This window comes from Erinaceus europaeus, chromosome 13 (genome assembly GCF_950295315.1).
Source record: "Erinaceus europaeus chromosome 13, mEriEur2.1, whole genome shotgun sequence".
NCBI classification, from domain to species: Eukaryota; Metazoa; Chordata; class Mammalia; order Eulipotyphla; family Erinaceidae; genus Erinaceus; species Erinaceus europaeus.
The window spans coordinates 24868274-25012452 of NC_080174.1; the positions used below are offsets into that span (position 1 = coordinate 24868274).

The 144179-nt window shown below is 38.2% G+C and overlaps 1 protein-coding gene across 3 annotated transcripts; it reads right to left on the bottom strand.

Annotated features, from left to right (window-relative positions):
- Nucleotides 1-19097: 19097 nt before the first annotated feature.
- On the bottom strand, nucleotides 19098-100424 carry IBTK (inhibitor of Bruton tyrosine kinase). Of its 3 annotated transcripts, none has more exons than XM_016191454.2 (29): nucleotides 100280-100424; nucleotides 93906-94597; nucleotides 90520-90616; nucleotides 88887-89011; nucleotides 83048-83158; nucleotides 81989-82159; nucleotides 81451-81568; nucleotides 81186-81366; nucleotides 79400-79523; nucleotides 75332-75509; nucleotides 74220-74394; nucleotides 71904-72500; nucleotides 70919-71005; nucleotides 69920-70002; nucleotides 69801-69838; nucleotides 68685-68781; nucleotides 61581-61682; nucleotides 58127-58244; nucleotides 53869-53929; nucleotides 53205-53326; nucleotides 51454-51566; nucleotides 48196-48344; nucleotides 46162-46325; nucleotides 44232-44324; nucleotides 43606-43749; nucleotides 36480-36629; nucleotides 22897-22968; nucleotides 22374-22503; nucleotides 19098-20530 (listed from the first exon to the last, which is right to left on the bottom strand). In XM_016191454.2, exons 2-29 carry the CDS (start codon nucleotides 94224-94226, stop codon nucleotides 20399-20401), a joined length of 4053 nt encoding a protein of 1350 aa, XP_016046940.1. In that variant the 5' UTR covers nucleotides 94227-94597; nucleotides 100280-100424; the 3' UTR covers nucleotides 19098-20398. The 3 variants fall into 3 exon arrangements, 2 of the variants coding, with proteins under 2 accessions (XP_016046940.1, XP_060061411.1); XM_060205428.1 differs by having other exon boundaries at nucleotides 74220-74397; XR_009553667.1 differs by lacking the exons at nucleotides 19098-20530; nucleotides 22374-22503; nucleotides 22897-22968; nucleotides 36480-36629; nucleotides 43606-43749 and adding an exon at nucleotides 44746-44902 and having other exon boundaries at nucleotides 44234-44324; nucleotides 74220-74397.
- Between the last annotated feature and the right edge of the window lie 43755 nt (nucleotides 100425-144179).

Genomic DNA, 144179 nt, shown 5'->3' on the forward strand with positions numbered 1-144179 from the left:
TGCAGCTGTTAAGAATATAGAACCCACCTTCTCTGACTCATCTTGGATGGAGCTACAAGGAATTATGTTAAGTAAACTAACTCAGAAAGATAAAGATGAGTATGGGATGATCCCACTCGTCAACAGAAGTTGAGAAAGACAGAAAGGGAAACTCAAAGCAGGATCTGACTAAATCTAGAGTCTGGCACCAAAGTAAAAACCCTGTGGTGGGGGGGATGGTGGACATTAGGCTTCCTGGGGCGGGGGGGGAGGGAACACAGTCTTTTGGTGGTGGGAATGGTGTCTATGTCAGAGAGGGAGTGTGGTCTGGGAGGTGGCACAGTGATAAAGCTTTGGACTCTGAAGCATGAGGTTTTGAGTTCAATCCCCGGCAGCACGTGTGCCAAAGTGATGTCTTGTTCCTTCTCTCTCCTCCTTTCTCATAAATAAATAAAATCTTTAAAAATAAAGTCAGAGAGAGAGAGAGAGATAAGAGGAAAAGACATCATAGCAACGGAAGTCTCCCCAGGTGGTGGGAACCAGACAGAGCAGCTACCTTCCCAAGTGAACTATCATATAAGCCCCCATCCTAGCTCTCTTGTTAATTAACTAATTAATTAATTAATTAAATTCTATTTTATTTTTATAGTCACCAAGATTATTGCTGGGGCTTAGACGAGATCAGGCGTGTTCAGGGTGGTATGGCCGTAGATTTGCTGGGGCTTAGAATCTGCACAACAAATCCACTGGTTCTAATGGTCTTTTTTTATATATATAAGACACAAAAAACTGAGAGCAGGTAAGGGGAAAAAGCAAGAGAAAGAGAGATATCTGCAGCACTGCTTCACCACCATGAAGCTTCCCCTTTTCTGGTGGAGTCTGGGGCACTGAACCAAGATCTTTGAATAAAGTAACATGTGCACTCAACCAGATGTGCCCACCATAAATCCTCCCCCATCTTTTTGTAGAAGCTATATCAATTTTGTAAAGCTATATTGAATTCTTTTTCCCATATATTTGATTTTTTTTAAGTTTCCTAAGGTATTGAATGTTAGATTACACATAAATGAAATAATTTGTGTTCAGATTATTTGAAATAATTTTTGAGTGTTTATCTGCTCATTGAAAAATGAATGATAGGTGAATACTTGCCCTTTGGTTTATTGTTCCTGAGTTAAAGTTACCTTAGAAAACTGTCCCCTGGAGTAGGGCGGTAGCACAGCGGGTTAAGCACATGTGGTGCGAAGTTGAAGAAGTTTTGAAGAAACAGAGAGACACTTGCAGCATTACTTCACCACTCATAAAGATTTCCTCCTGTTGGTGGGACCAGGGCTCGAGCCCAGGTTCTTTTGCATTATATAATATATGCACTTAGGGAGTCGGGCGGTAGCTAAACGCAAGCGTTAAGATCAAGGACCACAGTAGGACCACAGTAGGAGTAAGGATACCAGTTCAAGCCCCAGCTCTCCACCTGCAGGGAATTCACTTCACAAGCGATGAAGCAAGTCTGCAGGTGTCTATCTTTCTCTCCCCCTCTCTGTCTTCCCCTCCTCTCTCCATTTCTCTCTGTCCTATCTAACAACGACAATAATAACTACAACAATAAAAAAAACAAGGGCAACAAAAGGGAAAATAAATAAATATAAAAAAATTTTTAAAAAAGAAAACTGTCTCCGGGGCTGGGAGTATGGATCCACCTGTCAACACCCATGTTCAATGGAGAAGCAATTACAGAAGCCAGACCTTCCACCTTCTGCACCCTATAATGACTGTGGGTCCATACTCCCAGAAGGTTAAAGAATAGGAAAGCTGTCAAGGAAGGGGATTAGACATGGAGCTCTGGGGGTGGGCACTGTGTGGAAATGTATCTCTCTTATCCTGTAGTCTTGTCAATATTTTGATTTTATAAATAAAAATAAATTCAAAAAAGAAAACTGTCTCCATGTCCATTAAAGATGAGTTAAATAGATAAAATGTACATTAAAATTTTATCAGGAACTGTTTAAAAACTACAGGCACCTTGAAATATAATTTTAACAAGTCTGGAAGGAATCAGAAAAAAGAAATATGACTCTGATCCTTCCTATTGATTCTAAATTTTCTTAACATGAAGACACTTATTCCTTTTTTTAATTTTTTCTGACAAAACTGTGCCACGTAGGTAATTTCTGAGTGTCAAATAGAGGTCCCCCGCTACTTGTGTACAGAGGATCTCTGTTGAAGTCTGAAGAGGGGTTCATGGAAAGTTTCTGCTGAGAGAAGATGAAAGTAAAGAAAAAGAGGTACAGTAGTCTTCTAGAGGCTTAAAATATACACACTTAAGCCCTACCATACAAGACAGAGGCAAATGCAACCTGCTCAAAGTTCCACATTTGGGTGTTACCTTCCGCTAAGACAGAACCCAGCAGATGATAAAGATCTAACGATCTTGAGTATTGTTATATTTTACAAATTGTCTTTGAAGGGGACTGGGTGATAAAGCACCTGGTTAAGTGCACATATTATTATTTTTTTAATTTTATTTATTTATTCCTTTTTTGTTGCCCTTGTTTTTTATTGTTATTGTAGTTATTATTGTTGTTGTTATTGATGTCGTTGTTGTTAGATAGGAGAGAAATGGAGAGAGGAGGGGAAGACAGAGAGGGGGAGAGAAAGACAGACCTTCTGACCTTCTGACCTGCTTCACCACCTGTGAAGCGACTCCCCTGCAGGTAGGGAGCCAGGGGCTTAAACCCGGTTCCTTACTCCTACTGTGGTCCTTGATCTTCGCGCTTGCGTTTAGCTACCGCCTGACTCCCTAAGTGCATATATTATATAATGCAAAAGAACCTGGGCTCGAGCCCTGGTCCCACCAACAGGAGGAAATCTTTATGAGTGGTGAAGTAATGCTGCAAGTGTCTCTCTGTTCCTCTCCCCTTCTATCACTCCCTTCCCTCTCCATTTTTTGTCTCTATCCAATAAATAAATAAAGATAAAAAATAAGTTAAGGGGGGCCAGGCGGTAGTGAAGGGGGTTAAGTGAACTTGGCAAGAAGCACAAGGACAGAGGAAGGATCTCCGTTTGAGCCCTCAGCTCCCTACCCATGAGGGGTGGGGCCGGCATGCTCTCCCCCTCTCTGACTCCCCCCCATTACTCTCTGTCCTATCCAACAACAGCAGCATTAACAACAATAAGAGCTAAAAATGGGAGAAATGGCCGCCAGGAGCAGTGGATTCCTAATGCAGGCACTGAACCCCAGCGATAAATAAATAAAATTAATTTAAAAACAAATTTACTTTTTCTTTCTTTTTTGTGTATGCTCCCCATACACCCTCATGCTAATATCATTTTCTTATAATACAAAATTTACGAGGTGTTATCTGTCTCACTGGCCCTTCATTTCCTTGACCAAGAAAGTGAGGTACAGCACAAGATGAGGTTACCAAAGTTCAGCAGTAGTCTGGTTACCCAGAATTCCACTGAAGTCATCAAGATTGGTTCCAAAGTCTGAAAAGCCTCAGCATCTTCCAGTTCACCCCACTGTTTCTTATTCGGATCTATTCAGTTTAGGAGGACAAATGGCCCCCAGGTAATTCTTTGACCCTTCCTTTCATACCACATAGTTAGGGGAGAAAGGGAAAAATAAGAGATGAAAAATTAAAAAGCCAAGTATATATCATCTCATTTCCACTCGATCTACTTTCATCATCATTCTCATACAGTATGGGATTTATTTTCCCATCCCAACGACCATCAGAATGGCTCTCCAGCGAATGCCAAAGGTCTACTCTTTATATAGCCAATGTAGCTTAGAAAATCAAAAGAGGTAAGCAAGCATAAAGGATTGGAAATTGGTTGAATCTCTCCAGAAAAAGTTCACAAGACATGGCAGAATGGAAGCCTGAAATCATTCTAGCCAGGAAACGTGCCTTGTGTCAGGGTAAAAGCACTTCATTCAGAAGCAGCACATATAAGGAGGCACACATCAAGGAACAAGAGCACACATACCAGGCTGGAATTGACATTCAGTGGAGGTTATTAGAGTCCTTGAGTTGGAATCTGAATGTTGTACCCGAGGTAACTGAGAAACCCTCAAATCAAATCTGGCCAACTCTGTGTAACCCCTCTGAAGCAGCCAAGGTTAGATGCACAGTTTCATTCTATTTTCCTGACCCCACCTCCATAAGAAGTTAATTTGCATTGCACAATTCAGTCCTCTGGCTTAGACAGAAACATTTCGTTTTTTTTTTTTTAATTACCAAAAATATTTATAGCTTGACTAAGCTAATTTAAAACACATCACAAAAGCATGCCATCCTCTGGGCTGCAGCTGTGGGAGTGGCTTCATGGCTCCAAGCCAAGAAGGGCGCAGACAGGAACACACAGGCTATTAAAAGCAATTCCATTCAGCAGGACTCTCACACAGTTTGCAGAAGGCCTTTTTTTTTTCTTGACTCACTAGTTATCCAGCTAATGGTGAAGATACTTATCACATTTTTTTCAGAACCTAAACCTTCCAGACATTGGTTTCTTGAGCAAGAGAGCCTGAATTCATCTCAGGATGCATTATTTCATGGCTTGAGCCAGCAAAATATTTTACAATTCCTTTCCTAATCCAGGAAAAGCTGAGTCTTCCCCTTTGTATAAACCTAAAATCTGCCCTGAAAAAAAAAAAAGAACATAATTAAATACAATAATTGAGAAAAGGTTTTCTTTGTTCTGCTGAGAATATTCAACATTTGTCCCCCACTCCACTGCCCCCAGGACACAGCTAGCCTTGCTTGGTCGACACAGAAAGGCAGCCAAGGCTGCACTGAGCACCTGATGAAGACTCCAGACATTTCTGCATCTTCTTCTTCTTGGCACTTTGGGAAGTAGTGATTATTTTTAGCTTCTTTTAAGAGTAAGAGAGACACCAAGGGGTCAGGCAGTGGCTCTCATTATTGAGCACTCACATTACCTTGTGGAAGGACTCCGTTTCGAGCCCCCATCAGAAGAGGCGAAATGATAGTGCAGGTGTCTCTCCATTGTTCTTCCTCTCTATCCTCCCCAATTCCTTCTCCATTATCTTTGTCCTGTCAAATAAAAAGAAAGGAAGGGGTGGGGTAGATAGCATAATGGTTATGCAAAAATCTCTCATGCCTGGGGCTCCAAAGTCCCAGGTTCAATCCCTTGCACCATCATAAACCAGAGCTGAGTAGTGTTCTGGTAAAAAAAAAAAAAAAAAATGGTTTCCAGGAGTGGTGGATAACATGGTGGCATTTAAAAAAAAAAAAAAAAAAAATCTCAACACTCCAGAGAATATGAGGTCAACAAACTTGTTTTTCTTATTAAACTCTAAAAAACCTGTATTTTCATACATTTGAAATAGCACCTAAGGAGCAAAATATGTTTTACACCACAATATACATGGAGAAACAGAAAATAGAAGAGAGAAGGGGGTCTTTAGGAAATGGAAATTGACCACCGATTGTGTCTGTTCTGAAAACTTTCAGCAGATGCTGATTTCACAATCTGCATTTGATACACACATGCCTCCTGATAAAAGCAAAGCGAGCCAACTACAATGTCCCACGTTGTCATCACCACAAAGCAGTGTGCAAGTTATGGTCTTAAACTGAGGCTCCTAGAGGTCTGGGCAGTTTGACCCAGAGCAATTGCTTTGTTATGCTATCATTGTCTAAGCCAGCTCATCCTCAATGAAGTAAGCATAAAGCACAGAGCTGCTTCCAAGTGCAATGTAGTGATTCGTGACATTTCACAGATACGGAAGGGCCCTCTCCAGAAATGAGCCACTCTGTAAGCCTGGGCAGAAATAAGCCAGAGTGAGTCACAGCACATAAGATGGTATAAATGATGAGTCACTGGTCAAACAAAAATAAATAAGAGTGAATGGCTAGTGTGCCCAGGGGAACTCTGTCCCAATGGGCAGTGTTTATTGGTTTCCCCACTCTGAGCCCCTTCACTGAGCCCAAGGGATGACATGATTATGCTGGGAATATTGTCATGAGTGGGGGTGGTAGCACCGCGGTGGCTGCTGGTTTCCAGTTAAGGATCTCTGTGGCCCAGGGACACATCTGCACTACATGCTCTGGAGTGTATGACATGAAATCACTTATCCAAAAGGCTGCACAGCTGGCATCAGATAAAACATTTGCAATCATTTTAGATGTATATTACCTAAAGGCAGCATTCCCTCCCCAGTGCTAAATTTAAACCGTTCCTGTCATTTCAGACTCTGTAATGAAATCTGTTTCTCATAGGATGTTTCTGTCTTGGAAGCAGCTTGTGACACCTCCCTTACCCCCCGGTAAAATGGGAGAGAATTTGAAAAATAAATTACCCTCTTTTCTCTCCCTGCATGCACACACATATACACACAAGGACACACATAACACAATATTTAAAAAAAAATCAGACCAGAATAAAGAATGCATGGAAGTGATAAAGATGTGATTTCCCAGGACAGGGGGAGGGAGGCTGAAGTGGCTGCCAATGGCTCACAGGCAGTGGTGCTGACTGACTCATATTAAAGCCCCAGAGGGATCACGGTTCCCTCAGTCGGCCTTTAGGAGAAGAAAGTCAGAAAATGTTCCCACAGAATCATGGTTTTGCTGAATCCAACGGGACCACAGGATTGCTCTGCTGTTATTCACGCTAGAGTGTAAATAAGCTGATGTGCCCTACATAGCTAAAAGTCAAGCAGAAAACACTCAACAGGATATCCCTCTCCCTCTCTCTCTGTCACCCTCTCTCTCTCCTCTCTCTCTCTCTGTCACCCTCTCTCTCTCTCTCTCTGTCACCCTTTCTCTCTCTCTGTCACCCTCTCTCTCTTTCTCTCTCTCTCTCCCCCCATTTCTCTCTCCCTCCTCTCTTTTTCCAGATCCAATGGGAAAGTACACACTGTCTGAGCTTTCTTATGCTTGGAAGTTAATGTGAAATTATAAATCTTCCACTATTTTCTGATGTGATTTAAAAGCCAGATCAACATGTGGATTTAACATCTTTATCCTAACTATAGATTCCCAAACTATTTCAAGAAATTAGCAGCCACTTTTAAGCAGAGCCCAGGAGGAGTTCCAGTCTGATGTCCAAGCACAAAAGTTCTTTGCTGTTTATAAACAGGGGCCTCGTTCACATCACTAGTGATTATAATCCACAGTCACAAGAACACATTTTTAATTTTTCCCATATGTCTTGGTTTTACAGAGTGATAAAGCTACTGCATCCCATACTTCTTCATCCCATAGGAGTATGTTAGCCAAAGGACTGGATGTCTTTGCAAGGAGCCCAGGAAAGATGCCTAGGATTCTGCCCAATTTGTAACTATGTTCATAAATGTCCAAATGTGAAAGAAGTACCTTAGAAAGCCTGATTGTGTCAGATAATCTCCTCCCTTCCCTACCACTGTGACTTAGATGAAACATCCATCCAACCAAATACAGACTTGATGCTCAAAGGTGAGCAGACAGGCTAGGTAGCAGGTGCCCTCTCAATGATGGGTCAGCGAGAAGTGAGAATGCTTGGTTGGTTCTATGCCTAAGGCAGTAGATATACTAACTAGTTCTTTAGTCCAAACCATCTGGGTTCCTTGGTCTCTCAAGTTTCCAGAGGACTTTTTTTAAGGTCTTCTGCCAAAATTGCTGTGGTCACCATAAACCATGAGATTACATACTCAAGCAATTCATATGACTGAAAGATTCCACTTGACATTTTTAGGTATGTGGCATAAATTCACCAGAGGAGACAGTAGATCTTCCTAGGAAGTCCTAAAGTCCTACATCTTACAACACTTCACTGTCAGAACATCTTTTCCTCAAGCCACATCATCCATGTCTCTGGTTTCATTAATGCAAGGTGATTAAACATGTCCTCTCTGCTACAGCTCAAAACTTTGGCCATGTAGGATTCTGTCATGTTTTTCACCTATTTCATCTACAGAATGTGACCCTCTATATAGTGACAAAGATGCATTGGATCGACCTTCTCGTGGTGCATCCCGTTAGTACCCATTTATTGGGGAAACTGACGATCCTTCCTAGCCGACTGAATCCACATGGATCCCAGTCACTTTCAAAGCCAGCAACAAGCAGCTCCTGACAGCTTTCAACCTGGCGCTGTTGACTGGCTACGGAAGAAGGGCAAACGCTAGAAGAAGAAGAAGTGACAAAGATAACTTTGATTATGAGCCAAAATATTCCACACTGATTCTACTGTACAAATCAGAATGGTGATAATACATCTGGTTACATTTAGCCCAAAGTATGTCCCTTAGTTTAGATGTGTTAATGAAAGCCAACTGCTCATCCTGCTTATTACTGGTATTTTTACTCAGTGATTAGAACAAAGTTTGATTGATTGCTTGTTGACTTTCAGAATTCTAAGGAGACTTGTGTTTTCTCCTTAATCCAAGCTTATAATAATCAAGAGAGTAAAAGGAATTGCAGCTGAAAATGTGATGAATAGTTCCTGTGCTTCTTACTGAAGATCTGGATTTCTTGATATTAGCTTACATCATGTCCTGCTGCAAGATCTCAAAGGAAATCTAATGAGTTTACCTGGTGGTACTGAAGTTCTAGGTTGAAAGTCCTCCAGTCCTATGGGTTGAAACTGAGTTGTTTAGAAGTGAATAGGAAGAGGGATCAGTGTGTCATAAAGAAAGGGATTGGGGAGTATAGATCATTTCCTTTTAGATTAGACAATGACTTGAGAAATGGCTTACAATGTCTTGATGGCTTACAAGGGAAAAGAATGCAGTACCAGAAGTCTGAGTAGAAGAAAAAGAAGTACTCTCTTTAGTATTTTAAACAAATATGAAATATTCCTGCCTGGTCTAATTTTCCTTCATCAAGTCCCTTTTAAAAATACCATGAAATTGACCTGAGAGGTAGTGCAGTAAATAAAGCATTGAACTCTCAAGCATGAGATCTTAAGTTCAATCCCTAGCATTGCATAAGCCAGAATGATTCTCTCTCTCTCTCTCTCTCTCTCTCACACACACACACACACACACACACACACACAAATAGACAAATGAATAACTAAAAATATATATCTAAAAGTAACATGAGATATTTTCTAGGCAAGTCGTGAAATCAAGATTCAGAATCCATTATAAAACTAGGCAAAATTCCCTAGTGTTGACTGAAATATTTACCACTGTGAAGTGAATACAAAGTTAAATAAAAAAGACACTTATTGAGGAGTCAGGCAGTAGTGCAGCGGGTTAAGCACAGTTGGCACAAAGAGCAAGGACCGGCTTAAGGATCCCGGTTCGAGACCCCGGCTCCTGTGGGGGAGTCGCTTCTCAAGCAGTGAAGCAGGTCTGCAGGTGTCTATCTTTCTCTCCCCTTCCCTGTCTTACCCTCCTCTCTCCATTTCTCTCTGATCTACCCAACAACAATGACATCAATAACAACAACGACAGTAACTACAACAATAAAACAAGGGCAACAAAAGGGAATAAATAAATAAATATTTTTAAAAATCTAAAAAAAACAGAGAGAGAGAAATTTATTAAAGAGGTAGTTCAGAGCCAAACTAAAGGCCAAGGTCCACGGGTCCCACTATCAGATTTCTCTGACTGATCGACCCCTACTTCAGAGGTCTGGTCTTAATACATGTGCAAAAAGAAAAGAAAAGAAAAGATCTAGTAAAATTTATTTATTTATCTATTTATTTATTTATTTCAGCTCTGAATTAAAGTAAATGTGGGGAATTGAAACTGGAATCTCTGGAACCTCAGGAATGAAAACCTTTTGCATAGTCACTATACTATTTCCCGCATCCTCATCTAATAAATTTCTAGATTTTTCTGCTAACTAGAGGAGATTGCTTTCCAGTAAAAGACTTAGTTAATTTATATAGAAGAGGAAGTGCTCATAAATTCCAATCTTGGTCTTGCCAAGTCAACTCAGTCAGAACTATCTGCATTTGGAAAGATGTAAAGGCTATTGAAATGTAAAGGTTATTGAAATCTCCAAAAAAGCACCTCACATAAATTTGAAGGTATGGTCAAGACTTTGTCCTATCTTGTGATCATTCTTGTAGAGGAAACTTGGACTGTGGCCTTTCAGAACATTTAACTTGGCTTCTCAAATGAGGCTTCTCCACAAACAGTGGCATTGTTGGAGGACAGAAGGGTGCAAAAGAACTACGGGGTCCTGGTGCATAATGAAATTGTACTCATCTATCAGTGATTGTGCTGTAAAGCTCTAGAGCTCTCAATGAAAAATGAACAAACAAACAGAAAACCAATTGTCTTGCTGACTTCAGTCTGCGAGATAGCCCTCTTAGGACAAAGGCAACATTTCCAGCTAAACAATTTGTAGAATTTTCTTTTTCAGTGTATACTAGGTGTATTCTTTTTTGATAGCTTATACTTTAAGTTATCCCTTGAGGATATCCAGTGTTCCTGGTCAAGTCTGGACTGGGTTTTCTATGGAGGAATGGGGTAACCTAATGGCCACTAATAATCTGTGAGTACTATGAACTATGCCCTTGGAACTGGGGGCCAAGTGGTAGCACACTGTTGAGCATACACATTAACATGGAACCACTTGAAATTATGCGCTAATGGGAAAATTTGTATGGCAGAAATGCCAAACATAAAAGTTAGAAGGGCAACTAACTGGAAAAGTGCTTTTGCCACTAAAGTTATTCTTCACAGTTGTGGGAAGTTCTATTTAGAACACACATTTATAGTGTCCCATACTAACCTAAAAGTTTGAAACACTATTTACTCAGCAGCCAATGAAAACATATTTCTCATGTATGGACTAATTGATGCATAAAATACATTTACAAAATATGTTCTGTGTAAAGCCATGCGTTTTGAATAGGTCTAAAAATCAAATTATGTTTTAATAAAGCATTTGGAGGGGGTGGGGCGGTAGCTCAGTGGGTTAAGTGCATTTGGCGCAAAGCACAAGGACCAGAGTAAGGATCCCAGTTCGAGCCCCTGACTCCCCACCTGCAGGGGAGTCGCTTCACAGGCGGTGAAACCGGTCTTCAGGTGTCTATCTTTCTCTCTACCTCTCTGTCTTCCCCCCTCTCTCTATTTCTCTCTGTCCTATCCAACAATGATGACATCAACAACAACAACAACAATAATAAGTACAACAACAATAAAAATCAAGGTCAACAAAAGGGAAAATAATAATTAAAAAAATTTAATAAAAAAGAAAGCATTTGGAGTGTGTGCCTAGTATCTGATGTTTGTTTTTCTTTTCTTTTTCTTTATTGGGGAAATTAATGGTTTACAGCTGACTGTAAGATGTAGTACTTTGTACATGTATATTTCTCAGTTTTCCACATAACAATCTAACCACCCCCCCAGGTCTTCCTCCGCTATCATATTCCAGGACCTGAACCCCCCCCCCAACCCAGAGTCTTTTATTTTGGTACAATACCCCAACTCCAGTCTAAGCAAACTGAAATATTTATTTTTTATTTTATTTTATCTCTTTATTGGGAGAATTAATGGTTTACAATTGACAGTAAAATACAATAGTTTATACATATATAACATTTCTCAGTTTTCATCTCAATTTTCATAACAATTAAACCCCCCAATAGGTTCTCCTCTGCCATTATTATGCAGGACCTGAACCCTCCACTCCCACCCCAGTCTTTTATTTTGGTGCAATACAACAACACCAGTCCAAGTTCTGCTTAGTGTTTCCCCTTCTGATTTTGTTTTTCCACTTCTTTCTGAGTCAGATCATCCCCTATTCATCCTTCTGTTTCTGACTTATCTCACTTAACATGATTCCTTCAAGCTCCATCCAGGATGAGATGAAGAAGGTGAATTCACCATTTCTAATAACTGAGTAGTATTCCATTGTGTATATAGGCCACAACCGTTGTTATTTAACTTAAAATGGGGTCTGTGGAGGCTGCTGTGGCATGTAAAAGGATTCACATCGGGGAGCTGGGAACTGGTTTAAACAATACAAGGTTTGTTAGGGTGAAACAGGTAAAAGGCAAAATAAGCACTTATCAAGGGTTAAAAAAACGCTAAGTCTGAGTATAGTTATCAAAAGTTTAGTCCCATAAGATAAACAATTATCAGCTCTGGAAAAGGTTGCTCGTGGCTGTAGGGGGTTCTAAAATTTTACCGGCTAGCAGAGTCACATGTGTTCAGTTCCCAGGAGAAGTAGCCATGGCGAATACCTGGCACACCTCCGCTGAGATGCATCTGACCAGAAGCAGCAGCAGCCAAAGAGAGCGACCTGCTCCAAGTCTTGTGCTTTATACCTTCCCTTCTCTGTGTATCCTGCCATCATTCATATGCTAATAGTCCCAAATTCCTGTTGGGGTCACAACACACAGCTTACTCAGCCACTCAGTTGTTGGAAATCAGGGTTGCTTCCAGGTTTTGGCTATTACAAATTGTGCTGCTATGAACATGGGTTTACACAAACCTGTTTGGATGGGTATGTTTGGCTCCTTAGGATATATTCCAAAATATTTCTTAATTATTAGGACTGTGACTCCTTCTGTTATCTTGTTGATCACTATTAAGTCACTAATGAAAAAATAAAACAAAAAAAATAAAAATGGGGTAGAAAGAACATAGTCTACCAAATTTGAGCAAGTAATATAAGTTCTCAGAGTTGTGGTATCTTCATTTTGAAAACAGTCATAACTGATTTCCCTAGTATCTGGTATTTCTAACATGAGAACCTAGTCACAGGTGTGTTAGTGCATATACAGTTTGGTACTGGGGCAACTGCAGGGTCCTGGAGTGAGTTCTGCGCAACATACTCTTTACAAAGATGGATGAAAAGACAAAGACTTCAAATAAAATAACCTACACTTACTTACATGGCCATTCATAATTTAGCATGACCATCCACAACTAATGAGAATAAACTTAACTTAAAGCTTTACTCCCAGTATCATGAGGTATAGGGATGGAGTGAAAGGGACTGTAACTCACGTTTCTGTCTTGCAAAGTGAACATGGGAACTACCTGAGCAGGTATAGTTTTAAGTCCAATATTTAAATGTATGGGCATGTCTTTGTTGGGGAATTGTACTGAGAGTTTTTTTTTAAAAGCTCTTCTTTTGGGAGTCAGGTGGTAGCACAGCGGGTTAAGCGCACGTGGCACAAAGCGCAAGGACTGGCGTAAGGATTCTGCTTCGTGCCCCCAGCTCCCCACCTGCAGGGGAGTCGCTTCACAGGTGGTGAAGCAGGTCAGCAGGTGTCTATCTTTCTCTCCCCCTCTCTGTCTTCCCCTCCTCTCTCCATTTCTCTCTGTCCTATCTAACAATGATGACATCAACAACAACAACAACAATAATAACTACAACAACGAAAAACAACAAGGGCAACAAAAGGGAAAATAAATATAAAAAATAAAAATAAAAAAAGACTTTCATGCTAAAAAAACTCTTCTTATCAAATGCACAGCCTATATATTACAAGGATTCAGTTTGTGTTTTGAGAAACTTTGAGACATACAATTGATTTTCCCCCTCTCATATTAATTAACTACTGATTTATATATCTACATTTTGCTAGGAGTGTACATAAACACCATTCCCACCACCAAAGGACTGTGACCCATCCTTCCCGCCCACTCCCACCCCCCACTGGCTCAGGAATCTGCATGCCTACCCATCACCACTGGGTTTTTACTTTTATAGTACACTCTAATTTCATCTCAGGTAGTTCACTTTCTAACAAAGTCCCATAACCTAGATATACACCAGTTTCTGTGAGAGAGAGCTTATGTGCACACGCATCCATAAACTACTGCAAATATATATACCTGAAAGCGGTAGTACACCAGGTTCCAGATGCCACCAGGATGCTGGCCAGACTTCCCTGGATTGAAGACCCCACCAATGTGTCCTGGAGCTCAGCTTCCCCAGAGACACACCTTACTAGGGAAAGAGAGAGGCAGACTGGGAGTATGGACCGACCAGTCAACGCCCATGTTCAGCAGGGAAGCAATTACAGAAGCCAGACCTTCTACCTTCTGCAACCCTCAATGACCCTGGGTCCATGCTCCCAGAGGGATAGAGAATGGGAAAGCTATCAGGGGAGGGGGTGGGTTATGGAGATTGGGTGGTGGGAATTGTGTGGAGTTGTACCCCTCCTACCTTATGTTTTTGTTCATTAATCCTTCCTTAAATAAAAAATTAAAAAAAAAAAAACTCTTCTTTTTTTTCTTGTCCAAAGACACAATTAGGTAAATCAGTATCTCATTTCTATAAACAGATGCGTTGTTCTTTGCAGGCATTTCCTAATTGAAAATTTGTGTGAAAGAAAAAGGAAGTAAAATTTAAGATTTTTTTTAGAAAATAAGTTGATTTCCTCTTGAACTTTGATCTTTGCCTGATTTTCACTGTCTACATTCTCCAATTCTTCACTATGATATCATCTATGAGCTTCAGTCTGTCCCAGTTTTAAAACTTTTCACACTGCATTTTTTCTGCCTCTGAAATCTCACTGTGGGATTTGATGGTGAGTCACAAAGCCAGTACAAGGCCCACTGGCTCAGATTCTCTCTGGCGCCAAAATTCTCCCAGTCTAATCCCAAGGTTGTCATGTCTTTCTCCGATTTGACCTCATCTCTGGATTGGGTCCCTGTGTTTTTATTATTATTATTATTTTACTGATTTAATAATAATCGATACTATAGGATAAGAGAGGTACAATGCCCACTACCAGAGTTCCATATCCCATCCCTTTCATTGGAAGCTTTCCTATTCTTTTACCTTCTGGGAGCATGGACCCCAGATCATTATGGGGTGTAGAAGGTGGAAAGTCTGGCTTCTGTAATTGCTTTTCTGCTGGATATTGGCTTTGATAGGTTGATCCATACTCCCAGCCTGTCTCTATATTTTCTTAGTGGGGCAGGGCTCTGGAGAGGTGGGGTTCCAGGACACATTGGTGAGATCATGTGCTCGAGGAAGTCAGTAAAAGCATCTCCAATGTGGTGGCCTGTGTTGGGTATTAATCATTTCTTTATTTAGCCATAGAGGCTATAGCAGTTTGCATTTTCACCAACAGTGAGACAGAGTTCCTTTTCTCTACAACCTCACCAACAATTGGTCTTCTTTCATCTTTTTTATGGAGGCTGCTTTTATTGTTGTGAAGTATAACTTGCATTTCCCTACTGACTGATGTAAAGCTTTTTTTTTTTTTCCTCTTTATTTCTATGGGCCATCTGAATGTCTTTAAAGAAATGCCTACTCATAGCTTTTGCCCATTTTTTACTGGGTTGCTTTTTGTTGTTATTGTTGTTGATGATAACCCTTTGTTCTTTCTTGCCACAATGGTGATCTCTGAGCTCAGTGTCTGCACAACTCTGTTACTATTCCTAGTGGCACTTTTTTTTTTAATAGAATGTGAGAGGGAGAGACACTTGTATCATTGTTCCACTACTCATGAAGCTTCCCTCCTGTAGGTGAGGGCTGAGGACTTAAAACTTGGGTCTTTGTGTAGTTCCATCTGTTTGTTCTTGTTTTCGTTTCCTTTGCCCATAGGATTGTATCTCTAAATACATCTTTGATGTTAGGACTTGGAAATGTTTCTTTCTTTTTAAAAAAAAAAATTTGTTTATTTTATTTTTGAGAGAGATGCAGAGAGAGAAAGACACAGAGAAACACCAGAGCACTGCATGGCTCTGGCTTATTGTGGTGCGGGGGATTGAACCTGGGACTTCAAAGTCTCAGGCAGGAGTCTCTTTGCATAACTGTTATGCTATCTATGTTTTCTTATACTCATTTATAGTTGTCAGCCTTAATATCTCTTTAATCAATTTTGAACAAATTTTGGTCTGTGGTATTAGTCAAATTTCACTAGACTTTAGAATGCCATCAGGATTTTTGATAGGCATTGCACTGAATTTATAAGCTCATTTAATATGGCCATTTTTAGTTTTCTTTCAGTTCATAAGCATGGAACACCCTTTTATTGCTTGTGTCTCACTTCTAACATTGTAAAGTTCTTTCACCTCTTCTGTTAGATTTGCTACAATGTATTTTTTGATTCAGCTGTAAATGGGATTATATCATTTCCCTTTCATCTAATTGTGTATAGAAATGCCACAAGTTTTTGTATATTGACTTTGTATCCTTCCCCTTTACTGAATTTATGGGGGGGGGGGGTTTGTTTCCTTGTTTTCTTTTTCTGTGTAAAGTTTTTGTAAGGAAAGTCTCATAATAGCCAACACTTACTTTTAAAATTTTTATTTTTCATTTATAAAAAGGGAACATTGACAAAACAAGAGGGATACAACTCCACACAATTCCCACCACCAGAAGTCCGTATCCCCTCCCCTCCCCTGATAGCTTTCCTATTCTTTAACCCTCTGGGAGTATGGACCCAAGGTCATTGTGGGATGCAGAAGGTGGAAGGTCTGGCTTCTGTAACTGCTTCGTAGTCGAACAAAGGCATTGACAGAAAGATCCATATTCCTAGTCCAACACTTACTTTTTAGATGTTTAAGGCTGGGAGGGGGTAGATAGCATAATGGTTATGCAAAGAGACTCTCAATCCTGAGGCTCCAAAGTCCCAGGTTCAATCCCCTGCACCACCATAAACCAGAACTGAGCAGTGCTCTGGTAAAAAAAAAAAAAAAAAAAAAAAAAATCAACTATTTATCAATCTCTTCCTTTCTCTAGTAGTTTGTACTGTCTCCGATTTTTCATAATTTAATAATGTACCTTACTGTATTATTACATTTAAGAATTCCGGCGTTCTGATTCCTGGACATGCATGTTCTAGTCATCCCCCTAAAGCAAAGCACCACTTAGCTCTCACCTGTGGTGGTGCTGGGAATTGAACCTGGAACTTAGTCTCAGGCATCGGAAGTCTTTTTACACATCCACTATGCTATCTCCCCAGTCCATGAACTTATTGTCTTAAAATTGCTCCATTTAACATGAATGTGTTGTTGTATGTGTAGGGTAGGTGGTGCTGTGGCTTTTGGTAATGAAATTCTCCTCAGTTTAGAAGCTGTGTACTCGAAGGGCGGACAGGGGGAGCAAAGGGAGGTTAGGAAAGTGGTCCATAGTGCCTGGCACTGCTATTGGCGGCTTAGTGCACAAACGTGAGTTTCAGAATCAAAGCCATAGCTTCCCCAACTACCTGTGGAGTGTAGGTATTTTTTGCGGCTAGCCAGGATCTGAGCACTGAGGGGCCAATGAGATTTCTTGAAGCACAAACTTGAGAATCTTTTTTTTTTTTTTTTTAGTTGCTTGCTGCACATTTTAAACAGGGGTAACTGTCAGGCACTGCAACATCAGTCCCAAAATGTTCTATCATCCTCCCAACACTAGCCTTCAGAATTCCCTGTACTGATGAAATTTGTGGCTTTCATTCTCTTTCTTACAAGTGGTTTCAAGGGGACCATTGATTGCAAGCAACTATGCCACCATGGTTCCACCTCCAGAAGTTACTCTGTACTTTTAAATGTTCCTAGTCTCAGATAAACTAGCAGTTTACAAATAGGCAGTTGGGTGAGGACACAACTTGAAAAGACAGGAAAGACTTCCATTCAGCACTTCCTCTGGAGTCACTTTCCTCAAGCTATTAATCTATAGGTTTCCTTCAGATTGATACAAAATAACTGTCAACCCTTTTGTCAAGGACATGGATGTGCGGGTGATCTGGCTGAGACATCTGTCACCCCATTGATCGCCAGGGTTGATTCGGCTGATCTGGCTGGCTAGGAGGGTGTCCCCTTCCTCCTTCACCGCTCCAATTGCGTCCTTCCTGAAGCTGTGCACGTGGCTGAAGACGACAGCCTTCCCCAAATAGAGACGGATCAGTCTTCGGTCAGTCAAGGGTATACGAGTAGCTGCACACCCCTGCTAGAACCTCCAAACAAGTTCTCAAAATCCTTTTGTCATGGACAAATTCATGTGGTCAACCACTCAAATAGTTAAAGAGCCAATTCAGATATTAACTAATGATAGTTTTCTCAATTATTACTTTTCTTGCATAATTTACTCAAGTCATCTCTTTAAAGCTTTAAGAGGAATTCTGACCCCTAGGATTTTATCAAAGCATGTGACTGACTGCTAAGCACATTCTGCTCTGATATCCCTGCACCTGAGATGTCAGCTATTATCTTATTAGGCTAAACAATTATGCTATTGTCTGTTTGCTATCAAGCTCAGCAAAGACTACTATGAAAATCATGGGCCCTTAGGAAGATACCTAAAATAGACTTCTCAGCTAATTTCCACCCTAAGGTTCCTATTCCTTCCTGCCTTCCAGTCACCAAGTTGCAGATGCTACTGATTCCATTCTAACTCCCCTGAGGAGACAACCTTGCCAATGTCTTGGAACCTCACCTCTCTGGAGCCCTACCCCACTAGGAAAAGATAGAAATGGGCTGGGAGTATGGCTCAAACTGCCAACACCCATGTGTAGTGGAGAAGCAATTACAGAAACCAGAACTCCCACATTCTGCACCCCAAAAAAGAATTCTGGTCCACACTCCCAGACAGGGAGAAATGATGGAAGATGACTAGAACGGCTTGGAATCCCAATTCTACCAGGACCCAAAGCATTTGTCACCAGGAATCTTCTTTTTATACCCTCACTGAAATGAAGGGGAATCTGGAAAACACCATGGGAAGTCTGGCACCATTTCTCTTATCTGAGAGAAAAGAGGAAAGACACTTGGAAGTAGGGGTTGGTATAGGTGTGAGTTAGTGAAGGCAGGACTGTAGGAAAAAATGGGGAAAATATATATATTGATAGTTATTATAAAGTCAGCCCCTATCTGTGGCCTCGGGAGAACTACTTCAGTTTCTAATGAAGGGGATGGGGACTGAACTCTGGTGGTGGGAATATTGTGGAAAAACAAGATTAGAAGGGAAAACACTAAGCAGAACTTTTACTAAAGTTGGTGTATTGCACCAAAATAAAAGACTCTGGGGTGGGGTAGGGGGGGGTTCAGGTCCTAGATCGTGGTGGCAGAGGAGGACCTAGTAAAGGTTAAACTGTTATGTGGAAAACTGGGAAATGTTATGCATGTATAAACTATTGTATTTTACTGTCAACTGCAAACCATTAATCCCCCTTTTAATAAAGAGATAAATAAAGTAAAAATAAAAGAGAAAAATAAAGTATTTCAGGATGATAGAATCAAAATTTCAAATGAAAGAAAGCATTTCAGAAGGCCTCTTTAATGCAACATTAATAAAATATTATAAAATTCATTTCTTCTCAATCTATTCACAGACACATAATATAAAATTCAGACTTATTTTCGGAAATTGCTCTTTTTACGTAGTTAAAAAATGCAGAGTAACATCTTAAATACTGGCTATAGTGTATCAGGAGGAATAATTAGTGAATCTCCCTATAGCAGGTACAATATAGTTTAAGCACACATTAGCATTGAAATGGATCATAATTATTTTTATTGCACATCTGCTTACAAGTTTGCTGCTTTGGGGTACAGCTAAATCTGAAATACTGAGTTAGTTTCAACCATTTTTCCATCAACTGAATTGCCTATACATTCCCTTGAATTTATATCCCAGAAGCTAACACATTAACCCTGCCAATTTGCCAAGCTAACGTATTAATAGATTCCTTTAATACTCAAAAGCAAACCAAACATCCTATTACAAAGAAATATGTTTCTATTCATTCATAACCCAGGCTCAAAAAATTCCTAATCATATAAGGTAAAACTATAAACCAATTTTCTTCCAAATTATTTAATATTTATGTAGATAATTAAGCAATTATTAAAAAAAATCGTAATGCTGATAAATTTGTTCTCTCACAATTAGATTTTTATAAGGTAGGTCTCCCCTCCTCCATCATGAAACAATCCACAATGACTTTAAGTATTGTAAAGTAACTGTTAGCCTGAATTTCTTCCTTTCTATTGCACTGCATAGCTGAATGCAACATGAGTTGTCCTAATCAAATATGGCATTCAAGTGGTTCAATATTTAGATAAGACCTACAATATTCATAGCCTAATTAATAAAGACACCAAAATGGTAACATCACTACTGTAGCAAAACCCAAATTTTGGCCGATAGTAGATTAGAATTAATGAGTGACATTCCTACTTTCCTTCACCAATGCTATATATTTTTTAAGAGTATGACAAGTATTTGCAAAATCTAAATTAATAGAAAAGTTACTCTTAATTTGTTACTCTTAAATTCAGTCACTTCAGTCACTCATGTTTTCCTTTAGACTAGTTTGAAGAAATGATTCTGTTTAAATTCAACCCAGAATAGTTCCATAGTTTTTCATAAAAGATGCCTTTAAAAAAAAAAAATCACAATTCTAAGGAATTTTGTAATCATACAAACATATGCTTGAACCACAATATAGAAATGAGCTCTTTCTTATGCTATCTAGAATGATCTGTTACCAAATTATTTTCTACATATTATCACTATCACAATCTTTGAAAAGTGCATTTTAACTCCACAGTGAACTACTAGTATCCATGCTTGTTCCACATAGGTACTGCCAGTGGTCCCTGTGGTGTCCTTTCAACAATGACAAATTCTTCAGGGTTTCCAAGTGCCTGATAGAAAACCAACAAATCTTGTATTGCATGCTCCTCAATCTGAAATAGAGAAAAAAGGAGATTTTTCTCTAAAAAAAAAAAAAAAAAACCAAGCAGGACATTATTAGCTTTCTTTCCGATTTCTTTCTGAGCATCACGTTTTAAAAAAATATATCACTGTATTGGGGGAAGTAATTATTTTAAAAAGCTGTCACGTGAGTACTTTCTTATCTTCCCCTGATAGGTATTGGATATGAAGATGATTTGGCTGCGACATCTGTTACCCCACTGACCACCAGGGTTGACTGGGTTGACCTGACTGGTTGGGTGGTTGTCCCCTGCCTCCTTCAGTACTCCATGTGCATCCTTCCCGAAGCTGTGCGCTTGGTCAAAGAGTCTTCCCCAAACAGAGAGGGGCAAGGGCAAGTAGCTGTCCCCAGCTAAAACCTCCAATCAAGTTCTCAAGGTCCCATGACAGGTGTCTATTCCCACCACTACAGTTTGCCTCCATTCTGGTGCACTGGTCCCAATGATGTCTAAAGCTCTTTCTATTCTCCCCTTTAAAGTCCTTAAATCTGGTGCAATAGACCACAGCCAGTCTAAATTTTACCCTGTTTTTTCCCCATTGTTTTTCAAGTTCCCCTATGAATGAAGCCATCCAGTATTTGTCCTCTTACTGGCTTATCTCACTTAGCATGTTTTCTTCAAGTTCCATTGATGATATGGCAGAAGAGACCATTTCATCATTTCTTACACCAGAGTGCTATTTCCTTGTATACACATATTAGGGCTTTCTTAATCACTTATCGGTTGGACATTTGAGCTCTTCTGTCCATATTTTGGCAAATATAGATAATGCTTTTATGAACACCTATTGATACAAAATAATGGAATGAAACTAGGTATATTGCAATCCCTTTGTTAAGCAACGGCTTGAGCCCTAAACTAGAATAACTCTCCACCTTGAAACTAAAACTCTCTGTTGGGATCCAGTCATTACAATAGCTTTATTCTGTGAGAAACATTCTGATATTGTTCATGTCCTCTAAGTGTTGCTTCTTGGCTTTGCATGGCAACTGTAGGTTCTGACTGTTCCTTCAGTTAAGCCTATGGAATCTCAATAGCCCTCAAATAAATTCTCTTTACTTTAAAAAGTCAGTGTTTGTGACTGTTGCTTACAACGTAAGAATATGATACAGAAGTCAAGGGGAGTGCTAGATACTGCCAAGTTCTCTACTGGTTACTTTCAAAGGCTAACACATTATGTAGCACTTGTGCTAAAAATATTTGTCTTAACACAATTTATTGTTCAAAGTCAATTATCACAAACATATTTAACTGATTTAAATTGTTGAATTACCTCAGTTTTGTTTTACATTGCATTTACATCTGACAAGTGCTCCTACACAAAGCAAGCAATCAATTTTCTGAAAACCTAAACATGGAATACAGTGTAGTTCTCTTCTATATATTTTTTTAATCTTTTTTTTCAGGTAGAAAGAGGGAGAAAGGGAAAGACATACAGCACTGAAGCTTTTTCCAATGTGATGGAGGTTAGGCTCAAACCTGGGTGATATACATGGTAATGCAGGCACTAAGCTATCTTGATGGTCCCTCGACCTTAAACTTTTTTTTTTTTTTTCTTTTCTTTTCTGGGCAGAACTAGGGGCTCATGAACAAATGATTTCACTGCTCCTGGGATGACTTGGTTTTTTATTCAGACTGAGACAGCAAGGCCCAGAGAGACAGAAAGACACACCACAGCACCAGTTTCCCTCATTGACACAACACTTCCATATAGTGCTACAAGTGAAACTGGGTCATGAACATGACAAGGCAAACACTCTCATGATGAGTTATCATTCCAGCCCCTTAAGCTGAACCTCTGTAAGATATTATTTACCTGAATCAAAGCCAAAGGCTTTTCTCTACTTCTGATAAGAGCTGCTTCCTGTTGTAATTCTTCTTCTACAATAGATGCAAAAGTCACTGGGGCTACATTGGATGGAGGAGTCAAAGAAGATAGCCAGGGACTGAAAGAAAAAATAAGTACTAGTGACTTTCTTTTCATTCATTCCCCCCAATTTTTGGACACAAAATCTCTTCTGAAACAGTCTCTTAATACTCTTACATCTCCCCATTGATCTCTAATACAAGGGCACCTGGAAACTTTTGTATGCATTTATGGAATGAAGAGATGAGAAATGGGAAAAAGGAGATACTCAATTTGGATCAGTAATGTAGTAAAAATCCTGGAAAAATGACAAAAATAGAGGAAAAGCAATATAACTAAACAGAAAGGCATCACAAACTATGTAGAATATTCAGATAATACATTCTACTCAGTATTACATTACAGTACCTAATTATTTTTTAGAGTTAAGTAGCACTTTAACTTTAGAGGCCCCACAGTTAATCACTCTTACTTTGGACTGTCTGGAACTGGTATGTTTGAAATATGGTGGCCCTCTGGTCCTGGGATACCATGAGAAGAACATCTACAAAACAAATGCCAAAACTTGAGACCAAGATACTAGTAGCATTACTAAAACTACTTAGTCATAGAAATAAGGAGGAAGACTTATAAGCTTCCAACTAAGGAGACAGAGTAATGTGTGCAGTCAGACTTACATTTTAAATTATTAAAAAAAAAATCCTCTGGATAGTTATATCATAGAGGAAGATCTTGTAAGACTTGTTTATTTTTTCTAATACTCATACTACTAAAAATGTACACTGGTGGAATAAGAAATTGAAAAATTTGTGCTTGCTTCGGCAGCACATATACTAAGAAATTGAGAAATTCATACTGAAAATCTTTGTTGAAGAAAATTTGCAAATTACCAGTCAGAGATGTGGTTTGTCAGTCAGAGCACATGCCCTGACTATGTGAGGTCCCGAGTTGATTCTTGTTATCCTATATGAGAGGGTAATGCACTAGCTTCACTCTCATAAAATAAATATTACAAGTCAGTAAAGGAATTAGCATCAGGTTTCAAAATGTATCTTAACTAGATAATTAGCAGTCAAGTTTTGTGGAAAACTTACTAGTAAATAACTTGATGTTGTAGGATGAATATGGGATGATCTCACTTTCATGCAGAAGTTGAAAAACAAGATCAGAAGAGAAAACAAGTAGAACCTGAACTGGAATTGGCATATTGCAGCAAAGTAAGACTCTGGGGTAGGTGGGGAGGGGGAGGCTGAGTGGGGGGAGGATACAGGTCCAAGAAGGATGATAAAGGACCTAGTGGGGGTTGTATTGTTATATGGAAAACTGAGAAATGTTATGCATGTACAAACTATTGTATTTACTGTCAAATGTAAAACATTACTTCCTTAATAAAGAAATTAAAAAAAAAATAATGATGTTATGTATAGACAGAAATACACAGCATGATCTCTACCTTCTAAGAGCTTACAAAATAGGAGGGAACAACATATGAACAAGGTAAAAAATATCTTAAATAAATAAATAAATAATATATGGGGGAGTAGATAGCATAATGTTTATGCAAAGAGACTGTCTCTCATGCCTAAGGATCCAAAGTCCCAGGTTCAATCCCCCATACCACCATCAAACTGAGTAGTTCTCTGGTTAAAAAAAAAAAAAAAAGGAAAAGAGATCAAACTTCCTAATGGAAGTCTATTGATTTGATAAGGACTATAAGCATCAAAGATTTGGTCACTTGAGAGGGCCTAATGAAGACAATGGGAAGCATGATGAGGGGACTCTGAAACACTCGTTAGAGAAAGAAATTAACAAAGATAATTCAGAGACTAATGATAAAACTTTAAGAGCTAGAAAAGTACCCAGAGATCATCTAGATTGGCCCAACACCTTCTTTCAATAATGTGCAAACCTATGCACAGCAGGCTTTAACAATATAATGTCAGAGAGTGAATAAACAAGGCCTAAAATTTTGACTTCCTGATCCACTTATGTACACTTATTGGATATGTGTCAGCACTATGGTATTAAACCTCAGGCTAATTAAAACACAGTTCCATCAACTCGAAAAATGTATGGCACAAAGATTTAAAAATTTATTTATTTACCTAGCTAAGCACACACATTACAGTACACAAGAACTTAGTGTCAAGCCCCCAGACCCCACCTGCAAGAGAAAAACTTCATGAGTGATGAAGCAGGGCTACAGGCGTCTCCTGTCTTTCTCCCTCCCCTTTCAATTTCTCTGTCCCTATCCAATAATAAATAAATAATGATAAAATTGGAATTAGAGTAATATAATTGATGATCTATACCATTCAGTTCAAAGTACTCTGGATTCTCAGAAACTTACACAATATAAAGGAGGAGTGAGAGCAAAGTTACTGGTTTAATTAAGGAAATCACAATAAATGAAGGCAGATGGTAGTGGGATGTGGTCTTAGTTTACAAATTCACAGAAAAGATCTGCATAGGATAAGCAAAGGTAGGCTGCTCACTTTAGTAACAGAATAATAGGGTTAAAGGCATGGAAGAGATAAAAGGGAAAACAAAACCTAAAATTAAACAGGTCCACGCACAATGAAATTCACTGAAAACTAAAATACTCAGACAAAACATACAGAAAGACAAATTTATTTAAGTATTTTCAATTCTTATTTAATCTTTGCAATGCTCTGTGAAGAATGTTATATTATTTCCATTATGCAAAGAAACTAAGACTCAAGGAGTATTATATAATCGGTCTAATTAACAAATTGGTTAGATAAGAAACAAAACTCGTACCCTGGCCATTTTCTCATTTTGTGTTTCCTATTTTCACAAATTGGCTTTATTTCTACTACTGCCACTAGTATAGAATACATCCCACCAAAATCTGGTCATTCTTTAAGTACTGGCCCAAATATTAGTACTCTGGTCTTAAGCATTTAAACTAAGGTTACAGAGTGTCACACAATGTAGCATTAATTAGAAGTCTGTCTTATCTGATTCGTTTTTAAAGGTACAAGAATTTTTTCATCTTTCTGTCTCAGTGTCTACCTGATCAGGTCAGGAATACAGTTAGTTATGCAAACAAGTAATTGAAGAATGGTTAATAGAAAGTCAAGAACTTCAAGTATGCTATAAAATAAAAGCTGCATATTTTAAAAGCTCCTTATTCATTTGAATTACAGATATTTTTCTTCTAGATGTAGGTACTGAAATTCAAAATGGTGAAAGTAAAATGTAAAAATAACTCGTCTGGCTTTATATGTTAACTCTCTTTTCAGCCACCAGGCTCTAGATGCTACCATGATATCAATCAGCTTCTCTGGACAAATGACCCCACCAATGTGTCCTGGAGTCCTGCTTCCCTATAGCCCCACTAGAGAAAGAGAGAAACAGGCTGGGACTATGGATCGACCTGCCAATGCCCATGTTCAGCAGGGAAGCAATTACAGAAGCCAGACCTTCTACCTTCTGCATCCCATAATGACCCTGGGTCCATACCCAGAGGGCTAAAGAATAGGGAAGCTATCAGGGGAGGGGAAGGGATATGGAGTTCTGGTGCTAAGAACTGTGTGGAGTTATACCCCTCTTATCCTATAGTTTTGTCAATCTTTCCTTTTTATAAATAAAAAACAAATTGTTATATGATACTAGTATTGAGTTCTAACATATGAAATTTGCTTAACACCTGACCTATGCATCGAAGATAAAAGAAGTTTCCAATGTGAAATAAAAGACTTCCAGCTGGGGAAGAAATGAAGCCAAGGATATGAACTAGAAAGCTGGAGGGGAAAAAAATGGTTAAGAAATTATGAGGGGTAGATAGCATAATGGTTATTCAAACAAACTCTCATGCCGGAGGCTCCAAAGTCCCAGATTCAATCTCCCCACCACCATAAGCCAGAGCTGAGCAGTGCTCTGGTAAAAAGAAAAAAAAGAGAGAGGGAAATTATGATAATCTGAGAATGATGCTGTGGAAGAGAAAGAATCTTCATTCTGGTAAAACAGTTAGTTAACTACCTTAGAGACTAAATGAAGAATCCATTGGTTCAGTTCCTGGAAAAGTTTTAAAGTTAATTCAAGGCTAGAAAACTAAAGTCCTCCAAGAACATTAAAGTAAAACATAAGCACAAACACAAATACTGACTTACGCAGGGTTCAGAAGTCATCCTGAAATTGAGGTGTCAAGTAAAGAGTCTTGACACTTTCAACCTATTTATGTATTTGGATAGAGACAAGAGAGAAATTGAGAAGGAAGAGGGAGAGGAGAGAAAAAGACTTCCGGTATTGCTTCATGATTTGTGTAGCTTTTCCTCTGCGGGTGGGTTTGAACCCGAGTTCTGTCCTGATAAAGAAATGCAAAAACAATGGTGGAACCAAATACTAATTAATAACTAATAAGCAGCTATTAAATCTCACTTCAAAGACGCTATAAAACTGGCTACCAGAATTGAACATTAGATGTTAAGTATCTTGCACTAGGTTAAACTAAGCCATCAGTACTGAAATATGACATTTTCATATAACATTAGAATTCATAAAGCATCTTTTTAAAAAATTTCTTTATTGGGGAATTAATGTTTTACATTCAACAGTAAATACAATAGTTTGTACATGCATAACATTCCCCAGGTTCCCATATAACAAAACAAACCCCACCAGGTCCTCTGCCATCCTTCTTGGATCTGTATTCTCTCCACCCACCCACCCCAGAGTCTTTTACTTTGGTGTGATACACCAATTCTATTCCAGGTTCTACTTGTATTTTCTTTTCTGATCTTATTTTTCAACTTCTACCTGAGAGTGAGATCATCCCATATTTATCCTTCTGTTTCTGACTTATTTCACTTAATATGACTTTTTCAAGCTCCATTCAAGATCGGCTGAAAACGGTGAAGTCACCATTTTTTACAGCTGAGTAGTATTCCGTTGTGTATATATACCACAACTTGCTCAGCCACTTATCTGTTGTTGGACACCTGGGTTGCTTCCAGGTTTTGGCTAATAAAGTATCTTTATATACACTGTCTAGTGTAGGTCTTAAAAATAATCTAAATGATAGACATTACTATCCTATTTTCATGTATGATTAAGGTTTGTAAAGATTCAGAGGGTTATTGTAAGTGCGAGACTAACACTCAAATCTCTTTCATAATATTCAATGTATAAACTCCTAAATTATAAATTTAATTTGAAGTCTATCAAAATGAAGCAAAACTGTTAAAGAGAACTATGACTAAAGAACTATCAAAAAATATTACATTTTGCAAGAACAGTTGTAAATACTTGCAACACAGAAACAAGTTTCTTCTTATTATTATTTTATTTTTGCCATGGGGGTTACTGCTGGGGTTACATGGCTGGCTATATGATGCCATGGTTTCCAATGAACTCCTTTGTTTCTTTTTATTTTTTATTTTATTTGTATATATTTATAAAAAGGAAACATTGACAAAATAGGATAATTTGTTTGGCTTTGTATGTTAACCCTCTTTTCAGCCACCAGGTTCCAGATGCTAGCATGCCGCCGACCAGACTTTCCTGGACAGACAATCCCATCAATATGCCCTGTTCCCTAAAGCCCACTAGGGAAAGAGAGAGACAGGCCGGGTGTGTCGATCAACCTGTCGACGCCCATGTTCAGCGGGGAAACTATTACAGAAGCCAGACCTTCCATCTTCTGCATCCCACAATGACCTTGAGTCCATACTCCCAGAGAGTTAGGGAATGGGAAGGCTATCAGGGGAAGGGATAGGATACGGAGTTCTGGTGGTGGGAATTGTGTGGAGTTATACCCCTCTTATCCTACGGTTTTGTCAATGTTTCCTTTTTACAAATAAAATTTTTAAAAGGGGGGAAAAAAAAGAGTGGTACAACTCCACACAATTCCCACCACAAGAACTCTGTATCACATCCCCTCCAGATAGCTTTCCTATTCTTTATTACTCTGGGAATATGGGCCCAGGATCATTATGGGGTGCTGAAGGTGGAAGGTCTGGCTTCTTTAATTGCTTCCCCGCTGAACATGGGCATTTGCAGGTCAATCTATACTCTCAGCCTGTCTCTTTCCCTAGTGGGGCAGGGGTCTAGGGAAATGGGGCTCCAGGACACATTGGTGGGGTCATCTGTCCAGGTAAGTCAAGTTGGCATCATGGTAGCATCTGGAACCTGGTGGCTAAAAAGAGAGTTAACATATAAAGCCAAACAAGTTGTTGACTAATCATGAATCTAAAGGCTGGAATAGTGCAGATGAAGAGTTGGGGGGGGGGGTCTCTGTTTGGTAGATAGCAGTTAGTAAGCCTATTTTAGTTCTATTCTAAAGGGCCTGTGACTATACTAATTTTTTTGTTTGTTTGTTTTTCTTTTTCCCGAGCTTGAAATATGATATGCAGGTGGATCCAAGTTATTGTCTGGGGAGATGGTGTCATGGCTGGGAAAAGGACCAGAAAGCTGCATCAGGGAAGAGAGTAGCTGCCAAATATGGGAAAGGTTTATAAATATTGTTGACTATAAATCCCACTGATTTGATCTGATCCGGGCCCCATATTCAGATTAAGAGCCTATGTGAACTCCCTGTAGATCTGAGCTCACATTCTGTGGTCATGAGTAGAAAGCTGCCCCGATTTCAGGACCCATCTTCCTTGGGTAGAGTATAGAGTATGTTGTCCATCCTCCCTTCAGATGATGGAACATTCTCTACCATTGTTGATCCAAGTTGAGGGCAAGGTCCAAGGCTAGACATGGACCTTCCATATGACCCAGTAATTTCTCTCCTAGGGATATACCCCAAGGACTTCATAATGCCCAACCAAAAAGATGTACACCTATGTTCATAGTAGCACAATTTGTAACAGCTAAAACCTGGAAACAACCCAGGTGCCCAACAACAGATGAATGACTGAGAAAGCTGTGGCATATATACACAATGGAATACTACATAGCTATGAAGAACAATGAACTCACCTTCTCTGACCCATCTTGGATGGAGCTAGAAGGAATTTTGTTAAGTGAGCTAAGTCAGAAAGATAAAGATGAGTATGAGATGATCCCACTCATAGACAGAAGTTGAGAAAGGACAACAGAAAGGTAAACTCAAAGCAGGTTTTGACTGAATTTGGAGAAGGGCACCAAAGTAAAAATCTCTGCATCGAGGGCAGAAGTTCGGCTTCAGTGGGGGAGGGGGGGAATGGTGTTTATGTACACTCCTATTAATATGTAGTCATATAAATCACTATTTAATTAATATGAGAGGGGGAAAAATTGATTGAATGTCCCAAACGTTTTAATGCACAAACCATAAGCTGGGTCTTTGACATACTCACTCTCTCAAAAGCTTAGACCAGGGAGAACAGAAGCAACCAGTGGCACAGCTATATACAAATAAGGCCAAAGGACATAAATTATGTTTGTTTCTTTTTTTTCTTTTTTGCCTCCAGGGTTATTGCTGGGGCTCAGTGCCTGCACCACAAATCCACTGCTCCTGGAGGCCATTTTTTCCCTTTTGTTACTCTGGTTGTTTTTACTGTTGTGGTGGTTATTATTATTGTTGCTACTGATGTTGTTGTTGGATAGGACAGAGAGAAATGGAGAGAGGAAGGGAAGACAGAGGGGGAGATAAAGGCAGACACCTGCAGACCTGCTTCACCGCCTATGAAGCAACTCCCCTGCAGGTGGGGAGCTGGGGGCTCGAACCAGGATCCTTACACGGGTCCTTGTGCTTTGCACCATGTGCGCTTAACCTGCTGCGCTACTGCCTGACCCCCATGTTTGTTTCTTTTTAAAGAAAGAGGATGAGATGTAGAAAGAGATAGTACAGCACTGTAGCATCACCTGTCACATTTCCCCTATGCAGGTACTCCCAAGTGTATTCAGAGGCTGGAGCCCATAAATCTATGCAAGGTGACACGTGTGTTCTAACAGATGAACAACCATCTGGCCTCCAGGAATAACATTATTACAGGCAGTCTTATGAAACATAGCCTTATGAATATAAAAGCAGCATAAAAAGGTCTGATAACATATTCTTCCAAAGATTTCTGTTCAAACTGAAGAACAATTTTCGACTTCAAGAGAACTAAATTATATTTTACTCATATATTTGACTTCCAAAGAATTTTATATCTGTCTCAACAGAGTTCCATATAGTATTTAAGCTGGCATAAACATATAATGTTGTCCCACACGTAATTTTTCTTAATAATTAGAAACATTAGATGACATTTTATTTTTTTCATATTATTTTTATTATCTTTATTTATTGGACAAAGGCAGCTAGAAATCGAGAGGGTAGGGGAGACAGAGAGGGAGAGACCTGCAGCACTGCCTCACCACTTGCGTAGCTTTCTCCCTGCAAGTAGTGACCAGGGGAATCAAACCTGGTTCCTTGCACATTGTAACATGTGCGCTTAACCAGGTGTGCCATCACCTGGTCCCTTGAAGATAATTTTCTCCCCAGAATTACATGAGGTTTTTTTTTTTTAAATAAGTGAAAAAGGATAAAACAGACACACATGAAAATGAAAAAAACTCAAATAACAATTAGCAGACAGAAATTACACAACTGCTGTTTTCTCTGAGAAACAAAACATTCATAGGTAACAATGTCATTTTTGGATTTCTCTATTCTTGTTTTATAATTAAAATAAGGATGCATAAAAAAACCTTAAGGGGAAAGAGGGGAGGGAGACAGGGTGAAATGGAATTCCCACCTTGTATTAACAGTCTATGGTGGAAGGAGATGGGACTCTTGATGGTAGGTGAGGTGCAGAAAGAGATATGATAGCACATACTCTGCAGAGATGTGAAATTGAACCTGAGACAACTGTCTTATAAAACATTTTCCTAGGAAAGGATAAAGAAAAACTTCCTATCCTATAACCAAAAGTCTATAGCATTCAAATTAATACTTTTCTATTAATAACCACATATCCATAAATATAATGATCAAATGTCTATAACTCATTATTTTTTTCCATAGCATAGCCCATATCATGTTTTTATCTTCTTTCAACAGCTCATGTGGCACTTAATCATATATTGCTTTGTGCTCTTTTTTATTAAAGTAATTAAGAGCAAAACACCGCTCTCACATTGAGAACTGGGGATCAAACCCAAGCCTCATTTGTACAAGAAATGTGCCACATCCACTGAATCAACACTAGCTATCTTCTTTTTTTTGTCACTTTGACAATTTATTCATTTGTGATCTCTTTACTACTATCACAGTATAACTTCATTTTTGTCCTATCATTTGACTTCTATGTGTCATTATCAGACTTACTAGTAAACATACTTACAACTGGGCGAAAGGACCTCACCAACATGTACCTGAGCCTTACCTCTCCAGATCCCCACCCCACTAGGGAAAGAAACAAGTTAGGGTTATGGATAGGCCTGCCAATGTCCATGACCAACTAAGAAGCAATCACAGAAACCAGAACCCCAACTTTGCAGCCCCAAAAGAATTCTGGTCCATATTCCCAGAGGGGAAGAAATGTTAGGGGAAGATGTTCATCGGGCTCTGAACTCCAATTCCATCAAGACCCGGTGAGAAAAGAGGGAAAAAAAGGAGAACTATTGCAGTTCCTGATACAATGAATGGGAGCACAGAACTCTGCTGATGGGAATGGTGTGGAATTATACCCCTATCTCATAATTTTGTAAATCAGTATTAAATCACTACTAATTATTTTTAAAAAGATTGAGTGTGTGTACTATACATTTATATAGACTCAAAGAAACCAGCACAATACTGTGCATTCATCAGGTGTCCTATACTTTCGATTATATATTCTCTATGACTAAATTAAATATGAGATCCAAGTTTTGTCCATAGTTAGATGATAATACACAGCTACTTAAAATATAACTGTCACTTATCAAACACCTTGCTATAGGTGGTTTATTAGTTTAAACTCCTCTAAAACTTCCAAAACTGTAATGAAAGCACACACCACTTTTCATAATTAAGAGCCCTGATGTTACAGCACACTCTAGTGATAAACTGTGAAACCAGATCTTTAATATTTTCAAGAGTTCCATGACATTTGGCTGAGTGAAACATTCAAAGTAGTATATATTTAGAATGTGCTCATATACTTGAAGATCTATATACATTTAAGGCATACAACATAACATCTAAGTTGGAAACACATGTCATTTGAAATGAGGCAAAACAGACATTTCATTTCTTCATCTACTCATTTATGAAATGTTGGCAAAGTACTTAATACATACTAGTAAGCATTGTGTTGGTGATACTATGATGAACCAAGAAACTGATCTTTGCTTTCATAAGACACACAACTGAATTTATTTATTAAAATACTTGTGTACTAGAAAGTGTTAAAAAAAAAAAAATCACACTATTTTCAAGTTTTGTAACCAGGAAGTAGCTTATCTGGTAGAGTACAAGTCTTACTGTATGCGGCATCCCCAGAGAGCTATACAGTACTGGGGAAGCACCAGAGAGTGGAATAGAGCTATAGCATCTCTCCCTCTCTTTATCTCTCTCTTCTCTTTATCCAAAATAAAATAATGAAAAAAGATGGCCTAGGAGCAATGGAATGTTTCAGGCCTTGGTGCCCTCAATTATTAAATAAACAAAAATATGTGAGACTGTGAAAAGTGTACTAAGTGCAAGAAACATATAACAGAAAACAGACCTACTCAAGGCAGTCAGACTTCTTCAGTATGACTGAGCAGAGAATGAGATACTCAGAATCGACTGATCAGAAGGTAGGTAAGTAGAAAAAATGAATGGCATCTGAAACACCAAGAGGAAAACAAGGTCTCTAAAATGGGAATTATGTTAAAAGATAAAATAGATTAGCAGGAACCAGATGATAGGTACTAGTTTTAACCTAGAAGCAGTAAAACCTACATTTTAAAAACAACACAGTGACTCAATTACTGGAAGACAGACTATAGCAAGAGAAGTTAGGAGACTTCCCAGGGAGAAGATCATAGGTGACTATAGGAATGAGCTGATGGTGGTGTGGTGACGATAACGTTTAGTATTTAGAGGAGGTCAGGAGTCAGCTCAACCAGTAGACCACGCCCATTACCATGCACCATGACCTGGGCGCAAGCTCCCAGCCACCATCAGAGCAGCATACAAAGGAGAAGCTTCACAAATGGTAGAGCAGGGCTTGCTACTTCTCTCCTCTCTCAATCACTTTCTAGCTAAAAAAAGAGTCTACCAGGGGCAGTGAAATCATAGTAGTGCAAAGTGTCAGCAAAAACACTGGTGAAAGGAAAAGTTTAAAGAAATACTAAATATTAAAAAAGGGGGGGGCAGGTAGTGTCGCACCCTGTTAAGTGTGTATGTTAACAGTGTTCAAAGACTCGGGTTTGAGGCCCCGGTCCCCACCTGCAAGGGGGAAAGCTTTGCAAGTGGTGAAAACAGGGCTGCAGGTGTCTCTCTCCCTTCCAGTAACCCCCTTCCTTCTCAATTTCTGGCTGTCTATATCCAATAAATAAATAAAGATAAAAACAAATTAAACCTTATAAAAAAAAACTGGCATGTCTTGATAAAATGGTTATTGTAATGAAGATGGGTATGCCAAACACGTGAAAATGCAATTTACCAAGGGGAAAAAAAACTCAGGATGAATGAGCTGTTTGGTGTTTTTGTTGACATTTGTTTCATTTTCTTTTCATGAGCTGAGGGAAACATTAAGTTTAATTTTAAGTATGGTTTTAGATGTTTCTGAACATTGAAATAAGACAGAGATCACTAAGACTGTAAGACTATAGCAGAGGACAAACATGGGCAGGCAATATTAAGTTTCATAGTGTATGACTGAAAAGTGAACATATGCTCATGAAAGAAAAGCACAGAAAGAATGTGAAAGGCTGGGGGAAACAGCTTAAGTTGGAGAGTGTAGGACTTGCATGCCTGAGGCTCCCAGCCTAATCCTTAGCGTCACATGTATTAAATGGGTGCCTGGCTTCTCTGTCATGTAAATCAAACTCATGAAGTAAATCTGAAAGCAAAAATATTCAAAGTTTTCACTTTCTACTGGATAATGTTCTGCTTGACATATTAGAATTGAATATAAACTTTAATTTCAAACAAGATTAAAAAAACTATATAAAATATCAATTTAGGCCTGTTTTTATAAGCATTTCCAAGGCTTTGCCTATGTGCAATCTATGGTACCAGAATAACTTTTTCAGAAAGAAACAGAGAATGAGAAGCAACACAACACCAAAGCTTCTCTCAGTGCTGTAATACTACTCCCATACTCCAACACACTATGCAGGGGATTTGAACACGGGCCATGTATAGCAAGGCAAGCAAGCTATCAGGTGAGTTTTCTCTCTAGCCCCCCAACTAACACAACACACCACAACACACATCATATTCTTTTCCTTGCCACCAGGGTTATGAGGAGGTTTGCTATCTACATGACACCACCACCACTTTCACTGGCCATTTTTCCTGTGATAGAGGGTGAGAGGTAGAGAGGTTAAGGGGGGGGGGACGGCGGCAGTAGAGCAGGAGGCTAAGCGCACATTTTGTGAAGTGCAAGGACTGGTCATGGTTTGAGTCGCTTCCCATCTGCAGGGTGTGTGTGTGTGTGTGTCACTCCATAAGTTGTGAAGCATGTCCGCAGGTGTCTATCTTTCTCTCTAGAGAGACGGGAGGGGAGGAGAGAGGAGGGGAGGGGGGAGGGGAGCGGAGGAGAGGGGAGGGGAGGGGAGGGGAGGGGAGGAGAGGGGAGGGGAGGGGAGGAGAGGGGAGGGGAGGGGAGGGGAGGGGAGGGGAGGGGAGGGGAGGGGAGAGGAGGAGAGAGGAGACCTATAGCATTGGTCCACCACTTGCGGAGCCTCCCTCCCTATAGGTGGGGACCAAGTGCTTAAGCCTGGTTCATCATGCATGGTAACATGTTCATTCTATTAGGTAAGCCACCACCTGGCCCCTACATTTTTGTTTTCAAAAAATACTCTATGGATATCTCTGAGAGAAGCTGTATTAGCAGAAATAAGGTGAAAAGTATCCATACAGTCAACAAATTGAAAATACAGTTTTTCCTTATAGTATTAGCCTATATGGTGCCCCAAGAATGTTCCATTTTGAACAATTCAGAGCACTTATGCTTTGCCATGCATGAGGACCCAGGTTCAGGCACCACAACTGCATGGCAGTGACATGAACAACAGAGTAGTCTTTGTGGTGTGCCACCCCTACCCCACCCCCAGAAATAAAAGGATTAACAGAGTCAGCTCTGAAGCACTGGAATTCTGTTTGTGCAAGTTCCAGGGCCCACAATAAAAACAAATAAGTATTTTTTTTTTACATACTGTTAGAATACCTCATGTGAGGACCCTCATTTGAGGCCTCATCACAATGAAGCATCAATAACAGAATCGAAGGGAAACTCTATAAATGGTGGGGTAGTACTATGCTGTCTCTTATTGGTCTCGCTTTCTAAAATTTAAAAAAAAAAAAGTTCACCAGAAGCAAAAGAATTATGCAGGTGAGAGGCCCCAGTGGGAACACAAAAGTAAGAAAACATAATGTATTTTAAAAATGTATCAAAAAGTCAGAAACAAAACAAGGAAGAGCTGAAAATAAGACTGCTTTATAGTCATATACAATGAAATACTAATCAGCAATAAAATGAAATGAACTACTCATTTACACTAGATGAATACAAAATATAATATACATTAAATAATAAGCATGTGTGGTATGATACTATAGATATGCAACTCTAGAATATACAAGCTAGTTTACTTCAATAAAAGCAGGGGAATTGAATAGAAGAAACACACAAGGATGAAATGAAACTGAGAACGTAATATTCACTATGTTGAATTATGTATGTATGCAAGTGGCAGTAGTTTCATAGGTCGGTGTTTCTCTAATGTCAAAATGTTAATTTTAAATATATACAAATTACCATAAGCCAAATATATCTCAACGATGTTTTCTTTTTTAAAAAAAATTAATTAAATTTAAATGTAAAATTATGTATAGAAATCTGCCTCAAATTAAAAAAAAATCTCAGAATATAAAACTACTGTAGAACACTTTAAGGTAGATGAATAATATTTGATTACCTTGCAACTTTCAACATCTGGGAATTTTCAATCCCTCTAAAACAAACTTTTCTGACATGATCTCCTGAATTATGGTCAGTAACAGACTTCTTCTCTTCTACTAAGAAATCCCGGAATGATTTGGATGAAGCTGACTGTAGAGAAGAAGTCCTGTAAAACACAATAGAGATCATGTTAAAAAATTTTTTTTAAAAGGTCATTGCTATAGAGTATGGGTAGATAGCATAATGGTTATGCAGAGACTCTCATGCCTGAGGCTCCAAAGTCTCAAGTTCAACCCCAGCACTATCATAAACCAGAGCTGTGTAGTACTCTGGTAAAAAACCAAACAAACAAACAAATAAATGTCACTGCTATAAGTCACAATAGTACACAAAGAAAACATATACCTATAATTCATAATGACAGAATTACAGTTTCCAGTGCAATGATGGATTGCTTTTAACTGAAACTAATAAAAAAATTATGTGATAAGAGAAAATCATTACAGAGCCCACGATAGAAATAACACAGAAACTGAAAATAGAAGCAATATTAGAAATAGCTATCATAATTTTGCAGTAGGTAATAACAAAAACATACTCAGAATAAAGGAATCAGCAAACTCAGTAGAGGAAAAGGTACTATAAAATAAAAGTCTAAGAATGTTCAATATAATATTTAAAAACATTAACTTGGTAGATGTCCCAACAGATTGGGATATACTTTAGGGTATATCAATAGTAATTTTTGAATCTGAAGAAAAGATAAGAAAAAGCAGTCATTTATGATGACTTATTAAATAATACCAAAAGTCCTACCACAAATGTACCTAGGATCCCAGAGGCAGAGAGCAAGAGCTATTCCAGACATGAATATTTAAAGAGAAATGGCCAAAATTCTCAAATTGGATGAAAGACACCTTTGTCACAGTGATAACCCAGGTAAGCCATATGCTGGTTTTAACCCAAGGTACCATGAGACAATACTGCTCATTTTAAAAAACCACTACTTATGGACAATTCATTTCAAAGCAATACATAATATGTCACAGAACTTAAAAGGATAGTTAGGAAAAATTATGGCCTACCTGGTAGAGAACACACATTACCCTCTATAAGGACTCAGATTCAAGCCCCCACTCCCAATCTGCAGAGGCGAAGCTTCACATGTAATGGTGCAGGCTGAGTGTCTGTCTCTGTCTCTCTAGAGCTCTCTCCCTCCCTGCTTCTGTGTTTGTTACAATTAAAATAAATCAACTAATTAAATTTTAAAAATAATCTGAGTTAAAGTTGGCAAGAAGATAGCTCACTTGGTAACACTCTTGCCTTTGTACAATTTTGGCCCAGGTTTGAGACCATCTACCACAACACTGAAGTAAGCTTCCTTGGCTTTCCATCTGTAAAATGTTGCCTGGAATAGAGAAGCCCCAATGATGACCAACAAAAAAAAGAAAGAAAGGGGGGGATGGAAAGAAAGGAAGTAAGGGAGTAAGGGAGTAAGGGAGAAAGAAAGAAAGAAAGAAAGAAAGAAAGAAAGAGAGAGAGAGAGAGAGAGAGAGAAAGAAAGAAAGAAAGAAAGAAAGAAAGAAAGAAAGAAAGAAAGAAAGAAAGAGAAATTCTGGGTAGGTATCACAGTGGCAAAAGCACAAGACTGGCAAGCAGGAGGACCTGAATTCAATCCCCATCACTGTGTATGTCTAAGTGATGTTCTGGTTCTCTTCCATAAACAAATCTTAAAATACATCAGAGTCCTACTAGACCTTTTTACAATAGAAATTGACTTTCTCAAAATGAGAGTCTTTCAACAAATAATGCTGGGAAAATTGGATTGAACATACAAACAGATGAAATTGAACCATCACTTATCACCACATACAAAAGTCAACTCCAAATGGATCAAGGACATGGACATTAGGCCAGAAACTATCAAATACATAGAAGCAAACATTGGCAGGACACTTTATGACCTGTTCTTCAAAAAAAATCCTTCAAGGATTCAAATCCAACAGCAAAGAAAGTAAAAGTGAAAACAAACCAATGGGACTACATCAAACTGAAAGGCTTCTATTCCAGGCAACATTTTACAAATGGAAAGCCAAGGAAAAGCTTCTATAAAAAGGATGAATATGGGATGATCTCACTCATAGGCAGAAGCTGAAAAACAAGATCAGAAGGGAAATCACTTAGCAGAACTTGGACTGGAGTTGGTGTATTGCACCAAAGTAAAAGACTCTAGGGTGGATATGGGGAAGGTTCAGGTCCTGGAACATGATGACAGAGAAGGACCTAGTGGGGGTTGTATTGTTATGTGGAAAACTGGGAAATGCTATGCATGTACAAACCATTGTATTTTACTGTCTACTGTAAACCATTAATCCCCAATAAAGAAATAAAAAAGAAAAAAAGAAGAAGGAAGGAAGGAAGAAAGAAAGAGAAAAGCTTCTATACAACAAGAATATCACCACCCAAACAGAAAAATACCCAAGGGCCTGGGAGAAGATCTTTACATAACACATATTAGACAAAGGACTAATAACCAAAATACAAAGAGCTCAGTTAAATAAACAAAACAAAACAAGAGCATCTTCACTGGGAAATGGGGCCAGGAAATGGGGACAGACATGTCCCTGAGGAAGAGATCCAGAGGGCCAGCAGATATATGGGAAGGTGCTCAAAGTCACTGATCATCAGAGAAATGCAAATAAAGACAACACTGAGATACCACTTCACACCTGTGAGAATGCCATACATCAGTAAAGGACAGAAATGACAAAAGTTGGAGGGGATATGAAGAAAAAGGGACACTTCTTCACTGCTGGTGGGAGTACACAATGGTCCAACCATTGTGGAAAGCAATTTGTAAACTTATTCAGACCTTAGGAATGGACCTCCTCTATGACCCAGTAATTCCTCTCCTTGGGATTTACTCAAAGGAGACAGAAACACCTATCAGAAGAGATCTGTGTATATTAATAGCAGCATAGTTTGTAATTACCAGAACCTGGAAGTAACCCAGATGTCAGATGAATTGCTAAAAGCTGTGATATATATACATGATGGAATACGACTCAGCTGTTAAAAATATAAAAATATAGGGAGTCGGGCAGTAGCGCAGCAGGTTAAGCACATGTGGCGCAAAGTGTAAGGACCGGCTTAAGGATCCCGGTTCAAGCCCTGGCTCCCCACCTGCAGGGGAGTCACTTCACAAGCGGTGAAGTAGGTCTGTAGGTGTCTATCTTTCTCTCCTCCTCTCTGTATTCCCCTCCTCTCTTCATTTCTCTCTGTCCTATCCAACAACAATGGCATCAATAATAACTACAACAATAAAACAAGAAGGACAAAAAAGGGAATTTTATATATATATCAGCTGTTAAAAAGGTTGTCTCCTTTGCATCCTCTTGAGGACATCATGTTGAGTGAGATAAGCCAAAAAGAGAAGGACAAATATCAAATGATCTCACTTACTAGTGGGACTTAAAGTAGGAATGGGGAGGGAGAGCACAAAGTGAAAAGTGGACTGAGCATGGAGTATTGCACCAAAGCAAAGGATTCTGGGGAAGGAAGGGGAGGGAGATGGGAAGAAAACTTTGGGTGCCTGTTACATAGTGAAATTGCATGCATATGCCAATGACTGCACTGTAAAGCATTAACCCCCTCAAAAAAAAAAAAAAGCCATACTGTTTATAAAACTTACACGGGATTCAAAAACCCCTATTAAAGTATTCCCAAAGGAAACACAACCTTGGAAGTTAAAGTAATTATCTAATGAAGACAACGTGATAATAACAAAGATAAACTAATAATGGAAGAGAACAGAGGTCAGAAATAGAACTTAATTTATATAATCATTGTACTTTCAATAACCAAGCTACCAGAGCAATTTAGTTGGAAAGGTATCCACACTAATGATTTAGAGATGAAAAAATACCACTTAACTTTTTATCTCATACTCAGCATGAATCATAAGCTTATTGTAAAGGATGAGTATTCTAAACTAAACCAGAAAAGTATCCTAATAATTTAGTGGCAAAGATTTCTTGAAGTTGAACAGTTATACCCATCAAATAAAGAACAGATAAATTAGATATAACCAAAATCAAACACTTCTGCTCATTAGAGAAGACATTAAAAGAAAAAACACCAGTAAGACATATGTAACAAAGAACCTATATCTAGACTTTAAAAAGGCAATTTCAAAAAGCAAGCAAAAAACATGAAAACAGACACTTCACAAAGGCAGGTATATAAATAGCTAATAAATATGATAAAGCGCTCATTATTCAAACAGCTAAATAATGACTAAGAATCTACTAAATTCCTCGATATTAAAACATGGACCACTTACACCTTCTGAAATTTATGACAAGTTTCCTGATCCCTGGATACTGAGGACAAACCTCCAGAACTAAAGAAATTATACTTCACTATATTAGTTTTACTATATTATATTGGGTTGTCAAAAAAAAAAAGTCATGATGCATTTTTGCATAGAAAAACATAGAATACATTATAAATTTTCATTATATTTTACTGTATATATAAGCTGTCCACTGTTTAATGTAGGCAAATAAAATATAGTACACACATTTAATATAACTTAGGAAAAATGATTTTTAAAAGATCCTTCAGATACCAAACATAGCTTTAAGAGGTCATAAAAAGGGAATACATGATTAATTTTATAAACACTCATATACCTCTCACTTTTAATACTTCAGAATGAAGTGACTACAACTGTTCACATAAATATCCTTAGTATGGTGTTCTGGATATATACAAAAAAAATCTATTAATCACTTGTTTCTATCTAAACTTTCTGACCCTGTTTAACTCAAGTCTGTCAGAACACCTATTTATATGCCTATGGCTCAAAAGGTCTCAGATTCAATCTCCAGCACCACCTTGTGCCAGAACTGAGCAATGCATAGCTGCTCCCCTCGCTTCTCATCTTCTCTCATTTCCTCTTTCATAATGAAAATAAACAAATCTTAAAAAAAAAAAAAATGACCTTATAGTCATCAAATTATTTCTCAGGAAAAAAAAGTGCTGATTATATCTGGTCAAATATTACAGTGTTTCCCCTTTCTGCAGTCCCAAAATTCTCAATGTCATTCATTCATTCTCTCTCTCTCTATCTCCTTACTCTGGACAGTCTCCAGAACACTAGCAAACAAATGCCTGTCTAACAGCAAAGATTAAGTTAGGAAAGTGTTCTTGAAAGCAGAGTAAGGAGATAAATATGTAAGCAACAGAGGAACAAAAGTAAGAAAGTCAAAGACATTCATGAAGATCAACATCTAAGGTGAATCCTGAGGCTATGTCAAAGTAATAATACGTAAGATGCCCCCACTCAAAAAAATATTATTTCTGAACAAGAATCCAGTATAATATTTTATCAAAGACTGTTATCAATATATATCACTGTAATACAGTTTCAAACTATAAGCAACAGAAAAAGGCAAGGAAAGCCTCCAGAATAGAAGGGATGGAAAACTTACATAATAAACTAGAAATTGAAATGACATTAAACTTCCCTGCAAGAAAGTGAGTACGGGCACATTTTAAAAATGATATCCATCATGTTTAAATAATATCCCAATCTATCCATCAAGAACAAGGGCAGGGGTGGATGGTGATGCACAAAGCTTTCTCTTTTCCTCTCTCTTCCTGCCCCTTGATTTCTCTCTGTCCTATCAAATAAAAGAAAAAAAAAAGTTAAAAAAAAAAAAAGCAACACTGGGAAACGTGCATTCATAGTGGTAGTACTGAGCCCCATTGAACCCTAGTGGCAAAAAAAAAAAAAAGGAGAGGGGAATCGGGTGGTAGTGCAGCAGGTTAAGGGCATGGGGCACAAAACGCAAGGACCTGTGTGAGGATCTGGGTTCGAGCCCCTGGCTCCCCACCTGCAGGGAAGTCTCTTCACAAGCGATGAAGCAGGTCTGCAGGTATCTTTCTCTCCCCCACTCTGTCTTCCCCTCCTCTCTCCATTTCTCTCTGTCCTATCTAACAAGCATCTTTTTCCTTTGTTTTTTGAAGCCCGGGGACTGCACAAACAAATCCACTGCTCCTGGTGGCCATTTTTCCTTGCCTTCTCCTCCCCCCCCTTTAAATTTTTTTTAAAAAGATTTTTAATATTTATTTATTTATTTCCTTTTGTTTTTATTGTTGTAGTTATTATTGTTGTTGATGTCATCGTTGCTGTTTTTTCTACTAATAATATCACTATCAGTAAAATCAAATGGAAAATATTTACATAATAAAGTGTTAACAGCCTTGTTTAAAAAGTGACAAAGGAAAGTAATGATTATAACCATGCACAAATATTCATAATACATAAAGAAAGGAAATTAGGGAAGCAAAATTAGAGAAGTGAAATTAGGCAAACAAAATACTGATAGCTGCTTTTATAAAATTCCTTCATATTTTCTTATAAAAATAACTTTTAACAAAAGAGTACCAAGAAATTATACCTACATAACAAAAAGTTTTGAAAACCATGATATACATGGTAAAACAAATAAAACATTTTCCCCCAAGTTCCAATTTTTTACTAAAGACAAAAAAGGGGCAATCATTTAGAAAAAAAAAAAAAATCTTTAGAAACACTGGTGGGAGATCCCATAAACCAAGAATTCCTTAAAACCCAATACACAAACCTATACATAACAACAATGAAAGTAGCATTGGGGGAGTCGGGTGATAGCTCAGCAGGTTAAGCGCATGTGGTGCAAAGCACAAGGACCTGAGTAAGGGTCCCGGTTTGAGCCCCCAGCTCCCCACCTGCAAGGGTGTCGCTTCACAAGGTGTGAAGCAGGTCTGCAGGTGTCTTTCTCTCCCCCTCTCTGTTTTCCCCCCTCTCCATTTCTCTCTGCCCTATCCAACAACAATGACATCAATAACTACAACAATAAAAAACAAGGGCAACAAAAGGGAAAATAAATAAATAAATATTATTATTATTTTTTTTAAAGCAGGGTTGGGGAGTTGACATAATGATTACACCAAAGACATTCATGGCTGAAGTTCGAAGGTCCCAGGTTCAATACCCAACACCACCGTAAACCAAAGCTGAGCAGGGTTCTGGTATCTTTTTCCTTCTCTCTGTATCTCTTATTAAAATAAAATTTAAAAAAATTAAAGCATACCATGCATTCCCTGGTTTGGGGGGGTTTGAGGGAGTGGTTAAAGCCATCTCCATGCTACTCATTCCAAAGTAATTTTCTTTGGTAGTCACTGCAATCATTTTTCTTTGCTTCTGAGAAAGTTTCACTCCATGAGGAGTCATTTTGCTAGAAATTAAATTAAATTACACCAGTGAGTTTACCGCTTCTAACAAGTTTGATCCTATAAAAATTCAACTTATAATTAAACTGATTATTCTTAATTTGTACATGATGGTGGCTATAGGTAAATTATAGAGCTTCACATTAATTTGATGTGATTTTATTAGTAACAAAAATAGACAAGTCTCAACAGTGATATCAATTGATACTATTGATGATCACTTAATAGTGAAACCTCCTACAAATACATGTCCATCAGAAGTAGTACACAGTTATCATTTTAGAGGCAGGTTGGTCTATCGACTCAGTCTTTAGCAAATACTTAAAAAGTGATGTAGTAAGCCTCAATTATCTAGAAAAGGGCTTACAATTAACTATAATAGCAAATGCAGAAAAATATATAGGAAAGTTCCAGTATGTCTTTCCAGTTCTTTAGGCCAGAAATATAACTCAACAGTCTTTTCCTTTTTAAGAATTTTTTAACCAACCCCAAATTTGTCTTTGGTGTAGCTCCACATTTTTGTTTATTTTCTTCAATTTGCATGATGGTTCTCAGGTCCATGGCAGGAGGGCTGACAGGACTAGAAGACATACAAAAGCTACTTTACAACATACTCAGTTATCCATTAAGTTCAACCCCAAAGAAAAATAAACCAAAACTGTAAATTATATGTAAGATTGATACTGTTAATATGATCTAGTTCTATTTCATCAGTTGTGACCAGTATCAATATGTAAATAAAAGTATGTAGCAGACAACTGTTAATGCAGAACCTGGAAACGCTACAAGTGTACAGACAAATGTGCTGGAATTTATTACCCTCTTAATAGTAGTAGTAGTAGTAGTAGTAATAATAATAATGTAACCTGAAGTAGTGAAATTACACAAATATGAGGCTCCACTTCCACAAAAAAAATACATAAATTCCACTAATAATTCCAACTAGACAGTACTTCAGGATATTGAAATTTTATGTGGATGTTAATATTGAGAATGTTTACCTCATACTGCTAAGCACTTTGTCAATGAGCACTTCAGTCAAAGAGACAACCCACTTTGTTAACTTTATCCAAAATTACTCTTAAGCTGATAATAAAAATTCCAACAGTGATTAGCTGATACTTCTAGGTGTTCCACCAAAATGGTACAATTCTCTTACTTAGGCAGAAAGGAGAAAAAAAAAAAAAGGCAAAAAGAAATTGGGAGTAACTTTTTGACCACCCTAACATGATATAAACTTATATAAACATCAGAATCTTTGTTCCAACTGTGCAAAACAAAGCTTACATCAAGATAACTACACATATGGTCCAGGTAAAAATATGTCAACTAACAAGTTTAACCTCTCATACATCATAGAAGGCATATAAAGATGAAGTACCAGTTCAATAAGCATCCTAATTTTATGTATTTCTTCAGTTTTAAGACTGATTTGTACTACATAGGAATATAGGGGCCAGGTGGTGTTGCATCTGGTTGAGCTCAAGTGTTACAATGTGCAAGGGCCTAGGTTTGAACCCTCGGGTCCCCCACCTGCAGGGGGAAATCTTCACAAGTGGTTAAGCAGTGTTGCAGGTGTCTCTTTTTCTCTCCCTCTCTATTACCTTCTTCCCTCTTGATTTCTGGTTGTCTCTATTCAATAAATAAGTAAATAAATAAAGGTCACCAGAAATAGACATTAAATAAAAACCCTCTGAATATTAGCTGTGAATATCAATGCACTCTGTGAGATCATAACTACTCCTTAAAAAAAGATGAAAGACTAAGAAAAAGATAAAAGTTCATAAATAACAAATAAAGACTTCTTTAATGAAGAGTTTTTAGGTTGTTTTTATGGGAAGGAGAGACACAAAAACATCTCTCCGTTTGTGGTATCCTTAGCACTCTCATAAGATGTATGGGATCAAATATGGACCCTCACCCAAATAAGGCATTTTCTATTCTGGCCTCTGGGAATCTTAACTAATATATTCTATGCCACAACTCCCCTCCCCCCCCCCAAAAAAAAAAAGAGGTATTAATCAAGTCACTGTATGTTACAGCACTTACTATGATCACTAATGACAATCTGAGTGATGCTGGGGGAAAGGCCTAGTAGTTATTTGTATGCACTTCAATGATCTTGTGTGTACTGGAAAATTATTGTGGCAAGAGAAACAGCTCAGTTAGTGGAGCATCAGAATTGAGTGTCTGAGGTTCCTAGTGTGATCCCCAGCACTGCATGGAACAAAGTGGTGTGCTGGCTTCTCTCTCCCTCTCTCTGTTGTATGTCACATACTCTCTCACATGTAACAAAATAAATCTTTTAAAACATAGCATTTTAAAAATGTGCTTCATTAATATTTTTCACATGACTAAAAATGAGTATGTTTCAGGGTAGCAGATACAGGATAAATAAATAAATAAATAAATAATACCTGAAAGAGTTAGCAAACCAATTGGAAGAGCTTGTACTGTCCAATCTATTACTGGTAATGGGTTGTGGAGCAGATATTTTAAGTTTTGGTGATTTTTCCCATGGTTTTAACTCTTCCCTAGGATATGTAGGCGGTGCACCATTAACATGTGGCTTAACTTTACTCTGGGGGAAAAAAAGAACCAAGTATATCAATAGTAGACAACTATCATAGTAGCTAACACATCCACTATATTAAAGGGGGGAAAATGACACCATCATTTATCACTTTCAATTCAATTTTTCAACAGTTTGGTTGACAATTTTCAAACTCATTAGTGATTACAACCCCAGTGCTACTTTGGAGTAATTTTCAGGGAACAAACTTACATATTAAATCTCTGTTTATGCCAGTACCAAAAAAAATGTTACTAAACAGAATTTGTTCAAAATATGAAAGCTAATGTCTGAAACAAAATTCAATTTTGGATATACGATGGTTTTTCTCCAGATTGCATAAATCTTTCCGCCTTTTACAAAATTCAAGTTTGATGCAAATGTAATATAATTGACTTTTAATATGGTTATAGTACTCTGCAGAAAACTAAAACCAAACAAAATGGTACTTCATAAGAGTCCCTAAACTATTGCTTTTACAATATGTCAAGGATTTAACTAACATAGTGTCTCCCAGCAGACCAAATCATTCATGAGAACTGTGTGCCTGCTTTGTCGTGCTCTCAATTCAGGCTCAAGCCATGCCTCCACTGCACTGGGGGAGCCTCCATGCTGTGGTAATTTGCACTCTCTCTCCACTTGAAAAAGGTGACCTGGAGCTATGAACGCCCAGTGACAATGACAAGAACAAAAAAAGTTAACTCCATACCATGTTGAATAAATTATTTTATTATTATTGTCAGATAGCCTCAGCATTCCTCCAACCTTTATGATTAACTTGCCTTAGAAACCATATTATCAATACAAATTATCTGCAAACATCTAACTCCTACATGGGGAAAAAAAAACCCAACAGCCAGGAATGCTGTGATGCTTTAACAGCATAGGATTTGAATGCTTAAGACAAAGTGTCCAATCTCTAGGATCGCATTGGCCAGAATAACAATCTGCTCCTCCTATCTCTCTCAGGGACCGGACAGTGGCACAATTAGCTGAGAGCACAAGAACCCAGGATAAAACTCCTGGTTCCCACCGCCAGGGTAGAAGCTTCATGAGCAGGGAAGCAGTACTACAGGTGTCTCTTAATCTCTTCTCCCCCTCTCCTCTCAATTTCTGTCAATACCCAAAATATACATAAATACATACATGCAAAATTATTTTAAAAGTATGTTTTAAAAGTTAATCCTTTTAGGCCTTCTTAGAAGACTCTAAGAAGACAGTGTAGATTTCTCATCATCTCATTAAGTTCTAGAAGTTCTAGGCCACAGAAAAATGACTAAGGGCTGCACAGTGGTTATGCAAAAAGACTTTCATGCCTGGCACCACAGGCCCCAAGTTTAACTTCTAGCACCAAATAAACCAGAGTTAGGCAGTGCACTGAAAAGAAAGGAGGGGGGGGGGGAGATGAGGGAGAGAGGAAAAACTGACTAAAAAGTTAAGTCATCTTGACTGCCTGTAGATGAACAATTACGGACTGAAGTGTTCTTTTCTACAGTTGACCAAAATAGGAATTCCATAGCTTACAGTCAATTGTGCTAAATTAGAAAAAGTACTATATCAGATTGCCTAATTCTAGGTAAACACTTGAAAAGTAAATTAACTTTCAAAATCACTTTCATCTTACAATAGCTGGTGTTTGGCATTTTATCAAATAAATTCAAGTAATTTACACTATCTATACAGTACCATTATATTTTGTATCAACATACTTTAGTTGCAAAGATTAAAATTGTAGTAACAAAAGTGGCTCATTATCACATCATAGATATATTTTATTATAAACTGTTTTGAAGAACAAAAACAAAATTAACGAGCATAAGATAAACTGTCTAGAGTTAAGAAATAAAGTTAAGAAGATAGTACACTAATAAACACAAACCTCAGTCTTATTCAACTGAAATGCTGTTGTGAAGTCAGGGGACTGTAAGTCTCGAGGACTACCCACTCCTGCATAGCTTCCTTCAGAATCTGATGTTAATAGTTCCAGAAGAGATTCCACAGAATTGGTTTTATCTGTCTTTAATAATCCTAAATAACAAAATTAAAAAAATAAGCAAACATAAAAGACATATGCTAAATTCAGTGGACCAAAGAGAGCTAAAAGCTTCCAATTAACTAGATATAATATCTAAATTGTACTGCTCTGTACAACTGGTAATAATTCAACCAATGACAAAAAAAGAATAAAATCAGGGGGTCGGGTGGTGGCGCAGCGGGTTAAGCGCATGTGGCGCAAAGCGCAGGGACCCGCGTAAGGATCCCGGTTCGAGCCTCCAGCTCCCCACCTGCAGGGGAGTCGCTTCACAGGTGGTGAAGCAGGTCTGCAGTTGTCTATCTTTCTCTCCCCTTCTCTGTCTTCCCCTCCTCTCTCCATTTCTCTCTGTGCTATCCAACAACGAATTGCGTCAACAAGGGCAATAATAATAATAACCACAACGAAGCTACAACAAGGGCAACAAAAGGGGGGAAAAAATGGCCTCCAGGAGCGGTGGATTCATGGTGCAGGCACCAAGCTCAGCAATAACCCTGGAGGAGGAAAAAAAAAAAAAAAGAATAAAATCAGTAGAATTGAAAATAGAAATTTAAGAATCAAAAATTAAGATTTAAAAAGTTTCATTTCATTATGGCTTATATAATGAATCAAAGGATGACACTTCTTTGGGTTCTACTTTAATAATAATTATCAATAGATGCTTCCCCCATAAAAATGAAGATAAAAATTAAGCTCAAAACCCCACATTCCCTTTTAAAAATCTGTCTCTCTACTAAAATCTCTATATGCAAGCAAAGGGGGGCTGATACAATTCTGAGAAGCTACAGGGTAGCTTTTTCTGCCTATCACCTAAAGGCTCTGCTAAACATAACTGTGGCCTGCTTTAAAGCTTTTTATTTCTGGGGGGAAAATACAAAATAAAATAGTTCAGGAAAACAGCTTACTTGAATAGTGTGCTGTTTTGTTATGTGTGCAACTCAGGTGTAAGCATGACCTCCACTGCACTGAAGAAAGCTTCACTACTGTGGCCTTATCTCTCTCTCTCTCTCTCTAACTAAAAATAAAAAGTGAGAGAGAGAAAGAGAGAGTGTGTGTGTTGAGTGAGAGCTATTTTTAACTAATCAACTGAAATAAAAAGGCTATTTAAAAAATTTATATACCGGGAGTTGGGCTATAGCGCAGCGGGTTAAGCGCAGGTGGCGCAAAGCACAAGGACCAGCATAAGGATCCCAGTTCGAACCCTGGCTCCCCACCTGCAGGGGAGTCGCTTCACAGGCGGTGAAGCAGGTCTGCAGGTGTCTTTCTTTCCTCCTCTCTGTCTTCCCCTCCTCTCTCCATTTCTCTCTGTCCTATCCAACAACAACAACAATGGCAACAAAAGGGAATAAATAAATAAAATAAATATTAAAAAAAAAATTTATATACCATTCTTTCTCCTAGGCAAGCTATCTCGTACCCTGCCACACCTAATATCTAATCTTACTCATTTCAAAAAGAAGTCAATTTTCTGTTTAGGTTCTGGTGCTTCAAATTTAATAGATCCTATTGCACCAAAGTAAAAGACTGGGGGGGGGGGGGAGAATACAGTTCCAAAAAGGATGACAGAGGACCTAGTGGGGCATTGTATTATTATCTGGAAAACCAGGAAATGTTATACATGTACAAACTACTGCATTAGCTGTCAAATGTAAAACATTAATTCCCCAATAAAGAATTTTTTTTTTAAGTCAAAGAAATGACAAAAAAAGAAAAAGAAAAAAAAGAGCTCATTTACTTCAGAGCTCCATCACTTAAGGAAAGCTTCAGTCACTTAAGAGCTCATTTACTTCAGAGCTCCATCACTTCAGGAAGGCCTCAGTCACTTAAGAGCTTCTTTTTCTTCTAGCGTTTGCCACTTAAGAGCTCATTTACTTCAGAGCTCCATCATACAAGGAAGGCCTCTGTCACTTAAGAGCTCCTTTACTTAAGAACTCCATCACTTAAGAGCTCATTTACTTCAGGACCCATCAAGTAAGGAAAGCCTCAGTCACTTAAGAGCTCATTTACTTCAGAGCTCCATCACTTAAGGAAGGCCTCTGTCACTTAACAGCTCATTTACTTAAGAACTCCATTACTTAAGAGCTCATTTACTTCAGAGCTCCATCATTTAAGGAAGGCCTCAGTCACTTATCAGCTCATTTACTTAAGAACTCCATCACTTAAGAGCTCATTTACTTCAGGACTCATCAGGTAAGGAAAACCTCAGTCACTTAAGAGCTCATTTACTTCAGAGCTCCATCACTTAAGGAAGGCTTCAGTCACTTAAGAGCTCATTTACTTCAGAGCTCCATCACTTAAGGAAAGCTTCAGTCACTTAAGAGCTCATTTACTTCAGAGCTCCATCACTTAAGGAAGGCCTCAGTCACTTAAGAGCTCATTTACTTCAGGTTTCCATCATGTAAGGAAGGCCTCAGTCACTTAAGAGCTCTTTACTTCAGAGCTCCATCACTTAAGGAAGGCCTCTGTCACTTAACAGCTCATTTACTTAAGAACTCCAAGAACTCCATCACTTAAGAGCTCATTTACTTCAGAGCTCCATCATGCAAGAAGGGCTCAGTCACTTAAGAGCTTCTTCATTTAAGAGCTCCTTTATTTAAGAGCTCCATCACTTAAGGAATGGCTCAGTCACTTAAAGAGTTCCTTTCCTTCAGAGCTCCATCCCTTAAGGAAGGGCTTAGTCACAAAAAAAAAAAAAAAAAAAAAAAATTAATAGATCCAAAACAAAATAGGAAAATAAAGTAACATCATAGGTTTTGTATCTAAAAATTGCACCATTAACTTAAAAATAAATGAACCATCTCTTGCTATTTAAATCAAGTCTTCTTTATGTGTATCACTTGCTTCTAAGAGGTCTTCCTTAATTTTAAGGTCAGTTTAGCCCCTTTATTTATGCTTTGAAAGCAAACTTCAGTCATAGTACTATACTGTTTCCTGTAGCAACCCAAGAAAAAGACTATTTTTTCCCACTGTGCCTCCCTGTTTTCTTTGAAGACTATTTTCTATTATAGTAACTCTAGCAGATAATAGTATTTAGTATATGTTCAAGTTATTAATGAATACAAAGTATTAAGTCATGAATTATGTCCTAAAACATTTTCAACTAACCTGTAGATGGTGGACTCTGAATAATATCCGAAAGGTTATATCCTCCAGAACTATCTGAACGCTTACGAGGCTTCTTTTTTGCTTTTGTTTTTGCCTTCTTGAACATATTTTCCCTAGGCAAGAGCAAATCACGTTTTGATGAATAGGTTAGAACATACTGACAAATGTATAATTTGGCATGATATGTTGGATTAAAGCCGTATATTGACTAATGTCCTGAAGTTAACTAGTATTTTAAGTTACTGTCTTTAGAGATATGAAATGGCCCAGATTCTGTATATCACTAATTTTAAATTATAAAGGCCTGGGAATATAAATACTATTGTTTTTCCAGTTGAAATGACTAAAATACAATAAACTTCTCTGTAAAAAAAAGAAAAAAAGAAAAAGAAAAGATAAACCGGTTAGAGAAGAAACACAAAGGAACTATGTATGCACTCTGACCTAAAGAAAAATGCATAAGGAGGGGGCTGGGCATTGGCACACCTGTCAAGTGCTTATATAGTACTAGGCCCAAGGAATCAGATTCCTGCTCGCTACCTGTAGGGGAGACACTTCACAAGCAATGAAGAAGGTCTGCAGGTGTCTATCTTTCTCCCTCAATTTCTCTCTGTCCAATTGAATTAAAAAAAGGAAGGAAGGAAGGAAGGATGGAACGCAGGGAGGGAGGGAGGGAGGGAGGAAGGAAGGACCACTAGAAGCAGTGGATTCATAGTACCAGCACTGAGCCCCAACAACTGGAGGTAAAAAATATATATAATAAGGATACATGTAGTCTAGTAACACTTATGCAGTCAGGGCTAAGTATGATACTATTACTTTATTACTTATTCTAACCCTAATGCTAGTGTTAAAAGCACAGCAATAATACTTTAGAAAGCAAAGTACTAACACATAAAGTATTACAACTGTAATCACGAATGAGAAATATTTGTTAATATTTCTAAATTATTTCAAGGAATGGTTAACTGACTTAGTATTACTAATTAGGAAAAAGAAAAATATCTATGAGAACTAAAATTCTTGTTTTACTTAAAAATTATAGGTTTCCTATGGTTTGCTCCACCATAGGGGGATAACACAGAACCTGGGAGGGCTTCCAAATGTGGCTGTGCTAAAGGTCACCACTCTGTAACAGTTACAGATTGTCTAGAAAATCAAAGGGAGTACTGAAGTCTCTCTGATTCACTTCCCAAGGGACAAGTTTCTAGCTTTCTGCCAAAAAAAAAAAAAAAAAAAAAGTAGGGCAATCATTTGACTAAATGGAATTCAGGAATAAATCCAGTCTTTCAAACAATCCCAACAATTGCTCTGTTCCAAAACCCAGCCTCTTACTCTGGTCTTTGTAAACATTGTACCTCTTATACTCAAACCTTTCCAGTGATTATTTCTCAACCACTTTCCAATTTCCAAAATTGTTAACATCTCCTGCTATTTTTGCCTTTTGCTGTTTACTATATAACAGTATATCTTACTGACTTCTTTGCTAAAATCTTAGCAATTTGGGAAAAGAAACTAAGATAAATCCACTTGCTCAACCTGATGACTATATTTACTTGATATGTATATCTTACTTTATTTGTATCTGTTAATTACACATTACTTTGTACTCACTCAAAGCTAAAAATAAACAGAAAGCAGTGCTCCTTAAGTCAGATATCTCAATTTTCAATTCCATTATCAATACAGCTATGTCTACAATGTCCAAGACTAGAATAGATGGGAAATGAAGAAAAAGAAATAAAGCTTACAAATTATTCTGTTCTGTATTTCTCTCTTCTTTCAAAAAAATATCTCCATCATCTATTTCAATATAGCTAATATCTGGTCCATCTTGGTATGGTGTAATGACTCGTCTATCCATTGCAGGAATCTATAGAAAAAAAAAAATTAAATGTTTGTTTTTTAAATATAAAATCCTTGAAGATTTTTGAAAATTTGAAAAATTTCCCAAATAGTCTAGAATACACAATGACTTCCTAAATATACAAGGGGAAAAATTTTTGATTAGTTTACTTCACAAAACAGTCCAAAAAAAAAAAAAAGAAGAAGAAGAAAAGAAATCTGAAAACCTCAATTTAACATCAGACACAAAATCTATTTCACAGGGATTGAATGAACCCATGTTTTTGCACGACCCCAACCACTGGTAAATACAAACAGTAAAAGATTACTATCATTCAGACTTTTAGTAACTTCTATTTATAAAGGAGTTAAGTAGATACTAATTTTATCTTTTTTTTTTTTACTATACTTATCTGTGTAGGATCTGGAAAGAAATCCTATGCCCTCAATTTTAAAAGACTCCAGTGTACTGAAATTTATTGAAATTTTTTCCATTTAAATGCCAGAAATAACATATTTTTTATGCTATCACAGCACAGCCTGTCTTCACTATAAAAACATAAACCTTACCATTTTTCGGTAAAAAACAGAAAGATCCTTTAAAACACCATCACTTAAAACATCAAGAGACCTAAAATGTAAAATACAGAATTCTATCTTAAGACTCAAGCAATTTAATACCTGTCAATATTTTCAAATATATACACATTGCATATTGCTGAACAGTACTAGCTATTTTTTGAGCATTTACATGTCAGCCGATAAAATTCCTTTTTGAAGTTTGTATATTTTTATATTTCAAATAAAAGGCAAATACATTCAACAAAGATTTTAAATAAAACTCAAGCAAATCTTAGAAATGACAGAAAACTATAGAAATAAAACCGCAAGTTTTATTTTCCAACCTTAGTTTTCTACAAATTATAATCTTTAACTACTGGAGACTAGATATATCAATAAAACTAAGGCCTAATTTTCAGGATAACTGAATTCGTTGTAGAAAGGACACTGCTAATAACTACCTGCAAAACCCTGGGAAATTCATGTTACCTCTCTGGGCTTAAGTATTTTCATGTGTAAGATGAGTTCAGGACCAGATGAGATATATTCAAAATGGATCTCAAGAAACTTCTGGTTACAAAAAATACTATAAGGCAGGGGCCAGGAGGTGGTACACCTGGTTGAGCACACTTGTTACCATACACAAGGATTTGAGTTCAAGCCCTGGGTCTTCACCTACAGAGGGAAGCTTCAAGACTGGTGAAGCAGTGCAGTAGGTATCTCTTGCGCCCTCTCTCTCTCTCTCCACCCTCCTCTCTCTCTCTTTCCCACTTACATCTCAGAGTTTTTTCCATCTCTGTCTAGTAAGTAAAGTAGTTTTTAAAAAGATATTGCAAGGGTGGTCCGGGAGGTAGCACAGTGGATAAAGCATTGGATTATCAATCATGAGGTCCCGAATTCAATCCCCGGCAGCACATGTACCAGTGATGTTTGGTTCTTTCTCCTATCTTTCTCATTAATAAATAAATTCCTTAAAAAAAAAAATTTCAAGGCAATAATAAATATATAATTAGAATTTAATTTTAAAATACATTTTAAACTATTTTTTTTTTACAACTAATGCAACATAACTTAACCTGTCCCATACCAGATTTTATAATTCTGTCATATAAGCACCGCGCACTAACCGACTGCATCACTGGAGCACTCAGATTTTATAGTTCTGAAGATAAACTGTGATGCTTTATTAGCTCTGCTGCAGTTCTTTTCAACATCTCTGTGCATATTTATTTATGCACACATTTTTCAATACACATTTGTTTAGGGCTGGTTAAATTCATATAAATCTTTTTTTAATGCAAGTCAAAGATTTGTGTATTTACTTAAAATCATACAAGTAGAGACATCACCACAGCGTGTCATGCTTAATTAAATGGCTTAGCTAATACACTAGTCACAAATATAGTAATTACAATTAGGAGTGTGACACACTACTTCCAAATATATTTTAGGTAGATTTAGTACTTGACATTCTTACCTAAAATAAATTAATTTGACGATGTAAGGAAGAAAAACCTGCTATGATTAGAATTATTAACACTATGTCAACATACAAATTAAATTTATTCTCAAGCTCTAGCCAGGATATGACACAAAAATATTGGAAACATTTTGAGAATTGGATATGAGAAACATTTTTAGTGACAAAGACTTTAACAAAAGTAGTTCTAGGGCTGGAAAGACAGTTTATTAAATGCTGTGTGTGTGTGGTTCAAGATCCAACACCACATGAGAGGTGCTATTACACCAGAGAAAGGTCTGGTGTCATGATGTCTCTTCTCTCTTTTTCTGTCTAACTGAAATGGGAAAATGTGCTGGGAGTAGTGACATTATGCACATGCAAGATTCTGGGATTCAAAGGAGAGACAGAGAAAGAGAGAGACAGAGACAGAGAAAAGAGAAGAGGACAGAAGAACAGAAGAGAAGATCTCTAAATTTAAAACCTCTCTCATTAAGACTCTGTTAGTGATTCACCTCTAGAAAATAGTGGAGCACTTTTATTTCAATCTTGTTTTGCAATTAGTTTTGTTAATGATTACCTTAGCATTAAAGGATGAATTGTTTAAAAAGTAGGGCTGAGCAGTAGTTCAATCAGTTGAACACACTGCCACCATGCACAAAGACCCAGTTTCAAGCCCCTAGCCCCCACTTGAAGAAGGGAATCTGACGAGTGCTAAAGCAGTGGTGCAGGTGTCTGTCTGTCTATCCACCTTTTATACCTCTCCCCTCTTCAATTTCTCTCTGTCCTATCAAGCAAAAAGGGAAGGAAGAAAAAAATAAATAAATAAAAAGGCCACCAGGAGCAGTGGATCTCCTCATGTGCAGTAAGAGAATATCAAGAGATTCTGTTTCATTCTGCTTTCATGAAAACTAAATTTAAAGAGTAACTTTAGAATATTGCTTAGCTTACAGCATTAGTTATCATTCTTCTAATCTTTATTAGTTACTAAGTATTATAGCTGGTAGGACTAGTTATTACCCTAATTAAAACAAACTCGCAAACTGATGTTCAAGCTCTATCCAACTGACATTAAGGAGTGATCTTAAATTTCAATGCCCATCAAAACATACTGACTTTAAAGTGATAAAATAGTTATCACCTTACATTAAAAATTAAAATTAACAATTTCATTTAAATTCCACTTAGACTGCACCAAAGTAAAAGACTCTGGGGTGGGTGGATGGAGAGAATACAGGTCCAAAAAGGGTGACAGAGGACCTAGTGGGGGGTGTATTGTTATATGGAAAACTGGGAAATGTTATGCATGCACAAACTATTGTATTTACTGTCGAATGTAAAACATTAATTTTCCAATAAAGAAATTAAAATAAATAAATTCCACTTAGGAAACAATAAGGCTAATTTTCCAAAATCTCCAATTCTGAAATGTCCAGAATTTTAAAGCCACTAACATTTTTTAAATATTTATTTACTTATTCCCTTTTTGTTGCCCTTGTTTTATTATTGTAGTTATTATTGTTATTGATATCATTGTTGTTGGATAGGACAGAAAGAAATGGAGAGAGAACGGGAAGAGAGAGGGGGGAGAGAAAGATAGACACCTGCAGACCTGCTTCACCGCTTGTGAAGTGACTCCCCTACAGGTGGGGAGCCAGGGACTCAAACCGGAATCCTTACACCGGTCCTTGGGCTTGGCACCACATGTGCTGCCACTCGACTCCCAGCCACTAGCATTTATCACACTATTTATATCTGGGCAAGGGAGATAGCAGAATGGTTAATGCAAAGAGACTCTCATGCCTGAGGCTCCAAAGTCCCAAATTAAATCCCCCATCGCATTAACACAGAGCTGAGGAGAGCTCTGGAAAGAAGAAAAAAAAGTTTATATCCAAGTATATTCCATCAATATACTATTAACTTGTAAAACAGATGGCAGATGCTACATACTTAGCTATTAAGTAAATGTATCAGTTTTCATAAAGCATTCATATTTAGTAATAATTTTATATACAATCGGCTTGCAAAACACTAAAACAAATAAATTTTTCCAGGCCATATGCTGTAGGTCCAAGTTCCACCCAAAAAAAAATCAATGAGTACAGAAAATATCTTAAAAAGGAATGACATGAAAAGAAAATTGATATCAACTAGTAACAAATTGTATACTTTCTTAGTGTAACTGACTTAATTAGTAGTAGTTTCCAAAAGTCAAAGAACCAATCATGCATTTAGTTACAAATCAGTCCAAACAAGCAAAGACATATAAATACATATAAAAAATCTTTAGGAGTCAGTCGGTAGTGCAGTGGGTTAAGCACAGGTGACGCTAAGCACATGGACTGACTATGGATCCCAGTGTGAGCCCCCGACTCCCCACCTGCAGGGAACTCACTTCACAAGCGGTGAAGCAGTTCTGCAGGTGTCTTTCTCTCCTCTCTGTCTTCCCCTCCTCTCTCCATTTCTCTCTGTCCTACCCAACAACAACATCATCAATAACAAGAACAATAACTATAATATAAATACAATAACAATAATATAAAAACAACAAGAGCAACAAAAAGGAAAATAAATATAAAAAAGCTAAAAAAAAAAATCTGTGATAATACTATTTATTCTACAGTTGCTAATCAGAATTTACTCCATGCATGGTAGACAGAAATGTCTATATTATTCATGACTGCATCCCCTACAGAGTAGCCTTATTCACACTAGATTACCATAATATTTACTGTTATACATAAATTATCAGCCTCAGCCATTAGAAATGCAGATATAGGCATGTATGTATGTCTGTTCCCAACCTACCTTGCTTCGAGTAAAGCTGCCATATTCAGTCCTATGAACTGTAAACAAGACAGTTTTAACTGTTCAGCATTATACATTGCTGCGAATTCCAGTATCATAGCAGCATTCTTAAGGGTAACTACAAAGGAAAAGATTAGCAAAATGAGATGGAAAGCAAGTTACAAGCAAACAAAGAAATGGACCACTTACCTAACCATTAGAGAAATGAACATTAAGACCACAATGAGAATCCACATCTGTGAGAATGTTTACTTACAAAACTGTAGGAGTCATTTTACAATATATGCAAATATCATATTATAATGCTGTACATTTGATGTCAATTAAAATGAGTATACAGACACATTTATATATACACATTGTAGACTGTGAAAATGATACCATCTAAATCTTAATGTATAACTAGTTAACACCATTTCAGGAACTAATAAACTGTACAAAAGATTCTTAACTTTGTTATAATCTTCCTAATTTCTCTCCCCAAAGTTCCCAGATTAAATCCCTGGCACCACTGTAGGTCAAAGCTAAGTAGTGTTCTGGTCTTTCTGTCTCACATTTAAAAAGTGTATTTATATATATATACAATGGAATACTACTCAGCTATTAAAAATGGTGATTTCTCCATTTTCAGCCCATCTTGGTTGGAGCTTGAAGAAATCGTGTTAAGTGAGATAAGTCAGAAACTGAAGGATGAATATGGGATGATCTCATTCACAGGCAGAAGTTGAAAAGCAAGACCAGAAGAGAAAACACTAAGCAGAACCTGGACTGGAGTTGGTGTACTGCAGCAAAGTAAAAGACTCTGGGGGGTGGGGGGGGTGGGGGAAGAGTACAGGTCCTAGAAAAGGGTGACAGAGGACCTAGTGGGGTCCTATTGTTATGTGGAAAACTGAGACATGTTATGTATGTACAAACGATTGTATTTACTGTCAAATGTAAGACATTAAACCCCCTCCAAAAAGAAATTAATATTTTTCTAAAAAAAAAAAAATCCTTTAGAACTATTCCTTTAGAAATGAAAGGGCAGGGTGATGGCACAGCCAGTAGGACACACTTATTACCATAAGTGAGAGACTTGGGCTTAATCCCACCTGCAGAAGTGAAAGCTTCACCAATGGTGTAGCAATAATATACTTTCTCTCTTGCCCTTTCCTCTACTTCTCTCTGTCTTTATCAAAAGTTTTAAAAAGAAAAAATACGGCCATCAGGAGTGCTGGATTTGTCTTTCAGGCATGGGGTAACAACCTTGGTGGCAAAAAAAAAACAAAAAAAAAACACCTAGGAAAAAAAGAAATGAGAATAACAGTATATACACTGCACAATAATCAGAAACCACAGAAGTTGAGAACTTAACTTCTCTTACTAGGTTCTAACATGATCAAGGAATTCATTAATAAATATAACTATGCAAGGAGGACCAAGAAATAATATCCAAGTTAACAGAAGTATAGCAGACATTATAGCTTATACAATCAACAAATTAATATGAATTAGAAAAACTTGTACAAAATTCCTGTATGGTTTCTGAAGCAAGTAAGAAAACAAAAGTAGAGGCCAGGCAGTGGCATACCTGGGTAAGTGAACACTACAGTGCACAAGGTCCAGGGTTCAAGCCCCTCCTCCCCTTGTGCAAGCAGGAAGCTTTGTGAGTGGTGAAGTAGGGCTGCAGGCGTCTCTCTCTCGCTCTCTATCTCCCCTCCCCTCTCAATTTCTGGTTCTCTCTGATAAATAAATAAATATAATTTTAAAAAAAGAAAAAGAAAAGTAATCTTAAAAAGGCAAGAAGCTTTCTTATCCATCCAAGAAAAAAAAAAAAAAAAACCTTTAAACAACAGTAAAAAATTAGAAGTTACCTGAACAAATGGAGCCATAATTACTTCCTAGAGGAAGATTAAAGAATAAAAGGGGAATAAAGTACAGCAGGGTGACCAGGTTTAAGATTATGTTTAGGAGGATAGTCATTTAACTAACTGAAATAATAACAGTAAAGAAATGAGAGGTGCTGTTAATGTGATGCATCAATGTCATAATTACATAAAAATTCATTTAGTAGTAGGAAATAGGTAGCTAACATAGAACCAAAACCAGTGCAAGGGTTAAGTAAAATGTCAATTTTGGGGAGTTGGGTGGTAGTGCAGCAGGTTAAGTGCATACGGCACAAAGCACAAGGATCGGTGTGAGGATACTGGTTCGAGCCCCCAGCTCCCCACCCCTGCAAGGGAGTCACTTTCTCTCCCCCTCTGCCTTCCCCTCCTCTCTCCATTTCTCTCTATCCTATCCAACAACAATGACATCAATAACAACAACAACAACAACAATAAAACAAGGGCAACAAAAGGGAATATTTAAAAAAATGTCAATTTTGAAATTCTCATCCTTGAAAATTCCAAAATAAATTTCATAATATCTTTTTTTCTTTTTTTACTTATTCACTTATTTATTTAAACTTCTTAAAAAATATTTTATTTATTTATTATTTGATAGAGACAGAAAGAACTTGAGAGGGGAGGGAAAGACAGAGGAGAGACACCTGCAGGCCTACTTCACCACTCATGAAGCTTTCCCCCTGCAGGTGGGGACCAGGGGCTGAACTCAGGTCCTTGTGTACTGTAATGTGTGTGCTTAACCAGGAGCAGCACTGCCTGGCACCTCACAGTATCTTTATTACTCGAGGTTTTATATTATTTTAATACATACTAATATGTTTCAATTATAAGATGGACTTATTTTATTTATTTATTTATTTATTAACATGGTGCCTGCACCACGAATTCACTGCTCCTATAGGTTATTGTTCCCTTCCCCCTTGTTGTAGTTTTTAATCATTGTTGTTATTAGTGCTGCTGTTGCAGGATAGGACAGACAGGATTCGAGAGAGGAGGGGAAGACAGAGAGGGGGAGAGTAAGAAAGACATCTACAGACCTGCTTCACCACTTGTGAAGTGACCTCCCTGCAGGTGGGGAGCCGGGGACTCGAACCAGGATCTTTGCGCTAGTCCCTGAGCTTCGCACCACCTCTGGGTCCCCATTTCATAGTATCTTTATTGCTCGAGGTTTTATGACATTTTAATACATACTAATATATGTCAATTATACAATGTACCTATTTTCACATATTAACATCTTTAAAATAAAGATTTGTTTTAAATGATGATACTGTAGTACAAATGTTTGGAGGGCATAGGACAGACAGCATAAAGGTCATGAGAGAGATTCTAATGCCTGAGGCTCTGAAGACCTAGATTTAATCCCCCCACCAACCATAAACCAGAGCTGACCAGTAATCTGGTAAATAAATTAATTAAAAATAAATGAATAAAATAAAATGTTCTGATAATTTTTCACATCATAAAAATATAGTGTATCCTACCATATAATATAGACTACCAATAAAATCAGTAAAATCCAATAATCCTTGAAGAACTCAAGAACTTTCTAATTTAGAAATACTCACGTTTTTCAGTTAGTGCCACTTCACAAATCTCTTTTAATCGAGTTATAAGAAGCTGATCAGCCACCACAAGAACACTACACACAAAATCCACATTTTGAGATTCTATAAAATAAAGATGGCAAGAATCATTCTTTATTACTTTGTAAACATTACACTTTAGAGATAAAGTTCAAAAATTAAGGCACTAAAAGAGAAACAAGAAGAGTATAGTCTAAATATTGGAATGACAATTAGGACAAATAGTAGTAATATCAATATATTTCTACCTTTTAAGTTGAAAGCTTTAATGGTCCCGGCTCACAAAAAGACTGCAGAATGGGCATCACTGAGTTGGTGTTTTTAGAGTAGAGGGAAACCAGAATGTTAACTTATTTAAAATCTCTCATACTGTTAAGACAAACAATCTCAATACAATAAAAAAGAAGAAAGTCAAACCTCAACATCAAGATAGCCTAAAAAGACTGAAATTTCAAAAATAAAAAAATAATACAACTATTTTCATAGGAAAACAAAGGATCAAAGGTGATAAAAGACCACTGTGAGTAAGTATGTGCTAACAAACTGGATAAAACAGATGGTCTAAACTGCTAGAAAAATAAAATCTACTAAGACTGAATCATGATGATAGAGAAAATCTGAACAGACCACTACTAGAGTAAGGCAACTGAATCAGAAAACACACCACACACACACACACACACACACACACACACACACACACACACACACACACACACACACCCCCCAGGTGTGTCCTACCAATTACACTTAAACACCAGGAACTGGTAAGCTCTGGGAAGACATCTGCTTTGCCATACATACAAGCTAGGTTCAACCCCCCCAGTAAAAAACATGAGAGTACTACAGCAGTGGTGGAAGCTTGGGTGTTGTGATGTTGTTTCTTCCTATCTCTTAGACCATTTCTCTTTTTCTATGAAAAAGCTGTCACGGAGCAGTGAAGTCCTAGCAACAACAAAATCAGACACCAGATCTTTGCAAACTTGTACAGAAAACACTTCCAAACTAAGTTTTTTTCAGACCAACATAATCTAGAAATCAAAGCTAGATAGGAACACAAGAAAATTATGGAGAATTCTTGCTAAATATTCATGCAAAATTCTCAATAAATACTAGTAATCTAATTCAACAGCAGCTTAGAATTATATACACTAAGACCAAATGGAATTTATGCTTGGCTCTAAGAGGGTCCAACCTATCAAACCAATAAATATGACAGTCATTATTAACAACTAAATATCCCATGATCATATCAGTAAGAAACCTGGCAAAAACTCAACAGCTACTTATGACAAAAACTCTTAATAAATTAGGTCTAGAAGAGTTTTACCTCAACTTACTAAAAGTCATGTATGTCTAAGTAAATCGCTAATGTCATATCCAACAGTAAAACCTTTAAGATGTTTGTCTTAATGTCAGGAACCAAAAAGGATGTCATATATCATCTCTACATTATTACTGAAAATCCTAGTCAGAAAAATTAGACAAGAAAAAGAAATAGAGTATCCAAATTAAAAAGAATGAAGTAAAACTGTCTGCCAATGATAAGACTTTATATACAGGTAACCTCAAAAACTCCACTAAAAGTGTTAGAAGAAATAAACTCAGTTAAGTTGCAAGATACAAAAAACAATCACATTTCTATGCACAGTGAACAAAAAGGATTTTTATCTATCCAAGAAGATAATTCAGAATGCTACTTTACAATAACATCAGAAAGAACAAGATATGAATAAATTCATTCATGGTCAGATTTCTATAAGGAGCATTAATGAAAAAATCTGAGATGACAAATGGAACTATATTCCATGTGCATGGAATGAAGAACAGATACAGTTAAGATGCTCATTATATCCAAAACAATCTACATATTCAATGACATTCCATCAAAAGTTCAACAGCATCTTCCAAAGAAAGAAAATCCAAATCTTCACATATTTGGAAGCATATAAGAGCCAGCACAAAGAAATGAGCCAGAAAAACCATGCTTCTGATTTCAAACTTTTAAAGCTACAGTAATATATTAACAAATATATATATTAGTATACTAAATATAAATATATATTTATATTTACAAATATATAAATAAAAATATATATATATATATTACAGTGGAACAGTATAGAAAATTCTCTCAGTTTCTGTCTTATCAAATAAAACAAACAAAAAAAGTTAACTGTCACACAGGTAAAGAAAATTGTCTTTTTCTATTCCTAGTCATTATCCCTGTTACATGACTTTTCTTTTTTTCTTTCTTTCTTTTTAATTTTTAAAAAAATCGAGATGGAAGGGGTGACAGAGAGTGAGAGAAAGAGAGTCACCTACAGTATTGCTTCATTACTCGCAAAGCTTTCCCAAGTAGGACAGGACTGGGGGTTTGAACCTGGGTCCTTGTGCATTGTAACATGTACACTCAAACAGGTGCGTCACCACCCGCCCTCTTTTGATGATTTGTTTCAAGAAGAGCAAACATTATAATTCATACTGGAAAAGAATGGATGAGGGGGCTACGAAACAGCAGCAGCTGTGTTTCTCTCCTCTCCTCTCTTGGGTCAACTAGGAATACCAAAGGAGACCACCTGGGACTGCAGCAAAACAGGACTAGAACAACTTCAGGAACCCACCAAATCACCGGTGAGTGCAAACACATGTGGCTTGTGGACAGAGAGGAACCTAGGGAGAGATTAACTGGCTGGTAACAGTCCAGCAGTTTACCAGTTGAGACACCACCTCCAGTCTGTTTCACCAACAAGGGGATGGCTGAAGGGAAGAGAGGACTCCCCTAAGACTCACCAAATGCAACTGCGAGTCTCCATTGCTACAGCCCACAGAATCTGGAGCAGGGGGGTGGGGGAGTGGGGGGGGGGTATAGGAAGGCCCTGTGCTTACACCAGGGAACAGAGAACTAACAAGGAAACTAAACAGAAGATCTATACCCACTGGATTATCTCTGCCTCACCTTGTTTATCTCATAGTCAGGAGTGAAGGATTAAGCTAAGAAGCCTACTTAAAGTCTAAAAGCCCTCAGGCTATCCCTATGGGATAGCCTACAAAGAAGAAAAAGAATAAGAGGCTTTTAAACCACTGTGCTCAGGGATTAAAATAATCTTGAAACAACTTTCAATTTCCACAACAGTGAACCCTTTAATTACCTTACTTAGACACAAGTCATATCAGGCAAGAGTGATCAGTAATTTGAAAAGTACTAAGAGAGGGACCTCATAAAAAACTATAGAAAATGGTTAAACCAACAAGAAGAAATATTGGAGAAATGAACCAGGACAGGAGTCCAGCTAAAAGCCCCCCAAAGGGTGAAGCACAAAATAATAAGGTCAAAATCCAAATACTAGTTAAGGAAAGAATCACAGGAGTGAGTAAAGAATTTGAAAGAATTGTCATCAGAAATGCAGAAACAACAAATGAGACCCCGGAAGAAAACACTAATTATCTCAAGGTTATTTGAAAGCTGAAAGGAGAAATAGCTGAGCTAAGACCACAACTAGGTGAACAAGAATAGGGTAACAAAATAGATTAACTCCAGAAAACAGTACAGGAGAGAGAGAATAGAATAAATGAGGCTGAAGACAGAATTGGCAAGATTGAGATTGAATTAGAGACAACTAAAAAAGAAGTAAGATAGGGATGGACATTACTTAATGCTCAGAGATCAGTCAATCAAGAGGACTTAATTATTAACATCTATGTACCCAATGATAAGCCATCTAAATATATCAAATGTCTACTGAAAGAGCTACAGCAATATATTAACAGCAATACGGTCATAGTAGGGACTTCAACACCCCACTCTCTCACCTTGACAGATAATCAGGCAGAAAATCAATAAAGACATAATGGAGCTAAATGAAGAGATAAACTAGAAGTACTGGACATTTTCAGAGTCAATCATCCCAAGAAACTGGAATACACATTTTACTCAAGTCCACATGGGTCATTGTCAACGATAGACCATATGTTAGGCCACAAAGACAGAATCAGAAAATTCAAGAGTATTGAAATCATCCAAGCATCTTCTCAGACTAGAGTGGAATTAAACTAACACTTAACAATCAATAAAAGATTAGTAATAGTCCCAAAATGTGGAAGCTCAACAGCACACTACTTAACTACTGGAATCAAAATGTTTTGAGAATTCAATGAAAAAGATGACAAAAGCTATCAACCCATTTGGGACACAGCGAAGGCAGTGAGAGGGAAGTTCACAGCCATTCAAGTTCATAGCCATACAAGTTCATAGCCATATAAGCACATCCAGAGGGTTAAAGAGTAGGAAAGCTATGGTTGGTATATGGAGGTCTGGTGGTGGGAATTGTGCGAAGTTGTACCCCTCTTATCCTATGGTTTTGTCAATGTTTCCTTTTTATAAATAAAAAATTAAAAAAAAAAAGAAAAGAAGAAAACCATACAAAAGATCAATGAAAGTAAATGTTGGCTCTTCAAAAGAGTGAACAGAATCGACAAACCTTTAGCCAGACTCACAAAACAAAAAAGGGAAAAGACCCAAATAAATCGGATCATCAATGAAAGAAGAGATATTACAACAGACACCACAGAAATTCAGCATATCATGTGAGACTTCTATGAAGAACTATATGTAACTAAGCAAGAGAACCTGGAAGAAATGGATGATTACCTAGATAGCTACGAACTTCCAAAATTAAGTAAAAAGGAACTAGATAACGTAAATCAATTAACATGATCCACCACATCAATGAAAGCAAGACCAAAAACCACATGGTCATATCAATAGATGCAGAGAAAGCCTTTGACAAAATACAACATCCTTTTATGATCAGAACACTACAAAAAATGGGAATAGATGGAAAATTCCTGAAGATAGTGGAGTCTATATATAGCAAACCTACAGCCAACATCATATTCAATGGTGAAAATCTGGAAGCATTTCCACTCAGGTACTAGACAGGGCTGCCCACTATCATCATTACTATTCAACATAGTGTTGGAAGTTCCTGCCATAGCAATCAGACAGGAGTAAGGAATTAAAGGGATACAGACTGGAAGAGAAGAAATCAAACTCTCCCTATTTCCAGACGGCATGATAATATACATAGAAAACCTGAAGAATCCAGCAAGAAGCTTTTGGAAATCATCAGGCAATACAGTAAAGTGTCAGGTTACAAAATTAACATTCAAAAGTCAGTGGCATTCCTCTATGAAAACACTAAGAAGAAGATGAAATCCAAAAATCAAATCCTTTTACTATAGCAACAAAAATAATAAAATATCTAGGAATAAACATAACCAAATAAGACTTGTATGGTGAAAATTATGAGTCACTACTCAAGGAAACTGAAAAAGACACAAAGAAGTGGAAAGATATTCCATGTTCATGGGTTGGAAGAATTAACATCATCAAAATGAATATACTACCCAAAGCCATATACAAATTTAATGCTATTCCTATCAAGATCCCAACCACATTTTTTTAGGAGAATAGAACAAATGCTACAAATATTTATCTGGAACCAGAAAAGACCTAGAATTGTCAAAACAATCTTGAGAAGAAAGAACAGAACTGGAGGCATCACACTCCCAGATTTCAAATTGTATTATAGGGCTACTGTAATCAAAACTGCTTGGTACTGGAACACGAATAGACACACTGACCAGTGGAATAGAACTGAGAGCCCAGAAGTAACCTTATCTTTGACAAAGTCGCCTAAACTATGAAATGGGGAAAGCAGAGTCTCTTCAACAAATGGTGTTGGGTAAAATGGGTTGAAACATGCAGAAGAATGAAACTGAACCATTATATTTCACCAAATACAAAAAAGTAAATTCCAAATGGTTCAAGGACTTGGATGTTAGACCAGAAACTATCAGATACTTAGAGGAAAATATTGGCAGAACTTTTTTCTGCATAAATTTTAAAGACATCTTCAATGAAACAAATCCAATTACAAAGAAGACTAAGACAAGGATAAACCTATTGGACTACATCAGATTAAAAAGCTTCTGCACAGCAAAAGAAACCACTACCCAAACCAAGAGACCCCTGCCAGAATGGGAGAAGATCTTTACATGCCATACATCAGACAAGAGTTTAATAACCAAAATATATAAGGAGCTTGCCAACCTCAACAACAACAACAAAAAAACAAATAACCCCATCCAAAAATAGGGGGAGACATGGACAGAATATTCACCACAGAAGAGATCCAAAAGGCCAAGTAACACATGAAAATATGCTCCAAGTCTTTGACTGTCAGAGAAATGCAAATAAAGACAACAATGAGATACTACTTCGCTCCTATGAGAATGTCATACATCAGAAAAGGTAGCAGCAGCAAATGCTAGAGAGGTTGTGGGGTCAAAGGAATCCTCCTGCACTGCTGGTGGAAATGTAAATTAGTCCAACTTCTGCGGAGAACCGTCTGGAGAACTCTCAGAAGGCTAGAAATGGACCTACCCTATGATCCTGCAATTCCTCTCCTGAGGATATATCCTAAAGGAACCCAACACATGCATCCAGAATGTTCTTGTACACATATGTTCTTAGCAGCAGAATTTGTAATAGCCAAAACCTGGAAGCAACCCAGGTGTCCAACAACAGATGAGTGGCTGAGCAAGTTGTGATATATCTACACAATAGAATACTACTCAGCTTTTAAAAATGGCTACTTCACCATTTTCAGCCGATTTTGGGTAGACCTTGAAAAATTCATGTTAAGTGAAGTAAGTCAGAAGCAGAAGGATGAATATGGGATGATCTGACTCTCAGGCAGAAGTTGAGAAACAAGATCAGAAGAGAAAACACAAGTAGAACCTGAACTGGAATTGGCATATTGCACCAAAGTAAAAGACTCTGGGGGGAGGAGGGGAGCGGGAGAAGAATACAGGTCCAAAAAGGATGATAGAGGAGCTAGTGGGGGTGGGGGTTGTATTATTATATGGAAAACTGGGAAATGTTATGTATGCACAAACTACTGTATTTACTGTTGAATGTAAAACATTAATTTCCCAATAAAGAAATTAAAAAAAAATTCATATTGACTTTCGCACAACTCCCTTATATCTTAAATTCCTTAAGTGTGCTTTCATTAATACCTTTTATCACCACAGCTTCATCGGTATAGAGGTAGTCCAAAATAACTTTCAATGTGTCAGACTGTATTGGCATTTCTAGAGGTGCACAACTGGAAGCCTAAATAAAGTATAAAAATTTATGTTAAACAATGTAAAGCTTTTATATTCTGATATTGGTCACTGGTATAAAACATTTTTGTACAGGGATCACACAAAATGCAAAAGGAGAAAATCTAATATACAGGGGGTCCGGCGGTAGAGCAGCAGGTTAAGCGCACATGGTGCAAAGCACAAGGACAGGCATAAGGATCCCGGTTGGAGCCCCGGCTCTCCACCTGCAGGGGAGTCGCTTCACAGGCGGTGAAGCAGGTCTGCAGGTGTCTCATCTTTTTCTCCCCCTCTGTCTTCCCCTCCTCTCTCCATTTCTCTCTGTCCTATCCCACAAGGACAACATCAACAACAATAACTACAACAACAATTAAAAAAGCAAGGGCAGGGAGTTGGGCTGTAGCGCAGCGGGTTAAGTGCAGGTGGCGCAAAGCACAAGGACCGGCATAAGGATCCCAGTTCGAACCCCGGCTCCCCACCTGCAGGGGAGTCGCTTCACAAGCAGTGAAGCAGGTCTGCTGGTGTCTATCTTTCTCTCCTCCTCTCTGTCTTCCCCTCCTCTCTCCATTTCTCTCTGTCCTATCTAGAAACGACAACAACAATAATAACTACAACAATAAAACAACAAGGGCAACAAAAGGGAGTAAATAAATAAAATAAATATTAAAAAAAAAAAGCAAGGGCAGCAAAAGGGAAAAAAATCTTTAAAATATATATATATATATATAATATACAAAGCTAAAATAATAAATTTAACTTTAAAATAGGACAAAAAAAAACTTTATGGGGGGGGACACACTCTGAGATTCCAAGATCATGGTTAAACAATAAAGGAGGACTTTGATTAAGTAACATTTACAATTTTTATTTCTAAATATTTTCTTTTCCAACAGGCTTTAGGAAGTAGAGTTCAGTAAAAAAAAAAGAAAGAAACTAGATTAAATTATAAGGTTCTCATTTTAACTTTCTTGTATATATACAGATCAAAGATATCTAGGTAGCTTATGTGGTCTCTATTTAAAATCTTACCTCAATCCATGAGCTACTCAGCATACTACGAAAGTATTCTGAAAGAAAAAAGTTTGATTCATTAATAGTGAAAAAATACTAAAATAAATAAATCAACAACAAACAGAAAGTATACCTACCAAGTCTAGCACAAAGAACACATTTATGACACGGAAATTCCTTTCCATCTGCTGATTTCATGGTCACATCACATAGAAATGAACTGCAAATATATATGTGTATGTATGTAATTAAAGAATGATTTCTTTACATAACAAATAACAAGATCTATATATATGTATATATATAACTTTTCACCTATAAAAAGTACATATGGGGAGTCAGGCAGTATTGCAGCAGGTTAAGTGCACATGGTGCGAAGCGTAAGGACTGGCATAAGGATCCTGGTTCAAGCCCTTCAGCTCCCCACCTGCAGGGGAGTGGCTTCACAGGTGGTGAAGCAGGTCTGCAGGTGTCTATCTTTCTCTCCCCCTCTCTGCTTCCCCTCCTCTCTCCATTTCTCTCTGTCCTATCCAACAACAACGACATCAATAACTACAACAGTAACACAACAAGGGCAACAAATGGGAATACATGCATTTTTTTAAAAAGTACAAACGTACCTAAAATCAAAAACTTTTAAAAAACACATTTAGAATCTTTATTTTTGAAAAAAGTATATAAAGTAATCATAATGATGAAAAGGCATACTAAGTATAATTGGTAGATTAACAGCATGCCCTACTTATGGTAAAATATAAAACTACACAATCAAAAGTAAAATGAAAAATTCCTTTCTTAAATTGAAAAAAGAAACAAAAAATTATTTCATTTCATGTTTGTTGAGCATTTACCTCAAAAGTTCTCCATTTTCAGAATGAAAAATAGAAAAGATAAAAGATTATCTAACTACCCAGTTTGCTTCAAGTATGAGTAGGAAGGGTTGTTTCAACATCTAAGTGACAAATTCTAGAGATAGCAAGTTTATCTTGGGCTGGGGTAGACAGGTCATGCAAATAGATTCTCATGCCCGGGGCTCCAAAGTCCCAAGTTCAATCCCCTATACCACCATAAACTAGAGCTGAGTAATGCTTTAATTTAAAAAAAAAAAAAAAAGTTATCTTAATTTCCTAACTTACCATTTTTTCTGATTTAGCTTTAGTTTATTACCAGTTTTCTTGACAATAACATTAATTTTTTCATTTTCAAATTTTACTCCATCTAATCTGTCAAGAACAAAAATTAACATTAGATGAATATAGTTCCCTACCAAAACAAGCAAATTATAAAACTTCAATAACTCAGTTTATATCTCAACATAATTATATAACCCATATCACCTAGAAAATCATCACAGCAAATTTCCACTCTATGCTAAAGAATAAAATATACCTTCCTTTAATTGTACTTAGAATTATAATATATTAAGTACTATTCTTGGTAAAAGACAAATGAAAGTAATGGCACTAATTCTTCAATACTTTTTAAGTCTCAACAGAAACACACACAAACACACAACTTTCCTGCTCCTCCCCCACAACTAAGGTTATACCACAAGTAATATTACCTTAAAATAAATACAAAACGGAAAAAAAAAAAATCCCAGAAAGTCTGGCTTGTAACTATGACAAGTAGTATTAAGTATTTTATTAATGCTGTATGACAAAATACACCAATATGAAGTCAGTGGTATTCCTCCCAATTTATATATTTAAAAAAAATTAATGTTATTCCTCCCAATTTATATATTAAATCTGAGGCTCAAGGAGGAAACAAAGAGAATTTAGCCTGGCTAATAACAAAACTCTAAGTCCTATGTACATTTTTTTAAATCCCAAAACATCATACTTCTCATCAAACATTATCTTCCACTCAGGATACCTATTAATACACACACAATACAAACACAGGAGAAACCCTCCTATCCTTTAGGGTTTTAATCCAGAGTCCCAGAGATATGTCCAGAAGAAAATAGAGGAAGAGCAAATCCATGTTCCAACCCCAACAAGGGTTGGGCCTGTTGGAGTGCAGGGGGTATAGAGAGAATAAAAGAAAAGATGCAAAAAAAGCAAAGAATTTTATACTGAGGATACTGAAGGTATAAATAATATAAAGGAGCCATACCTACTACTTAAATTACTGAACCCAAATTTCTTTGCAACATTTTGCAACATTCTGACAGGATCATCTTCCCCAACATTTTTTCCTTTTTTAGAAGATTTAGGTTTGCTCTTCTGCCTTTCACTAACTGTATGCTCTTGATTGCTTTTGTAAACTTCAAATGCTGACTTCTGATTAACTTCATGGAAATTCATTTTATTCAAGTAAGAATTTGAGGTGCCCTGAGACTCTTCTGGTATTCTGTTAAAGTTTAATCTTGGTTTGAAGCCATGAGTTAAAAAGTCACAAGTATCTGTGTATATAAATTGTAAAAGGTACTCAAACATATCAGGATGAACCTTCTCTACCACAAAAAGCTGGCATCCAACAGAATCTTCATCTTTCCGATAGACGTCTGTAAAGTCCACAGTACTGTTTGACAGAAACAATTTCTGAAAAAAGTCAGAACGCACTGCCAAAATATATTTATGTGCAGGGAATAGTCTATTGCCAACTTGAAATGTCACATCATGGATGTTGTCCATTTCATCTGTTTCCCGCAACAATTTGCCAAACTCTTCATAAAAGGACGACGAAGATACAGTTGGGATTTCATAAAGGCTAGAAAATAAACAAAAACCTCTTATTTTCAAGAAAAATTTAACAAGCATTAAATTTTAAAACCTTATTTCTTATTAAAATTTGACATTTCATAAAAACGTTAGATCACACACAATCTTAAGTACTGTATCAACCTTTCATTTTTTTATTTTTCATATTTGTTTTCTTCTAAACTACAACAAGATTTTCAGTTTTTCTTTGAAAGTAATCATTCTCTACTTCTACAAAGTAACACTGAAATATAAAGTTTAAATTAACTTTTAACAGAAAATGTTAACTGAAACATTTTTAAAATAATACAGTTCTCAACTTCTCAATTCAACAGGAACTGAATCAATATTTAAGCCCCAGGCCACCACTTCCATCCTCAAGAGTAGATCAGAACTGGAAATGCCAAGATAAGTATATTTCAGTATGTATAAACAAAGAGTCTGGAAACCTGGTTTTTCATTTTGTAGGTAAGCAATCAGACTTTCCCAGTTTACAATTCACCATTCTAGGTAGAGGAACTTGATCAGCCTAGAACTGTGTGGTTTCCTAGGAGATTAAGACTTTCAGTGATAAAAATGGGACAGACCTGGGCAATGCAGAATGAATAGTCAGCTTATTTTTAGCAATATATTCCTCTTAACGATACCCTTCTTATAAATCTTAACTAATGAGACTTAACGAGATTTGCACAGTGATTTATACTGCCTTATATGTGACCATATCATCCTAACTCTTCTTTTGTTATTTACCAAATTTATTCAAAGTTTGGAATTTTTTACAAACTATATAATCAATATTTACAATATACTTTTCAGAGTCTGAGAAACTAAAATACCACATAAGGGGAAAAATAAACACAAGTTTTGTGTGTGTGTGTGTGTGTGTATGTATGTATATGTGTACATATATATATATATATATATATATATATATATGCGCCTGTGTATGTATACAAAAACACACACTTATATATACAAATATCTTTTTTAATAAATAGTTTATGAACTAAACATACTTCTCATTTCCAGTATGACAAATTCCACCTTCTGAGTTAATCAGTTAATCCTAGTAATACAATTATATGTCTAAAACCCTCTACAAGATTATAGTTTAATTAAATCTGCTCCAGAACTGCTTTGCCTCCAAGGTTATCACCAGGGCTCGGTGCCTGTACTATGAATCCACTGTTCCTGGAGGCCACCTTTCCATTATGTTGTAATGGTTGTCGCTCTTGTTGTTGCTGTTATTGCTGTTGTTGTTGCCAGATACAACAGAGAAAAATCGAGAGGGGGAGATAGAGAGGGAGAGAGAAAGACAGACACCTGCAGACCTGCTTTACTGCTTGTGAAGCGACCCCCCCCTGCAGGTGGGGAGCAGGAGGCTCAAACCGGGATCCTTGCACCCGTCCTTGCACTTTGGGCCACATGCACTTAACCCTCTGCGCTAGCACCCAGCCCCCGTGACTTCTCTTTTTAAAAACTTTTTTATTATCTTTATTTATTGGATACAGATAGCCAGAAATTGAGAGGGAAGAGGGTGACAGAGAGGGAGAGACAGAGAGACACCACTCATGAAGCTTCCCCCCCACAGGTGGGGACTGGGGGCTTGAACCTGGGTCCTTGCACATTGTAACGTGTGTGTGCTTAACCAGGTGCACCACCACCCAGCCCCCATAGTGACTTATTTCTAAAAATGAAATTTAATGTTTATGTATATAGATATATATACCTTGTTTTTGGATCTGACTGCAGAATTGCAAAGTTGCATCCACTTGGATCTGTGCTGACACTAACAGCTCTATGGGCAAAAGTAAGTTTCTCAAGTCGGATTCTTTCATATACACTATTTATATCAAACACGCAAGATGCATCCGAAGAGGAATTATGTAGGTTTGACAAGATCTCTGCTAGAAAGAAAACAATCCATTGAAAATATTTAAATAACTTAGAAATAGGATAAAAATTAGAATATGGAAATATCTTTCATTATATATAATTATATATAATCATATATATATATATATATAATCTTCTTGAGAAACTACAACATTTCTAACCTATATATTGACAGTACACATGAAATTCTGATGGGTCCATTCTGAACTATTTATGAATATCTCAACAATTATACCCTCAATATTGCACATTTATCTTTCTAAAAGGCTAACCTAATGTTTCATTGGCTTTATAAAATTTCTCAGCATATTTTAAAACAAGATAAACTTAGTGTCTACATATTGTACCTTAGCTCTCTCACTTCTTCCTCCCCCTTTACTCCATGTCTTGTCATGCATGGGACCCAGGTTTAAGCCCTGGTACCATAGCACTGCAGGCAGCTCTGGTGTTGTGGTGCTTCTTCTCCCTCTCTTGTTCTCTCTAAATCAAAGTCAGCCCAGAGTAGTAAAAAAATAAAACTACACAATTTTCTGTCAAGTCAAAGTTAGCAACTGGTAACAGTGAGCCACTATGTATTAATGATAGGCATGCACCATGACCTCAGGCCATACTTAGTTATATCAAAGATCAAAGAGCCTGGGTGACAGTATACCTGGCTGAGCACACACATTACCATGTGAAAGAACCTGGGTTCAACCCCCCAGTCCTCACCTGCAAGAGACCTGATAAAGCAGTGCTGCAGATGTCTTTCTTTATCCTTCTCTCCCTCCCCCTTTCCTCCAATTTCTGTCTCTAAACAATACTTAAAACCGAATTCCATTTACCTGTACACACACACAACTCAAAGTCAAAAAACATATAGTAAAATCACTTATCAATTAAAATTTATGAATATGATTACTTGTGAATAATATTTTACATGAAATAGATAATATGTGAACTGACCCTTCTTTTCAGAGCTCTTTCTTTTTTCTTCAAACCATTTTCCTCTAAATCCTTCGCCATCCCTTGTAACAAATAGAACTTCATTTCTATTTAAAGCAATGTCAGAAATGAAGACTTGACGTGGATAGGCCCATCGACACTGTTTTAGAGAACTGCTGACTGATCTCCAACAAAATACCTAAGATGAAACACAAATTAGGCCATAATGCAAAGCAATACAGTATCTGAGCAATGGAAATGAAAATAGCCATGGCTTGTAATCAAGAAATGTTTCCAAGTTAAAAGCTCCAATGTTCATTCCTTTACCGAAATTTATATATATACTATAAAAATCCAGATAGTTGTGTTAAGAAAAAAAACAAAACAAGGGGAGTCGGGCTGTAGCGCAGCGGGTTAAGTGCAGGTGGCGCAAAGCACAAGGACCAGCATAAGGATCCCGGTTCGAACCCCGGCTCCCCACCTGCAGGGGAGTCGCTTCACAGGCGGTGAAGCAGGTCTGCAGGTGTCTATCTTTCTCTCCTCCTCTCTGTCTTCCCCTCCTCTCTCCATTTTCTTTCTGTCCTATCCAACAACGACAACAACAATAATAACTACAACAATAAAACAACAAGGGCAACAAAAGGGAATAAATAAATAAAATAAAATAAAAAAGAATGAAAAAAAAAAACCCTGCATTTTAAAAAAGCCTCTCAAGCAAACACGAAACATAAAAAATGCTTTAAAAACATCACTCATAATTATTTCAGTCAGGAGAAATATCTCAGCTTGTACAGTGGTGGTCTTACATATCTGAGGTTCCCAATTCAAGCCCTGATATGACATTATGACATATACAAGAGTGGTACTCTGGATTCACACACACACACACACACACACACACACACACACACACACACACACAGAGAGAGAGAGAGAGAGAGAGAGAGAGAAAGAAATAAGCATTTTTTTTCTAAGTAATTTTCAGTATTTTTTTGTTGGGGCAAATAGTTCTGCAATAATGCTAAGAATTTTTTTTTTCTAAGTCAAAATATGTAGGTCAGACTTTTTCTATTTCCATTAACATGTGGTGGGGAGGGAGGGGAGTTTCACAAGAACTGAAGCAGTACGGCAGGTGTCTCTCCCTTCCTTCTTGTTTTCTATTTCTACCCAATAAATACATAAAATATTTTTTCAAAGATTAACTGCAGTAGACTTGTATCAACAATCCAGCAGATGGAGCTTTCATTCAACTGCAAAAATGTAAAGTTTTATAAAACTCAGTAATATTCAAGAAATACTATTATAAATATTTATTTTATAAACAAAACAAAATAACTGTTTTTAGTAATCATGACACTGAACTTTTTCTGAGTGATATACACAGTATCTTTTATTTTTAATGTGACACCAGGAAAATAATGAACCTAACGGCTTGTGCATATATGACTACCATCACTGAAGGCCACCTCAGCCAAGTTTTTTCATCCACTATTGGGGGGTTTGGGGACACACACATATCCAACACTGCTCCATCACTTAGTAAACACAATAGCCCCCTGACTCCTAGCTACTTTCCCTGTTGCTCCCATGTGATGCTGGGGCTCAAACTCAGGGTCTTACATACTAGGCAAGTCATTCTCCTGGCCCATTTGAGTTCCATGTCCCTACATTCCCTCTGCTGGAAACTGTAGTAGTTTTCCCCAGGTCATAGACCTGGATTGACCACCATTTCTGTAACTATACTTACATACATTTGCCCATTTTTTCCATCATACTGCCTTAACTTTCTTTCTAAGTCACATCTACATCTACTATTACTTCTGTCTGTCCTTCCTTTTCTCCTCTTTCTCTGGGTCCTCATGGAATTGGGAGTCCAAAGTTCTCTGGTCATCTTCCACTAACATTTCTTTTTTTCCTCCAGGGTTATTGCTGGGCTCGGTGCCTGCACCATGAATCCACCACTCCTGGAGGCCAATGTTTCCCCTTTTGTTGCCCTTGTTGTTGTAGCCTCGTTGTGGTTATTATTATTGCCATTGTTGATGTTGTTCGTTGTTGGATAGGACAGAGAGAAATGGAGAGAGGAGGGGAAGACAGAGAGGGGGAGAGAAAGACAGACACCTGCAGACCTGCTTCACCACCTGTGAAGCGACTCCCCTGCAGGTGGGGAGCCAGGGGCTCAAACAGGGATCCTTACGCCAGTCCTTGCGCTTTGCGCCACGTGTGCTTAACCCACTGCGCCACCGCCTGACCCCCATTCCACTAACATTTCTCCCCCTCTGAGCATATGGACCTTAAAATAGTAGTTACAATTCTCTTATCTCTGTAATTTGATATCATGTTTAATCACTGATGCGTATATCAAATAACCCACAAAAATTCTGTATTTCTATTTTAAGCATAGTAGTACTAAGTACAGAACCAGCTGAAAGCCATTAAACTCAAAGATAATTTTTCTATTCTTAATATTGTGTCTTATTTAATTAAGTAGTACATTTTTTTTTTTTTGCCTCCAGGGTTATGCTGGGGCTCTGTGCCTGCACTATGAATCCACTGATCCTGGAGGCTATTTTGCCCCTTTTGTTACTCTTGTTGCTTATAGTTGTTGTGGTTATTACTGTTATTGCTATCATTGTTATTGGATAGGACAGAGAGAAATGGAGAGAGAAGTGGAAGACAGAGAAGGGGAAAAAAGATAGACACCTGCAGACCTGCTTCACCGCTTGTGAAGCGAACCCCTTGCAGGTGGGGAGCTAGGGCTCGAACCAGAATCCTTACGCCGGTCCTTATGTGCTCTGTGCCATGTGTGTTTAACCTGCTGCGCTACCGCCCAGCCCCCAAATAGTACGTTTTTTAATTTGTAATTTAAGCCTCACTATGTGACATTAGTTAAATATCACCATCATACTTTCTTAAAGTGCTGATTCAAAAACAGGTAGGAAAATGAGGTGTTGGGGGCCAGGTGGTGATGCACTTGGTTGAGTGCACAGGTTAAAATACACAAGGGAAACACATGAAAAAATGCTCCAAGTCTTAAATTGTCAAAGAAATGCAAATAAAGAAAAGAGTAAGATACCACTTCACTCCTGCGAGAATGTCATAAATGAGAAAAGGTAATAGCAGCAAATGCTGGAGAGGTTATGGGGTCAAAGGAACCCTCCTACACTGCTGGTGGGAATGTAAATTGGTCCAACATCTGTGGAGAACAGTCTGGACAACTCTCAGAAGGCTAGAAATGGACCTACCCTATGATCCTGCAATTCTTCTCCTGGAGATATATCCTAGGAACCCAACACACCCATCCAAAAAGATCTGTGTACACATATGTTCTTGGCAGCACAATCTGTAATAGCCAAAACCTGGAAGCAACCCAGGTGTCCAACAACAGATCAGTGGCTGAGCAAATTGTGTTATACACACACACACACAATGGAATACTACTCAGCTATAAAAAAATGGTTTCAGCCGATCTTGGATGGACCTTGAAGAAATCATGTTAAGTGAAATAAGTCAGAAACACAAGGATGAATATGGGATGATCTGACTCTCAGGCAGAAGTTGAAAAACAAGATCAGAAGAGAAAACACAAGTAGAACCTGAACTGGAATTGGTGTACTGCACCAAAGTAAAAGACTGGGGAGAATACAGATCCAAGAAGGATGACAGAGGACCTAGTGGGGGTTATACTGTTATATGGAAAACTGGGAAATGTTATGCATGTACAAACTATTGTATTTACTGTTGAATGTAAAACATTAATTCCCCAATAAAGAAATAAAAAAAAATACACAAGGACCCAGGGTTGAGCCTTTAACCCCCATATGTAAGGGGAAAGCTTTGTGAGTGGTGAAGCAGAGCTGCAGTTGTCTCTATTTCTCTTCCTCTCCTTCATCCCCCTTCCTTCTCAATTTCTGACTGTCTCTATCCAATAAATAAATATAATAAAATTTATTTTAAAAAAGAAAAAAAACAGGTAAGAAAATAAAGTCTGTGGGAATTACCACTATCAAAAGAATATGTTTTCCCACTACTAGTTTTCTGTAGCTACCAAATAGGACAAAATTATTAATTTTGACGCAAGCAAATACTCACCCTTCCAGCTCCATCCATTGCGAGAATGCAAATTTTCTGACCTCCATTTTCTTTTAAATGTTCAGGATCAACTTTATATTCCATATGCCCCCCAGATACAAGAACCTTTTTTAAGTTCAGTTGTCTGAGTGAAAGAATAAATTTCAGATAAGTATGTTTTCTTAAATAAACATGCTACATTTTTCAAGAAGTGACTATTCAAATGATGTAGAGCAGTAACTATGAAAGGTAAAGTAAGGCTATCTTTTATCCCACCCTTCTCTAAATTACCCCTTACACAGTGGCAGATGTCTTTCTATACTACAAGCTTCCATCCCAAACACACCTAGCTGCACAAAAACACAAATATCTAAATCCCTACTTTGCTAATAAACATATTCACTGGTCAGAGACAAATCCCTTAACTTGTTTGCATTTTAACAAAAAAAAATATATAAAAAGTGTAAATTCCAAACAGGTTCAGTGTGAAACTATAGCCTATAATCTTATAATCTTGTAAACCACTATAAATCATAGAAAGGCTTAAAAATTATAATAATAAACAGAAATTATCAACTTCAAAAATGGGCAACCCAGCAGTTTGGAGAGCAGATCCAACAGAGCACACACTTTACCATATGCAAGGATCCAGGTTCAAGTCCCCAACAAACACTAAGGAATACTTGCACAGGGAAAGCTTATGAGATATTTAACAGCACTATAATGTATATTACTATAATTATAATGAAATACACAAAACGAGTAAGTAAACAGAATTTAAAAGTTTAATACTATATAGTGGCAATAAGTGAATAGTAAAAAATAGTGCTGCCAAATCAAATGTATATTAATTTTAATTCTTATTTATTTATTATTGGATAGAGACAGAGAAATTGAGAGGGGAGGAGGAGATAGAGAAAGAAGAGACAAGAGAGACTCCTGCAGCCCTGCTTCACCACTCATGAAACTTTCCCCCTGCAGGTGGGGCCTAGGGGCTTGAATCTGGGTCCCTGTGTACTGTAATGTGTGCGCTTAAACAGGTGCACCACTGTCTGACCTTCCAACTATTTCAATATTAATCAATATTGAAAATTTATGCAAAATACAGAACTCTGCACTTAATAAACTTTACAACTGCTTTTAAGTACTTTATGTTGCTCAAAGTAAAATCACCGACGGTGTATTAAGGTATGGTTTATGCACAGAAGATGGTGAATTTCAGTCCATGAACTCAATACTTTAGCTTTATGATTCTGCTTTAACAGACTTTCTGGACTAGTCAACTGAATAGCTAGTTCACTGTATGCTACTATAACATGCTTTCAGGCACACAAATGCTACTATAACATGCTAACAGGCTACACAAATACAAAGATAAAATAAAATGCCAACTAAGTACACTTTGATTAGTAAAGGACCCATCTTTATATGATGACTGTTTTAACTAAATAAGTACCTAATAAAAAAAAAGTGACTAAGCATGGACACAACTGTGCTACAAATCAAAAATTATGACTGAGCTAGTTCTGTACTTGCAAAGCATAAAAATCATATAGATATTTAACTTTTTGTTCAACAGAGTTCAGAAATACTGTTTTTACAGCTTAAAATGAACTTTTATATCTTAGCTGGATCCTTGACAACAGGCTTAAGTTAGTAAAATAAAAACCCCTGTCTCTATGCTTATTCACTTCTCCCCATGACACTTTAGAACTCAAAGGAAAAAAAAAAAAAAACTACTCAAACATTTATTAGAAGGATTAAACTGTTACTAAAGGCTATGTTTCTTCCACAGGAACATACATACTTAGAAGCCACCTTCTTGCACTGATAGTCTGCAAGTAAGTAGACATCTCCCCTGGTGGTAACACAGACTGTGGCCCCATCACTTGCAGCAACCAAAGACAGGCCGATATCCTGATGATGAAGGGCAGAGACCTGACGAGGAGAAGTTACACACTTTTCTCCATTGGGATCTAGTAAGTAACCTAGAATAAAAGTAAATAAATCACAAAATATCTACTTTAAGAATCCAATTTATTGATCAGATATAGTCATAAGTATTCTCTTACCCAGTTGTCCACCATTCAGCCCCATGGTATAAACAGCTTCTCTGGTCCACAGCACTGTATGAAATCGACCTGCTGCCACTCCAATGACTGTCCTTCCCTTCAGACATTTTGCCTGCATCTATTCAAAGCAACAAAGACAGCACTTTACTATACATCTATGAACTAGTATAATTTTGCTAGGATCCAGGACAGTAGCAAGTATATGGCATATATGCGGGCAATGTTCCCTTAAGTAATCAATAGCAGTTGTTATTACAGACTTCAGCATTCATACCGAGACCCCCAACTCTTCTCAGAATACAAGACATTTTAATGGAGAGGTAGTATTTTTTAAGTTTAACAGATACAAAAACTCTCAACAGTGGCATATTAACATTTTAGGCAGATAGTTCATTTTTCCTGTGGAAAATAAAAGATTTAGTACTAAAAAATATACAGCATTCAATATAAATATGTTGTTCTGTCACTACCTTTTTAAATTCCATATTGATTCTGTAACAGACACATTTAAACATTATTGTTCAAAAAAAATGTTTACCTGTCTGGGTACATTACAACTAGAAGGTGGAGGAATAATTCCTAATTGATGAAAAGTATTCAAACCAAAAGTATATACACATCCGTCTTCAGTTAATACGACAGTATGGTCCTTAGCAGCTGCTACCTGGGAACAGTTGTGACCAGTCAATCCTTCTACAAGTCTAGGGACCTGCAAAAAAAAATTAACTTTAACACATCTAGTATTTATATAAAAAACACAAATAGAATCTGATGACAGTATATTCAAAACTGTTTGACTAGTGACTATGTCATACAATTCAGAAATGAGCGGATAAAGTTTAGTAAGATATGGACACTCATTTACAAGTAAAATAGAAAGTTTCAGTAACACAGGAGTCAGTATTGTAATTATACAATGAAAAGATTAGTCCAATTTTTAGGCTAAAAATAATAAATAAAATAATAATAAAATAAATAAAAACCTTAACTAATTCACAAGGGTTTTATAAATAAATTGCCCTTACTCTAAACTTGATATACCAGAAAAGTAACTGAATTTTTTAATGTTTTGTTCATTTATTTGATAGGACAGAGATAAATCAAGAAGGGGAAGACAGAGAGAAAGAGAAAAGACTCCCACAGCACTGCTTCACAACTCATGAAGCTCCCCCCTCAGCAAGTGGGGAGTGGGGGCTCGAACCTGGGTCTTTGAACATGATAACACGTGCACTCAATGGGTATGCCACCACTTGGCCCAATAACTGATTTTTTTAAATTATCTTTATTTATCTATTGGATAGAGACAGCCAGAAATTGAGAAGGAAGGGGGTGATAGAGAGGAAGACAGATAGAGAGACACCTGCAACACTGCTTCACCACTCGTGAAGCTTCTCCCCTGCAGGTGGGGACTGGGGTCTTGAACCCGGGTCCTTGTACATTATAACATGTGCGTTTAACCAAGTGTACCATCACCCGGCCCCCCAATAACTGATTTTTTAAGATTATCAGCTGGTAAATTATTTTCTACTTATAGTTGGTTAAAACATTTCAGTGAACTGAATCTTCCAGTTTTACCAAAATGTTGCATTTCAATTACCAAACATGTCTGTTCATCTCCATGTCCTAAACGACCTCCAGGACCATGACCACAGGTATAAACCTCTCCTTTCTGAGACAGAAACACTGAATGGAATTTACAAAGCACAATCTGAAGAAAAAAGAAAGAAAGAAAATATTATTAAACTTTTCTGAATAAGTTATCTATTATTTTACTGGCAAACAAAACAGAAGACTCCTTATATAATAGTTTAAACTGAAGGATAGGTACATGGGGATTCATTCTACTCTTCTACTATGACCGTGCTTAAATTTTTATGTAATAAAAATCAAAAACATACACTTTGTTATTTATTTTATTCCTAACAGGGTGACTGCTATGGCTTGGTGCCTACACAATGAATCCACTGCTTTTGGTGGTCTTTCCTTGCCTTTCTTCTCAAGAGAAAGAAATTGAGAGGAAAAGGGGGAGGTTAGAAAAGGAGAGAAAGACAGCTGCAGCACTGTTACATTGCTGGTGAAGCTCTCCCCGCCCCTGCGCCCCCCCCCCCCCCAATCTGCCAGTAGGGACCAGGGGCTTGAATCTGGTTTTTTACACATGGTAACATGTGAGCTCAAACTGGGTGCACCAAGGCTTGGCCCCCATGCTTTATTTTAAAACTAAAAAAAAAAAAAAAACCCACTAACATATGGGGAGAAAAAGAAATTAAGCACATGCTATTACAGAGACTAAGTAAAATAGTTTCTTTTGTTTGCCACCAGAGTTTCATTGGGGCTTTATGGCTGTATGATCCCACTAATCAAAGCAGAGTCTGTTTTCTGGCCAGAGAGAAGTCAAGAGACAGAGACCGAAAGAAGAGACCCCACAGCACTGCTTCACCACTTGTGAAGCTTCCTCTTTGCATGGGAATCCCAGGTGGTCATCAGAGGTCTGAATTCAGATCTTCTCCCATTATGAAATGTGAACTTGGGAAAGTCTCCCACCCCCCCCCCCCCTTAAAATAGTCATTCTTAAGTTTAGGTCTTTATATATATAGGAATTATCCCATTTCATAAAAACTGAAAGTATTAAGAATTAAGCAAAGTATCATTAGAGGAAATGTAACAATTACCACATAATGATGAGTATTATTAAAGAAAATAGTAAAAATGCCTTAAGAGTACTTTATCAAAAATATATAGCAGCATCAAGTATAGCCGAGCAGTAGAGGGTCATTATTATTTTTTTATGTCTCTCCAATTTTATCCAATATCTTTAATAGCATCGTGACTTTAAATAATAATTTCAAATTGTTCTCTCTGCCTTCTTCTCAATATTCTGATACATAAATTTATGTTTTCATATACTCATAGGAAAACAGGAGTATGGATATTTTCAGAAGGCAGTAAAAGGTAACTAGATAAATGTCAGTACTTACATATCTATGTTCCTATCCCACATACATCTTTTTCAATACATCTAAAATTAAGTACACTCATGAGCTGGGGAGACAGCAAGCAGAAAGTTATGCAAAAAGACTTTATGGCCTGAGGTACCAAAAGTCCCAAGTTCAGTCCTCAGCATCACCATAAGCCAGAGCTGAGCAGTGCTCTAGTATAAAAAATAAATAAAATAAAGTAATATTCAGTATACTCATTTTACCTTAAAACTATTTTACTATTTTTATTCTTTTGCACTGGGACTTCATATTCGTGTAAGATTTCACTGTTTCAACTGGACTCTGCCCCCTGCTGTCGTATGCTTTACATTGGTTTGTTCTAGCCCTCCCCCGCCAAGAGAATTGGATGAGTCCTGTTAATTTCGCGGGCCTGCTTGGCCCCGCCCCAAGGAACCGCGGGAGAGGGTTCCTGAGTTCAAGAGTGCCAGAGTTCCTGGGTTCCTGAGTTCCAGAGTAAGAGAGAGAGTGCTTGTGCCGCCGCAAAGAGACAGCAGAGTTCTGTTTGGTGATTAGTTTGTCTTAGTTTATGAATCGTTGTTCCTGAATAAAGAAATACAGCTTCCCTGCCCAGCCGTTGTCTCCGTGTCTCTGTTACCCGCCCGTGAAGCAAGCCAGCCCGGCTAGAGCCTACAAATTTTAACAACACCCTGCCTTTCCCACCCCCCACAGCTTTTAGTTCAGATAGAGACAGAAAGAAAGAAGAGTAAATTGAGGGAAAGAGATGGGGGTGGGGGGAGGATACCCTGCAGCACTGTTCCACTCTTCATTAAACTTCCCTCTGTATATTGTCCCAAATGTTGAAGTGTACTCAAACGGGGTCCTCCTGCATGTTAAATGCTTATCCTGGTGAGATTATTTTCCAGCCTCTATGCACTTTTCTAACAGATTTTAAAAAAAAAAAAAAGATTAAAGGCTGGAGAGAGAACTTAAGGAGAAGAGGACATTCCGTGCCATGCATGCAGTCCAGGTTTAAATGCCAGAATCACATGGAAAATGTCTTGGAAATGGAGTAAGTTCCAGTGCTGTGGTGGCATGCCATCTCTGTCTCTAATTTAATGTCAAAACAGCCAGGAAGCAGTACATAGCCAAGGCTGTCCTCTACCCACAACATACATACAGGCACACAAATTTAAAAAGAAAAATTACTGTCTAAAAGACAAAAAGTACTCTGGAAAATAAAAGAATTATACACTGATTTCCAAAGTCAATTTACATGTATCTATGTATCCTTTATGTATCTTTGGTAAGTTCTAAAAATAAGTAACTAAACATACTAAAATATCTTGGAAATGTAGTCATTCTCATTAACAAGTACTTGAAAAACAAACACACTTGAACTTGTAATACAATTAAGAGCTTGTATGTGAAAGTAATTTTATGCAACCCAAAATAATACATTTTGTGCAATTTTATATTACATAATAAAATACCATTCTATTTCTGACTTGTATTATTAAATACCTAACACTAGAGTTTAAGTCTTCCAACTTTTAAACTTCTAAATTGGGCTGGGGAGACAGCATAATGGTTATCTAAGATTTTCATGCCTGAGGCATCAAAGGTCCCGGGTTCAATCTCTAACACCACCCTAAGCTATAGCTGAGCTCTTAATAAAAATACAAATTATTAATTAGATTCTATTTTTTTAAACAAGATAACTGATTACGATTTTTTCATCTCAACTCTCCCTAAAATATATCTGTCCCAGTAGCAGTTACTTTACATTGTAATGTCTTATAGGATCAATGACTTTTCTGTGATTAGTAGAACTTTACATATCACTGATTTTCAGTAAATCAAGTCATAAACTTGCTTTTTTTTTGTTTTTAACCAGAACAAAGTTCTATGTGTTACCAATAAACTATCTTCCCAACTCTTGCTTCCTCTTCCTGAGTCATGCACTGCTTGTCCTCCTTTCAAATCTTATCGTAGTGGTCATTTTAAACCTCAGTGTTAAGGTCTCTTCACAAAATATTCTTACATCTTTTCCTTAAGTAAAACAGCTTTCTCTTTGTATACTATTTCATCCATAACCCTCTCAACTGGAATAGGCTCAATTGTTCTATAACACACATACATCAGGATACACATACACATACATCTTGCTCTAACCACTTGCCATGCTGCACTTTCCCTCAATCTTACTAAAGATCCTGACACCAGGCTTATGACTTGGGCCCATCCCATGTCTTTTAATTAGCTCAAGTCCCTTTCAGGCCTAATAAGATGGCCCGGGGCCAGGTGGTAGCGCACCTGGTTGAGCACATGTATTACAATGCTCAAGGGGATGCATTGGATCGACCTTCCCGTGGTGCATCCCGTGAGTACCCATTCATTGGGGAAACTGACGATCCTTCCTAGCCGACTGAATCCACATGGATCCCAGTCACTTTCAAAGCCAACAACAAGCAGCTCCTAACAGCTTTCAAGCTGTTGGTCCTGCTCTTCGAGTCCTCCAACTTAATGTTGAGGGGCTGTCCTTTGCCAAACGTGACCCACATAGTCAACGACTGCCACCTCTCCAGATTCAAAGGAGGTCTCGAAACTTTACATCAGGCTCAACCTGACGCTGTTGACTGGCTACAGAAGAAGGGCAACCGCTAGAAGAAGAAACAATGCGCAAGGACCCGGGTTCGAGCCGCCAGTCCCCACCTGCAGGGGGAAAGCTTTATGAGTGGTGAAGCAGGGCTGCAGGTGTCTCTCTGCCTCTTTCTCTCTCTATTACCCCATCCCTCTTGATTTCTGGCTGTCTCTATCCAATAAAGATAATAATAAATAAATAAAATTAAAAAAAAAAATTCCCCAACAGAATCCTCACTATCATGGCACCAGTCTTTAGTGCTCTAATCATTCTTCGTCCATATATGGACTGTTCTAGCTTTTCAAAATTCAATATTCTCTAGGGTTTTCTATTTTATTATTTTTTTCAAAGAATACTTATAATAGTATAGATAGTATAATAGTATAGATAGGAGCTTTCACTGCGCAAAAAAAGAATTCTACAAAGCCTCAAATATGGTAATCATATAGTTTTATTACTCAAATATTTTCAAGCTAAAAGTCAATGGTATTAACAACTACAACAGGAAATAACCAGAGGTTAGTGTCAATAAACATGTTCAGAAGATAGTCTCAGAATTTAGAAACTAAGCTTTAAATTAAAGAAAAACCGGTAAGTGGTAAAAATAACGCTTCAGGCATGTCAAATTAAAAAGCCTGGAAAAGTATGCCCAGAGTACAACTGAAATGAACCTCAAGAGAAAGGCTTAAGCTAAAAAATAAATTTCACACAAGCACACACATACACACACAACATGTTACAGAGAAAAATGAGTATGGAAACTATAGCAAAACCTTTGCAGGCATATCAAATTTTTAAATTACTTACAATGAAGAACAGAGGTACCTTTCCCTCAAACTAGTTAACATTGAATTTCTAACTCGTTTTAAAAACAACTTAACTCTAATTTTTATAAATGAACAAAATCATTTCAACTTTTGATTAGCAGAACTTTAGCTTTAAAACAGTAAATCAAAATAAAGTGCATTCTGATTTTCTAATATTGCTTGCACAAACATCTTACAGTCTTACGAAGTTTCTCATGGTATAAACATGAATAAAGTCAAGAAAATCTAAAAACAGAACTTAAGTTTTGTTGAGCAATGATTTCTTAAAATGTTAATCAAAAGGAGTTGAGCGATAGCGCAGCAGGTTAAGCGCACGTGGCGCAAAGTACAGGGACCTGCGGAAGGATCCCAGTTCGAGCCCCCGGCTCCCCACCTGCAGGGGTGTCATTTCACAAGCGGTGAAGCAAGTCTGCAGGTGTGTCTATCTTTCTCTCCCTCTCTCTGTCTTCCACTCTTCTCTCCATTTCTGTCCTATCGAACAACGATGACATCAAAAACAACAATAATGACTACAACAATAAAACAAGGGCAATAAAAGGGAAAATAAATATTTTAAAAAAATAAATAAAAAGAGATCGCCTTAAAAAAAAAGTTAATTAAAATAACTTCAAAGTTAACAAAACCCAAAAGAAACGATGAATTATCAAACTTTTTTTTTTTTTGTAGGTAAGAGAGAAATTGAGAGGGAAGGGGAGATAGGGAAGGAAAGAGAAAGAGAGACATCTGCAACCCTTCTTTACAGCTCATGTAGCTTCCCACCTGCAGGTGGGGACTGGGCATTTGAAAGCAGGCCCTTTTGCATGGTAACATGTGCACTTAGGTACACCACCAGCTGGCACCAATTTTTTTTTTTAATTTATATTTTAATGAGAAAGGAGAGGAGAGAGAGAGAGAGAGAGAGAGAACCAGAAATCACTCTGGTACAAGTGCAGCCAGGGATTGAACTCAGGACTTCCTGCTTGAGAGACCAGTGCTTTACTGCTCCATCTCCTGGACCATCCCCCAAAATTTCTTCTGAATCTCTAAAAGTACCTGTTTAATATAAATTCCACTCCTGGAGAACAGATCCACCAGCTCTGGATGATGTTTGCTATTCTGGCTTCCATGACCCAGAGTGAAATTTGTATTATCGCCCCAAGTGTAGGCTTCTGTAGGATCTAAAATGAAAGTAAGGTTTATATTCATGTGTTAGTTAAAGTATCAGTTTAACTGCCCAATTTCCTTCGTATAAATTGCCTTTGCTAAATAGCTTGCTTCAAGCTAACTTAACTATCTGTATTTAGAAAGGTTGCCAACGTTTTCTTTAAAATTATGAATACGTCAATAATATATCAGAAAAGGTTTCTGTCAGTATAAACAAACTCACATTTATACCTTACCACTTAGTTTTCATGAAAAGTTATTTTATAAGCAAGATGTTGGGCTGGGGTGATTATGCAGCTGTAACACACACGTCTTAGGTGTCAGGGATTCCAGAATTAAGTTCCCAACATCATCATCATATGCCAGAGCTGAACAGTGGTCTTGGTGCCTCTCCCTCACTCACTCTCTCTTTCAAATATATAAATAAAAACAGGATGGTATTTACACATATACAGAAAATTCTAAATGAAGCAAATATGCTCACAGCTACTACAGAAACATTAACTCGCAATCGTCTGTTTTTGATAGATGCAAAGTATACTAGTGATTAAGATAATACCCATTTAGCTTGGACAAAACTTAATTACAACTAAATTTACAGTACCAAAAATCTTACTTTGGAAGACTTAGAAGGTTTTTTGCCTAGAATTACAACTGTTAACCTCAACATAATGCCCCAAATAGAAATAAAAATGAAAATTGCCCTTACTAATTAAATATTTTATAGAGTTCCCAATTTTATCACTTCTCTTTTCCTAGCAAGTCCCATAGCCAAAGCACAAAAGGGAACACAGTGAAGGGACACATGCAATTAACAGAATATGCATGTAAAAAATTCTCTTCCTTTTTCCTTTTCCCTTAAATGCAGATGCTACCTCTTAGGAGCACACTGACTGGACAAGGTGTTCCTGGTTAAGTGCACAAATCATAGTGAAACGACTTGAGTTCAAGCCACCAGTTCCCACCTGGCAAGGAGAAACTTCACGAGTAGTAAAACAGTGCTACAGGTATGTGTGTTGTCTCTCTCTCTCTCTCTTCCTCCTACTTTACAATTGTTCAGTTTCTATAAAATAAATGAATAAAGTCATTTAAAAAACAAACAAACACCAGGGGCCAGGCGGTGACACACCTGGTTGAGCGCACACATTATGACGTGTAAGGACCACTGGTCCCCACCTGTAGAGGAAAGTTTCATGAGTGGTGAAGCAGGACTACACATGTCTCTCTCTTCCCCTACCCTCTAAACTTCTATCTCTATACAATAATAAAATAAATAAAAATATTTTAAAAACAACAACACATTACAGAAATTAAAATTCTGTCTCCTCACTTCAGTCTGTACTTAAATTCTTATAGATGCCAAAATTATAAGTGTTCTGAATAAAAAATTAAAATTAAAAAAAAACACTCCAAAGTTAAAATTCTCTGTATATATCCACAAATTTTCTTAAGGATTTAATAAAATAAAATAAAATGTCATTGGAATTGTTCAGGATAAGCAATGTTTGTAGAATTGTCTTACCAGTAGTTTTGAATACTACATGAGTCGGTCTATCCTTCATGACAAGATCCAAAGCTGACAAGCCTTCTCTATCTTGAATAGACAGACTAACACCATGCTAAAATAAATAAGAAAAAGGTTCAACTTTAACCATTTATCTGAGTAAATCCTGATTCTCAAACATAAAATAATCAGATGATAAAGTTCATAAATCCATTTAAAAATAGACATAATAGTAATATCGCTCATGCTCACATACATTTTTTTTCCTTATATAGAAAGCCTAATAGAAATCAAATATCCAATATATGGTGAAAGAAAGGGCCAGAAAGCATGAAGAAATGCAATTTTCTAGAAGTGCAAATTTTCCAAGACCAGACTGCCTAAGAATGCCATAACTCTGGATCTGTGTCTTTGTATACATGTGTATACACACTAACACTTTGAGTTACAGAGCCCAAATCATGACTGGACAGGTCTTTCAATAGAGTGCATGCTTTGCAAACCTGAGGCCCAGGCTTCATCGCTAGCACTGCAGATGGTCAAAGCAGTGTGCTGGCCTCTCATGAAAGTCAATTAATAAATAATTTTTTAAATGTTCTTAAAATAAATAACCATCCTCCATGTACAAATGCTGTAAAATTTCTAGGCAATAAATGTAACAGTACTTATACTAAGATTTTTCTCTCTACATATGTCCCACCTTCATGCTTTGAATTCTATTGTACCACTGATATTAAGAAAATTATATTCTTTTACATGTATTCATGCAAGGTATGCTTTCATCTTTCTATTTAAATTTTATAAGATTGTTGTCTTATAAATCACATATAAGCATATCTAAAAAAAAAAAAAAAATGAGGGGGGGACTGGGTGGTGGTGTACCAGGTTGAGTGCACATACTGCAACGCACAAGGACCCAGGTTTGAGCCCCCGGTCCCCACCTGCAGAGGGAAAGCTTCATGAGTGGTGAAGCAGGGCTGCAGGTGTCTGTCTCTCTTCCTATCTTCCCATTTCTCTTGATTTCTGACTATCTCTATCCAATAAAGAGAATTTTTAAAAAATGAGAGTATATGTATGTGCACACATATGTAGGTATATAGCATCTCTTAGTTCTGACATACGCAATTTGGGGAATCAAATCTGGGGCTTCTGGCATGCAAGTTCTATGCTATATAAACTATCTCCGACCTATAAAAACTTCGTTTATATTAAAACTGTTAATTTTTAATAGCTAAAACCTCTGGATATCAATTTAACTTCCTTTTTATAATCTTATAGGGAAAGCCAAGGTTAGCAAGAATTAAAATGTCAGCTCTATTTTCTATCTTTCCCCACTCTTTGCTGTAAAACTGTATGACTACCAAGGATTCCTGAATTTACTGCTATCCTAGGCATTGGCTATTCAGATAAAAATATTTGGGGCTTCAGTTTGAAGTAGGGTCAGGACTGAAATTGGGACTTTCCCTCTCTTTTAAGCTATAGTTCCTTTTAGAAATCCGTAGTCAGTCTTGCCACCTTGGCTAAAATCACTGGGCAACCGCATTGAGCTAGCTTGTTGCCCTTGGCTTGAGTGTTTTCTCATCAAATCTCTTCTGATCTTTCGGTGGATATATTCTCCTGATATAGTTTTTCCAACAAAACCTCGTTTGTCCTTTTTGTATTTTCCTCTTGGATAAAGTAGTTGTGTTTGCTTAGTAGATTTTTCTTTCCTTTGGTCTTTCCATACGCTAATTAGAAAGGCTACAGTGAGAGGGGTCTTTGTATCAATTCCACTTCATATAACTATAGCACTCAAAGTTCAGTAGATTGGCAGGGAGAGATTACAGAAACACAATTTAAATAAAAGAAAGGATGGGGGAGAGGGAGAGAGAGAGAGAGAGAAGGACACAGTAGATTCAATGCATAGCCACTGAGCTTCAGCAGTGATAACCCTGGTGGCCAAAAAAAAAAAAAAAAAAGTTTGAAAGGAGAGTAGAATATATCTCTATTTTATCCCACTGGAAATTATGTAACCTTAAAAGACCTTTCTGGATCTTGATTTTTTTTTTTTTCTTCTTTCTTTTTGGTGGGATCAGTATATGGACAACAGTAAGGAAAGATCATATTAAACATGATTAATTTAGCTCACAATCAGTATGATCTTTGCTTCTGATACTTACACTGACCTACTTCATGGCATTTTGGCCTCACCTCATATTCTAGTCACAGTTGTAGTGATCTATTGTAGCATAGCAACAATACCAACTTTGTGTAGCTTTAACCTGTAAATTTTGCTTTTATATGTATTACATATCTCTCATTTTGTACCGTTTGGCATTTGTATGACCAAAATACTAGAATGTTAAAGCTCCTCTAGAACAACTCTTCACTAGTAGAGTGGGAATTGGAACAACTCTTCACTAGTAGAGTGGGAATTGGCAGTAAATACTTTTTTTGCTGTTGTTGCTGGGGCTTCACCTCTAGGGGCCAACTTTTGCAGACAGAGGGAGACAGAGAGATGGGAGGAAAAGTACCAAAGAACTGAAACTTCCTATGGTGTGGGCCAGGATTGAACTTGGATTGTGCAAACACAGATGTAATATCCAAAGTGAGATATTTTGCCGACCTAGTTTTTAATCCCACATCCTTTGATTGAACAATTATTTTGTGATACATATGTAATACTTATTTATCTTGACAGGACTGATAGAAAAAGAGAGGGCAGGGAGAGGGAGAAAGAAAGATACTTCTAGCACTGCTCTACTGCTTGTGAAGCTTTCCCCTGCAAGTGGGGACTAGGGGCTTGAACCTTGTTTTTTCAACAGGGTAGTGTGTATAATCAACCACCCAGCCCCATCTGTGATATGATTGCCAGAATGTCCTGGAACAAGTCTAGTTTGTGGTGATCTTTTTCATACCACTTTTTTTTTCAATTTTATTATTATTTTTGCCACTATGGTAATTGCTCTTACTGAGTGTCTGTGCCACTCCATCACTCCCAGTGACCTTTTTTATTTTCTTTTAGAGAGAGACAGAAAGACAGGAGAGACACTGCTCCACAGCTCATGAAGGTCTTAAATTGTCAGATTAAAAGTTATTCCCGAAAAGTACATTTTATGTTTAAAACTTCATGAAATAACAATATGAATGGAACATTACTGTCTATCCTGGATTCCTTTTCTCCCTGTCTATCTCTCATAAGAACACTGTGGGGCGGAGAAAGTCAGTAGAGAGATCTAGCATAAAAATTTCCAATAAAAAAAGATATATGGAATTTGAATTCTAAAGTTACTTTTTACATGTAAAAGACAACAAATGGTAAGATTAAACTCAAATCCATTTTGGAAAGGAAGAGAAATGTATGAAAAAGATCAAGGAAAGCACAGGCACAATCAAATAGTTTTTAATAAACCAGAAACACTTACCTTCAATAAAGACCAAACACAATCAATGTGTCCATAGAAAATGCTTCTGTGCAAAGCTGTCCATCCGGATTCCTTGTCTTTGACCAGTGGATCCACTCCTTTCTCAATCAGCCAATCTAATGCTCCTTTCTTCCCGCAAGAGCAAATGAGGTGGAGGGCATTTCTGCCAAAGGCATCCTTGATAGTTGCAGCATTGTAACAGTGGCTGGAGATAAAGGCCTTGATCTGATTTTCACTTCCCTTTGTTACCACAGAAAGTATGTCGGAAGCATGCTTCAGTGATCTACACTTTGATGTGCAGTCAGGTGTGGAAGAATTCATCCTAATTGTTTTTCTACTGCTTACTTCTTCAGAATTGTTAGACTTAATTTTAAAAAGTGAAAAAGTCAAGACACAAAAGGTGCTGTTCAGGAAGATTTACAGAGACGAAATGGCCTGTTTAGGACCATAAATTAAATCCTCCCCGTTATAGTATAAATCTATATATCTTTGCACAATTTATTTTGGCACTTAAATCAAAAAATTATAAATAGCACTATAAAGTTTATATCAAATACAAGTTCTTTAGGAACAAAAAAAAAATTTCCAGTTTATAAATTACTCCTGGAGTAAAGCACCAAGGAGGAGTGAGGAGGGGAACTCCCCCTCCACACTGCTTGATCTTTTTAAATATCCATAATTGCGAGCGTGACCTAGAAGAGGAAGAAAAAGTAAAACATACAAAATATCTTATTCTGTTCGAGTGCTTTTACAACACAACTGCCTCCATACTTAAGTGGTCCCTGACTCATTTTAAAAAGAGAAACTTAATTGAAAGAATAAGTTGGTTAAACAAAATGTATTGTCTATTATATAATCTGTACCAACAAAGGGTCTCAATTTGGTAAAAGAAAACGATTGTATTTAAGCAAGTATTTTAAAAACATTATAGGGCTGGGTGGTGGCACACCTGGTTGAGTGCACGTGTCTCAATGCGCAAGGACCCAGATCCGAGCCCCCAGTCCCCACCTACAGGGGGAAAGCTTTGCGAGTGGTGAAGCAGGGTTGCAGGTGTCTCTCTGCCTCTCGCCCATCTCTACCACCCCCTTCCCTCTCAATTTCTGGCTGTCTCTATCCAATAAATAAATAAAGATATTTAAAAAAAAAAGAATTGACAAAAAACAAAACAAAAAAATTTATAAACCTATGATAAATGTAACAAGTGACTCAAGGATGGAGTAGACAAAAAGAATTATGAAAAATTTCCGATAAGCGATACATAACTAAGACTTAAGAAGAGTAATGCTTGCCTGATAATTCAGGGTTTAGAACAGCATTAAAGGAAGAGTGAGCAATAAATATTAAAAAAAAAAAAAAAAAGAGTGAAAGGACTCAGAGGATAATGGATATGCAAAGAACTTTCATGCCTGAAGCTCCAAGGTCCCAGGTTCAATCGCCAGTACCACCATAAGCTAGAGCCAAACAGTGCTCTGATTAGATGGGGGAAAAAATGAGTGTAACGTATTATATAGGTAAGGCTTATGCCTTTTGTGGACGGCGCACCACTGGGATAAGGTAATCATTTCAGAGATATATTTAGGATCTTGAATGGACAAACTGTGGTGATAACTCCAGGTTTTCTGGATTGAATGACAGGGTTGCCAGGAAACCAGAAAAATGAAACCAATGACCTAATAAAATTAAAAGTGAAAATTTCTGCTTCAAATATTATTGTGAATATGAGTTGGTGTGAAGTTGAGTTGAAGGCAATTATTCAGTCTTAAAGACTAATCCACCACAAAAATATCAGCCAGTCAAGTCTGAACCCTCAACAATGTCTCTCAATCCTAACTTGAGTTGAGTTCAGCTAGATCCCTAAAATAAGAAATCTGATCATGTTACTTATACTCTGTCACATCCTTAAATTGCTATTTTTATTTCATGTGTTAAGAATAGCCCTGGGTTGGAGAGACAGCTCACCTAGATAGTGAACCTGCTTTGGCTAACCCAGGTTTCATGTCACCCAGGTTATAACCCAGTCACCACCACACTGGGAGAAGTTTTGTTTGCATGATGTGGTACATTTCCTTCTCTTGCTCTGTCTCTGCCTTTTGTCTGAAAAATGTCTGAGTGGTGAAGCTCAGATGATGCAGGGGGGAGCGAGGGCCCAGGGTACAGGACATGCTGGCTGGCATGCTTATGTCAGAAAACTGCATACGATACTTTGTTCTTGAAATGCTTTTTTTTTCTTAATTTTTATTTATTAAATGGAAACACTGACAAGACCATAGGATAAAAGGGGTACAATTCCCACCACCAGAACTCCATATCCCATTCCTTCTCCTGACAGCTTTCCTATTCTTTAACCCTCTGGAAGTATGGACCTAAGGTCATTATGGGGCGAAACGCTTTTTTACCCAGCTCTTTACAAGCTTGCCAATTTGTTTTAATGGCTTACATATCTGAACTTCCAGAGGAACATGAATATTAGTTTACATAAATAAATCCAATCCTTTTTGTCAGCCTCATTTTCAGTCCCAGTATACAATGTGAGATTTTATATATCCTCTCCAAAAATGTCAAAGGGAGAAATGAGCACTACAGATTCTGCTCAAAATTACTTTCTCAAAATGCAGCTAGGAATTCTTCCATGAGAAGCACAACAGTAGAAAAAAGCCAACAGAGATGAAGTAACTTAACCTCCCTAATCTTCAGTTTCTCCAAACAGCAAAATGACAGTAATGTGCCTAAGGAGTGTTTAATTTGCCTACCCACATAAAGGTTGTAAGCTTCTTAAGGGAGGGGAAGGCAAAGAATGCTATACTTAATATTTTTCACAAAATACAGTATGTGTTAAGATTACGAAAGTGATTTCTAAAACAAAAATATGCTCCCTATTAACTCACATCACTATTAAAGACTGTGACAAAGTTATAAGTATGGCTGTCAAAAATTTTTAAATCTAAAATTCCTCTGAAAGGGTGCCAGGTGGAAGTTCACCCAGTTGTTCAACACGTTTTTTCACCAAGCTCAAGGACACAAGTTCAAGTCCTGACCTAGAGAGGGAAAGCTTCACAAGTGATGAAGCAGTGCTACAGGTGTCTCTTTCTCCCCCTCTCCCTCTCTCTAGCTACTTCATCTCTGTCTCTATTCAGATTATATAAATATATATATATATTTTTAATTTCTCTGTAAGCCCAGAAAATATTTCACATGGCAACTTTAAAATAAAAGTATTAATTTAGGAAACTAATATTTTAGCTCTACCAACATTGTGTATCATTCTAATGTTTTCTCAATTATTTTCTGGGTGGGAGATAAAAGCTTTGATACCTTATCAGCTCAACAGAAAGTTTTACAATAGAAAAATGTCACTATTTTAAGGGAACAAGCACAGCTAGATGATGCCAAGAATCACTATCCCATTAGGAACTGTAAACTTCGATGTCATTTATAATAGTTAACCAAGTAATACCGGGTTACTTTATGACTTAATAAGTTATATTTATTTATGGTCTATTGAACTTTATGGTTCCTAAACATAATGTGGGTTTAAGATTAAGTTCCCTACATAGAAATTAGCAATCTGCTAAAGTCATGAAACATACCTACAATAGACCATCTTTCTTACCACCCTAAACTCCCTATACTCACTTGCTCTATTCCTCCTTTCTGGTTCCTGTCTATTAAACATTTTGTCCTGCTTCCTATCTTACTGCCTCTGGGACACCAAGTTGCAGATGCTCCTATGACTTCAAGCTGACTTTCCTCCTGAGCTGATGACCCCACCAATGTGTCCTGGAACCCAACCTCTCCAGAGACCTAGCCCACTAGGAAGAGAAACAGGCTGGGGGTACGAAGCAACCTGCTAATTCCAGTGTTCAGTGGACAAGCAATTACAGAAGCCTTCCACCTTCTGCATGAATTTTGGTCCATACTTTCAGAGGAAATGTTAAAAGGAAGATGACTAGAGAGCTCTGAAACCCAATTCCATCAAGACCCAGAGAGATTAAAGTAGTAATAGATGTAGGTTGACTTAGAAAGGAAGAGAATGGGAGCCGGGAGGTGGCGCAGCAGGTGAAGCGCACATGGCTCGAAGCGCACGGACCAACATCAGGATCTCGGTTCAAGCCCCCTGCTCCTCACCTATAGGAGGGTCGCTTCACAGGCAGTGAAGCAGGTCTGCAGGTGTCTATCTCTCCCCCTCTCTGTCTTCCCCTTCTCTCTCGATTTCTCTCTGTCCTATCCAACAACAACAATAATAACGATAATAAACAAGGGCAACAAAAGGGGGAAAAATAAAAATAAATTTTAAAAAAAGGAAGAGAAGGCAGGACCATAGGAAAAAATGGGCAAATATTTAGTGATCCAGGAGATGGCACAATGGATAAAGAAAGCATTGAACTCTCAAGAATGAGGTCCCAAGTTCAACCCCCAGAAGCACATGTATCAATCAGTGTGTTGTCTGGTTCTTTCTCTCTCTCCTCCTATCATTCTCATTAATAAATAAAATATTTTTTAAAAGTGGGCAAATATTTATAGGTAGATAAATAGGTACAGAAATGGGAGCAGGCGGCTTGGAGACAACGCCTGGTGTGAGCTCCAAAACGAAACTGCTTCAACCTGGGATTCTCGGAGAGGCCACCAGGTTTCAGACGCTACCATGATGCCAACCAGACTTCCCTGGGCAGATGATCCCACCAATGTGTCCTTGACCCCTACTTCCCCAGTGCTCTGACCCACTAGGGAAAGAAAGGCAGGCTGGGAGTATGGATCGACCTGCCAAAACCCATCTTCAGAAGGGAAGCAATTATAGAAGCCAGACCTTCCACCTTCTGCATCCCACAACGGATCTTGAGTCCATATTCCCAGAGGGTTAAAAAATAGGAAAGGAAAAAAAAAAAAGAATAGGAAAGCTATCAGGAGATGGGATATGGAGTTCTGGCGGTGGGAATTGTGTGGAGTCGTACCCCTCTTATCTTATGGTTTTGTCAGTGTTTCCTTTTTATAAATAAAAATTTAAAAGAAGAGAAAGAAAGAAAAAAGAAATAATAGTCCATATCTGTGAAAGAAAGAAAAAGAAAAAAAGAAAGAAAGAAAGAGAGAGAAAAGAATTAATAGCCCATATCTGTGACCTTGGGAGAACCACTGCAGTTCCCAATGGAGGGGATGCAAACACAGAACTCTGGTGGCGGGAACAGTAGAATTCTACCTGTTATCTTATAATTAAATCACTAAAGAAAAAAAAATACAAAAGAAAAAACAATTAGCAATCTGAAAGCTCTCAACATAAGGTCTTTTAATTTTAAATGGAACAACCATTTAAAAACTTCTCTTTAACTTTACTTAAAGTTTCTAAATATAGATAGCAGTGTGTACATATATAAGTACCTACTTTTTTATTTTTTTATAAAACAGTTCTTTCTGCCTTGGTGTCTTCTAATTTAGGTTTGTTGTTTTTTTTTTTGTTTTTTTTTTCAAGTGCCCTCTTTCAAAGCATGAGCATGGAAAGGTGCTACGTAAATCAACGTTTCCTGAAAAATCTCTCTGGCTGACATACTGGGAATTTTCATTTACTACGCTGGCATTAAAAAAAAAAAAAAAAAAAAAAAAAAACCCTGGGATACCTACTTTGCCTAGAAACTAAAATGTTCTTTGACCCTAACAACATCACCCAAGAACAAAAGGCCTCTATCCTAAGTCTGGCCCAGAACTCCCCAATATGACCCGCCCTGTTTCAGAGTCCTCAATTCACCCCAAACTTCAGAGTGACAAGAGAAACCTAAAACATATGTGACCTTGGGGCCAGGTGGTGGCTCACTTGGTTGAGCGCACATGTTACAGTGCACAAGGACCCAAGTTCCAGCCCCGGGACCCCACCTGCAGGGCGGAAAGCTTCCTTGTGAAGCAGGTGGTGAAGCAAGGTGAAGCAAGGGCTGCAAGGTGTCTCTCTGTTTCTCTCCCTCTCTATCACCCCCTTCCCTCTCGATTTCTGGCTGTGTCTATCCAGTACGTAAATAAAGATAATAATAAAACATGTGACACCCCCCCCCAACACACACAGAGAGGAACAAGGGGCGTGAGCGCCTCCTTCTAGGCTCGGAGAAAAGGGACCAGGGTCAACCAGCAGAAGAAACTAGTGATGCGGGAGGGCGTGTCGGGCAGGACCGCGACGTCCAAGCCTCCGGAGCAAACCATCCACCCGCGGAGGGAGGGAGGCCGCGGGCCACATGGCAGCCCGGGCTACCCCCGCGCGAAGCCGGGCAGCCCCGAGGCCATCGGCGCCCACACCCTCCGGAAAGGGAACGCGGCCCCATCGCCCCCCTCCACGGCCGAAGGGACCTCGCAGCTTGAGGCCGCTCCGCACCGTCGGGCCGCGCCGAGCCCTCCCTCACCAGTCGCTAGTTGAAAGTATGTCTGTGGTCTCCGCGGGGTGGGCACCGAATCACGCAGGAATTCATCATCAGTGAAAGCAAAAGGAGAAACCGAACGGCGCCAGCGCGGGGGACCGTTTCCCAGAGACGACTCAGCACTGGCGGCCGCTGCAGCTCCAGCCGCGACTGCAAGAACCAGGAAAGGGGCAGGAAGAAAGGTCCCGGTGCGGGCGGTACCCGGGAATAAAATGAACGTTGATTGGCTGTGACTCGTGTACGCCTTGCGACGATTGGCTGGTATCTGCTAGGCGGACCTCGCGTGGCAGCACCTAAGCTGTGGCCTTTCCCCGCACCCGGAGAGTACTTGACCCGGCTGGCCTTGAGGCCACCCGCCTGCGGGGCGGAAGCAGAGGGCGGAGAAGAGCGGGACCTGGGACTTTAAACCAGTAGCGGCGGCGTAAATGCCTTTTTCTGGGTCCCGGGTCTCCCTAAGTTGAAGTATCGCTCTCCTGTTAGCGTGGCAGCTGGAGATTTGGAAAGGAAGATCCACCCGGACGTGAGTTCTGCAGATCTGGCTGGGCGCCTGGGTAAACGGGTCACCTAGCAGCAGATGCCAAAAGCACAGAAAATGTTTCCTTCGGCCGCCCTGCCAGTGGAGTCACCACAGAGCCAAAACACCATCGCCTAGCCCCGCCCTGGCGCATCCAAACACCAGGATTATCTGGGATTCACTCCATTAGTCACTCAGAAGGCGACATTGTCTTCATAGGCGGCCTCTGGGATCAGCTGATGACCCAGGTCACGCCACTCACCAGGACACGCCTGTCAGTGCCTGGCTTCAGGCGCACGCGAAACTTTTCCCTTTAATTCAGCATCCGAGGGCAGCTTCAAAATTAATCAAGGGGTGGGGGGGGAGAACGAACATTAATCATTAGTCATTAATCAATACTAGGATACCAAGTGCTATCTGCAGTATTGGCATTATGCATATCACTGCCAAATGCCTAATACAGTAGGCATTCAATAAAATGTTTGTTCAAGGAGAGGAAGTGTGACTCAACAAATAGCACTATAGGCGTTGGCTGTACAGTTTTACCACGTTGTCAATTATACGGGGGACTTAGACTCTCTCATCTATAAAAAGAATTGGACAGGATATCTTCCCCCAAGCACAGCCCACTCAACTTTACTCTTTATTTTTATCAGAGTGCACTGCTCAGCTCCTGCTTATGGTATGGAGAATTGAACCTAGGCCCATTGGTGCTTCAGGCATGAAAGTCTTTTTTGCATAACCATTATGCTATCTCCCCACCCCGTGCTTAGTTAATTTTCTTGCAAGCAGTGGAGCCCAGGTTCAATTCTGTTTTCCAATAACCCCACAAGATGTTCTCCACCTGTAGTCTCCTTCCTATCGGTTACCATACTGCGGGGGGAGGGTGCTCCTGATAAGATTACTACCTTTTTTTGTAGTATTTTATTTATTAATGAGAAAGGAGGAGACAGAGAAAGAACCAGGCGTCACTCTGGTACGTGTGCTGCCGGGGATTGAACTCAGGACCTCATGCTTTAGAGTCCAGTGCTTTATCCACTGCGCCACCTCCTGGACCACATCATTTTCTACAGGTATGATGGATGTATAATCACTGTAGGTTCTTGGACTGTAACTACCTACCTCCCCCCTCATAAATATGCATTATTTTCCCTGGGCAATTCTAAAATGTATTGGATTATCAGAAAAGTCATGACACATTTTTACATAGAAAAATAAATCATGACTTTTCCGACAACCCAATATATAGATTCTAATTATAGGTCACTATAATTTTTTTATGCATAAAGCCACTCTCTACTTCCTCTTTTTAAGTCTATTGTATAGCCTTCCTATTCAAACATACATCCCAATTTTATTTGCTTTCAAACCAATCAACATATTCTTTTCTATTCAGTTATTCCCATCATCTTTGATGACATTGTAATTATAATGATTGCTGTCCACAAGGACAAAGTCAGTAATAGTGAGCAAGACTAATAATGTAAGTAAAGGTACTGACCTGAGTTCAAGTCCTTTATCTGGGTAAATTAATTAGCTTTGTGCAAAACAGAAGCATTAATATGCATCTCAGGGTTATAAAAATGTAACAGATGATAAATGTCTAGTACTCTGCTAAGTAACAGTGAACAAAAACAACAAAGTGACCCAGATAATTACAAACTTAACAGATTGCAAGGAGAGAGAGAAATATTTTCATGCCTGAAGCTTTAAAATTCCAGTGTCCTCCTGTGAGAATGTCATACATCAGAAAAGGTAACAGCAGCAAATGCAGGAGAGGGTGTGGGGTCAAAGGAACCCTCCTACACTGCTGGTGGGAATGTCAGTTGGTCCAACCTCTGTGGAAAACAGTCTGGAGAACTCTCAGAAGGCTAGAAATGGACCTACCCTATGATCCTGCAATTCCTCTCCTAGAGATATATCCTAAGGAACCCAACATATCCATTCAAAAAGATCTGTGTACACATATGTTCCTGGCAGCACAATTTGTAATAGCCAAAACCTGGAAGCAACCCAGGTGCCCAACAACAGATGAGTGGCTGAGCAAGTTGTGGTATATATACATAGTGGAATACTACTCAGCTGTAAAAAAATGGTGACTTCACTGTTTTCAGCCAATCTTGGATGGACCTTGAAAAAATCATGTTGAGTGAAATAAGTCAGAAACAGAAGAATGAATATGGTATTATCTCACTCTCAGGCAGAAGTTGAAAAACAAGATCAGAAAAGAAAACACAAGTAGAACCTGAACTGGAATTGGCATATCGCACCAAAGTAAAAGACTCTGGGTGGGTTGCTGGGGAGAATACAGGTCCAAGAAGGATGACAGAGGACCTTGTGGGAAACTGGGGGATGTTATGCATGTACAAATTATTGTACTTACTGTTGAGTATAAAACATTAACTCCCCAGTAATAAAAAAAATTTTTTTTTTTAATTCCACTGTCCAAACCTTGCCCAACCATAAGCAAAACCTCATCAGTGCTCTGGTTAAAATACAAAAACAAACCGACTGAAGTTTTTGCAAGTACTACTAAGAATATTATGATCCATTGAACTTCCAAAAGAAGTGAAACTTAAACTAAGAGCTAAGAATCATTAGCAAATGACTAGTCAAAGTAGCCAAGAAAGAATTTCCAGAGCAAGAGCTGTGGAATTGCACCCCCCCCCCCCATTTACGTAGATAATTATACATCTTCAAAGATAAAACCTATTTCCCGGACAAATTTTTGAAAAGGTTAGAAGACAGTACAAATAAAATACAATTAATTGATAATCACATTGCAGCTATAGTTTGGGAAGAGAGAAAACTAGCCATTCTTAAAAAGGTTGTTTGTATTGCATTTATACATAGAAAAGAAATGGGGTGGGGTAGATAGCATAATGGTTATGCAAAGAGACTTTCATGCCTGAGGCTCCAGGATCAATCCTCCTGCACCACCATAAGCTAGAGCTGAGTAATGCTTGAAAAAAAAAAATCTTGTCAATATTTCCATTTTATAAATAAAAATTAAAAAAGAGATATATACCAATAATAATAGCCACTTATCTATGATGGGGTTATAGGAGACCTTATCATTTTGACTTTTCTTTTTTCAATATGTGGGAAACAGTGCAAAACGCACTCTGTCTATGCCTTAAAACAAGGACTGAGACACCAAGAGTCATGAGCAAAGCAAAAGTTTTACATTTTACATATATATATATATATATATATTATTTATTTATTTATGAGCAAGGGTATAAGCCAGCAAGCACACCAAAGGCAATCTTCAGAGCCTTTTTATACATGGACATGGGAACAACCTGTCCTCTTCCCCTTTGGCGAAAGGGAATTGGCTCACAACCTAACCAAGTTCAGGAAAAAGGGATGGGAGCAGACATTAGCAGGGAGCCCAGGGTCTGCTATAATGGAAAAGGAAGTGCAAGGAAGGGGATTTGACCAGGACAGTGTGGCTATACTGGGAAAGAGGTTGAGGAAGGGGCTTTTGGCCAGGAAGTCTGAGTTTATATGTGGCTATAATGGGAAAAGGGAGATTGAGGAAGGGGCTGGGAAGTCTAAGCTAATTTGGAAGAAAAACAAGGCATGGTTGTAGTCACATAGACATGTAAAAGTCAGGGGTCTGTAGTCAGACTTCATTGATAGACATCAATGAAAAGACTACAACCAACTGGGCTATTTCTAACAAATAGCTAAATGCTACTAGACTTTGAAAGAAGTAATAGAGAAAATAATTGAAGTTTCTTAAGCACAATTAAAGGAGGAAGTGAACCTAGTGATGCAATTCGAAGATTGCGGTATTTTAGATCTGGAGGAAGAGGTTCACTCAGGCATTAGGAATGGAATTTGAGATGAGGCTATCATATAACACTGAAGAAATGTTTCTAAGCCATACAACATTTGCACCAAACTCACTAAATGTAATATTTCCAAAGTAAATCAACAGTATTACATAATCAAAATGTATTGTTGTTAGATTTTAAAAAAAACTTGAAAGCACTGATGAAAAGGGACATATGCATTCCTATGTTCATATATGATTTATTCACAACTGCCAAGGAACGGATGGAACCTAAGTGGCCATCATAAGATAACTGGATGAAGAAGTTATGGAACATATATATTCAATGAGAAACCATTCTGCAACTTAAAAAGGTGGTATTGTGTCCTTCAAGACAACATGGGATGGAGGAATTTATGCTTAGCAAAATAAGTAACAGATGAAACACAACTACTTGATAGTTTTGCTCATATGTGGACTATAGGGAATTAAAACATATAAACAAACACACAAAAGGTCGCCAAAGTATCTCTTAAGCCTTTGTGAGGACTATAGTGGTTATGATAGAGGAGGTGGAGGGTGTCACAGAACCTTTGGTGATGGATGCAGTGTGGAACTATATCCCTGTAGTTTCATAAACTATTGTTAAATCGCTAATAAAGAAGAGAAAAAGCCCCCATCTCCCCACCTGAAGGGGGGGTCGCTTCACTTGGCAGTGAAGCAGTTCTGCAGATGTCTATCTTTCTCGTCCCCTTTCTGTCTTCCCCTCCTCTCTCGATTTCTCTCTATCCTATCCAACAACAATAGCAATGACAATAATAATAATAATGACAACAACAAAATGGGAAAAATGGCCTCCAGGAGCAGAGGATTCATAGTGCAGGTACTGAGCCCCAGCAATAACCCTGGAGGCAAAAATAAATGAATGAACAGATAAATAAATAGAATAGAAAAAGAAAAGAAAAAATATTTCTAATATCATGGTAAGAAATGCCAGTGCCCCTTTCACATAGCAATAGAATAGAAAACATTAGAATCTGTATAGATAGAACTGAGCAAAATCCAAACTTGGTTTATAGAACCTAGGTTCTATAAGAATGCCTATTATTACAAAAGACAGCAGTTGAGTTGTACTGGAGTATTATTACTTGACGTTGTGCTCTTGTATTCAGGACGATCTGCCATGTGAGACCACTTGGCTGGAAACACCTTCAGCTTTGCCACTAGGGAAGGAGAGGCCTGAACCCTTCTGCCTGACGTGCAAACATTCCAGAGACCCCAAACTTTCTCATAGTGGCTCACATTTGGCAATGAGTCAAGGATATCATGACTGGCAACCTCTATTACTGTCATATGTTTGAATCAGAATGAGGAACAGTTACCCCAAAGAAGGTAAAGTACAGGGCAAACAAACAAAAAATTGACAACTCTAATTTGGTACTGTATTATTAGATCTGGGAAATGTGGTCTCAGCTGCATTCTTTTTATATAGTGGTGATTCTGCAAATATTCATTTAGTGGAACTTATCTCCTCACAAATCTGTGAGTCCCTTCCTAATAAGCCTCCCCTTCTGGCTACTATTTTTTTTTTATTCACTGCGCCACCTCCTGGACTTACTATTTTTTAAAAAATATTTATTTATTTATTCCCTTTTTGTTGTCCTTGTTGTTTTATTGTTGTAGTTATTATTGTTGTCATTGTTGGATAGGACAGAGAGAAATGGAGAGAGGATGGGAAAACAGAGAAGGGCAGAGAAAGATAGACACCTGCAGACCTACTTCACCACTTGTGAAGCTACTCCCCTGCAGGTGGGGAGCCGGGGCTCGAACCAGGATCCTTACGCCGGTCCTTGCGCTTTGCGCCACCTGCACTTAACCCGCTGCGCTACAGCCCGAATCACTGGCTACTACTTTTATAACTTCTTGTTAACTATTACTGTATTACCGTGTTGAACTATGTTGTTTTCCTATCAGTTATTACACATGAAAACAGTGAGAGAAAGAACTCTGGAAACACAAATGCAAAGATTTATAATCTTACTCCTGTGCTTTAATTGTGAAACCTGAGGCAAGTTAAAAAAAAAACAACAACAACAACCCTTTTAGGCCTCAGATTCCTCAGCTCTAGCATGAGTATTAGTAGCATTAGTATTATCTAGCATTAGTAGTATTGTATTACTTCCATAGTAGTCTTTAAATGAGATGATATATTTAGAATACTAACCACTAAATGGGAGTTGGCCTGAATTCTGATATATATAAAAGGGCCTTCACCTCTGAGATGACTTTATCAGACAGAAACAGAGAGACTAAAAGGCAGAGACTAAAAGAGACCACAGCACTGAAGTTTGCTCCAGTGGGTGGTAGCTAGCCTGAAACCAGGGTTGCACACAAGGCAAAGCAGCACACTATCCAAGTTAGCTATTGTGTGGGCCCTGGATAAATATATACAAGCACTTGAGTATTAATGTGGGAGACACAAATGATCCACAGGTGACAGTGTTTGAATATCACTTTAAAACAATGTTGGTTTTGAAACCAGAGTCCACTGCTCGCGATCTAAATCATTCAAGACAAATACTGAAAAAAATTCAAGGCAAATTTCAAGCCTACATGAAACAAGAAAATGAGTAAGAAATCAAACCTATGAATTTGGCAAGTTTAACATTACTTTATCATCAGATTAATCTAAATGCCCTAAAGTATTTCTCTACTTCATTGTGACTGAATGTGCAATGTCCCTTTCTGAATCCATTTTAGGATTTCTCCTGTTCTTTTTTTCACCTATCTAAATAATTAAGTCTAGTTATTACCGCTGCTTTGTCCTTGAAAGAAAAAAATACCGAATTTGACTTAAAAAATGACATATGGGGAGTCGGGCGGTAGCACAGTGCACGTGGCACAAAGCGCAAGGACCGGCATAAGGATCCCAGTTCTAGCCCCTGGCTCCCCACCTGCAGGGGAGTCACTTCACAGGCGGAAGCAGGTCTGCAGGTGTCTTTCTCTCCCCCTCTGTCTTCCACTCCTCTCTCCATTTCTCTCTGTCCTATCAACAACAATGACATCAATAATAAAACAACAAGGGCAACAAAAGGGAATAAATAAATAAATGTTTTTTAAAAATGACATATGGGATACATTACATTCTGCAGCTTACTTCCATGCCAGAAACCCCTAAGTCTGACAGAAAACATGTTCAACATCTAAATTCTTAAGTGTGCTAAAAATCAAGGAAGTTAGCTACTGACTTTTTATGAGTGTTTTTTTTAATTTTTAATATTTATTCATTTTCCCTTCTGTTGCCCTTATTGTTTTTTGTTGTTGTAATTATTGTTGTTATTGATGTCGTCGTTGTTAGATAGGACAGAAAGAAACAGAGAGGAGAAGACAGAGGGGGGAGAGAAAGATAGACACCTGCAGACCTGCTTCACCGCCTGTGAAGCGACTCCCTTGCAGGTGGGGAGCCAGGGACTCCAAGTGGGATGCTTAGGGTCCTTGCGCTTTGCGCCACTTGGGCTTAACTCTGTGCGCTACCACCCAACTCCCGGAAGTAAGCTACTGATTTTCCAGAACATGTGAAGATTCTTTAAAAGATAGACAGGAGACTAGATTAGACAAAATGAAGGAAAAACAGCCCCACACCACAGGATAGAGCTGCTGGGAGAAGGTAGTAGTAACACCAAAAGTGCTCAATATCTAGAAGTGTCTATTAGGAACAGGAAGGAATATAGGCTAAACAACACAAAACAACTCATCAGAGAAGAAGCAGGTGAGTCAGCTGCTGTTTCCTCATTCCTACCCCTCCCAATTCAGGGCAGCAGAAGGGCAGTCTGCCTCTAAGTATCATATAGAACCCTGAGAAGGCTGTATTAAAAACAACAACAACAACAAAAAAAAACACTCAATATTCAAAAATGTGACGACTAGCTCTTCCTGTTTAGTAGCTTGTCTCACTCCACACCACAAAGGAAAGTCAGGTATTCAGGTGGTTGCTGTACATATAATTCCTGCCCCAAGGAGACGACAGCAAATGTAGCCTCTTCCAAAACAATTTCTTTTATTTTGATAGGACAGGAGAAATTAGGAGGGACAGGAAAATAGAGAGGAAAGAGGAAGTGAGACAGACACCTGTAGCACTGCTTCACTCCTTGTGAAGCTTACCCGCCCACCCCCCCGAAGGAGAACTGGGGATTTGAACCTGGGCCTTTGCACACTGTAACTGCACTCTACCAAGTATACTACCATCCAGACCCAACTTTTTTTTTTTAACCAGAACATCATTCATTATTGCCAGGTGTGCAACCTGGATGCCATCACTGAACTATCTCCCACCCCAACAATTTTTAAATGTATTAATTGGTATTTAATGAGGGAGTGTTGTTTTGAAGATTGTTGTTTCAGAGGCACAATTTCACATCTACTCAAAATACGTGCTAGAACACCTCCTCCATCAGCAAAGTATCACTTCCCCTCCACCTTAAGACACACCATAAATCCCTAATCCTTTTTAGTCCTCTTCCATTGTCTATAGTATCCTCAGATCAACTGAAAGAGATGAGAGTTAGTTAATGTAATTAATTAATCATATTTCCCCTTACTTTGTTTCTCAAACCCTACATATGAATAAGATCATCCAGTATTGACTTTGTCCATCTCACTTATGTCACTTAACATAATCCCCTCTAGATCCATCCACGTTATAACAAAGGACACAATTTTACCTTTTCTTATAGCTAGTAGTATTTCTTTTTTAAAAAGTTTATTTTATTTTTTCCCTTTTGTTGCCCTTGTTGTTTATCATTGTTGTTGTTATTGCTATCATCATTGTTAGGACAGAGAGAAATGGAGAGAGGCGGGGAAAACAGAGAGGGGGAGAGGAAGAGTGACACCTGCAAACCTGCTTCACCACCTTTGAAGTGACTCCCCTGGAGGTGGGGAGCAGCGGCTGGGCTGGAACCTGGAACCGGGATCCTTACTGGTCGTGTGCTTTGCGCCACGTGCACTTAACCCACTGCGCCACCACCCAGCTCCCCAGCTAGTAGTATTTCATCTTGTATATGTACTACAACTTCCCTATCCACTTACTTGTCCTTGAATACTTGGCTTATATACTATTGTACTGACTATTATATACAGTGTTGCAATGAACATAGGTATCTCTTTCAGTAAGTTATTTTTTAATTGGGGAGATTAATGGTATATAGTAAATGTGGTTGTTAATATATGGGTAAAATTACTTAGTTTTCTGCAAAACACTCACATTCAGCCTCAGGTCCTCCTCCACCATCATGCACCAGAACCTGAAAATCCTCCCTTTCACCAGAGTCCTTTGCTTTAGTGCAATACACCAAACCCAGTCCAGGTTCTATTTTCTCCTTTTCCTTTGTTTTTATTTATTTATAAACTTCTGTCTATGAGTGATATTATTCGGTACTCATCTTTCTCTTTCTGCTTATCTCACTTAACATGACTCCTTTAAGCTCCATCCAAGATGAGATAAAGAAGGTGAATTTGTTATTCTTAATCCTGAGTTGTATCCTATTATGTATATATACCTTAACTTTATTAGCTACTCATCTATTGTTGGACATCTAGGTTACTTCCAATTTTGAGCTATCACAAATTGTGCTGCTATGAACAGAGGTGTGCACAGACCTCTTTGGATGAGTATGTTTTAGTCCTTAAGATATACTCCAGGAGAGGAATTGCTGGGCCATGGGGTAGGTCCATTTCTAGCCTCTTGAGAGTTCTTGAGACTGCTCCACACAGGCATTAGACCAATTAACATTCCTACCAACCATACAGTCCAGGAGGGTTCCTTTACAACCTCTCCAACACTTGTTACTATCTTTTCTGATGTGTGATACTCTCACAGGACTGAAGTAGTATCTCATTGTTGTCTTTATTTGCATTTATTTGACAATAAATGACCTGGAACTTTTTTTTTTCCATCTATCTGTTGGCCTTTTGGATCTTTTCTTTGGTGAATATCCTGTCCATATCTTCTCCCCATTTTTGGATGGGGTCATGTTGCTGAGTTTGAATCAAGCACTTGAATGTTAGGCCAGAAACTATCAAATACATAGAGAAAATATTGGCAGAACTCTTTTCCATCTAAGTTTTATAGCTTCGTCAATGGATCAAGTTTAATTACAAAGAAATAAAAAACAAAAATAAACCAATGGGACTACATTAAATTGAAAAGCTTCTGCACAGTAAAAGAAACCATTACCTAATTAAGAAATACAAAAAAAAAAAAAGTCCAAAAAGGATGACAGAGGACCTAGTGGGGGTTGTATTGTTATATGGAAAACTGGGAAATGTTATGCATGTGCAAACTATTGTATTTACTGTCAAATGTAAAACATTAATTCCCCAATAAAGAAATTAAAAAAATAAAAAAAATACACAAAAAAAAAAAGGAAAAAGAAAGAAAGAAATATGAGATAGGGCCAGGCAGTGGCACACTCAGTTAAACACACATTGTACTAAGTTCAAGGACCCACACAAGGATACAGGTTTAACCCCCTACTCCCTACATGCAGGAGAGATGCTTCATGAGAGGTGAAGCATGTCTGTCTGTCTGTCTCCCTTTCTATCTCCCCCTCCTGCATCAATTTTTCTTTGTCCTAGCAAATAAAATGGCTGTCAGGAGCAGTGGATTTGTAGTGCTGGCACCAAGCCTCAGCAACAACCCTGGAGGAAAAAAGAGAGAGAGAGAGAGAGAGAGAGAGAAAGAGAGATATGAAATATACAAAAGAGCAAAATCTAAAATCTGCAAGGTGTTGGTCTTTAAAGCCAGCCCCCCTCCCCCTTACTCTGCTCCATTGCTGACACTATGGTCTTGTTTTGCCTGAAAGATCCCCACCACATTATCCCCTCAGGGTATTGCTAATTCAGTTAAAACCATCGCAATAGTTGGTAAGGATGCTTCCACCTTCCCAGCATGCCTTTTGCCTCCCTCCACCCCCTTTCCTAGCCACTTCCATTTCCAACTTGCCACTCCTAGTTTTTACCCTATAAAACCCACTGCTGTTCCAGTTTTTCTCTTTCTCTTCCACATCCTGACGGGGAGAAGGGCTGGTGAGTATAGCGGGAGGCGGTCATTTTGCTACTCCAAGTGGCCTAAACCCACTGTGCCCGCACCCAACCCTGGGGCATCCACATGAATAAATATTTACGTTCCCGCTCAGCCACGAGTTCCTGGTTCCTCTCCCGCGTTGCTGAATAAGCAGCAGCCCAGGTTGGCTCCCATAGAGTTCTCTCCAACCCAGAGAGCACGTGTCCAGTAAGAAACACCCTCACACTAGCCTGGCATCAGGTATTTGATGAGAGACAACACACATGCTGAGAGTTATAAGTTCACAGATGCTCAACAAATCCCAATCTAGAGAAATATAAAGATAATAACTATGCCTAGAAGTATCATATTCAAATTGTTTACAACTACAAATACAGGCAAATCTCAAAGCATGCACAAGAAAATGGAGTATTATGTAAAAGTATTATATAACAGAAATAATAATTTGAAATCACCATGCATTTCACATCAGAGGCTATACAAATAATATGATAATAGAGCAGTGTATCTAAAAAGCCAAACAACAAGATGAGGGAAATCAATTTGCCACAATAAAATTTTTTAAAAGTTCTTAGGGAACACTGCCAATTGGAAAAAAAAAAAATCAAAGTTTTAAGAAGGAAGGAAGAAGATGAAAATATTTGAAGGAAGATAAGCAGATTCTGTACTTGTTAATTCGCCTGTTTAGTAAAATTAATTTGTAATCCCTAAGTCAATATTCACAGTGCTTTCACAATCATTCAGGGACATATGCACCACAGAAAACAGAAAAAAACAAGAGTTGCCCAGTGTACCTATTCCCAGTTGAGTTCAAACAAGTGATCTACTTTCTTATATCAGCTCTTATAATATAGCTTATTATTATTATTGTTATGTAGAAAGAGTATGTGAAAAGGATCACAGTCCCAAAACTTGCTTCAGTGCAGTAGAGGCTGGGCTCAGACAGAGGTTGTGTGTAAGACAAAGCAGCACACTTTCTAAGTATTTCACTGGCCCACCTCCTTTAATAATATAAACAGATATCTTTTCATGACATGTATCTAGCACCAATTTTTGTTTTGCTTTTACCTCAGTTTAAAATATAGTGCTGAAGTGCAGTTTAATGTTCTTAAGTGCAGGAAAATGTACTTTATTGAGAAAGTATATGTTCAATAAGCTTCCTTCAAGCATGAGATAAATTACTTTAGTTATCAGTGCAATATTACTCATTCAACAATAAATAATAACTGAGATTTCTTTAAATAGAAACATACATAAAACACAGTTATCTGTTGATTTCTTGACAAATATATTGTGACTATAGACTCTTAGGAGTCAACCTGGGTCTAGTATTTATTAACTTGGTATTTGTGGCAACTTATTTTTTTAATTTTTTTTATCTTTTATTTATTTATTGGATAGGGACAGCCAGAAATTGAAAGGGGAGGTGAAGATGGAAAGAGGGAGAGACAAAGAGATGCCAGCAGCCCTCCTCCACCACTCATTAAGCTTTCCCCTTGCAGGTAGGAACCAGGGGCTTGAACCTGGGTTCTTGTGCACTGTAATGTGTGCACTCAACCAGGTGCGCCACTGTCTGGCCCTTTGTGGCAACTTATTAAAAAATAACTACTGCAAATAATGAGAATGACTACATAAAGAAGCTTATGTTTTCTTATTATTACCTATAACTACATGTAAATTCAAAGCAAACACCACCATTCTGCCTGTGGATTTATAATATTTGTATTTAATACATGTAACTTCAGCCTAAAGGAAAGGTTTGACGATATAAAAAGATCTATGTAACACCAAGAGTTTTGTATCTTTATGTGAGTTGGTACAGTACTAATCCAAGTTAACTGTGATAAGTTAAGGATGTATATTATAATCATTAAAAAAAGTTGGCAAAGGTCTGGGTAGTGGTGCAGTGGTAAAGCTTTGAACTCTCAAGCATGAGGTCCCAAGTTCAATCCCCGGCAGTGCATGTACCAGAGTGATATCTGGTTCTTTCTCTCTCCTCCTATGTTTCTCATAAATAAATAAATAAATAAAAAGTTGGCAAAAATGAATGATACAAAGGTATAGCTAAAAAGCTACATATAAATTAAAATGAAATTATTAAGAAAACATTAAACTATTCACCAAGGGCAAGAAATAAGAAACAATGTAATGAAATCTACTGAGACAAGTAGAAACCACATAGTAAACTATGAAAATAAGTACAACTTTATCAATAATTACACAAAATGTTTATCACTAAACACTCCATCTGAAAGACAGATTGTCAGAATGAATTTAAGAATGTGTTGCCTGGGTAGGCAAAATAGTTCACCTGGGTAGTGTGCTTGCTTCGTCATGCATGCAACCCAGGTTTGAGTATAGCCCTTACCACAGTAGAGGAAGATTCGGTGTCGTGGTTTCTTTATCTCTTGGTCTCTACCTCTCTTTCTACTGAAAATGTTGGCTGACCTCGAGAGGTGAAGCCTTAACAATGACAGGAACAAATTAAAATGTAAAAATGTTGAAAAGAGAAAGCAGGACCATGGGGGGTGGGGAGTGGATAAAAAAAAAAAAGTAAAAATGTCTATATAAAATCCATGCATATGTATACGAAAGGAGACTCATCTGAATATGAGTCAGGTAGACTGAAAGTAAGTGGTGGAAAAGCATATACATTATAAGCATAATAAAGCAGGCTATTATATTATAAAAACAGAATTTCAACAGTATCACTAGAGATAAAGAGGGATACTTAATGATAAAAGGATGAGCTCACTAGAAAAATATATATGTGACTATTTATTAATGTATATGCTCTGGAAAACATATAAAACACGTGAAATAGAAAATTGACAGAACTAAAAGAGAAATCAATAATTATTATTATGAGTGTCAGAGAGTTGGCTTATCGTCTAGGATAATTGCCTTGCCATGTGTGTAACCCAGGTTCAAGTCCCAACACCATGTAGGAAGAGTAGTGGCACATAGGAAAGCACAGATACTATGAAATGACTTCCTCTTTCTTTCCTTTTTTTTTTTTTTTTTTCCCTCTAGGGTTATTGCTAGGGCTCGGTGCCAGCACTACAAATCCACTGCTCCTGAAGGCTATTTTTCCCATTTTATTGCCCTTGGTGTGGTTGTTATTGTTGTTATAGCTGTTGTTGTTGGATAGGACTGAGAGAAATGGAGAGAGGAGGGGAAGACAGAAAGGAAGAGAGAAAGATAGACACCTGCAGACCTGCTTCACCGCTTGTGAACAGACCCCCCCTGCAGGTGGGGAGCTGGGGACTTTTTCTATTCTTTATTACTGACTTAACAATACTTTATGAAACTACAGGGGTATAGTTCCACACTGCATCCGTCACCAAAAGTTCTGTGACATTTCAAAGGGCCTGTAGCTATACTAGTGGTTTTTTTTTGTTGTTGTTTTGTTTTTTTGTTTTTTGTTTTCCTGAGCCTGAAATCTGATATGCAGGTGGATCCAAGTTATTGTCTGGTGAGAGGATGTCATGGCTGGGAAAAGGACCAGAAAACTGGATCAGGGAAGAGAATAGCTTCCTAATATGGAAAAGGTGTATCAATATTGTTGACTGTAAACCCCATCGATTTGATGTGATCTGTGGTCCATAATTAGTTGAAGAGTTTGTGTGACTCTGCATCCCTCTAGATCTGAGCTCACATTTTATGGTGATGACGCTGCCCCAGTATCGAACTATCTTCCTCAGATGTAGCATAGAGTATGTTGTCCATCCTCCCTTCAGAGGATGGAACATTCTCTACCATTGTTGATCCAAGTTAAGGGCAAGGTCCTATGGGGGTCCACAGGGGGTCTATTTTGTTGTTCCTGATAGAAATGACTGGCAACAATGGAGAGAGGGATTTATTCAAGTTCTAGGCCCATCAAGTCTGGGAATCTCAAGGACCTGTTTCTTTTAGTAATGTGTCAAGACATCCTACTATTGCATTGCTGTCTATGTTTCTCCAGAGGTTAGTTAGAACTTGTGTATTTTGATACATATTGATGGTTGTTTTGCCTCCTTGTTGGGTTAACCTTTTGATCATTATATATTGTTTCTCCTTGCACTGTATTCCCTGTTTCCATCTGCAAGTCTACTTTATCTAGTGTAATAATAGCAGATCCTGCACTATTTTTATTTATAACTGACTAGAACACCTTGCTCCAGCATTGGTAATCTGAGTCTACTCAGAAAAAATATTAGCATATATTTTGGATGTTGAGTTTTGTGTAGATACAGAGTTGATAGATCCTGATTTTATATTCAGCCAGCCACTCTGTGTCTTTTGATCATATGCCTTTTTTTTTTTTTTGCCACCAGTGTTAATTGTAGGGGCTCTGTACTTATACACTTTTATAGTTCCTTGTAAACTATTATTATTGTTTTTATTGTTAGATAAGAATGAGAAAGATAGGGCAAGATAGACAGAGAGAAGAGATATCACAACACTGCTGTATAGTTCATGAAGCTTCCCACACAGATATGATCCCATGTAAGGGTTGAAGGCTTAAACCTGGGCTCTTGGGCATAGTAACCTGTGTGCTCCTCTGGGTGAGTTATATCTGACCCCTCCCATGTACTTTTGTCTGCCAGTGCAGGACTGATTCTACTTCCTTGGCTTACCATTTGAGCCTGGAATGTGTTTACACTGTCCTTCACACCCTATGACTGTTAGAATTTTTTTCTTCATGTTCTCCCTAACTGCTGGGCTAGCTTTGAGAGTGGGAGAGAAGACCCAGGAACTCGTGTCAGCATGGTAATACAATTTTTTATTCACCCAGGAGTGCCCCAGAGTTAGGTGTGATCACAGTGGGTTAAGCCACATGGCGCCAAACCGCAATGGCAGCCTCCTGCTCTGCACACCAGCCCTTCTCCAGGTTGGGGCATGAGAGAGAAAAGAGAAGAGAAGGAGAGAGCAAAACCAGGAACAGAAGTGGGTTTTATGGGATAAAACCAGAAGTGGCAAGTCAGCAACAGAGATGGCTAGGAAAGGGGGTGGAGAGAGGCAAAAGGCATGCTGGGAAGGTGGACGTGTCCTTAGCAACTGTTGCAATGGTTTTAACTGGTGGGATTAATATACCCTGCAGGCAGGGCAGGTCTTGAGATAGAATGAAGATAGATCAGGCAAAAAAAATGATTATATAAATAGGCCATACTATCAGCAATGCAGCATGGAGCAGGGGGAGCTGGTTTAATGTCCAACATCTCCCCCTTTCTTTTTATCTAATGGCCATAGTATCAGGAATGTGGGGTGCTTTGTGAGGCAGGGAGTCTGATTGAACGAGGCACACCTTTGGGGTTACTACTGTTCCTCCTTGCTCAATCTCTCTCTATAGAGAGAGACTAACAGTATAGATACACCCCTCAGGTTCAAGCCTTGCCAAGCTCAACCACATCCTCACAATTTCCCGACATCTCCCTCTTTCTTAATGGCCATATATAAATGGGTCAATGTCTGTAAAAGACTCCATTTCTGTCAAGGGAATAGCAGTGTAGGGGTGAACAGAAACCTTTTGGGCAGAAACCTGAATGATATTGTGCAGGTGTTTTCAAAAGAATTGGAATAGGACAGGGAGCGATAAGTAAGAGTAGCAAGGGACAGCGTGAGACTGAAGAGAGGCCTGCTAGGCAGAGAGGGGCTGCCTGATGGGCAGAGAGGGTGGGGGCCTGATAGGCCAAGAGGTGTTTCCTGCCTCTGATGGGCAAGGCCTACAGGTGAGGGGGCATTTACTGTCTCTGAGGGGCAGGGCCTGGCAGTGAGGGGGTGTTTCCTGCCTCTGAGGGCAGGGCCTATCAGGGAAAGGGGCGTTTCCTGCCTCTGGGGGCAGGACCTAGTAGGTGAGTGGGTATAGCCTGCCAAGTGAAGGGGCTTGGGGCCTGCCAGGCGAAGGGACTACTTGTCACTGTAGAGTCCCAAGACCACTGGCTGCAAAGTCCATGGACTGCTGCAGTCAGTCTTTGAGAAACCCAGCAGTGTAAAGGGAAGCTGCTGTAAAGTTGTGCAAAGTGTCCAAGAGGTGTACCAGCAAGTCCGATACGTCAGTCCAATGCCAACGACCAGGGGAAGAAATGCCAGGGGATGAAACGCCACATGCCTATCTCGGTGGGAAAGGACAGACATTGGAACTTTGCTTCTCTGTAGAGAGTGAGCTGGAACGGCCAAAATGTGACAGGTGAAAGCAGAAGCAAGAAGGACAGATAACGATGGGCGAGAGAAAGGCAGTAAGAAAGTTCTGTCCTTGGAGTCTGTGAATCAGGTTCTTCAGATTGTGTCAGGTCACATCATGGGTTTGGGGGGCGATGTCAGAGGACAGGGGTCCAAATGGATTTCCAGGGATTCCAGTGAAAGAAACACATACAAATCTGCTTCCCATGGTTAGCAGGGCATCTGGTTCAAATTTTTATAAATATTAAAAGAGGTTTCATGTAGTTAGTGCCTTAGCCAACTGAATATTGGGGAGATGTATCCCCCTTTTTATTTACTTAATTGGGTCTAGGTGTTTGCGGGCCTTCTCAACAACTGTTTGTCTTTGGGGGTTGTAAGGGATGTCTGTGGCATGGGTGATGTTATTAAGGAAAAAAGTCTTTAAATTGTTGGCTGACAAAGGCAGGCCTATAGTGGCAAAACGAGATACATCAGTCAAGTATAGAAAAATATGTGAATGTTTTTCTACCACTTGTGAAGCTTTCAGCCTGTATATGGGGACCAGGAGTTTGAACCAGGGCCCTAGTACACTGTAATGTGTGTGCTTAACCAGCTGCACCACTGCCTGCCCCCAAATGAACTCGCTTTCTCTAGCAGTTTCTCTGCTATTAGGAGAGTTGTAGCCATTTTCTTGTTTTTGTGTATTTAGCTTGATTTCTGCTGTTGACCAGCAGGTGATGCTGTTGCTATGGTTTCTTTCATTTTTTTTCTGTTGACAGAAATATTTACAGTAGAGGGGAAAAGACAATATATAATTAACTGGTAGGCTTCATGGTAAAAAAGGATTATGGTAAAGAAGAAGGTCAGTGAAAGATCATTAGATTTCTTCAATTGTAACTAGAGATCCCAAAATACTTTCTTAATGTGGACATTTTGTTGCATTAATGTTCTTTTTTAAAAATATGTTTATTTATTCATTATTGGATAGAGACAGAATTCAAGAGGGGAAGTGGAGATAGATAAGGAGAGAGACAGAGAGATATCTGCAGCCTTGCTTCACCACTTGTGAAGTTTTCTCCCCTGCAGGTGGGACCAGGGGATTGAACCTGGGTCCTTGCAGCTATAATGTGAGCACTTAACCAGGTGTGCCACCACCTGGCCTCCCAAATTAATTTTTTAAAAGAATTTATTTATTTATTCATGCGAGAGATAGGAGGAGAGAAAGAACCAGACATCACTCTGGTACATGTGCTGCTGAGGATAGAACTCAGGACCTCATGGTTGAGAATCCAATGCTTTATCCACTGCACCACCCAAATTAAGTTTCAAGAAGGTTTATTAAGCTCATTAAGGGTCATCAGTAAAGCATTCTTTCTGTAATGCTAATTTAATTCCCATAGTAACAAGTAGTTACTTTATCTCTTTAAATTTTTATTATCTTTATTTATTTGATAGATACAGCCAGAAATTGAGAGGGAAGGGGGTGATAGAGAGGAAGAGAGACAGACACCTGTAGCACTGCTTCACCACTCATGAAGCTCTCCCCTAGCAGATAGGGATGGGGGGGCTTGAACCTGGATCCTTATGCACTGTAACATGGGCACTCAACCAGGTATACCACAACCTGGCCCCAGTAACTTTATACCACAAACTTATTCCCATTTGAGAGCTAAAACCATTTTACAGTCCTTTTTCAAAATCCCCTTTTAACAAATATAATTTATTTATATTTTAATATTTTATGTATTTATTTTGGATAGAAAAAGAGAAATTGAGAGGGGAGGAGGAGGGGCAGAGAAACACCTGCAACACTGTTTCTCTGCTTGTGAAGCTTGCCCCCTACAGGTGGCTTGAACCTGGATACTTGGGCACTGTAATATACTCTCTACCAGGTCTGCCACTGCCAGCCCCCTAGAAGATTTATAAAGATCTTTTTAAGAAAGTACATTTTGTCTTAATGTCTTAATGTCATTAATTGAATTTAGGATGAGTTAATCAGTGGTGAAGTAAGGCTGCAGATGTCTGTCTGTCTCTCTCCTTCTCTATTTCCCCTACCCCTTTCAAATTCTCTGTCTCTATCTAATAAATAATTTTACATTTATTATATATGTAGATTTCAACTTATTTACATAACAAGCACACAATCAAGAACAACAATAATATTTATTTATACATCAACATTATTCTTTAAACACTGTTTTTTTTTTAAATATTTTTTAATATTTATTTTATTTATTTATTCCCTTTTGTTGCCCTTGTTGTTTTATTGTTGTAGTTATTATTGTTGTTGTCATTGTTGGATAGGACAGAGAGAAATGGAGAGAGGAGGGAAAGACAGAGAGGAGGAGAGGAAGATAGACACCTGCAGACCTGCTTCACCGCCTGTGATGCGACTCCCCTGCAGGGGGGGAGCCGGGGCTCGAACCGGGATCCTTATGCGGTCCTTGTGCTTTGCGCCACCTGCGCTTAACCCTCTGCTCTACAGCCTGACTCCCCAAACACTGTTTTTTTTTAAGATTTAATTTTTTTTAACTAATTGTTTTGTTTTTTTACCAGAGCACTGCTCAGCCCTAGTTAAGGTGATGTGGGGGATTGAAGCTGAGACTTTAGAGCCTCAGGCATGAGAGTGTCTTTGCATAACCATCATGCTATCTACCCCCACCCAAGATTTTAGTTGTTCATTTATTTATTTTATTTTTTAAATGTTTATTTATTTATTGGATAGAGAAATCCAGAAATTGAGAAGAAGGGAAAAAATAAAGAGGGAGAAAGACAAAAAGAGACCCCTGCAGCACTGCTTCACCACTTGTGAAGCTTCCTTCTTGCAGATGAGGACTGGGGGCTTGAACCCTGGTCCTTGTGCATTCTAACATGTGTACTCAACCAGGTGCACCACCACCCAGCCCCAGATTTTATTTATCTATTAATGAGAAAGATAGGTGGAGAGAGAGAGAAAGAACCAGACATCATTCTGGTACATGTGCTGCCAGGAATTGAACTCCGGACCTCATGCTTGAGAGGCCAATGCTTTATCCACAGCGCTATCTCATGGACCACTAAACACTGCCTCCCCCCATTCCAATATCATTTAATTGGGGAAATGTTGATTTACAGGATTTATTTAGTCATAAGGATACTTTTCCACATTTCCATAAGATAGGTACTAGTACATTTCACCTTCAGCCAAATCATCATCTTATTCCACCAGAAGGACTTAGGTCCACAAGCTCTCTCTTCCTTCTTCCTTTTGAGTCCCTTAATCTTCTCTGATAGATCATTGTCCACTGATGATTCTTCCTGTGTTGTCCTTTACTTTCTGTCTTAGAGCTCATCTGTAAGTGATAGCATTTGGTATTCATTCTCCTTTTTGCATATCTTGCTGAACATGATCCCCTTTATTTCTGTTTAGGTTGTAGCAAAGGAGAATATTAGTAGTTCTCTCTCTCTCTCTCTCTCTCTCTCTCTCTCTCTCACTCTCTCTCTGTCTCTTCTACAGTTGTGTAGTACTCCATTGTGCATATGCCACAACTTCTTTTTACCCTTCATCTGTTGCTGAATACTTGATTTGTTTCCAAATGTTGGCTGTAACAAATACCACCACCATGAACATAGGTGTGCATAGATTTTTTTTTTTCAAATAGGCCTTTTTGTGTTCTTTAGATAGATATCTAGGAGAGAAATTGCTGTGTTATCTGGTGGGTTGATGTTTTAATCTTCTCAGAAATCTCCAGACTGTTTTCTCCAAGGGCCTGCATGAATTTGCATTCCCAATGCTGTAGGAGGGTTCCTTTTTCTCTACAATCCTTACCAGCACTTGTTTCTATCCTTTTTGAGGCAGACCATTCTCACAGGGGTGAGATAATATCTTATTGTTGTTTTGATGTGCATTTCTCTGATAATCAGTGGTATTGAATAGTTTTTCAACTGCCTCTTAGCTTTTTGAAGTTCCTTTGGAGAAGTGTCTCTTCCGTTCTTTCACTTAGTTTTATTCTTCATTAACTTTTTTATTTGTTATTAATAGTTGGTTACAAGATTGTAAGATTATGATGTATAGTTCCACACCCACCAAAATTCCCCACCTTCCCAAAGATAACCACCGTAGTTCTCATAATTCTTATAGGCAATTTACTTGCTTCTGTTTGTTTGGATTTATTTATTTATTTACTGGGGGGAGGGCCTGGACAAGATCATGCAAATCAGATCTCTAGATTCCGCATATGAGTGAAACCATCTGGTATTTGTATTTCATCTCATTATTTATTTCCATAAACATAATTACCTCCAGTTCTATCTCCTCATTTTTAATGGATTTTATTTGGGTTTGTGTGGTTTTGTTGGTTTTTGAGTTCTGTATATGTCTTGATTATTAATCCTTTGTTTAGGATGCGGTATTTAAATATCTTTTCCCATTCTGTAGGGCTTCTTTCCATTTTGGAGATGATTCTCTTTGCTGTGCTGTGACGTTAGCTTAATGTTGTCCCAGTAGCTTACTTTTTATTTTGTTTTCTTTGCTGTTGGGCTTGAGACACTGAAGACAGATTTCTACATTAGATACCAGGTAGTGTTCTACTGATGTTTTCTTCTGTGTACTTTATGGTTTGGGTTATAAAATCTAAGTCTTTGATCCATTTTGAGTTTACCCTTGTGCTCTGTGACAGGTGACAGTCTTGTTTCATTCTTCTGTATGTAGCTACCCAATTTTCCCAATGTCATTTCTTTTTTTTTTAAATATTTTATTTATTTATTCATGATAAATGATAGGAGGCAGAAAGAACCAGACATCACTTTGGTGCATGTGCTGCCTGGGGACTGAACTCAGGATCTCATGCTTAAGAGTCCAGTATCTTATTCACTGCACCACCTCCCAGACCACTCCCAATGTCATTTCTTAAAGAGACTTTCCTTGTCTCCATTTAATATGCTGGACCACCTTGTCATAGATCAACTGTCCATAAATGTGAAGGTTTACTTCTAGACTCTCAGTTCTATTCTATTAATCTGATTATCTATTTTGGTTCCGCAAACCATGCAGTTTTGGTTACCATAACCTTGTAATATAATTGTAAGTTGGAGAGTGTGCTTCATTTTTTTTTTTTTGCCATAAATATAAATCTTACTTGGTTTAACAGTTTGATTCCCCTGGGCCAAATATTTAAAATATATATATTTTATTTACTCATGTATGAGGTGTGAAGAGAGAAAGAGAACCAGAGCATCATTGGCACCATAGGGCGAGATCTTAAGTGCCCACATCTTTTCCTTTAGTATTTATTTTTTTTAAACTTTTATTATCTTTATTTACTTATTGGATAGAGACAGTGAGAAATAAAGAGGGAAGGGGGAGATAGAAAGGGAGAGAAACAGAGAGACACCTGTAGCACTGCTTCACCACTTGTGAAGCTTCCCCCCTGCAGGTAGGGACTGGGGGCTCAAACCTAGGTCTTTGTGCATTGTAACATGTGCGCTTAACCAGATGCACCACCACCGGCCCCTGTCTTTCCTTTCTTTTTTTTTTTAAGTAAAATTTTATTATATATTTATTTATTACTAGATAGAGACAGAGCAAAATTGTGGGGGAAGAGAAAGGAGAGAGGGAAAGTGACAGAGAGACACCTGCAGCCCTGCTTCACCACTTGTAAAGCTTTCCCCCCTACAAGTGAGGACCAACGGATTGAACCCAGGTCTTTGAGCACTATAATATGTGCACTTGACCAGGGAGGGGTTCTTTTCCTTTTTTTCTGATCCCATCAAGTCTGAAGCATGGTTTCCCTAGATGGTATTAGAAGATGCCTAATACCAAGTCGCTGCCAATATATTTTCATCCCTCTTTCCTTCTCTGCCCACTGGTTACAAATATGACCCATCTTCAAATTATGCCCTCAGCCCAGAAATCATAGCAGTGCTCAAATATAGAGACTCATAGATTTAAATACTTATGTTAGAAAAGAATATAGATAGGGGGCTGGGCAGTAGTGCAGTGGGTTAAGAGCACATGACGCAAAGTGCAAGGACCAGCAAAGGATCCCAGTTCGAGCCCCCAGCTCCCCATCTGCAGAGGGGTTGCTTTGCAAGTGGTGAAGCAGGTCTGCAGGTATCTCTCTTTCTCTCCCCCTCTGTCTTCCCCTCCTCTCTCCATTTCTCTCTGTCCTATCCAACAACAACAACTATAACAACTACAAGGGCAACAAGGGCACCAAAATGGGAAAAATAGCTTCCAGGAGCAGTGGATTCTTAGTGCTGGCACCGAGCCCCAGCGATAACCCTAGAGGCAAAAAGAAGGAAAGAAAGAAAAGAATATAGATAGAAATCAACAAGCTTAAGGTTTTATGTTAAGAAGTAAGAAAAAGAAGAAGAGCAAAGTAAATCCAAAGAATGTATAAGGAAAAAAAAAATCATAAAGATTACAGCAGGTATCAATTAAATTGAATATAGAGAAAACTAGAAAAGTTGAAAGTTGTTGGAAAAGATCAGTAAACTGATAGGTGTCATGGCATAATTATCAAGAAAGCGTAAAAAAAAAATTAAGAACTGGGAGGAATTTCAAGGATTTGAGATTGTGCCCTGCCTGCAAAGCTAACCAGAGTTTATAGGTTTCATGAATGTTGCCACCCAAAGTAAGACTCCTGCCCCTCTCAGAAATGACACTGAATGAGGGGGCCAGGCAGTGGTGCACCAGGTTAAGCGCACACATTACAGTGCACAAAGACCTGGGGTTAAGCCCCTGGTCCCCACCTGCAGGGGGAAAGCTTCACGAGTGGTGAAGCAGAGCTGCAGGTATCTCTCTGTCTTTCTCCCTTTCTATCTCCCTGTCCCCTCTCAATTTCTCTATGTTTCTAAATGTAATAAATAATTTTTTTTGAAAAAAAAAAGAAAAAAATGACACTGAATGATTCAGGTAGCTATAGCAAAAACAGGGCGTTGGCATCCCAACTAGAGAACTCTTTTACTATTATTATTATTTTATAAGAAGGGATCAGCAGGTGCAGTATCAGTTTGTAGAAATTAGGAGAAGCATGAAGAAAAGTGAGCCTCGCCCTAGGGGTTTCAGGACTGGGAGAAATAATTGGCTTTATAGAGAAAGCTGAGGGTTCTTGCTGTCTTAGGGCTTAAGAAAGCAATAGATAGGGAGTTGGGCGGTAACGCAGCAGGTTAAGCTCAGGTGGTGTAAAGCGTAAAGGCTTAAGGATCCCGGTTCAACCCCCCGGATCCCCACCTGCAGAGGAGTCACTTCACAGGCGGTGAAGCAGGTATGCAGGTGCCTCCTTCTCTCCTCATCTCTGTCTTCCCCTCCTCTCTCCATTTCTCTCTGTCCTATCCAACAACAATGACATCAATAATAACTATAACAATAAAACAACAAGGGAAACAAAAAGGAATAAGTAAATAAATATAAGAAAATTAAAAAGAAAGAAAGAAATAGATAGTCATTGCTAGAATCCACTCATTTGGCAATTGGGTTAACTTTGAAAATCCCATTGTTTAGGATTTGCTGTAGCATACAAGATCTTGCCAAAATTTATGTTCTTTTTTTCTGTTTTTTTTTTAATATTTATTTAAGAAAGGAGACATTAACAAAATCATAGGATGGGGGGGTACAACTCCACACAATTCCTGCCACCCAATCTCCATATCCCATCCCCTCCCCAATAGCTTTCCCATTCTCTATCCCTCTGGGAGCATGGACCCAGGGTCATTGTGGGTTGCAGAAGGTGGAAGGTCTGGCTTCTGTAATTGCTTCCCTACTAAACATGGGCATTGAATGAACGCCATTCCCATCACCAAAAGATTGTGTCCCATCCCACCCATGCACCCCACCCCCACCCACCCACCGGCCCAGGAAGCCACATGTCCACTCCCCCCCCACCACAGGGTTTTTACTTTGGTGCCCTACTTTCAATTTAGTCAGATCCTGCTTTTAGTTTCCCTTTCTGATCTTCTTTCTCAACTTCTGTTGATGAGTGGGATCATCCCATACTCATCTTTATCTTTCTGACTTAGCTCACTTAACATAATTCCTTCTAGCTCTGACCAAGATGGGTCAGAGAAGTTGAGTCCATTGTTCTTAGTAGCTGCATAGTATTCCATTGTGTATATATACCACAGCTTTCTCAGCCATCCATTCATCTGTTGTTGAGCACCTGGGTTGCTTCCAGGTTTTAGCTACTAGGAATTGTGCTGCTATGCACATAGGAGTACACACCTCTTTTTGTTTGGGTGTTATGGAGTCCTTGGGGTATATCTAATCTTTGATAAGGGGGCCCAAAGGATTAAATGGAAGAAGGAGGCTCTCTTCAATAAATGGTGCTGGGAAAACTGGGTTGAAACATGCAGATGAATGAAATTGATCCACTTTATCTCACCAGAAACAAAAATCAACTCCTAGTGGATCAAGGAACTGGATGCTAGACCAGAAACTATCAAATATTTAGAGGAAAACATTGGTAAAACACTTTCCCACCTAAACCTCAAGGACATCTTTGATGAAACAAACCCAATTGCAAGGAAGACTAAAGCAGAAACAAACCAATGGGACTATATCAAATTGAAAAGCTTCTGCACAGCCAAAGAAACTATCACAGAAACAAAGAGATCCCTCACAGAATGGGAGAAGATCTTCACATGCTATACATCAGACAAGAGACTAATCACCAAAATATACAAAGAGCTCAGCAAACTTAGCACCAAAAAAGCAAATGACCTCATCCAAAAATGGGCAGAGGATATGAACAGAACATTCACTCCAGAGGAGATCCAAAAGGCTAACAAACATATGAAAAACTTCTCCAGGTTGCTGATTGTCAGAGAAATGCAAATAAAGACAACACTAAGATACCACCTCACTCCTGTGAGAATGGCATACATCAAAAAGGACAGCAGCAACAAATGCTGGAGAGGCTGTGGGGACAGAGGAATCCTTTTGCACTGCTGGCGGGAACGTAAATTGGTCCAGCCTCTGTGGAGAGCAGTCTGGAGAACTCTCACAAGGCTAGACATGGACCTTCCATATGACCCAGTAATTTATGTTCTTTTATGATATTTACTTATAGCTGTATCTTTTTTATTTTTTATTTATTTTATTTTTATTTCTAACCAGAGCACTGTTCAGCTCTGGTTTATGGTGGTGCAGGGGATTGAACCTGGGACTTCAGAGTCTCAGGCATGAGTGTCTCTTTGCATAACCATTATGCTACCTACCCTGTCCAGCTGTATCTTATAAAGGAACATCACCAGTTGCTTTTATTCTCCCTGCTCTAAGCTTTTAGGAGTTTTAATATTTCAAAGAGCAAGTCATTATTAGGAACCTATTAACAATTTGAGCCCATTGTTAAAATTCAGTACAATTACTAATTTGAAGTCTTAAGTGCTTAGATTGAAGAACTCTAATCTTAAGGAAATGTGATAGTTTATGAAAGACTACAAGCAAACCTGCCTTCCTTTTACCCCAAAGATAAAAATTATCTTTATTATGCCAAACAGTAAAGAAACACAGCTTCTCCTGCACAAACCACTGTGCTATCTCCCCAGGCCCTACATGTTCTCTTCCATACAAGGAGCAGATGTCACTATTTACCAAAACAATTAGAATATTTATGAGTTATTTACTCAGTGTCCTCAGCTCTGTGTCAAAAGTGCTGTCAGTTTCCAGTTCCTTAGTTGTTCACGCTACCACTTGAATGTGTGCTATCCAGAATTTAGCTGGCAGCACCAGCAAATTTGCTGCTTATATGACAGTTTATAAGTGTGGAATAGTTGATGTCTGCTAGAAGCACACCTCTGACAAGGTCTAATTTACACATTAACCCCGAGTCCTTGCACACAGTAATGTGTGCACTCAACTGGGTGACCCATAACCTGCCCCTACTTAAACATTTAAAAAATTTTCTAAAAAGTATAGAAATGGAAACATAACTTTTAAAAGGCATCCAGATTTCAAAAGTAGCTAGAGTAGAATACCAAGGAGTTAAATTTGCTCTCTATGTTTGGTAATACAAATATTCAAGCTGCCTTTATCTAGAAGCACTGAGGGTAGATAGCTCATTTTCCAGTCTGGTAGTCTGGCTTACAGACTGCAAAGGCTTACATGTCCAATTATAAAGATATTATAAAGATTTTTGGAGATTTAGTCAAGAACTAATATCTTTATAGATTTCCCTTTTCTTCTGCTCAAGCCTCAACAATGTGAACTGTTGTTTATGACTTAGAATGCTGGCTAGTTTTTATTGTAGTTGTTCTAGTTGACTGCTTTTCTTTTCTCAGGAATTTTGAGCAGTGATAAATGAAGCTAAATGGTTTCTCCACACTTGAAACCACTGATGATGTTGCTATGTAGGGCTAGACAGCAAGAAATGGATATGTAATACTCCTTAAAAGTTGTTGTTGTTGTGAGTATGATTATAGCTGATTAGTTACCTCTAGGAGCAGAGAGAACTGGAGCTTTTGCTGCCCGGAAATGATCAATGGGTTTCACTTTCTGAAGGTTTTTGTTATTCTGAAATTCCCAAGAAAACCAGAAGTGTGTGTGTGTGTGTGTGTGTGTGTGTGTGTCCAGAACCTAGACTTTTATTCCTGTACCTCACTACTAGTACAGAGTATTGCTTTCTCTTGGATACCCTAAAAATGGTGTCCTTAGGGCTAGGAATGTAGCATAATGGTTTTGCAAAAGACTTAGATCAAAAACAGATTGTACCTGGAAAATTCTCATGGTATTAAGTGCAACATCAGTAACGACTCTGGAAGAATTAGGGAAGGTGTGAATTGAAGACAGCTTTATATTTATTCTGCACTATAAAAAGATTAGGAGTAGATGTGAGGATCAGAGAAGAAAGCAAGAAGAAAGAATAAAATGTAGTTCAGAGAAAAAGAAAATTTACATATAGTGGGTCAGCAAGGTAGCTTACCTGGAAGGCACATGCTTTGCCATGTGCTTGACCTAGATTTGAGCCCCCAGGTTTCATCCCCCATTTAACCACATGGGTACAGTGAAGCTTTGGCGCATAGTGTTTCTCCCTCAATAGCTCTTGTCTTTCAAGCCAGCCCAACACAGAACTCTGGTGGTGAGAATGGTGTGGAATTATACCCTTATTGTCTTTTATTATTGTGATTTATATTAAATCACACAAAAAAATTTTTAGGTCGGCCCAGAGTGGTGAAGTCCCAGTGAAGGAAAAAAAAAATCATAGACATTATCTTGGCCTACACAAAAGAAAAGGGAAGAGAACCAGAGTAGAATCTATAAGGCTTCTACAATATTTCCCAATGTTTCCACTTTTTTGTAAATATGTATGTGTAATGAGACTAGTACATAATTTCCCAACATCACAATAGGAAGAAACTAATTCAAAGTTTTTATAAAAATAAGGTTGAGGAGATAAAACAGCAATTTGCACAACAGACTTTTTTTTTCAGAGCACTGCTCAGCTCTAGCTTACAGGATTGAACCTGGGACTTTAGAGCCTCAGGCATGAGAGTCTACATAACTATTATGCTATCTACCCTCGCCCCACAACAGACTTTCAGGCCTAACATTCTGAGGTCCCAGGTTTAATTGTTAGTACCACTATAAGATAGAACTAAAACGTACTCTGGCCCAAAAGGGTCATTTTTTTTCCCACAAAACATTGTATTCTCAAACATGAGATTCCCAATTTGATCCCTGGTATCTCATGTGCTAGACTGGTGCTCTGACGTGTGTGCACTCTCTCTCATAATTAAATACATCTTTTTTAAAAAATGATTAACCTGATTTGAATGGAATTTCTCATTATTCCTAAACAGAAATGATCAGTTATATTGTACATTTGTTTCTTGATCAAATTTTATGCTTCTGAGTAAAATGTAGCTGAATAAACACTTAAAACTACTAACATCCTCATTCAGAGAAGCTGTTCCAAACCAGCTTGTAGAGAGGATCATCAGAGATAGATACAGCTATGACTTGAATAACAATCTCTTCCTCACTGTCCCTTCTGTATGTCCTAAAATTACTACCAATTGACATTTAGATAGTTTTACAAAAACAACAACAGCTAAAGCAAACTCAAATCCAAAGAAGTTGGGTAGCCTTTGCTCTGCCAAAGGACAATCTAAATTAACATTGCCTACTTCATTTGGTGCTTTTTTAGTTTGTAGAGCATTTTAACATCCTTTGTTTCCAGTTACAATGTTGACTTTCTGCAACTCTTAAAAGGAAATAGGACTTACATTACCACCTAAATATATACAATGACAGGGATGATGCTAGAAGGGGGTCAGTGACTTGCTCAAAGTCACAGAACTAGTAATAAAACCTCTCATCTCTCCCATCAGAAAAATAAGAAAGCCAATTACCTTCCCTAATGTTAACAGATTGAATGAGAAGGGGGAAAAAAAGCCCTGGGGAATTTCCTCTAATCACCCCACATTAGCCAAATAGCATAGATTGCCTTCTTTTTTCTCAAATCCCATTGTACTGCCATCTGTAAAATTCACTTGAGTTCTTTGTATTTTCCTTATCTTGCATTTACTAAATGAACGGTATATGTGAACTATTTATACATAGCACAAGTATCAGAAACAAAAACTTTGACTTTTATATCCTCATACAATAGAGCATAATATACAATGTTTATGAATAATTCTTTAAGTTTAATTGGACAATATAAAAATATGAAAATTGCAGATTTGAACCCTAAAATATAATACGGAAGAGGAAAATTTTAGTGGAGGTAGACCAAGTATTTTCATGTTTACTGAGTCCCTTCACCGTCACTCTGGCCTTTCTTTGCAAAGACATTTAATTCTCATCACTATTTTGTGTAACATATGTTCACCTCTGTCATAACCTCAGATCAACCTTCAAGTCAGCCTTCTTCACTGTGACAAGTTTATAAACAGAAATGTTAGTATATATAAGTAGAAAAGCAAATGTATTTAGATTAAAAAATTCAGAAGTTAATATGTGGCTTCAAATGAGACTTCATCTTACAGTTCAAATGATATGAAAAATGGAAGTTTTATTTTGGTTAGTTGGTTTGTTTGACTTTTTTACTTTGTTTTGCTCAGGGTTGACATCATGTTCAGACTAGGCATTGCTTCCATACTCTCTAGTTTTCAGTTTTCTAGTTTTTAGAGCTGTTTTATTTCTATGTAACCTATTTTTTTTCCTGTTGGATTCTAAAATTCCATAATAATCTGTTTTTTATAAATCCATATCCAAATGGGTTCAGTAAATATGCTCTTTGATGTTCACAAAGTAATAAGTCCTGCCCCCAATTCTTTTATTTTTAAATTTATTTATAAAACAAAAAAGTAGAAAATATCAACAAGACCACAAGAAAAGAGGGTGAAATTTCATACATCTTCTACCACCAGGGTTCCATATCCCATTCCCTCCACTGGAAGTTTTCCTATTCATCTCTCTGGGAGTATGGATCCAGGGTCATTATGGGATGCAGAAGGTAGAAGGTCTGGCTTCTGTAATTGCTTCTCTGCTGAACACGAGCATTGGCAGGTCGATCCATACTCCAAGCCTGTTTCTATCTTTTCCTAGAGAGCAAGGATCCAGAGAAATGGGGTTCCAGGATACACTGGTGAGGTCCTCTGCCCAGGTTGTCATCATGGTAACATCTGTAACTTGGTATCTGAAAAAACATTTAAGGTATAAAGAACAAATTGCTTAATGTTCTGAAGCCTAAAGGCACGAATATAGCAGGTAAGATTTGGGGTCTCTGTTTTGGAAAATGTTAGTTCTATTTTAGGTATATTCCAAGGGGTCCATGGCTTTACTAATTATTGCCTGAGCAATAACATGCTCACATGTTAGCTAACATGCAGGTGGGCCAAAGGAATTATCTGGGGAGATGGTATCATGGTTGGAAATAGGACTAGAAGGCTAAATCAGGGAAGAAAGTAGCTCCCAAATCTGGGAAAAGTAAATACTATTAACTGTAAACCCAATCAATTTGATCTGGGGCCTATTATTCAGTGCAGGGGCCTGTTTATAACCTCTATGTCTCTTTGGTCTGAGCTTAAATTCTGTGGTCATAGCTAGGGACATTCTATGCTGCACCCATTGCCAGATTTATCTTCCTTGAGTGGTAGAGGATTTTGGTCCAACCTCCCTTCTGAGAATGGGGCAGTCCCTACCATTGTTGGTACATAATGAGGGCACAAGGCCCTGGAGAGGCTCACAAAGGGGTCCATTATGTTGTTCCTGATGGAGATGACCAATGACAGTGGAGAAAGGGATCTATTAGAGGTCAGGCCCATCATCTGTATGGGAGTCCAAGGATTCCCTGACTAGGGCCCCAGGAGATGAGGTGGCCTGGTAGTAAGCAGAGCCATCATTAAAGTATGCCAGTCTCTTACATTTATCCAGCTTTTGTAGTCCTTACTTTGTCTGACAAGGTTGGCCTTGGAATGACTGAGGGAAGTGAAATAGGAAGTAGGCAAGGAGGGTATCTAGGAATAAGTAAAAACCATGTGATTAAGTATTTTATGTTGTCTTTTTTTACGTCTTTCTACTTGCTTGCTGTACTTATTGGGTCACTGCACTTTTGCTTTAAGTTATATATTTTCCCCTAACATGGGTACATGTATCCATGTGCTCCAGTTTCTTGGGCCCTGGTTCATATCTAGGTGTTGGGGCTTAGTTAGGAAGTGCACTATATGAAGTGGTATTAAGGATTCCTATGAACTAGTAATAGTCTCACCAGAGTACTGGAGCTGAAGGGTTGATACCTCAGTCCTGGGGTCTGTGAACATCTTTGGAAGTGAAACATGTAGAGGTCTGCCCCCAATTCTTAACTAATCACTCTGATCAAGTGTATGAGATGAACTAATAAGCTTAAACTCCACTACTCACATTGGAATTGGAATGCCCTAGAATTTCCTAGACTGTCATTCCCTAGAATCATTTGAGTTCAAAATGGAAATTAATAACTTCTGGAGAAAACAAAATAGATACTATGGAAATAACTAGCATATGTGCTCTACTTTCCTTTATCTTAGCTGAAAGATACTAGTAAGAGAAAATGAATAAATACTGAGTTGTAAAAAGCTGAAAGTTTTTCCTCTAATGTCAGAGAAAAAAAAAAAACAGGCTGCCTGTTCTTGCCATTTTTATTCAATCCAGTGTTGTAATTTCAAATCAGAAAAAAATAGTTAAAAAATATAAATAAAAGGTATCCAAATGGAAAAGGAAGAAAACTATCATTACTTGCAGATAACATAAATGGTAAGTAGAAAACTAAGAACTTTGCCCCAAAAAACTATTGGAAGTCACAATTATATTCATGCCAAGTTGCAGCGTTCAAATTCAACATAAAAAAATTGGTTGCATTTCTGTACACTAGTAATAAGTTATCAGAAAGAGAAATTAAGAAAACTCTGATGTACAGTTCCACAAAAGAAATAAAATATGTAAGAATCTATTTAACCAAATAAATGAAAAACCTAAACACTGAAAACTGTAAGATACTGGTGAAAGGTGTGGAAGAAGACATGAATAAGTGGAAAAGCATCTTGTGTTCATGGACTGAAAGAATTAACACTGTTAAGACTGTAATGGCAGTGATCCAGAGGTGGATAAGGATAAAGCATTGGATTCTCAAGCCTGATGTCCAGAGTTCAGTCCCCAGGACACATGTACCAGAGTGATGTCAGGTTCTTTCCTTCTCTCCTATCTTTCTCATAAATAAATAACTAAAATCTTTAAAACAAATTGTAATAGAGCAAAAGGAGATTAATTTTTGTTGTTGTTGCTGTAATTGATAAATTTTAGTTTGCATCTACTGTTGTTAAGAAACTATAGGGGTTCAGCAGTAACGAGCAGGTTAAGCGCACATGGCACAAAGCACAAGGACCAGAGTAAGAATCCCTGTTCAAGGCCCTGGCTCCCCACCTGGAGTGGGGGGTCACCTCACAAGAGGTGAAGGAGGTCTGCAGGTGTCCCTCTTTCTCTCACCCTTTCTGTTTTCCCCTCCTCTCTTGGTTTCTCTCTGTCCTATCCAACAACAACAATAACACTAACAACAATAATTATAATAACAATGATAAACAACAAAGGCAACAAAAGGGAAAAAATAACTTTAAATTTTTAACCAGAGTACTGTTCAGTTCTGGTTTATGGGGGGATTGAACCTGGGACTTTGGAGCCTCAGGCGTGAGAGTCTCTTTGCATAACCATTATGCTATCTACCCCTACTTTAGGTTTACTTATATTAGTATTAGGAAATCACTTCTAGCTTTACCACTTGTCTTTAAGAAAGGAACTTTAGTTTGCATGTGTCAGTTAAGTAAGGAACTCAAATTCAACACTTTTTGCATGTCTTGCATTGAAAAGAAACATCTAGCTTTGCAGCGTGGGATTTTAGAATATGACTGACTCTGGAATGTGTTGTCCTGCACATACATGGGAGAGACAGAGTCTATATAAGAGGAAAAGAACATCTGGGGGGTGGATAGGGGCTAGAATAATTTGAGAAGTTGATGTTTGCTCCTCCTCATTGGAGGGGATGATTTGAAAAACTTACCTTCTCCGCCCACCCCACCCACTGACCAGTGGAACATAAAATAAAGTTTAATATTTTTGTTTCTTTTACAAGTTGTATATGATATTGATTTTGGGGGGAATATACCTTTTTAGCTCTTTTTCAAGGTATCTACATTACTCAAAGTAACCTACAGAATTCATCAATTCCTACAAAAATCCTAATAGCATTTTTCACAGAAATAGAAAAAAAAAATCCTAGACCTTTTAATTTTGATTTTTCCCCTCCTGTGCTGGGATTTTATGGATCAGTTTTAATTCTGTTGCTCCCATGCTGACTTAGTTTTTTAAAATTCTATTTTAAAAGTTTCATTATGTAGATTTAGACATTTATTTTTTAATAATTGAAAAATAAATTCAGTCACACCTAGTGATCAATTAGCAGAAGATAATAGTGTATTACTTAAACAGAAACTGTACTGATGATCATTTTTCATGATATTTAGATGTGCATAACAGTCATAAAGTTTTAGTAATATGGTAAGAACAATTTATGAATTAAGGACATGAGTCTAAGACATTTTTGCTAGTCAGTATGTCTGATGATAATGGGTAATTAAGAGATCAGAAGAGTTCATGGTACCCCACTGCGTGGGGCCCTAGGATTTCCCCATAGATATGACGGGCTAACTCCCTCTCTCCACCATTACTGGTCACTTTCATCAGAAACATCATCACAAGCCCTTTTGAGGGCCTCCCCAGGACCATGCCCTCACTATAAAGTGGCAATGGTAGGGACTACCCGACTCCCTGAAGGGAAGTTGCATCATTCTATTCTGCTATTCCAGGAAGACTGAATCTCAAATGAAAAATCAGTTTAGAAGGTTCCCAGCTGTGGCCATCAACTTCAAACTCATACTGACAGGGACTAGGAGGTTATACAGGCTCCTGTGCTAAATATGGGCCCTGGGTCATATTGATGTGGTAAACAACTAATTGCATGTAGATATTCTCTTCAAATTTGTACTCTCTGCCCTAATCCAGTAGCTTGGGGGGATTGAATCTGGGATCTTGAAGCTTCAGGCATGAGAGTCTCTTTGCATAACTACTATGCTATCTACCCCCAGCAAGAGTCTCTGCATAACTGTGATGCTATTTAATCCCACTTACTATCAACTCTGACTACATTTTTCCAGAAATTTTTTTTTCTTTGTCTCCAGGGTTATTGCTGGGGCTCTGTTCCTGCATAAGAATCCACTGTTCTTGGAGACCATTCCCCCCCCCCCCCATTTTTTTGCCCTTGTTATTATTGTTGTTGTTGGATAGGACAGAGAGATATTGAGAGAGGAGGGGAAGACAGAGAGGGGGAGAGAAAGATACCTGCAGACCTGCTTCACCACTTGTGAAGTGACCCCCCTGCAGGTGGGGAGCCAGAGGCCTGAACCAGGAACCTCACTTCCCTAGAGCCCTACCCAATTAGGAAAGGATACAAACATACTAGAGGTTATAGACTGACCTACTAATACCCATGTCCAGCAGAGAAACAAGTACAGAAGCCAGAACTCCACCTTCTGCACCCCCGCCCCAAAGAATTTTGGTCCACACTCATACACAGGGAGAAATGATAGAGGGAAGATGACTAGAGGTCTCTGAAACCTAATTCCATCAGGACCCAGAGAGAAGGAAAAAGGAAAGGCATTTTGGAAGTAGTAATAGGTGTAGGTGTGATTTAGGAAGAGAAGGCAGACAAAATGGGCAAAAATATAGATAGATAGATGATAGGTAGATAGATAGTCATAGAAATAATAGTCAGCCCATATCTGTGACCTTGGGAGAACCATTGCAATTTCCCAGTGGAGGGAATTGGGACACAGAACTAAGGTTAGAATGGTGTGGAATTGTACCCTGTTATCTTATAATTTTGTAAGCTGACCTTAAATCATTATAATTCACTATGGTCTCATTTCCAAAGAACTACAGAGGAGATCATAGTTTCACAAAATTTAAGCTTTAATTCAGAAGAAGGTAGAGCATGGGTAACAGAGGACATATCTACCAGAGTTCAGTAGCAACTGACTTAAACTTGTAAGCCCCTCCCCTTCACTTCCATTCTAAGCCATGCCCACACCTGTTACAACTTCTGAGTGTTCTTTCTTCTTCTTCTCCTCCTCCTTCTTTAAAAATATTTATTTATTCCCTTTTGTTGTCCTTGTTTTATGTTGTTATTATTATTGTCTTCGTTGTTGGATAGGACAGAGAGAAATGGAGAGAGGCAGGGAAGACAGAGAGGGGGACAGAAAGACAGACACCTGCAGACCTGCTTCACCGCTTGTGAAGCGACTGTTCTGCAGGTGGGGAGCTAGGGGCTCAAACCGGGATCCTTAAGCCCGTCCTTGCACTTTGTGCCACCCGCGCTTAACCCGCTGTGCTACCGCCTGGCTCCCAGTGTTCTTCCTTCTTCCCCTTCCCTCTTAGGTATGAGAAACAAAGCCTGACTTCCTTACGAGTTCCCATATTTCTTCCTCCTCAATGAGGGAGCTAAACAAAGGTTCCAAGTCCTCATGGAACTAGGATTTAGAGCCCTGAGAATTCGACACCCTCCTATAAATTCTGTTAAATCAACTACACAGGTTTTATCATTTACCATTATGACTTCAACACTAAGGGCTGCATTTTTAGTATAGAAAGACAGAAATACAGAGGGAGGCAGACGAACCAAATCAAACCAAACCAAATAAAACATCCCAGTGTTGAAGCTTCGATGTTGCTGAGGAGTTATTCGATGTTGCTGAGGAGTTATTCTGATGCAGTCTCTGCCCCCAGGTTTTACTACGCCCAGCGAAATCCTAGCAGTGCCCCCTTCAACCAATCCTGGCCCCACACGTCATCCCTGGTTGTCGCCCAATAAAAAGCCCCCTCACCCCCCCCCCTCTCTCAGATCTCGCCCCCTGCTCCTCCCCCCCCCCCCCCCCCCCCCCGTCAGGTAGTGGGGATGGCCATTGCCGGCTGGCCCCACGTGGTCTGAACCAACCCCCCTCCCATCCTATAATAAAGATTTGTGTACCTCTTTGCTCTGGACATCCACTCTCTTCTCCTCGGTGCAGCCTGACACCAGACCGCCAGAACAACATCTGGCATTCCCCCAGTGTGGTGGAGATTAGGCTTGAGCCTGGATCATGCACATGGCAAAATTGGCACTTTCCCAGGTGAACTATCTTTGCAACATTGACTTTTTTGTTGCTGGGGGCCAGCCCTAGCAGGTTATTAGGGTATCCTGAAAGATGAAGGGTGTCAGCGAGAATGAAATGAGAGACACGTCAACTGCTTCAAGAGCAGGAGAGGCACTTCTGCCATGCTCAGGCAGAACTTTATTTTATAGTCTCATAAGGCTTAGATCAAACAAAAATCACCAAGGCTTTGGTCACTAATACATAAATCACCAAGGCTTTGATTATTAATACAAAAATCACCAAGGCTTTGATTATTAAAACAAAAATCACCAAGTAAGAATAGCACAGGTAGGGAACACCTCCTGCTTTGTGGGATATTCACATTCCAGGGGCACTTTTCTCCCTAGAGATCACATCACAGTTTCTATGTCTTTTGTTATTCCTGTACCTGTGCGCTAGGCAGATGTCCTATTGATTAAAACTTGTTGTTGAGTGTGGGCCGCGGAGATGAGAGAGAGGAGGTCCGGAGCGAAGAGGAAACACAAATCTTTATTTGTGCTGGCACCTCAGAGTTGGGTGCTAGAAAAGCAGGTTGGGCCACGTGGAGGTAGCGAAAATGGCCGCCTCACGCAGTAACTTTTCCTGCGTCTGAACACCCGAGTGAAGCGCTGGCAAGAGAGCGAGGTCCAGAAAACCAATGGGAAGGGGGAGGAGTAACCACAGCACTCCAGGATAGGATGATAACTCTCGTGAGAATGGGAAGGGGGAGGAGTGACCAAAGCTCTCCAGATATCTTGGGATCTAGACAATGCCCTGAGGGCACAACATGGCTGAACAGGCACTCCGAGAATGTCCCAACTCTCGAGGGAACTAGCAGTAGCCTGAGGGGAAAACATGGCAGATGTGACTGCATCTGCACAATTTCCCAGCAAAGACTAATATTCTGCCTGTATGTTTATACCATCCTCTTGTTCCTATACATCAGAAGCCGTGGTTCATAGAAAGTTCAAGCTTGTTATATTTCTAGGGGCCTTAAACAAATTGAACAGCCCATTTTTCATAAAATCTTTTCCATTGTTTGATCAAGGAGTTTTGTTTTGTTCCTTACTAAGAAGGCACCAAGGTGGTGCTGACCTGGCCAGCCTCTCTATAAACTTAAGCTCTCTAGCTGGAATCCTTCTTTCTTGTGTGCTCACTTTGTGCCTAGGTTCTTGTGTACTAGGAAGTGGGAGTATGGTGGTGGGTGGTAGATTAAAATGTCCATTGTATCTAGGCAGGTACCATAACATTCCATGTATTAATTATACTATGTAAGGTGGCCCCTCAACTGTGGGAAGCACCAATCTTTCTCTATATTTTAGGGGGAATACTAAAGGAAGTGATGTAGATAAAGGGGGAAACAATTCTTGCTCTTGGAGCCTCCTTAAAAATTCTGCATTACTGATATTGCTTATTCCATTATAATCAGTCTTACAGAGTACAGTGCAGGTTTTGTCATTATTTTTGTTATTGGTCAGGCTCTGAGCCTGGCCATAAGTAAATATTATTAAGACCACACAGAGCTTAATCCCAAGCCCTATACATGGCAGAAGGTAAAATGGTATCAATTTGGCCTGGAGAGTCCAGCTGTGCTGAACTTCCTGCGAAGCTGGTACTGTGTCAAGCAGCTCGCATGGCAGTGCCTGCACCATTTTTTCATTTGTTTTAGATAGAAAGGGGTGGGGGAGAGGCATCACACTGCCACTCCACTATTTATAGCACAGCCCTGTGATGTTCATGGTGCTATTGTATGGTACTAGGGATTAAACCTCATATTCAGTAACATTTTTGCCAAGTGAGCTAGCTCCCAATCATTTAAATCTTTTGTTTGTTTTGCTTTATTCAAAAGACCCCCCCATAGCCAAAGCAATCTCGAAAATTATAAAAACTGGAGATATCAGAATTCTTGATTTCAAACTACATTACAATGCCAAAAGGTAGTCAGGACACTATATGTTGGTATAAAACAGACACAGGACAATGGAACAGAATACTGAAATAAACTCAGACATTAATTTCTAACATTGATCAATTTGTCAATGAAATCATAACATAGTCCAAAATATTCAAGGAGATAAGTACAATCTCTTCAATAAATTTTATTGGGAAAACCAGACAGCCACATGTATAAGACAAAAATGGAACCAATATTTTATAACATACACAAAAATAAACTCAAACTGGATTAAATACATGACTCAGTAGTATATTCTTTCACATTGGTCTTGGGATGACTTATTTTTGGATTTGACAACAGAAGCAAGGACAACAAAAGCAAAAAAAAAAAAAATTGCCAACCCACTGAAGGGGAAAAATACTTGCAAAAGAGGTTAATATGCAGAACAAATTATTTGTGCCAGCAAAAGCAGGGAACTTGTATGTATGTGAGCAAATGCTGGAATGGTGGTCTGGCTTCTCTCTATATAAATAAATAAACAAAAATTTAAAAGCAAAAGTTACATTCCAGATTGTCTTTGACTGAAAGGGCTTGGCAGTCTTTACCATGTTTTTTGAAATATCCTTTTCCTTTGAAATCCATTGAAATAGCTTTCACTTCTCTTTTGAATAATTCAAGCATCCTCAACATGTTCTTTCTGTCCTTTGTCCTATTTCTTTTTTTAAAAATTTCTTTATTGGGGAATTAATGTTTTACATTCTCTAATAAATACAATAGTTTGTACATGCATAACATTTCTCAGTTTTCCACATAACTATACAACCCCCACTAGGTCCTCTGTCATACTTTTTAACCTGTATTCTCCCCCCCCCCCCACCCCAGAGTCTTTTTCTTTTTAATTTATTATTATTATTATTATTTTCCCTTTTGTTTCCCTTGTTTTTTACTATTGTTGTAATTATTATTGTTGTTGATATCGTTGTTAGAGAGAAATGGAGCAAGAAGGGGAAGACAGAGAAGGGGAGAGAAAGATAGACACCTGCAGACCTGCTTCACTGCTTGTGAAGCAACTCCCCTGCAGGTGGGGAGCTGGGGGCTTGAACCAGGATCCTTCCGCCAGTCCTTGCACTTTGCACCACATGCACTTAGTCACTGTGCTACCGCCCGATTTCCGCCCCCCGCCGAGTCTTTTTCTCCAGTCCAGGTTTTACCTGTGTTTTCTCTTCTGATCTTGTTTTTCATCTTGTCCTATTTCTGCTAATCATTATTCCAGAATCTGTTCCAGAGTGAAAGATCAGAAAAAGTACTAAAAAGAGAATATAAATATTTTCACCTTGGCCAAGACACTATCCTTTTTAAAAATCACACTCCCTGTTTTATATAGTCACCACCTTCCCAACTTTACCTGCATATACCAGCCTTGGTGAGTTTTGTTTGTCAATCTTCCAAAACATTTTTGTGTATTCTGCTATGGTCTTTGGAACTCTTCCAATGCCTAGAAAGTTTCATCTAGCTAACATTTATTCATACTTCAAGAGTTGGCATCAGTATTTTCTCCTCTGAGAAGTTTTTTTTTTTTTTTTTTTTTTTAGTATCTCTGAAAATATTAGTTTGTGTTTACTTTTCTCATAGCACATAACACACTGGACATTATTTATTTTTTTGATTTATCTATGAGGCCATCTACTACTTAAGATCCACAATTTTGTTTTATTCATGCAGATATCTTCTGGCAATGAATGATAAAAGTTCTTCTATGATGTTTAGAAATGCAAATAGGGAGGGTATGGTTGTTCTGGAACTAAGGCAGACTTTGAGGATGGAGTCAAGTGATGATAAACATTTTGCAATATACTAAATAGTCCTGCACAAAAAAATATCTAAAAAGTGCAAAAATTATCTCCACTAGGAAATATAAGAGATTCTTAATATTTATTGGCTTTTGAAGGAATAGACAAATTAATTTTAATGAAAGAGTAAAATATGCAAAAATAAACTTTGGTGGTGGTTGTATTGTGGAACTGTACATTATAATCTTCGAAAACCCAACTATCCAAAAAGATCTGTATATATCAAATGTTCATAGCAGCATAATTTGTAGTCATCAAAACCTGGAAGCAACCTAGGTGTCTAACAACAGATGAGTGACTGAGAAAGTGTGACATACATACACAATGGAATACTATTAAGCTATTAAAAATGAATATAAAAATTCACATTCTTCACTTCATCTTGTATGGGGTTTGAAGGAACCATGTTAAGTGAGATAAGCCAGAAAGAAAAGGAGGAATATGGTGGTCAGGGAGCTGGTGCAGTGGATAAAGCACTGGAGTCTCAAGCATGAGGTCTTGAGTTTAATCCCTGGCAACACATGTACCAGGGTGATGTCTGGTTCTCTCTCTCTCTCTCTTTCTTCCTATCTTTCTCATATAAATAATTTTTTTTTTTTTGCCTCCAGGGTTATTGCTAGAGCTCAGTGCCTGAACCACGAATCCACTGCTCCTGGAGGCTCTTTTTCCCCCTCTTTTGTTGATCTTGTTTTTTTTTATCATTGTTGTGGTTATTGTTATTGTTGTTATTGATATCGTTGTTGTTGGATAGGACAGAGAGCAATGGAAAGAGAAAGGGAGGACAGAGAGGGGGAGAGAAAGACACCTACAGATCTGCTTCACTACTTGTGAAGCAACTTCCCTGCAGGTGGGGATTGGGGATGGGGGGTGGGGGTGAGGGATGGTCTTGAACTGGGATCCTTTCATTGGCCTTGCACTTTGCGCCATGTGCGCTTAACCCACTGTGCTACTGCTGGACCCTCAATAAATAAATTCTTAAAAAAAAAGAAAAAAGAAAAGGAGGAATATGGGATAATCTCACTCATAGAAAAAAGTTGAGAAATATGAACAGAAGGGAAAATACAAAGCAGAATTTGGACTGGATTTTGGTGTATTATACCAAAGTAAAGGACCCTGGTGGTTGGGGGCAAGGGGTTCAGGTCCTGGTGAATGATGGTGGAGGAGGACCTGGGGAGGGGGTTAAAGTGTTTTGCAGAAAAATGAGAAATTTTACACATGTATCAACAACTGTATGTACTGTTGACTATAAGCCATTAATCCCCCCAATAAAAGAATATTGTAACCAACTATTAATCACACATAAAAAATGGAAAATAATAATGCAAAAATGAAAGAATTAAACTAATGAATTAAAAGGGAGAATAACAGCATGAGCACTGTGTTTACAGAAGGAAATGTATCAGAAGAAGACATCCTAAATGAGAACTCCATGCTTTCAAGGCTTTAAAATTTTGTCCTGGTCATATTTGCTGTCCTTTTTCCTGGGGTCATAAGTGCAAAATGCAACTTGAGTTGAAAAAGCTAATTCAAATGAGAAGATTCATGTGAAGATACCTGGGGTGGAAGATGAAGCCAGGGTGTCTAAATATGAGAAGAGCAACATTTAATTTCGTTCTAAAGACCACTTGGCCTATGACATTTACCTCACCTTTCCCAAGACAAGACTTCTTAATTTTGATCTGAACTTTTATTCAACCATTTAACCTAAGGCCAATTACTTGCAGTTTATTGTTGCTGCAAATTAAAATCCACAGGGAGTAGACTTGCACTGTGGTTTTATTTGCCAATGTAAGTACTGTGTGACTCACATCCTCTCTTCAGGGGAAACTTAGCTAGGTAAAACTTTTCCAGGACTCAACTTTTCCTGGAATAACTTTGTTATTAAAGACAGAGACACTGAGTAAAAAAAAAAAAAAACTAATTGAATAAAAACTGTGGATAATTTAATCTGAAATTCTAGACCCATTAAATCATATCTAATTGGTGCCAAGTGTCTGAAGCACAGATACCAACTATTTCTGCTTCCCAAAGCAATCATTTCTAGTTTTGAAGACAGATTTTTAGCTTCAATTTGTTCACTTGTCCAGTGACACTGAGACTATTTCAATGGGTGATGCCAACGAACAAATATTAACGGATGTCACAATCTAACCTGTATTTCAAGCGGTAATGAGGCAAAACTAAAAATGTTTAACGAATTTGGGCTGGAAGAGATAGCATAATGGTTATGCAAAAGATTTCCGTGTCTGAGGCTACAAGATTCCAGTTTCAATTCCTAGCATGACCATAGTTCAGAGGTGAGCAGTGCTGGGGGGGGGGGGAGTTTTAACAAATTTTATTCACTTTCCATAAAAATATTTAAAAATTTTCTAACATCACTGTAGAAATTAGCAATAAAGTTTTCTAAGCTGAATGACCATGAAGGACTTCTGTTCATCTTCAATAAATTTGGATTTAGCCCTTAACTAATTCCACATGTTCTATCTTCTCATTTACTATTAAAAGAATGGGTGGTGTAGGGGGAGGCACATTTTCCTTTTCTTCTTCTTCTCCTCCGTCTTCCTCTTCTTCTTCTTCTTCTTCTTCTCCTTCTCCTTCTCCTTCTCCTTCTTCCTCTTCTTCCTCTTCTTCCTCTTCTTCCTCTTCTTCTTCCTCTTCTTCCTCCTCTTCTTCTTCTTTAAATCAATTTGTTATCATATATCAAACTGACCAAACATTTCATGCTGCTATATTAATGGAAATAATATCTAGTGGGAAACTAAAGTAGCCCCTTAAAGGCAATGTCTTAATACATTAAATCCATGATTAAAATCAGTGGTGGTAGTTTTCTTTTCTTTCTTTCTTTCTTTCTTTCTTTCTTTCTTTCTTTTTTTTTTTGCCTCTGGGGTTATTGCTGGGGCTCGGTGCCTGCAACACAATCCACTGTTCCTGGAGGCCATTTTTC

Bases quoted from the DNA above. Each gene is read 5' to 3' on its own strand.
- IBTK (XM_060205428.1), bottom strand. From the start codon at position 94,226: ATGAATTCTTCCACACCTGACTGCACATCAAAGTGTAGATCACTGAAG. The intron at 83,159-88,886 runs GTACTTTTAGAG...TTTTTTCTTCAG, and splicing joins GTGGAATTTATATTAAACAG to ATTGTGCTTTGTAAATTCCA. The intron at 22,969-36,479 runs GTAATCAAATAT...TTTGTTTTGTAG, and splicing joins CAGATGTTGAAAGTTGCAAG to ATGTTCTTCTCATGGTATCC.